Source organism: Staurois parvus, unplaced genomic scaffold (assembly GCF_062004578.1).
Source record: "Staurois parvus isolate SC_StPar_1 unplaced genomic scaffold, SC_StPar_1.0 ptg001798l, whole genome shotgun sequence".
NCBI classification, from domain to species: Eukaryota; Metazoa; Chordata; class Amphibia; order Anura; family Ranidae; genus Staurois; species Staurois parvus.
In genome coordinates, this window is record NW_028319594.1 from 403489 (window position 1) to 547667 (window position 144179).

The window sequence follows — 144179 nt, forward strand, 5'->3', positions numbered from 1 at the left end:
CAGCAAAAATTAAATTTTTAAAAAATTTCAAATTTCCCACCGGTTCCGACGTCACAGGGACCGGATGCCGGCATCGGCCGGAGGAGATGGCCGGGGACGCTGCAGGGGACACATCGCGGGAGCGAAAGACAAGGTAAGTGCTGCAGGAACCCCCTGAGCAACGCCGCATGGTAAGCCCGAGTGTAGCTCGGGGTTACCGCTCTTGGTATTGAAATTTTACCCCGAGCTACACTCGGGAAAACCGCTAAGGAGGTTAAAAGAGAGGGCTGCCACCCTAAACATTTTCCTTGCAATGGTGATGGCTAGAGATGAGCGAATTTCTCAAAAATTCGATTCGGCTGATTCGGCGAATTCCAGTGTGAAATTCGATTCGATGCGAATTTCTTCGCTACGAAGATGACTTATAAAAAGGGTTTCTAGGCTTCAGAGAGCCTTTAAATTAGTGCAGAACACTGTACCTTTAATTTAAATGCCCTTGGAGATGGAGAAGGAGAAGGATGAGAAGAAGGAGAAGGATGAGAAGAAGAAGAAGGAGAAGGATGAGAAGAAGGAGAAGGATGAGAAGAAGGAGAAGGATGAGAAGAAGGAGAAGGATGAGAAGAAGGAGAAGGAGAAGGATGAGAAGAAGGAGAAGGATGAGGAGAAGAAGGATGAGAAGAAGGAGAAGGATGAGGAGGAGAAGGATGAGAAGAAGGAGAAGGATGAGGAGGAGAAGGAGAAGGATGAGGAGGAGAAGGAGAAGGATGAGAAGAAGGAGAAGGATGAGGAGAAGGAGAAGGATGAGGAGAAGGAGAAGGATGAGAAGAAGGAGAAGGATGAGAAGAAGGAGAAGGATGAGAAGAAGGAGAAGGATGAGGAGAAGGATGAGAAGAAGGAGAAGGATGAGAAGAAGGAGAAGGATGAGAAGAAGGAGAAGGATGAGAAGAAGGAGAAGGATGAGAAGAAGGAGAAGGATGAGAAGAAGGAGAAGGATGAGAAGAAGGAGAAGGATGAGAAGAAGGATAAGGAGAAGGAGAAGGATGAGAAGAAGGAGAAGGATGAGGAGAAGGAGAAGGATGAGGAGAAGGAGAAGGATGAGGAGAAGGAGAAGGATGAGAAGAAGGAGAAGGATGAGAAGAAGAAGGAGAAGGATGAGAAGAAGAAGGAGAAGGATGAGAAGAAGAAGGAGAAGGATGAGAAGAAGAAGGAGAAGGATGAGAAGAAGAAGGAGAAGGATGAGAAGAAGAAGGAGAAGGATGAGAAGAAGAAGGAGAAGGATGAGAAGAAGAAGGAGAAGGATGAGAAGAAGAAGGAGAAGGATGAGAAGAAGAAGGAGAAGGATGAGAAGAAGAAGGAGAAGGATGAGAAGAAGGAGAAGCAGAAGGAGAAGGATGAGAAGAAGGAAAAGGAGAAGGATGAGAAGAAGGAGAAGGAGAAGGATGAGAAGAAGGAGAAGGATGAGAAGAAGGAGAAGGAGAAGGATGAGAAGATGGAGAAGGAGAAGGATGAGAAGAAGGAGAAGGAGAAGGATGAGAAGAAGGAGAAGGATGAGAAGAAGGAGAAGGAGAAGGATGAGAAGAAGGAGAAGGATGAGAAGAAGGAGAAGGAGAAGGATGAGAAGAAGGAGAAGGATGAGAAGAAGGAGAAGGATGAGAAGGAGAAGGATGAGAAGGACAGTTCTGTGACAGTTTCTGTCTATTTCTGACAGTTCTGGGACATTCACTCCATACAGCTGTTTCAACCGCTGTATGGAGGGAATGTCATGGAACTGTCAGAAATAGACTATTAATGACAGTTCTGGGACTGTCCTTCCATGCAGCGGTTGAAACATTGTATGTATTTGTTTCCATAAATGGATCCATTTATGGAAACAAATAGATACAATGTTTCAACCGCTGTATGGAAGGACAGTCCCAGAACTGTCATTAATAGTCTATTTCTGACAGTTCTATGACATTCCCTCCATACAGCGGTTGAAACAGCTGTATGGAGTGAATGTCCCAGAACTGTCAGAAATAGACTATTTATGACAGTTCTGGGACTGTCCTTCCATACAGCGGTTGAAACATTGTATCTATTTTTTTCCATAAATGACATTCTGCAAATACACTTAGAGGAGCGCTGCAGATACACTTTTTGCCGGCTTGGAATTAATCTTATTTTCATCCTACTTCTTCTTCTTCATCCTCATCCTCATAAGAAGAAAAAGAAGAAGTAGGATGAAAATAAGAATAATTCCAAGCCGGCAAAAAGTGTATCTGCAGCGCTCCTCTAAGTGTATCTGCAGAATGTCATTTATGGAAAAAAATAGATACAATGTTTCAACCGCTGTATGGAGTGAATGTCCCAGAACTGTCATAAATAGTCTATTTCTGACAGTTCTGGGACATTCACTCCATACTGCTGTTTCAACCGCTGTATGGAGGGAATGTCATAGAACTGTCAGAAATAGACTATTAATGACAGTTCTGGGACTGTCCTTCCATACAGCGGTTGAAACATTGTATCTATTTGTTTCCATAAATGACATTCTGCAGATACACTTAGAGGAGCGCTGCACATACACTTTTTGCCGGCTTGGAATTATTCTTATTTTCATCCTACTTCTTCTTCTTCTTCATCCTCATCCTCTTCTTCTTCTTCTGAGGATGAGGATGAGGAAGAAGAAGAAGTAGGATGAAAATAAGATTAATTCCAAGCCGGCAAAAAGTGTATGTGCAGAGCTCCTCTAAGTGTATCTGCAGAATAGAGGAACTCTGCACATACACTTTTTGCCGGCTTGCAATTATTCTTATTTTCATCCTTCTTCTTCTTCTTCTTCTTCATCCTCTTCTTCTTCTTCTGAGGATGAGGATAAAGAAGAAGAAGAAGTAGGATGAAAATAAGATTAATTCCAAACAGGCAAAAAGTGTATGTGCAGAGCTCCTCTAAGTGTATCTGCAGAATAGAGGAACTCTGCACATACACTTTTTGCCGGCTTGGAATTATTCTTATTTTCATCCTACTGCTTCTTCTTCTTCTTCATCCTCAGAAGATGAGGAAGAGGAAGAGGAATTCCAAGCTGGCAAAAAGTGTATGTGCAGAGTTCCTCTATTTCTGACAGTTCTTTCACAGCTTCTTCACATGTACAGCGGTTGAAACATCTGTATCCTAAATGGAAACTAATAGATACAATGTTTCAACCGCTAAACATGTGTTCCTTCTGTCAGAAATAGCGGAGCTCACTGCAGGGACACTTTTGCCGGCTGATCGGGAAATGTTCGATTCGCGCACCCGAAGTAGGCAAAATTTCAGTTTCGCCGCGAATCGAATATTTCCTGAAATTCGACTCGAATTCCGGTTCGCCTGGTTCGATTCGCTCATCTCTAGTGATGGCTACCAGATATTATTATTATACAGTATTTATAAAGCACCGATAGTTCGCTCAGCGCTGTACATTACAATGGGGGACAGTACAATAACAATACAATGTGATACACGAGGGCCCTGCTCCTTCGAGCTTACAATCTAGGAGATAGGAAATATATTGAATTCTTGAGGGCCAAACGGTAGTCCGAAACCCAGTTGTAAAAAGTATTTGTCCAACTGAAAAACTAGTATGTTAGCCTCATATTTCACACCAAGATATGCTTTCCGTGATAGACCTTGTAAGAAATAGACGTCCTGGCATTTTTCATAGTGGGAGCAACAAATTCCAAAAAACCCGTACCTCAGAACCTAAACTTTATCAGTCATGCCGTTAAAGCCAAAGACCATAAAGCAGGATGGTAGAACAAGCCTTGAGACAAGATTCAAATGACCTGGAGGAGCTCATGGGAGGCCTGCCAGGAGTGTTATCGGTTTGGTGCCCCTGCTTTGTCTAGAGTCAGATATGTTGGAACCACATGGCGGTAAAGCAATAAAAGCTCAGGGTACAAGGTCAGTCTCAGTACTTAAAAAACCCATCCACTGGTAGCAGGTGTAAGATCAGGCCAGAAGTAACCAAGTCACTGTGGGCAAGCAGGAGGAATGGAGTGCAAAGAGCACACACAGCAGATGACTTTAGAGCTTAGTCTCTCAGCACTGAAATCTTCCACAGACTGGGAAATCGAAAGTCACACAACAGTGCAAACAAGGGAGCTCACCACGCATCACTCAATCAGCTTTCAAATACAGGGCAAGCACAGAAGCAATGTTGACAGCTCTGGAACTGGGAAGTGCTCCATGACTAACTTGTTACCAGAATGGGTTATGGAAAGCGCCTTACGTGGAACCCGGTGCCACAAAGTCACTTCCAGGCTTAGCCTCACAGCATCCAGTCCCGGTACCGCGATACTACAAAAAGAATCTTGACTAAGAAAAGGAGTAGCCAAAAAAAATCATCAGAACGTCCACCCTTCTAGGACACCAGTAAAACCTGGAGGCATGATGGTAGGTCATAGGCACCATCATTAAGGAGGTCCTTTTCCAGTGGAACAAAGGGCCCCATGTGGCTGTATCATATTGCTGGATGAGCTTCTAATGTACCTTCTACATTTAGGCCATAGTATGCTGCTAAAACTTCCTTCCTGGAGCCACCTTATACTCTATTGCTTAGTGAGCTAAGATTGTGGCGCTGTTCCCTTTCATGAATTGGCAGTTGAGCCACCACAATCCCACTGAACTGCTGACCTGCACTCTGTCCATCAATATCAGAACACTGGGCTGTTTGACTTGAAGTGGAACTAAGCTCTCCTAAATAACCCCAACCTCATTTCTGCCTTGCCATTTACACAAAATATAACCCACACGTGCGCATATGTTGATCTCTTCCAGGCATTTGGGAGATGGAAAAGACCAACCAAAAGGGGGTTTCTATGTATGTGCAAAAATGGCATCAGCTTCTGGTGGATGGTCAGTATAGAGCACAGCCGCATTTGTGCGCATGCGCCACAAAGTTGCAGCTTAGCAACCCGCTGCATTTCCTGGGAGAGCTGTGACCTATCAATCCCAGTACGCAACCTGGTCCAGCCTAGGACAAAAATCCAGAAGTTCTTTCAGCACAAAAAGCAACCCCTATGTGAACATTACAATGCATTTACCATTTGTGTAAGGGGGGGCGAGACAAAGTGACCCTTGGTTCACACCTATGCATTTTTGCAGAAGCGCACCAGTCTATTTAACATGGTTTCCTATGGGACATGTTCACATCTATGTGTTTTTTGGAAAGGGTCAGGGTCTTTTTTTTTTCCCACCACAGCAAGTGTTGAGTTTTTGATACATTTTGTGGTTTTTATTTGGCCAATAGAAAAGTATTACGTGCAACTCTACACTCTCTGGTACTCAAAGTCACATCAAAGTAGTGTAGGAACCTTTTCAAAGTTGCTGCAACCCTAAGTCACATAGATCTGCAGGGGTTGCTTGCCATCAATGGGTTGCGACTTTATACCCTTTGTCACTCAAACTCACAGCCCACTGATGGAACCCCTTCAAATCTATGTGACTTAAAGTCACAGCAACATTGAAAAGGTTCCTGCACAACTTTGATGCACCAGAGTGTAAAGTCGCGTCACAGTCACAGCTGATCACACGTAAACAAGGACATGCCGGTTATCAGCAGTCCTGTCCTCGTGCTGACAATCAGTGTAGCCCCATCAGTGCCATCTGTCAGTGCCCATCAATGCCACATACAAGTACCCATCAAAGCCACATATCAGTGCCTACCAGTCCACATCAATGCCACATAGTGCCCATCAGAGCTGCCTTTCAGTGCCACCTATCAGTGCTGCCAGTCAGTGCCACCTAACCATTCTAATCAGTGCCATATACGAGTGCTGCCTTTCAGTGCCTCCTATCAGTGCTGCCTCATCAGCACTGAAGTCTTCCTGTACTATGTTTGGGCTCCTCTTCCAGGGAGCTTTGGCCAGAAACCTCTGCCTCCTCGAAGTCTTCTTCCTCTGTAACCTGAGAGGATGAGGAACCTAAACTCCCCTCTGCTTCCCTGTCCAAGCTCCCTCCTGGGAAGACTATCCTTTCCTGGACGATCAGGAATCCACCTCCCTGCATGTCAGGGCTGTCTTGAAGGATTATAAAAAGGTGGCTAACATTTCTGTCTGCACCAACAAAAAATCCTTCATAACCGCTGAGGTTTCTTTCCCTGACAACTTGTGGATACACTTGTAGCAAAAGGGTCTGGTATGGTCTTGCAGGATCTTGTGGGCATTCTCCTGGGGAGAGGCACACAGCTCCAAAGGAGAGAGACAGGGGCCTGTGTTAATATTCCTTTCCCAAGTATACCTATAAGAGAGTGGGTAGGCTCTCTCCCCCATCAGCCGAGTCAGATTCGCCACCCGTGGTCTTCTCACTGGCTGCAGCCACTGCTTCGCATTCCATCATAGGGCCCTTCGGGACTGTGCTTCCTTCGCCAGGCTCCTGGGTCCCCACTCCCAGGGCTAAAGTCCTGGAGACTCACCAGCCTCATAGGGAGAAAATGCTGATCTGTGCCACCATATTTAAACTGGAAGTCCTGTTGGGAGCGAGGCTTGGACTGCAGCACCTTCCCATTTCCTCCTACATCCGATCCTGCGCTCTCACTGGGGGAACCAGTGAGACTCCACCATGGCCACACTGCTCACCCTACAGGAGCACGCCGTGCAACCAAGCGCCGGTCAGATAAGAGTATCGAGACACGGTCCTCACCTGACATGCCTCCCTGCCTGGGAAGGAGGAAGGCGCCCGTCCCTGGATCGCCAAACATACCTCCCCTGTGCCCAGGAAGCTGCGCACAAGTGGGACACAGAGTGGGTAAAGCCTGCCCTCCCTGGCTCAGCTAACTACCCCCCAGGGGTTGGGACCACCAGCCCCCATCCTTAGGTCCACAAAAAAAAAAAACGAATTCCAGCTCTTAAGAGTAGCCATTCCCCCTTTTTTTTTTTTTTCAAGGGACCATTCAAGTAATTGGGACAATTGAATCAAAGGCTGTTTCATGGCCAGGTGTGGGCTACTCCATTATTTCTTAATCAATTAAGCAGGTAAAAGGTCTGGAGTTGATTCTAAGTGTGGTATTTGCATTTGGAATCTACTGCTGAGAACCTACATCATGCGTTCAAAGGAGCTGTCCATGCAAGTGAATCATGTCATTGTAAGGCTTCAAAAACTAAACAAATCCATCAGAGAGATCGCAGCAACATTAGGAGTGACCAAATCAACTGTTTGGTACATTGTGAGGAAAGCAGAACGCACTGGTGAGCTCAGCAATATAAAAAGGCATGGGCGTCCATGGAAGACAACAGTGGTGGATGATCACAGGATCCTCTCTATGGTAAAGAAAAACCCATTCACAACATCGACAAGTGAAGGACACTCTCCAGGAGGTGGGCGTATCATTGTCAAAGTCTACAATCAAGAGAAGACTTCACAAGAGCAAATACAGAGGGTTCACCACAAGGTGCAGACCATTCATAAACCTGAAGAATAGAAAAGCCAGATTAGACTTTGCCAGAAAATATCAACAAAAGCCGGACCCGTTCTGGAAAAGCATTCTTTGGACAAATGAAACTAAGGATTAATCCTTACCAGAATGACAGGAAGAAAAATGTGTGAAGGCTTGGAACAGCTCATGATCCAAAGCACGTCATCTGTAAAACATGGTGGAGGCAGTGTGATGGCATGGGCATGCATGGCTTCCAGTGGCACTGGGTCATTGGGGTTTATTGATGTGACAGAAGAGAGAAGCAGCCGGATGAATGCTGCAGTGTTTAGAGATCTACTGTAAGATTCAGCCAAAATGCAGCAAAGTTGATAGGACAGCGCTTCACAGTACACATGGACAATCATCCAAAACACACTGCAAAAACAACCCAGGAGCTTTTGAAGGAAAAGAAGTGAAATATTCTGCAATGGCCGAGTCAATCACCTGATCTCAACCCAATTGAGCATGCATTTCACTTGCTGAAGGCAAACCTAAAGGCAGAAAGACCCACAAAGAACTGAAAACAGCTGCAGTTAGAGCCTGGCAAAGCATCACAGACCCAGTACTTGGCCATGTCCATGGGTTCCAGACTTCAGGCAGTCATTGCAATTAAATGAATTAAAATATTAAAAATGACATTTTCTGATTATATTCAACTATTCAATTATTTTTGGTCCCTTGAAAAAGGGGGGGGGGGGGGGGGCTACTCTAAGAGCTGTAATTCCTAAACCCTTCCTCCAATTTGGATGTACATACCCTCAAATTAAGCCTGAGAGTGGTCACTTTCAGCCCATATCCATTATAGAACTATAGCTTGAATATGTTTTGGTAAATACCTGAACCCCCCCCCCCAAAAAAATAAATAGTGCATGTGTCTCATTCATATATATCCCCAACTGTATATAAATTCCATTTTACGTAAAAGTCAACACTTTAGAAAAAACAAAAAATGTGCACACAAGCCGTGTCTGTCAATTTGTTTTATTAACACATGTACACATTTTACTTGTCTTCAGGCTTGTTGAAGCAGTAAGTCAGACAACACTTTCCACAGTAGTGCCTGTCGAAGTGACTGGCCATGAAGACTCCGGCACCGCACTCATCAGATGGACATTCACGCCTCAGGCGGTGGATTTTGCCATTCTCATCAACCTAAAGGATATATAAAACTATATTAACAGTGTACATCATACAAAGGCGTATACTTGCATAAAAAAAAAAAAAACAAAAAAAAAAAAAAATACAAATAAAAAGGAACCCCTATCACTACAAATCCATGTCTGAGCACATCTCTAGAACACGAAAAAGGCACCAGAAATGTGCTGCATATGCCAAGTTATTTGCCCTGATTCCTGCAGAGTCTGAGTCCTGCAGTTCCCACATCACCGCACATGCTCACACACAGACCTACATTATCAATCTTTATGCACCCGAAATCTTCCAAGATTTATGTCAACCCTGTTGCCAGCATGTAGATTAATATATAGTAGGGATCCCCAAACTTTTTAAACAAAAAAGGGCCAGATTTTGGTCCTCTAGACTTTAGAGGCACCAGACTGACCATTGTAAGTAGAAATTGTCCTGGCGTCAGTGGGGGTAAACAATGCATCTTTGGCATTATGGCTGCATAGTGCCCCATCGTCAGAAACAGGAATTGTTCCCCATTATTGGTGTCAGTGGGAGGAAAAGTGCCTCCAGGGCCAGATAAAGGCAAGAAAAAAGGGCCGCAGTTTGGAGACCACTGATATACAGCATCATACAAAAGCGATAGTACTTTAATTCCTTTGTTGTGTGCACATTAACTTGACTGCTTTCACATTTTCCGTGTACTGAATCTAGGCCTTTGAGAACCCATTCATACTATTTTTATCAAATAACTGGCTACCAAGTAGAAATTCTCTCTGGACTTAAACAGGAAGCAATGGTAAATGCATTTTTTTATAGCGTTTTAACAAACCAAGTACATATTTATTCCATTCTAATGGCAGTGTACCATGCAAATGAGGTTAGTGTAAAGTTTCTTCCTAAAGCTAATCATTGCAGCTTTAAGCTACTCTCACACTAACCCGTAGCAAAAAATGCAGTAAAAATACACAAACAGCTTTGCAGTCCATTTTTTTAATAGACATGCGTCTTAAAACAACCCACAAATGCAACTGTGGGTGCGTTTTTGCAGCATTTTCCAATTCAATGGGGAGGCGTGTTTCTGGTGCTTTTTTTTTTTTCATTTAATCGCATCAAGAATGCAGCAAGCAGGATTTTACCTCTTGGCGCCGGCCGCACGCAAATGTGTGGCCTCCCGGCGTCTGGGCCTTGATACCGAGCGGCCGTACATTTGTGTGCAATTAAGAAAAACATATGTGCTGAGAGCGCACACCATGCGCGCTCCAAGCCCACGTCCGGTACTCACGGAAAGGTCCCGATCTCCTTTCGCATTCATGTGACCGCCGCGACGGCCATTCTCAGCAGTCACATGACCCTAAATCCCCGCCTCCTGAAACCCTTAAAGGGCAGGGAGGCACCAGCATCAAGGGGTTAAAAAACAGAGCAGACCCACAACAGATTAGTGGGAAGCGTTCCATGATATTTATGGTCATGTGTTTAATACAAAAAAAAAAAAAACACCACAAAAAGGAAGAAAAACTGATCCGTGTGAAAGCAACAGGGTTTAAAGACATCTGATTGTAGAGTTTGAAGACATCATATGCTGCTATTCAAACCTGCAGCTTTCATACCTTGTAGTACTTGAGCACAGCAAGCTTGACCTTCTTCCTCTTATGCTTGTTCTTCTTGGGGGTGGTGTAAGACTTCTTCTTTCTCTTCTTAGCACCACCACGGAGCCTCAGCACCAGGTGAAGTGTGGACTCCTATAGGATACATAGACAGGTATAATTTCTGACACGAGCATTTTAATCCACACAACACACATTACTTGCAGTTTGAAGTTTTATAGGGGTTCAAAACCAAAAAAGTAACATATCTGGGCCTATTAAAATCTTACTTCAATAGCCCATTTCATTCTATCGTGCATGGCTCAGAAAGTAAGCATTGCAATGCTATACACAAACCCGACTGCAGACCTACTCTGAGTTTTAAACCCATAACAAAACTGGACAATTCTAAGTAGGAGGACCTCAAACAAATTAGCACGGCTTTCCAAAATGATCAGTGGATCCAAAAACTATAAATCGATTTATAAGCAAAAGTCACTTTACCACCATGCTTGCATCCCTTCAGATAAAAGCAGACTGGTTACTGTGTTAAAGAAACAAAGACCTAGGAGGTGTGTGGGTGCAGCCAAGCTCAACTTACAAGAGTCAGAAGTTTACATAAATCCAGTTACCTAGATCAGCCTCTCTCTCTTCAGGGAGGCCTTCGGGCTTCCTTCGGGCTTCCTTCAGGGAGGCCTTCGGGCTTCCTTCAGGGAGGCCTTCGGGCTTCCTTCAGGGAGGCCTTCGGGCTTCCTTCAGGGAGGCCTTCGGGCTTCCTTCAGGGAGGCCTTCGGGCTTCCTTCAGGGAGGCCTTCGGGCTTCCTTCAGGGAGGCCTTCGGGCTTCCTTCAGGGAGGCCTTCGGGCTTCCTTCAGGGAGGCCTTCGGGCTTCCTTCAGGGAGGCCTTCGGGCTTCCTTCAGGGAGGCCTTCGGGCTTCCTTCAGGGAGGCCTTGGCAACATGCCCAAAAATTGTATACAAGTCAGCAGGTGGATTAATCCTGCCTTTTAGTACACAAAAGCCACAGGTTTTCATTGTGCACTTTTATGACCTTCTAGCTGCCTGCATCCTTACAATTAATGACATCAGTTGATAAGGAGAACATCAGGTGCATGCACATCATTCTTGTTTGGCTCTCCCCGTCAGCACTGGGGCCACATAAGCAGAGTGAGGGAGAGAGACACTGGAATACTAGTCAGTACTACTGGAATAAATCACCTCTATCGTTGGGTGTACTGGATGTGTGTAGATTAGGTTTTTACATTTTAGATTGGGGTGCAGAATTTGAAAGGGTGCCGTGAGATTGTCCATCATTTTAAAGGGTGCCTTGACTGAAAATAAGAGTTGAGAAACACTGACCTAGATGTCCACATTTACTACGTTCAAAAGACAGTGATCACTAAAAGGTAACCTCTTACAGAATACAAAAATTGTGTTGATCTAGTTTATTATTATTATTATAAAATACAGGATTTATATAGCGCCAAGAGTTTGCTCAGCGCAAGGTTAAGTTGGGCATCCAAGACATCGCCAAAAATTTTTTTTTTTCTCCTTTTCTTCAAATAGAGAGCAACCATTTTAATCATACTGAAAAAAGAAATTAGACTCCCATTTACAACGTTCAAGAGAACACTCCTGGTCATTTATTGGCTGATAAAAAAAAAAGACCTACCTTCTGAATGTTATAATCTGAGAGTGTGCGGCCATCTTCAAGTTGCTTGCCAGCGAAGATCAACCTCTGCTGATCAGGAGGAATACCTGTGGGTGCAAGTACACATGAGATCCAAAACCAAAAAGCATTTTTGTCATTGAAACTAAAAGGCGATGGAAATGTACAAATTACTGCAAGTGGAATCTGTGGACATAATATAATCCATTACTGCCTCGGATTATCAACAGTTTTGCTTAAAATGCAGATTTGAATGGATAAGCATTTCCCATTGTGTATTTTCTTTTGTCAATCCTAATTATGTACAGCGGGTAGAGATAACACTAACATGCCAGGAAGAGAAAAAAAAAACCACCATACACCACAAGTTGAATCACTTGAGTTGGAAAAATAATGACCCCCTTGTATCAGTATTTTGTTGAACCCTATGCAAAATTTAGTGGAGACTTATCCCAACAGACTAAAGGCTGGAATTAAAGCAAAAACTGCTCAAGTTCAGGTAAATTTGATGGTGACGTTTATGGACTGCAGTCCACAGATTTTCAATGGGGTTTAAGTCTGGGCTCTGACTAGGCCATTCACCATTTTCTCCTGCAGCCACTGTGGGTCATTCTTGCTGTGTGTTTTGGCTCAGTCATGTTGGAAGGTAAACCTTCCCATTGAAAACTTTCTGGCAGAGGGCAGCAGATTTTCCTCAAGAATTTGATGGTATTTTGCCCCCTCTATTTTTCTTTTTATCCTGAAGTGCTCCAGAGAACCCCCCATAACAGGATATTCCCCCCTCCGTGCTTTACTGTAGGTAAATGGTGGTATTTGGATGGTGAGCCGTGTTGAGGCCAAATAATTCAATTTTAGTCTCATCTGACCAGAACACCTTTTTCCACGTGGCCTCAGAATCTTCAAGGTGCGTTTTGGCAAAGCTCAGTGGTGACTGCATGTGGCCTCTCTAGGAGTTTTTTTACTTCCAACCCTCCCATACAAGCCATGTGTGGAGGTTTTGAGATACTGTTGTCATATGCACACAATGACCACTGTCATCAATTCCTAACACAGCTTAGGAGTTGCTGTAGGCTTCTTGGTAGCCTCTCTGACCTGTCTCCTCCTGGCTCTTCCATCCAGTTTGGTACACCACAGACCCTTCCTGGATCAGGATGTCGCTCCAAATACCTTCCACTTAATAAAAGTCACTGTTTGTTGGCACTGATAATGCCTCTGAAAGTTTTTTGTATCCCCTCTCCTGACTTGTGCCTGTTTACAACTTTATCCCGGAGATCTTTTGACAGTGCCTGCCCACCCATAGTTACTCATTTGCACTACCAGGGACTGAAATGCTCCAGGAAGGCTGTTTTCATGCTGAGCTAATCAAAATAACCCCAGCTGATCACAGTTATTATTACATCGAGTTTATATAGCGCCAAAGGGTTTGCTCAGTGCTGTACAACAGAGGGGGGGACAATACATGAAACATTACAGCAACAACAAACAGCACACGAGGGGTTAGAGGGCCCTACTCTTTCGAGCTTACAATCTGAAAGTCAAATGGCTTTGTGTGCCATTGAGAAGGTGATTAGCCACACCTGATTGAGTTTACAAGTCATTTTTTGGAGGGGTGATCCTTTTTCCAACTCAATGATTCTGTTTTTGAATTTTTTTTCTGACATGTTGGTGTTCCATTTTTTTCTTGGATTTTATACGTTGCACTGAGTAAATACAGCTGGATAAAACAAAAACAGTCTTCATTTCAGGCTGCAAAGTAACAAAATGTGATTTTAAAAGGGGGCGATTCTTTTCTATACGCACTGCAAATAAGCAGCATCAGCCCAACGTTCAAAGTCTTTCAGGACCTCCACTGGCTTGAATGAAAGACATGTCCACCGCTAGTTAACCTGCTGACATCTGAGTCCTAAGCAGTGAATGCACCAAGAGCACAATGGAGGGATGGAAAGATTCTTAACACAGGCTGTGCAGCACCAGCCGCTCTCTCCCCTAGCTGAGCTCACATTCTGTTAAACCAGGGGTGGGCAACTGTGGCCCTTCAGATGTTGGTGAACTACAAGTCCCATCATGCCTCTGCCTTTAGGAGTCATGCTTGTAACTGTCAGTTTTGCAATGCCTCATGGGACTTTCAGTTCTACAACAGCTGGAGACCCACAGTTGCCCACCCCAGTGTTAAACTATTCCTCACATCAGTGCTGCAATTATACTCATAGTAGGAAAGCTGTCTCTTTAAATGTTCATCTTACAAAGTCACTAATGCAGCCGCAATCTTGTCACAGTAACTTCACTTTCCTTTCAGACATCTGGAAAGTATTTTTTGGAAAACCAGTATCTTTTCCAGCAGGTACTGGTTTCCCACTTCTTCATTGCTCACCTAGGCGAGGATGTCTGCCAGTTCCCCTAGGGATCACATGACACATCCCAGGATGATGGCATCAGTCAGCACTTCAGGTACATGGATAATAGGAGACAAGTTGTGATCTAGATATAACAAGTGCCCATGCACCATTCAGGGGTGTAGAAGCACCACTCACCGACCCAGTGTATGAATTAGCAGATGAGCGCGGTCTCAGTCAGTATCAAAATTTATAAGTGTGATTCTTGTGACCTACTATGGTGTATTTAAATTATCTGATTAAACTAAAAAAAGTGAAAATATTATCTAGTGACTGAATACATACACATATATATATAAAAAAAATATAAAAATTGAATCAGTGAGTCGTCTACACAAAGTGGTCTCAGCCAGTCCCCTGACATGTTTCGTCCCCCATACCTCTGACCAAGCCGCGGTGTGTGGCCCAAAACATGTCTGAGGGCCTAGCCGAAGTGGCACTGGCTGAGGTCACACTCATCCACATTCACGCATGAGGTCAGAGAGCTGTGTTTTTTTCCTTTCTCTGATGAGGGGACAAGTTGTGTGATTGGGAAGTCACAGTTGGCACCTGAATCCAAGATGGTGACCAAGGACAGCACTGAAAATTATGCAGTGTAGAAGATGGTGCTGGACTTAAGGGAAATGATAAAACAGAGTTAAACTCAAAATTTAAAAACTGCTGCCAGGCGGGTTTTTTATGACAGAAGAGGCACCAGTGTCTCCTCCCTGCCCATCAGCTGTGAAGTACACTGAGCCATGCATGCGCAGATCAGAGAACATTTATGGCTCTGCTCTGTGCTGTGATGAAGTGACTCCTGTGCACATGCTCAGAAGTGAAGCCAACGCCTCCCAGCCATTCAAGCTGTTTACCTGGACAACACAGAAGGAACACCAAGAGAATATGGTAAGTGTCTGGGACCAGCTGGAGCACTGACAGTACAGTGCTGGAGGGCATTATCCAACAGGCAAGTCTGCCATGATGTGCTAGTTTGTGGAGTATACCAGCACATTATGGGGTAAACCACCTGGGGGCCCATAAAAAAAATTGAATATAGAGTCAGATATCAATTCTGCTTCAAGTGTGCTTCGTACAAGTCAAAAGCTATGGTATTTGCAATGGCTGACATTTTAACCCGGGCGAAGCTCCTCTTTAGACACGTAAAACAAACAGAACCAACCTTCCTTGTCCTGAATCTTGGCCTTGACATTTTCAATCGTATCAGAGGGCTCGACCTGGAAGAGAGTCATATAAACATCAGACGCATGACAAAGCTTCACGTTCTTCTGGGATAACAGTTCGAGCTAGAGAGCTTTTGATTGGTCAGCGCTGTCACATGAACGGTGCTGAGCACTCAGAAGCCATCTAGCCCGTACTTTCATCCCTGCGGTCTGGGGATTTGAAATTCCCAAAGCTTTCTCTCCTCCCCTTGTATGGATGACAGCAGCCTAGCCAAGTGAAAGGACTTCCGCACAAAAACTACGCCACGCAGAGGTGAGCGAGGGATTAAAATGTTACTAAACCCCGGACCCGGCATTCCCTCCATCCCCGCTCCCCGTATTCCCTCCATCCGCTCTCCCCCAACCCGGCATGCCCTCCATCCCCTCTCCCCACATTCCCTCCATCCGCTCTCCCACAGTACACAGAACATGGAAATGCAATTATTTTAGTAAATATAAACTTCTAAATATCTATACTCAGCAGTATATAGCAGTCTTGGGACTTCTGTCAGTGTCCAGAAGAGCACTGGTTAAAGCTTGCAGGAGGAGTTTCCTTTCTGCTCTAGGAGGATGCAGAACCCCTGACCTCTGCCTGACCAGTACTGATTGGCCCTGTGCAGATCACATGCACTCTCCCAAAAAAAAACACTCTAGCAATACGCACCAAACTGAGCATGTACAGAATGGCTACAGTTCAGTGTGTCTTATCAGGAGATAAGACATGGACATTTGAACAAGAGGAGGAGCAAAGACGACAGGATCAAACATCCTTTTTACACAATGCAGAGGATTAGCCCCTTAGGTTCCACAGTGAGTATAACAAGCATGCTTTACTGCATCTACAGACTGATTGTACTGTTGGGGGTTTAGTAACACTTTAGGGTTGCACTTTGCATTGACAGGACACCCCATCATTCCAGGACACTGCATGGTATGGAGGCTCCTCTGGCAGCGACAGGCCTGGGGCTCCCCATCAGGACACGTGGTGTACAGAGCAAACACATGGTGGTAGTGGGGGGTCCTCTGCGTGTGCCCGGGCTGCCCCCGTAGCTGCCTGTTCCCCCCCAATCTCCTCACACATCCCCTCAGCCATGGCCTCCACACGCACCTCGAGGGTGATGGTCTTCCCCGTCAGCGTTTTCACGAAGATCTGCATGGTGGCGGCGGATCCACCTGTAACAGGAGAAAGGAGGTCATTATATACAGCGACTACACCCGCAACCTCCCTCCTCCGGGGCCCGCTACAGAGCCTCCCACCCCGCCATCCCCGGAGACGAGCCGCCACACTCACCTCCTGCTAATGGCGGATCCTGGAGAGAGGACCTCCTTCCGGCCGGCACGGGGTTTTCCTTGCTGGTCCAGAGGGGCGGTGGGCGGGGATAGCTATCCGCGGCGATGCCTGACTGAAATCACACGTTATTCGCAGCGACGGGCCGGTTTAGCGTTCGGATGTGTGCAGCTTACCTGATTTATAAATAATAATAATAGAAATAATAAAAGTTTTCATTTACTTTTATTCTAATTCTTCCAAGATGAAGGACCCTCTGAGACGCAATGCATTCTAGGAATTGTAGTCCTGTTAGGTAGACTGTCTTCCGTCTTGCTCTTTCTCGTTCCAAAACAACACATTTATACGTTAAGGAGATTTGTATAGTCATGACTACATGATATGATATGCTAAAATGCTATTCTTTCAAAAGAAATATTTTTATTAAGTACGATGCGCGCGCACCCCCTCCCCCGTAGGCCCGCCCGGCCTGTGACTTTCCACCCCTCTGGCTTGGTAACGCCCCATTTTCCTATGGACCCGCCCTTTCTGTAATTACCTGCCGCTCTAGTTTGGTAACGCCCCTTCTCCCAATGGGCCCACCCATCCAGCCATTCCCCGCCCTCCATAGTTTAGTAACGCCCCATCCCCGTTGGCCCGCCCTTTTGTCATTCACCGCGGCTCTAGATTGGTAACGCCCCCTAGCAACCAGCTTAGTGACAAGCATCTCTAGTACACAGAGTGCCCCGGTGTAGCCCTGTGTGCAGGGGGTGAGCCCGGAGAGGGGTAAGGTGTGCAGGGAATGTGAGCCCGGAGAGGGGTGAGGTGTGCAGGGGACGGGTGGACTGACCATTTGGAAACTCGGGCAGTGCCCGAGGGTCCGGGGTCAGTAGGGGGCCCCATGAGATGCCCCTGGTAACTTTTTCATAGGCTTTTTTGAGTTTGGGCAAGGACACAGGGGCCCCATGATCCCCTATTGCCCGGGGGCCCCATGAGTTGACAGTCCGCCCCTGGGAGGGGGCGAGCCCAGAGAGGGGTGAGGTGTACAGGGCTCACAGCTCAGTGAGTGATATCATAGGTGACATCTTTGGATATCATGTCCAGAGGCGGACTGACAACTCATGGGGCCCCTGGGCAATAGGGGATCATGGGGCCCCTGTGTCCTTGCCCAAACTCAAAAAGCCTATGAAAATGGTACCAGGAGCATCTCATGGGGCCCCCTATTGACTGGCAGTGCCTGGGTTTCCAAATGGTCAGTCCACTCCTGATCATATCTATAGGCAGCTCTAGACTAAGCCCAGAAATTCCAACCAATCAGGTGCAGATATTTGGGGCTCATTTACATTTTGGAGTTTTCTCAAGTCGAGAATCCTTTTAAACAGTTTTGAGTGGTAAAGTGTAATCAGGGGCTCACTTTGTGGCTGAATGACGTTACCAGGAAATTCTTGGGGTTGAAAGACCTAGCCAGAAACTCTTGAGTTCTAGGTACATATTCTGAATCTCCTGGGGTGGAGGGACCTGGAAACACTTCGGGTAGGGGGACCCAACCGGGAACTCTTCAAGTTAAGGGACACACCTGGAAACACTTGGAGTTGAGGGACACACCCGGGAACTCTTAGGGTGCTGAGACCCTCTTGGGAATTTTTGGCGTTGAGAGACACAACCAGGAACACTTGGGGTTGAGGGACACAACTGGGTACTCTTGGGGTTGAAGGATCTACCTGGGAATTCTTTGGGTTGAGGGAACTCTTGGGGTGGCGAGACCTAATAACACTTCGGGTGATGGGATACACCAAGTAACTTTTTTTGTTGAGGGACATACCCAGGATGTCTTGGGGTTAAGGGACACACCTGGGAACTCTTGGGGTGGATAGATCTGGAAACACTTGGGGTGGAGAGACACAACTGGGAACTCTTGGGGATGAGGGACACACCTGGGAACTCTTGGGGTTAAGGGACACACTAAGCAATTTTTGGGGTTGAGGGACATACCCGGGGACTCTTAGGGTGGCGCAACCCCCTTGGAAATTCTTGGGGTTGAGGGACACAACCAGGAACTCTTGGGGCTGAGAGACCTACCCAGGAAGTCTTGGGGTTGAGGGACACACCAAGGAACTCTTGGGGTTGAGGGACCTACCTGGGAATTCTTGGGTTTGAGGGACACACCTGGGAACTCTTGGGGTGGAGAGACCTGGAAACACTTGGGATGAAGGGACCCAACCGGGAACTCTTGGAGTTAGGGACACACCCAGAAACACTTGGGGTTGAGCGACATACCCAGGAAGTCTTGGGGTTGAGGGATCCACCTGGGACATATCTGGGAACTCTTGGAGTTGAGGAACAGACTTGGGAACTTTTAGGGTGTAGGGGCACACCAAGCAACTCTTGGGGTTGAGGGACATACCCAGGAACTATTGGGGTTGAAGGACACACCCAGGAACTCTTGAGGTGGAGGGATGCCCTGGGAACTCTTTGGGCTTTAGGACATACTCAGGAACTATTGATGTTGAGTGACATACATGGAAACTCTTAGGGATGGGGGACACATCTGGAACTCTTTGGGTTGAGTGACATACCTGTGAACTCTTGGGGTGAAGGGATATACCTTGGAACACTTGGGGTTGAATTACATACCTGGGAACTGAGGTGCGCAATCAGGAACTTTTGGAGTTGATGCCCAAAATCTCAGAGCCAGCTCCTTCAACGTATGGAATTTTGTTTATACTAGGTTATCTATTCTTATCCTTGTTACAATGGAAGATCCCTTTAATTACCTTTACTGTCTCAGAGAACCCCTGCTAATACTTACTATATCTATAGCTGATGGTACAGTAAGTTGTAAGAGAAGAATGTGGCTAACAGTGTATTTGACACCCAGAGCTGCTCTATACAGCAATATTTTTTTAAAGTAATAATAATGAAAAGAAACAAATTATAATGGCCAGAAAATAAATGTATATTTGTGGTGCTCCCTCACATTGATGGCCAGTGGAGAAATGGCTGTTTATTATGATGGTCTATAGATAAGTGCACTCTTAAACTGGTGGCCAATGACAGTGAGTTGCTCCGTATATTGGTGATCTGTAAAATGCTCCTTTACGATGGTGGTCAGTGGGATAGCACTTTACGTCGATGATCATAGAGAGGCACACTTACAATGGTGGTCAGTGAGATTCTCTCTTATGTTGGTGGTCACTGGGAGTTTCCTTGGTGTTCAGTGAGATGCTTCTTTACATCAATGGTCAGTGAGATTCACCCTTTCATTGGTGATCAGTGAGATTCACCCTTTTATTGGTGATCAGTGAGATTCACCCTTACATTGGTGGTCAGTGAAATGTTCCCTTACATTGGTGGTCAGTGAGATTCACCCTTATATTGATGATCTGTAAAATGCTCCCTTACATTGGTGACCCATGAGATCCTTAGTTGCATTGGTGGTCAGTGATATGTTCCCTTACATTGGTGGTCAGTGAGATGTTCCCTTACATTGGTGGTCAGTAGAGAAGGATCCTCTTAGATTGGTGATCAGGGGGGAGGGATCCCCTTACGTTGCTGGCAATGGGGAGCACCATTAAGAAAAGGGCCCCATTGCACTGGTGGTCACTGGGAAGAATGTTAGTTACATTGGTGGTCAGTGGAGAGAATTAGATCTTTTTAGCTAATGAAAGCTTAAAAGATCAGTGGTGTTAACGGTTTATTGAGAGCCAAAAATTGCCCAAGGAACCACCAGCAACCTCTGGAAGAACCCAAGCTGAGTAAGGCTGTATCTGTTCTGTATTATATATACTCACCAGCCACTTTATTAGGTACACTGTGCTAGCACCAAGTTGGACCTCCTTTTTCCTTCAGAACTGCCTTAGTTCTTCGTGGCATAGATTCAACAAGGTGTTGGAAACATTTCTCAGAGACTTTGGTCCATACTGACATGTTAGCATCACGCAGTTGCTGTAGACTTGTCGGTTGCACTTCCATGATGCGAATCTCCCTTTCCACCACATGCCAAAGGTACTCTATTGGATGGAGATCTGGTGACTGTGGAGGCCATTGGACTACACTAATCTCATTGTCGTGTTCAAGAAACCAGTTTGAGATGATTTGAACTTTGTGACATGATGCATTATCCTGCTGGAAGGAGCCATCAGAAGATGGGTACACTGGAGTCATAAAGGGATGGACATGGTCAGCAACCATACTCAGGTAGGCCGGGCATTTAAACGATGATCAATTGGTACTAAGGGGCCCAAAGTGTGCCAAGTAAATATCCTCAACACCATTATACCACCACCAGTCTGAACCAATGAGCTCTGAAGAAGGGGGTTCGTCTCCCGAAACTCGTCAGCTTATCCCTAATTAGGGCATAGCATTGTATTGGACTGTCATTGTGGACCACCTCTGCTGTTTTTATTCTCCTTTGGTTTGTGAGTATATATCTATTTGTTTTCTCAATAAATACGTGGTGTACCACGGCAATGCACGATGAGAGTGCACCCTTGTTTGCTTTTGTTCACCAGCCTGAACCAATGATAAAAGGCAGGATGGATCCATGCTTTCATTTTGTTTACACCAAATTCTGATCCTACCATCTGAATATCGCAGCTGAAATCAACACTCATCAGACCAGGCAATGTTTTTCCAGTCTTCCATTGTCCAATTTTGTTGAGCCTGTGTGAATTGTAGCCTGTTTCCTGTTCTTAGCTAATAAAAGTGGCACCCGGTGTGGTCTTCTGCTGCTGTAGCCCATCTGCTTTAAGGTTCGACGTGTTGTGTTCAGAGATGGTATTCTGCATACCTTGGTTGTAACGAGTGGTTATTTGAGTTACTGTTGCCTTTCTATCATCTCGAACCAGTCTACCCATTCTCCTCTGACCTCTGACATCAACAAGGCATTTTCATCTACACAGCTGCTGCTCTCTGGATATCTTCTTTTTTTCAGACCATTCTCTAAACCCTAGATGTGGTTGTGCATGAAAATCCCAGTAGATCAGCAGTTTTTGAAATTCTCAGACCGGCCTGTCTGGCACCAACAACCAAGCCACATTCAAAGTCACTTAAATCCCCTTTCTTCCCCATTCTGGTTTGAACTTCAGGAAGTCGTCTTCACCATATCTAGATGCCTAAATGCATTGCGTTACCAAGCAATTGAACAAGTGTACCTAATAGAGGCCAGTGAGTGTATGTGTGTTCTAAGGGCAATATAGACTCTGATCACAGGCAGGGGTGGTGAAAGCCTACATGGCCCCTAGCCAAATACACTTTCCAGGCTTCATCTCTTGACCTCATCCTGTACTGACTGAAAATATTTGAAATGTAACAAAGTAGTAAGTACAGTGTCTTGAAAAAGTATTCATACCCCTTGAAATTTTTGACATTTTGTCATGTTAAATCCAAAACCATAAATGTATTTTCTTGGGAATTTGATAGAGGCACATAATTGTGAAGTGGAGAAAATGAGAAACGGTTTTTAAAATTGTTTACAAATAAACTTATGAAAAGTGTGACGGCATTTGTATTCAGCCCCCCGGAGTTAAAACTTTGTAGGACCCCTTTTCGCTGCAATTCCAGCTGCAAGTCTTTTTGAAGATGTCTCTACCAGCTTTGCACATCTAGAAAGGGACATTTTTGCCCAAGTCTTGCCACAGATTCTCAATTGGATTTAGGTCTGTACTTTGACTGGGCCATTCTAACACATGAATATGCTTTGATCTAAACCATTCCATTGTAGCTCTGGCTGGATGTTTAGGGTCATTTTCCTGCTGGAAGGTGAACCTCCGCCCCATTCTCAAGTTATTTTTCATACTCTAACAGGATTTCTTCTAAGATTGCCCTGTATTTGGCTCCATCTATCTTCTCATCAACTCTGACCAGCTTCCCTGTCCCTTCTGAAGAAAAGCATCCCCACAACATGATGGTGCCACCACCATGTTTCACGGTGGGGATGGTGTGTTCAGAGTGATGTACAGTGTTAGTTTTCTGCCACACATAGAGTTTTGATTTTAGGCCAAAAAGTTAAATTTTGGTCTCGTTTGACCAGATCACCTTCTTCCACATGTTTGCTGTGTCCCCCACATGGTTTCTTGCAAACTGCAAATGGGACTTTTTATGGCTTTCTTTCAACAATGGCTTTCTTCTTGCCACTCTTCCATAAAGGCCAGATTTGTGGAGTGCATGACTAATAGTTGTCCTATGGACAGATTCTCCCACCTGAGCTGTGGATCTCTGCAGCTCCTCCAGAGTTCCCATGGGCCTCTTGGCTGCTTCTCTGATTAATGCTCTCCTTGCCCAGCTTGTCAGTCTAGGTGGACGGCCATGTCTTGGTAGGTTTGCAGGAGGAGGTCTTATGTTGCTCTGAGGGATCTACTGATGCTGGCTGCTGGGGGATCTATTGTTTCTGGCAAGGGTCTATTATTGCAGGGGGGTATATTGTTGCGGAGGTGGGGTGTCTATTTTTTCTTGGGGGTGATCTATTGTTGTTGGCTGCAGGGGATCTATTCTACTGCTTTTTTTGTTGTCATTAACACGTTACCTAGCACCACAAATTATATTTGGTTCTGTATTCTCTAAAAGGGCTGTACTGGGAGGTGGGTAGGGGGTGGAACCAATGGAAAGTGCTTAAACGTAGGTGGGGGATGGGGACAAGGGGTGACTTATAAGGAGGGAGTACCTGCACCCTTTCTCTGAGAAAAAAAGCCCTGGATATGACTCATTAAAAACACATCTACCACATGAGCTAAGCATTCCCAATATCACACTACTCTGAAGCCAGTGCCAGATTTATAAGGGGGACAAAGGGGGCAACTGCCCCAGGCCCCCCTGACAGAAGGAGCCCCCCTATATACAAAAAATAATATAAAATTTTTTAAAAAATTATATAAAATAACAAATAGTAATAAAATAATCTAGAATATATAGTATTACAAAACTTTCTTACAGGATGTCTTCAATTTACAAGCCAACCTCAATGCTCTGTGTAATTGGGCAACTATGTGAAAAATGAGGGTTAATGTTGATAAATGTAAGGTTCTGCACTTGGGGGCTAAGAATATGCATGCATCATACATACTAGGGGGGGTAAAACTGGGGGAATCAATGGTGGAGAAGGATCTGGGAGTTCTGGTAGATCACAAGCTTAATAATGACATGCAATGCCAAGCTGTGGGTTCTAAAGTGAGCAAAATCCTCTCTTGTATTAGGAGAGGTATAGACTCCAGAGAGAGAGATATCATTTCCCCGGTACAAATCATTAGTAATATCTGAACTGGAATATGAAGTTCAGTTTTGGGCAATTCACAAAAAGAACATTGGGGAACTGGAGAAAGTACAGAGAAGGGCAACCAAACTGATAAGAGGCATGGAGGAGATCAGCTATGAGGAAAGATTAGAGGAACTGAATGTATTCTCTTTTGAGAAGAGGAAATTATGGGGGGATATGATCAACATGTATAAATGCATAAGGGGGGATATGACCTCCATTTATAATACATAAGGGGGGATATGATCTCCATGTATAATACATAAGGGGGGATATGATCTCCATTTATAATACATAAGGGGGGGTATGAGCTCCATTTATAATACATAAGGGGGGGTATGACCTCCATGTATAATACATAAGGGGGGATATGACCTCCATTTATAATACATAAGGGGGGATATGATCTCCATTTATAATACATAGGGGGGGATATGATCACCATGTATAATACATAAGGGGGGATATGATCTCCATATATAAATACATAAGGGGGGGATATGATCTCCATGTATAATACATAAGGGGGGGATATGACCTCCATTTATAATACATAAAGGGGGATATGATCTCCATGTATAATACATAAGGGGGGATATGATCTCCATGTATAATACATAAGGGGGATATGATCTCCATGTATAATACATAAGGGGGGGGATATGATCACCATGTATAATACATAAGGGGGGATATGATCTCCGTGTATAATACATAAGGGGGGATATGATTACCATGTATAATACATAAGGGGGGGATATGATCTCCATGTATAATACATAAGGGGGGATATGATCACCATGTATAATACATAAGGGGGTGTATGATCTCCATGTATAATACATAAGGGGGGATATGATTACCATGTATAATACATAAGGGGGGATATGATCTCCATGTATAATACATAAGGGGGATATGATCTCCATGTATAATACATAAGGGGGTGTATGATCTCCATTTATAATACATAAGGGGGGGATATGATCTCCATGTATAATACATAAGGGGGGATATGATCTCCATGTATAATACATAAGGGGGGATATGATCTCCATGTATAATACATAAGGGGGGATATGATCTCCATGTATAATACATAAGGGGGGATATGATCTCCATGTATAATACATAAGGGGGTGTATGATCTCCATGTATAATACATAAGGGGGGATATGATCTCCGTGTATAATACATAAGGGGGGATATGATCTCCATGTATAATACATCAGGGGGGATATGATCTCCATGTATAATACATAAGGGGGGATATGATCTCCATGTATAATACATAAGGGGGGATATGATCTCCATGTATAATACATAAGGGGGATATTATTATTTCCATGTATAGATACATCAGTGGTTCATATAGTAAACTCGGTGTAGAGTTATTCACCCTGAGGTCATCACAGGGGACAGGGGGGCACTCTTTACTTCTGGAGGAAAAGAAATGTAATCTCCAAACACGGAAAGGTTTCTTCACAGTGAGAGCTGTGAAAATGTGGAATAGACTCCCTCAAGAGTTGGTTGTGGCCAGCTCAGTGGATTGCTGTAGGAAAGTCCTGGATTCTTTCTTGGATACACAGAATATAACTAGATAAAACATTTATAGGTAAAGTTGATCCAGGGAATATCCGATTGCCTCTCGGGGGATCAGGAAGGAATCTTGTTCCCTGCAGGAGCAAATTAGATCATACTTTGCTGGGTTTTTTTTGCCTTCCTCTGGATCAACTGTGGGTATAGGATTATAACTTTATTTTTTTCTATGGTTGAACTGGATGGACTTTTGTCTTTTTTCAGCCAAACTAACTATGTAACAAAAATTCTTTTTTTTATGAAATATATCTTGGAAAGTAATATTTTGCCAGCTGCCCTCTGTAAAAGGGTTTACTCTGGATTGTATTATCTGTAAAAACAAAATTTGGCAGCTTAAGCGAACCACACATAGTGCACACTCTTAACTCGTTCTCGACGACTGTACGCATATTTGCGGAAGTGGATCTTTATCTGTGAGGCTGGGAATAAACGTATCTCTCTTTGTGCTGGGGGTGCACTGCACAGCACACTTCCAGCACAGAGACCACAGAGACCGGGCTTTCACCAAGAGCTGTGGGTCTCGTACTATCGATTGGGACTCCCGGTTTCCAGGTCACCTGATCACTGCAATAGTCTCTGATTGGCTATCGCAGTGATCAGTCACTGAGCCCACTCCTGTGTTTACTTCCTCTTCTGCATGAAGAGGAAGGTACACTTTATCTTTCTCTTCTTATAGGAGAAACAAAAGTGTGCAAAAAAATTAATAAAATACAAAATTAAAATTAAAGAAATAAAATACAAAATAACTAGATCAAGGTTTTCCAGGGTTAGTGTTAGGTCTGGGTCAAAGGTCACAACAGCATATTATGGATAGAATTTAAAAAAACCCACATTTTTAAATTAGTATCAATGTCATTAGTGTCAGGGTGTTTTAGGTAGGAAAAAAAAATGCAAAATGCATGCTATTGTTTCTGGGCCCTGCTATTGGTACAAAAAACAACCAACATACACATATGTTGTATTGCTGCAAACACCAGGGGCAAAAGAATTTATTTTGAGATGTTTTTTAGTGGTAAATTCTAGTAAATCAGAAAATATACAGCTAAATTCAGAAATATTTTTTTTTACTATAATGGGCCAGTTTTCCTCTGATAATAAAAAACAAAATCAGGAGATAACTGTTACCATTTACCCCCAAAAGAAAGTCCAATTTGTCCTGGAAAAAAAAAAAAAGATATAATCCACCTGGATACACAAAGTTGTTGCAACAATATGTACAGTTTTACTAACACATGTCAAAGTTGCAAAATTGTGCTTAGGCATTAACATTGGTTTTACCCTCAGTCACTAAAGGGTTAAGGAAGGTAGCCTATGACTGCATGGGTGTGTGCATGTGTAACCTCAGAATAGTGTTGTGCCATCCCATATGGAAGAAAAATATGTTTGAAATATATTTTAACCACTTGAGCTCCTGAGGATTTACCCCCCTTAATGACCACGCCTCTTTTTGCTACTCGGCACTGCACTAATTCAACTGATAATTGCGCGGTCATGCAATGCTGCATCCAAACAAAATTTACGTCCTTTTTTTCACACTAATAGAGCTTTCTTTCGGTGGTATTTGATCACTTGTGCGCTTTTTTTTTTTCACGCTATAAACAAAAAAAGGCCAAAAATTTTGAAGAAAAACAAAATTTTTTACTTTCAGCTATAAAAAATATATAGTAAACTCAAAGTTGGTTATAAATTTAGGCCAAAATGTATTCTGCTCCATGTTTTTGGTAAAAAAAATCCCAATAAGTGTATATTGATTGCTTTGTGTGGAAGTTATAGCGTCTACAAACTATGGTATAAATACTGCAATTTACGCCGTTTTTCTGCTATACAGCGTTGCGCTAGTTTAACGGACAATTGCGCGGTCATGCAATACGGTACATAAATGAAATTTACATCCTTTTTTTCCCCACAAATTGAGCTTTCTCTCGGTGGTATTTGATCGCCTGTGCGGTTTTTATTTTTTGCGCTATAAAAAAAAAGGCTGACAATTTTGAGGAAAAAAAAACAATATTTTGGACTTTTTGCTATAAAACATGTCCAGTAAAAAAAAATGCAAAAATCAAATTTAGTCATAAACTTCTGCCAAAATGCATTCTGTGACATGTCTTTGCTAAAAAAAATCCCAATACGTGTAAATTAATTGGTTTACGTGAAAGTTATAGTGTTTACAAATGGCGGGAAAGATACTGGAATTTTTAATTTTTATTTATACTAATAATGGCGCCGATCAGCGACTTTTGGCGGCAATCAGCGACATATGGCAGCGACTTATGGCAGGACTGCGGGACTGCGGCGGACATTTTGACACTGGGGGGGGAACTGACTTGGGGTCACTGACATCCCCAGTGACACCAATACAGTGATCAGTGAAAAAAACCCACTGAAACTGTACTAATGTCACTGGGGAGGAAGGGGTTAACATTTTTAGAATTTGCAGTGTAAGGGGAGTGTTTTACTAGGGGGCGGGGGTGTGTACTGGAGGGGGGGGGGGGAGGGAGGGGGGAGCTGATTGAGGGAGAGAAACTCTGCAGCTTCTCACAAGCTGTCAGAGAACTGACACAGAACAGGGCTGTGTGTAAACAATGCAGCCCTGCTCCGTGTCAGCGATCACTGGCAATCGCGGGAAAACGGCCGGTAAAAACCGGCCGTGACCCGTCGGCTGACACCCGCTGTTGACACCCGCAGGACAGGTAGGGCGCGCGCGCCCCCTACCTGTTTTGAAGGCAGCCGTTTTAAAATGTGCTTTTGCCTACGAGTGCCGCCCTGCCACCGTTTATATGCGGTGGCTGGCCGGCAAATGGTTAAAAATATTCTTTCCAAATATATTGCCATATATTTGAAATACTACAATTTTGGCCATATTGAATATATTTCCAAATATATTTTTATATATATATATATATATATACACTATATGTTGAAATGCGTTTTTATTACAAAATATTTTTAAAAATACATTTTCAAATATACCGTATATCTTTAAAAATACAAATCTACATTTTTGGAATTCATTTACAAATATATGTAAAAATGTATGTTAAAATGACTTTTTTTTATATGTTAAAAAAATCTGAAGAATATTTTTAAAAATATATTTTTTTATATATATTCTTCAGATTTTTTCTAACATATAAATACGTCATTTTAACATATATTTGTAAGTGCATTCCACAAATGTAGATTTGTAGTTTTAAAGACATACAGTATATTTGAAATGTATTTTTTATAATATCTTTCATATATTTTGTAATTAAAATACATTTCAACATGGTGTGTGTGTGTGTATATATATTTACTGAAATATATTTTAAAATATATTGAATATGGCCAAAATTGTAGCATTTCAAATATATGGCAATATATTTAGGTAGAATATTTTTAAAGAATATTTCAAATATATTTTTCTTCCATATGGGATGCAGTTTGAAAATGTCATTGAGAATGTAAACCAAATCTATGAATTAGGGGCCCCCAGAACTTGAAGTGCCTGGGCCCTCCAAGGTCTAAATCTTGCCCTGCCTGAAGCTGACTCCTCATGATATGTTATTGAGCTAGCATTGTTATCCACATTCTTAATGCTTTCTTGGAAGATTGCACCTCACCAACCTTTGGATGAACTAGTAAAGATCGGTAGAAATCTATGATATAACTCCACACCTGCGGATCCACCTACCAAGCACCCCATTTAAACGCCTATCTGCAAACATTAAGATCTCATTGTTTTAGTAATGATTGTCAAAGTAAAGAACTGGCAAAGAAAATCAAAGTCAAATATGTACACGGGGCGTTAGTTCTATATTTTACAATTATGCTGGTAGTAAGACCCTTCCTCATTTCTTTCATCTGTTGTTTTGGCATAGATAAAAAGAAGTGCTGTATGCATCATCACCAACAATGAATCCTTCCATTGGAAGATCCAGGAATCCGATCCTTCCACCAATCCCCAGTGCCAGGGATAGGAAGTTTCTGCTCAGCCTTGAGGACTTCATAAAGACAGAGACTGAGAAACTGTCAGCTGCTGGTCAGTTGGATGATGAACAGCAGTATATTATCTATGGACAAGTCTTTGAGAAGGTAATTGGGTATTTGCTTAGTTTGGGTTATTTCAATTCACCTTGAAAGTTAGAGGTACTACCAGGGGCGGACTTACCATTTGGAAACTCGGGCACTGCCCGAGGGCCCGGGGTCAGTAGGGGGCCCTATGAGATGCCCCTGGTACCTTTTTTATAGGCTTTTTTTGAGTTTGGGCAAGGACACAGGGGTCCCATGATCCCCTATTGCCCAGGGGCCCCATGAGTTGTCAGTCCGCCCCTGGGTACTACAGAGAATGAACCTTGAAGGGGTGAGGGTTCATACTCTTGCATGCACATATCCCTTTTTTACCTCTCAAAAGCATTTTCAGCAACTCATTTAATCACTTGCAGCTTCTTTATCTTTTATCCCTTGTCTGTGTTCCAGTATAAGCTGGTGCCATGACCGCTGCCCTGTCTTTCCTGTTTCAGGGTGACTCCATTCTACTGTAGCATCCTATAGAATCATCTTTGCATGCAGGGACTAGCATTCTTTCTCTCTACACTGTGTGCATCAATAGAAACACAGCCCCATAGCCTAGGATGGCAAAGAACTTCCTTGCTCCTCTACCCCCCTTCCCTTTTCCAATGTAAAAGACTGGCTCCAGACTGCGCTGTTCATTGTTAGCTCTTTCCTGTGAAGAACAGAAGTTAAAATGGTTGTAAAGGCTGAAGGTTTTTTACCTTCATGCATTCTATGCATAAAGGTACAAAACCTGCGTACAGCAGTGCCCCCAGCCCCCTCAATACTTACCTGAGCCCCATTGAGATCCAGCGATGTGAAGGACAGCCTTGGCTGTCTAGGATCTCTGCCTCCTCATTGGCTGAGACAGCAAGTGCGAGCCATTGGCTCCCACTGCTGTCAATCACAGCCAGTCAGCTAATGAGGAGAGAGAGGGGGCCGTGGCTCTATGTGTGAATTGACACACGGAGAAGCGGGTGCCCCCATAGCAAGCTGCTTGCTGTGGGGGCACCCAATAGAAAAGAGGAGCCAGGAGAGGCTGCAGGGGATCCAAGAAGAGGAAGTTCGGGGCTGCTCTATGGAAACCACTGCACAGAGCAGGTAAGTATAGACATGTTTGTTATTTTACCCCAAAAAAAAATTAATCTTTAAAATTGCTTTAAGGAAAGTAGCACAGAGAGAGCCTGCAGCACTGGAAGTTATAAATTACAAGTGCGGGGGTAAGAATTTTAACAAATAGTTTAAATGGTTTACTTAGGAATGTTTATTTTACTGCGCTCATTGTGTTACGCTAAAGAAAGGCTGAGGGTTTAATAATGCTTTAAAGTGAGCATGTGCAGATAGAAACACGGGAGCTGCCATTGCCAGCATGATAATAAAAGTACAGGCTTGGGGCCAGTCACACTGATCTCTACCATTCTACTAAGCTGGTGAGGACTCGTCCCCGAAACACGTCAGTAAACCAATCATACTGAAAGTTGGACACCCCGCCACTGTTATGGCCATCTCTACCATTCTACTAAGCTGGTGAGGACATGTCCCTGAAACACGTCAGTAAACCAATCATACTGACAGTTGGACACCCCGCCACTGTTATGGCCATCTCTACCTTTCTAAGCTGGTGAGGACTCGTTCCCAAAACGCGTCAGTAAGCCAATCATACTGAAAGTTGGACACCTCGCCACTGTTATGGCCATCTCTACCGTTCTAAGCTGGTGAGGACTCGTTCCCAAAACGCGTCAGTAAGCCAATCATACTGAAAGTTGGACACCTCGCCACTGTTATGGCCATCTCTACTGTTCTACTAAGCTGGTGAGGACTCCTTCCCGAAACGCGTCTGAAAGCCGACCATACTGACAGTCGGACACCCCGCCACTGTTATGGCCATCTCTACCATTCTACTAAGCTGGTGAGGACACGTCCCGGAAACGCGTCAGTGGGCCAATCATACTGACAGTTGGACACCCCGCCACTGTTATGGCCATCTCTACTGTTTTACTAAGCTGGTGAGGACTCGTCCCTGAAACGCATCTAAAAGCCGACCATACTGACAGTCGGACACCCCGCCACTGTTATGGCCATCTCTACCGTTCTATTAAGCTGGTGAGGACTCGTCCCCGAAACGTGTCTGAAAGCCGAACATACTGACAGTCGGACACCCCGCCACTGTTATGGCCATCTCTACCGTTCTACTAAGCTTTCCATTTATGCCATGTTTGTGAATATGTTTTCATCCTGTTTACCTTTAATAAACCTTGGATTAATGCACTTGGGGTTTGCTCCTCCTCTTTGCTCTTTTTTCAGCTGTTGATTTCTCTATCTGAGGAGGGCAGCATCTCCGAAGGGCTATCCATAGGTGATTTTGCTCCTGGTTCCCCTGGCATTCCTTTGGCATTTGATCCCTGGAGCGCTGGAGAGTTTATTCTGTTATTGAGCGTTTTTCAGCTTGAAGCTCGAAGCTCCAAAAAAAAAGCTCAAACTTAAAAACAATTGTTCTCTATGGTGCCTGTTCACACTTGATCGGCGAACAGGCACTATAGAGAACAATTGATTTTTAAAGTTTGAGCTTTTTTGGAGCTTCGAGCTTCAAACTGCAAAACGCTCAACTGTGAACGCAGCTTGAGGCTTGTCACACAGCTATACGGTTTTGCTTAAATTGTACTGTATTTTTCATCTTGCTGCCATGCTGCTGTTTCTTAATTGCCCACAAGATGGCATCACCACCTAGAAATTCTTCACACATTTAAAGCATAGTAAATCGCATAAAAAAAAAAAAATCCCTTCAAGGTGAAGACATAATGGGGTTTATTTACTAAAGCTGGAGAGTCCAAAATCAGACTCACTTCTGCATAGAAACCAATCAGCTTCCAGGTTTCATTGCCAAAGCTTCATTGAACAAGCTGAGGTTAGAAGCTGATTGGTTTCTATGCAGAAGGGAGTCTGATTTTGGACTCTCCAGCTTTAGTAAATAAACCCCAATGTGTTAGTATACATGGCATAGAAGCACATTATGCACAACTTACCTTAACCACTTCAAGTCCGGACACTTTTACCCCCTCCCTGTCCAGGCCAATTTTCAGCTTTCGGCGCTATCACATTTTGAATGACAATTGCGTGGTCGTGCAACACTGTACCCATATGAATTTTTTAGCATTTTTTTGAGACAGATAAAACTTTATTTACCACTGGGATTTTTTTTTTTTTTTGCTATATAAATGAAAATGTCCAAAAAAAGTGTTTTTCTTATAAAATTTTGCAAATAAATAATCTTGGCCAAAATGTATTCAGTTATCTTTTTAGTAAGAAAAATAACCCAAATTAGTTTATAACCAAAAATTATAATTTTTAAAACATTTTTTTAGATTTTTATATTATTATTGTCAGGAATGTACTCGCCAATGGTGGTGGGACTCACCTGCCTTGTGGGCTGCAGTACCAGGGCTGGCCAGCAGTTGCTCTCAGCAGCCAGAAGCTCACTCCTGCAATCAAGCCATTACCTGAGGCTGATTGCAGGAGGTGTATTTAAGGAATGGCCAGTCAGCGCCTTGGTGTATTGTTCCCATGAGCCCCTGTACCTGCATCCTGTCTGCTTCCTGCCTGATCTTTACTCTGCTTGATCCTGACTCTGCTTGAACTCTGCCTGCACCGACCTCGGCTACTCCTGACCAATCTTCTGCCTACTCCTTGTACCTTGTCTGCCCGTTAGCTACCGACCCGGCCCGCCTGACTACGTTGTTCTCCATATTTATATATATATATATATATCAGTTAAGGTTTGGGTTTGTTGCACCTTGTTGTACGTATTTGTGTTAGTTTTGGTTTGTTGCACAGCGTTTATGTTTGTGTTGCCATAATAAATTATATTGTTTTACACGCTATACCTGAAGTCTGTGTTTCCCTGTGTCGGTCCACACACCTCTGGTCATACCTGGAGCCCTGACAATTATTTATGTTTTTTGGGGGTTTTTTTTAACATACTGTCACCCTAGCAGTACAGTTTTTTTTTGTTTTTTTGTTTTTTTTGTTTTTTTTACACTGATTGCTTTTACACCCATAAAGGCTGTAAAAGCAATCATTTCTCCTTTTCTCTGGCTGCATTCTTGCAGCCATTGAGAAATACTGTGTGAACTGTGATTGGTCACAGCTTGTCACATGGTACAAGGCTGTTGTGAATAGCCTTGTATCATGTGATCATTTACAGATTTCACACGTAGTAAGCAATGATATCAGAAGTGACATCTTGCTTACACCTATTCATGTGATCACTGATTGGCCAATCAGTGATCACATGATCGGGACCTCACACAGAGGTCCCGTACAGCGATCGGTGTTCCGCTGTGTCCGGTGCCACGTGCTCCTAGGAAGCGCACACAATCCAAAATGGCTGGCGCAGTTTATGAACAGCAACCCGCCCCTGCACTGCCACCATGCGATTGTTTATATTCAGTGGCCGGACCGGAAGTGGTTAAAAAGAAGCCCTCCAGTGGTGCGCTGTCACCGCTGTAGAGGCTTCCATCTTCACGCGGTCTTCCTTCCGGGTTCGCAAGCTCCGGCCATCTGGCTGGCTGAGCCGCAATGATGTCACTCCCACGCATGTGCACAGGAGTCTCGGGACAAGGCACAGTGCTCTGAAGGAACGGCACGGGTATGCCGTTCCTTCAGAGCGCATGCGCTGGTTGTAAACCCCCCCCCGAATATATCCTAAATGGTGCACATTTAGGAGGTATTACTTTTACCTACAGGTAAGCTTTATTATATGATGAAGATTGGTATAGCCAACACTTGGCTTCCCGAATAATAAACTTTATTGAACGAGTAAAATGTGCATATAAAATGTCTTACGCGTTTCGGCAATAAGCCTTAATCATAGCTATCCTTTATTATGAGCTTACCTGTAGGTAAAAATGAACAAAGTGACTTTACTATCACTTTAATACAAGGCCAGCCTGCTTATAGAAAGGAAGGGAAACCCTGTGTTAGAGATATGTGTGAAGAGTATTATCCTGTGTCTCTATATGATTTACCGTATTTTTCACTCCATAAGATGCACATTTTTCCCCCCCAAAAAAATGGGGGGAAATGTGTGTGCGTCTTATGTTGCGAATGTGGAGCGTCTGGCCTGGTATTTCCACCATATTAGAATATCGGGCCGGCCGCTCATCTCTTCTCTGCAGACCTCCAGCGGTCCTACCTGTTCCTCGGTCCAGCGGTGTCCTCAGTCTTCTCTCCCTGGCACCGGCATGGCCCCCCAGCAGGTTGCAGCTTCATAGCCGGATGCTCACTGCACATGTGCAAGAAGCGCCGCGCTTTGTGAATGGTCCTGTAATCTTCTGGGACCTGTCACGTGTCCCAGAAGATTACGGGGAAGGAGGGGGAAGGACAACTCCGCGGAAGTGGGAGCGGGTACCGGTCAAATTCGGGTACCCGCTCCCCCTTCTCCGCTTCCCAAAGGTCCGCAGTCTCTGGTCATCCCCTGTACTATGTCCGCAGTCTCTGGTCATCCCCTGTACTATGTTTGCAGTCTCTGGTCATCTCTTGTACTGTGTCTGCAGTCTCTGGTCATCTCCTGTACTATGTCTGCAGTCTCTGGTCATCTCCTGTACTATGTCCGCAGACTCTGGTCATCTCCTGTACTATGTCCGCAGTCTCTGGTCATCTCCTGTACTATGTCCGCAGTCTCTGGTCATCTCCTGTACTGTGTCCGCAGTCTCAGTTCATTTGTACTGTGTCCGCAGTCTCTGGTCATCATCTCCTGTACTATGTCTGCAGTCTCTGGTCATCTTCTGTACTATGTCTGCAGTCTCTGGTCATCTCCTGTACTGTGTCCGCAGTCTCTGGTCATCCCCTGTACTATGTCCGCAGACTCTGGTCATCTCCTGTACTATGTCTCTGTTCTATCAGGAGATAGATTGGGGACTGTAAAAGAAGGGGAGAATCAGAGAAGACAGGATCAAACAGTCTTTTAACACAATGCAGAGGATTAACCCCTTAGGTCCCACAGTGAGTATAACAAGCACGCTTTACTGCATATACAGACTGATTTTACTGTTGTGGGTTTAGTAACACTTTAAGAATATTTGTAAGGTTGTCATGTTCTAGCCTGTAGATTAGCAGCTTTTTAATTTTTTTTTTTCCCCAAATACTTTTTGCTCTGGTGAGTTTATTCAATCTATTCGGTGGTGGATTTGTGTACGCTGGTTTTGTGTTTTTCACATGAAGATTTGTTGATTTGAAGATCTCATTTATTGATACAGATACAATTTTTGGTGTTGGACAATTGCACATTTAATTGGACACTATTAATAATTTATTTATATAAAGATATATGTATTTACACATTAAGCAATATTTTATAAATTGTGTGGGATTATTAGTGCAAACGTGTTATTTCATTTATATCTAAAGACCAGCCATGTCTACCCGGTACCCTCAGGGTGGCCTTGAGGCTACTCAAAAGAGATTGATATAACGAGGAGATAAGGCAGCTTTTTCACATTTTGAAGTGAAGGTTAACCCTTTGGCGCTGGCTCCTCCTGGCCCTCTAAGGGGTTTTAGATGTAGATTGGCTGTCACATGATTGGAAAGCACCCGATAGCAAGTAGAGATTGGGAGCGGTCTCTTAGCCACCAATAACTGTGCCGGGAGCGCGCACGCTGTGTGCTCTTGGCACAGTTCTCTTTTTTTGGGGTATGCACATGTTGACGTTAAGGCCCATTCACCAAGAGACCACATATATGCGTGTGGCTGGTGGGAAGGAGTTAATTATTAAAATGTCAATTATTCATTTGTTTAAAAAATAAACATCCTCCTTTTTGCCTAGGGTTCTTCTCTTATGCTACTTATTTTTCTTTCAGTTAATTGAGCATTGTGCGGAATATCAAGACATTCTTACTGCAATCAAGCAGGAATATGAGGAGTTTATTGATGTGCTCAGACAGGGAGAAATAGATGCCACCCATCTGCAGGCCAAGCTGAAAAGCCTGACATCTGAGCCCACCACCCTCATGTATTATAGGAAGAGGGCCACAGAGCTGGAAGAGAGGTTAGGTCATGAGAATTCTATGAATGAAATACTTACCTCTTCCCTATGGCTGTATGACACCGCTTCTAGCTACTAGTTCCGGAAAATAGGGTGTTTGATTTTTTTTTTTTTTTTTAATGATCATTATTTAGCTTTACACATTCAAAAGAAAAAAACTTTGAAAATATGACCATACATCCTACCATGTGTACAATTTTAGTTTTAGATCTCATTTCATTCACCGAAGCTGTAGTCAGGGAGACACTGTTAGAAACCACGGGGCCCCATACAGCCAACCTGACATCCCTCACCCACCCAAAAAAAAACACAATTTACTATGCTTCAGGTATGAATGAATACAGTGAGGGATTGGTACTGGTCACTCATTGTGTTCTTTCAGGAAAGGGCTTGTAAATGTGACATATTTACTGGACCCTTCCCCCACTCTACATACTGAGGAATCCTAAAGTGTGCTTGCAGCTGCTGGGGGGAAGAAGAGGGGGGAAACTGGCACCGTTATGGGTGCAAATTGAACCAGTATCATTCTGTATTCAATAAAATTTGGTTTACTGAGGTAATGCACAAGGTTGTTACGCTTTCTGTTTTGTTTCGCTTTGCAGTACCATTATGGGGGCACACAGGGGGGCCTGGGCATCAGGGGAAAACGTACGGTGCACCAGGAGGGTGATAGCTGCGGTGGGGGAGGGGCAATTACTGGCACCGATTCCCTGCATAGCTCCCTCTGCAGCAGCTGAGAGCCAGTGGGAGGGATAGCAGATGAAACCAGCTTTTTAGCTGTTGCAGAGAGAGCCATACAGGGGATTGGTTCCAGTAATTGCCCCCCGCCGTGCCAATCACCATCAGTGCCCACATCTGATTTACCCAGCTGCCTGCCCCCCTCTGCTGTCCTGGGCCCTGTACAGAAGGACTGGTGGTGCCTCCTTATCCATGGCCCTGGCTTTAGTACGAGTTCTGTGAATGGAGGGGGGGGGGGGCAGAAAGGCAGGCATAGTTGGCCACTCTTAATGAGTGCCTGTATCAGCTCTATTAACTCCCGCCACACCAGAAGATTACTGTGGCGAGGGTGCGGGGAGAATCTGTGGAGGAGGTTTTCCATTACAGGAGCGGGCAACAGCACAAGGGACACATGGTATTCATTGTAAGTAATGACCCTTGTGCTGATATTTTTTCTTGTGTAGACTTTAATGCAAAATAAAAGTAATTGATGTGTTTTTGTGTGCAGACATAGTTTTATAAGGTAAGCAGCCATAATGGATGTCATTACATCACTGCAACCTCATACAATGAATGATGGCTGCAATAAATTCACAATGATAAACAGCGCAGTGTATACATACATTTTGTTCTTCTCAAACCCCTTAACGCCCCAGTAACCCGTATGTGCAGCGCAATAAATCTGGGCTGTAACGGCCACAAAGCGCACATATGTGTTGCTGGGCGGGCAATGTTTATGTGCCGTGAGCATGGCCGATTTTTGCACCATTAATGGGTTAATTGGTCGGCCGTTTTTCAGGGTTTTAGCACATTTTTTTTATCGGTAAAGTTGGAAAAAAACGGCCGATTTTCCCGATCGGCCAATTTTCCCGGCAATGATGGGCAAATCGGCCGATCGTGAAGAAGGAGAAGGAGAAGAAGAAGAAGGAGAAGAAGATATGAAAAGTCTTGCGGTTGCAACAATGTATCTATTTGTATCCGAATAAAACCATCTGTATCCGAAATGGATACAAATGGATACATTGTTGCAACCGCAATACTTTTTCATGTCAAATATAATAGCGGGGCTCTCTGCAAGGGACAGAAGTAATTAAATGCCGGCCGTTGACGTAAAGAAAATCGTCCCATTTTTTTTTTTCTCTTTTTTTTTACCATTGGTGGTAACGTCGGCTTATTGAACGACTGATTTTTATTTTTTTTATTTTTAAAAACGGTCGGTTTTCGACCCGTCTATGGCCTGCATTAGCTGCTGAAAACAGCTCTTGGTCCTGAGAAACATCAGTAGCTGGCGGGACCACCTTCCAATCTTCCAATATGATTACCCATACTTCCTGACCTTCCCCCCCGAGCATTAAGAACTTTTAAAGAGGACGCCAGGGAGGGAAGGGGTTAAAGTGATACTAAAGTCTAGTTTTGTTTTGTTTTTCTGTATATAAAAAAGAATACTTACCTGCTATGTGCAATGGTATAGCACAGAAAGTTCCTTTTCTCCTCCTTGGCAGTCCCCTGCCAGCACTGTCAGCTTCTCCCTCCTCTGGGTGCCTTCTGCAGCAAGGCAGGTGCTAAGGAGTCACCCGTGTGTGCAAGCTCCTGAGAAGGGCTGTGTGCATCTATTGACATGCTCAGCGCTCATAAGCCACACCCCAGCTCCTCCCTCACAGAAGTTTGACTGAAAGCAGCACGGACCTATGGCTCTGCTGTCTTCAGTTTCTCCTGTGAAAGCGGGAAATGAGGGGAGCAATGCTTATAGACAGTGCTGGAGTGGTGACATGGAGCCAGGTAAGTGATTAGGGACGGTGGGGGGGGGCAGGTTAGGACAAATAGTAGGATGTTCTGTACCTTAATGCATGGCTTTTTCAGCTTTAGGATGTCTGTTACAACCAACATTGGACTGATTTACTAAAAGAATAGAGACTGTTCACTCATCAAAGTGGATGTTCACTTTGTAAATGTATTTATGCATTATGTAAAATGAATGCTTGCTTAGTAATGAAGGTTATGTTCACTATGAATACTCTGCAAGGTCAATTAACCCCTTTGCAACAGTATTATGCACATTTGCGTCTATATGACAGGTGGGCCTTTACGCCAAGCCACCGCATATATGTATTACTGTGTTGTTCTGGAGCTCACTCAATCAGCACCCCCAGAAATGTGACTGAGCTGTCACCAACAGCTCAAGATCAACTGCCAACAATAAGTAACCAGTAGGATTGGCACCCAAATACTGTACACCAGCCTATTAGCTTCTGGCATCATGTTTCACTTAATGGGCCAACTGTTGCTGTCAGCAAGGGGTTAAAACACAGGATTTTTGTTTCATCTTGATTGAATGATTGCAGATGACCCAGAATTACCCTATTCACTAAGCCAAGTGAACATTTACCTTGTCAATTGAACTATATCTGCTTGTTTAGTAAATCAACCCCATACCTAATCACCAAAAATGAAAAAAAAAAAACCTGTAGAAAATATTAAATCAGCAAAACATGAAACTGATAAATTTCTTTTAATTTGCAAAAATAAGTGCCATAAGATGCCACCAGAACCAATACTAAAGACAAAATCAGTGTCATGGATGGACTGTATCTGTGGCTGGCAGTGGCAGGGTGACAGTTGCAGTGAGTGGAGGATGATGGATCCACACTCTGACAGATCCCAGGCTGGAATTCCCCAGGCAATGGGGGGAGATAAAACGCTGTGACAGCAGGCAACTGAACTGAGCGATCCCACACAGTGACAGATCCGACACAACACATCAACACCAACACTGACACAGATCAGCAGGCCCAGCAGGCACTAGAAGAGCAGGCTGTGGGATCCTGATGATGTCATCACTCACTGACACATTGCATATGTGATGGATGGCCGGCTGGGTCACATTCACACAGACACGAGACATCAGAGTCAGACATTACCTTCCTCTGAAGGCACAGCTCCGCCTCCACTGATAAATGGGAAGAGAAGGGCTGGAACTCCACAGTGATCAGAAGCCACCAGCCGGATTGCAGTAGGGGACTGTGTCTGAGAGGAACACTGGAAGAAGCAGCAGCTCAGCTGCTACATTGGCCCCAGACACCCAGAATCCTCCTCTGTCCTTCCTTCCTCCCCTCTGCCACCACTCCTCTCAGCTAAAGGATCATTCATGACATGTCGACGTCCCACACAGAGAGAGTGCCAGCCTGTGCTGCGCCCAGGCGCCCCTAGGTGGCAGTGCTGCAACAGTGTACCTTTGCAATATTGCACTGGGTTTTCCTTTGCCCCAATTCCTCATTCAATGAATAGAGGTTTCGACTTTTCTGGAGTTTGACCCCTGTCCATTCCTGGAATCCAGAATCAGACAGTGCCTTTACAGCCAATAACAGTGCTTCGTTCTGGGGTGGGGCAGGAATTAAAGTCTAAGTCGGAAACATCATGGCCTCTATTGCATGTACGCCCAGGATCAAGCAGAACACTCTGGGTGTGCAGAAAATAATTTTCAGCATGACAGTAGATACATTTTAGGCACCATGATATGTCTGCATGAAAATTGTTGTGTTGTTTTACTAACTATAAGAACCCTGGGAGCAGACAAATGCATGTCAAAGGATTGCTGCTACTCCCGACCTGTCTATGCTAGATCATGCCCACTAATACGTTTCACCCTGCCCATTGGTGCTTAGTCATAGCAATGAATAAGCTCTAGTGGGTGGGGCAAAATGCGTTAGAGGGTGTGGTCTAGCGGAGACATGTGTGCTGAGGCCACTCTTTACACTCCAAACAGGATAGACTAATACAGTTCCATAACTGAAATGCTTGTGTAGCACTACCCGCTTAGGAGTCGCTGAGTTTTGAGTTCCCCTTAAAACTCTGCACAGCCAGGCAACACACATTTTCTTACACACTTTGCACTCAGAGTCAGTAAACAGTCCTTAAACTTGGTTTTGTGCTTCTATTAAGGGGTTTAGAACTTGGATGGGGTTTTGAGGTGCATGGGATGCCCAAGGAAACTGCAATCTTGAGGACAAACTCCTTAGCAACTATGTACAGAATTTAATGCAGAAGCCCTGGATGAGAAGCTAGTTGGGTTTTCCACCTGACTGCCCTCTCCCCTTATCCGGCACAGGGGGTGTAAGAGTACTCACACTGTCCTCTCCTGATGGGTTGGTGGCTGCCTTTAGGCCTTTCGCTGGGCTGGCTCCTTCCCTGCTGCTCAGGATGTCTTCTCTTGGAGACAGTAGTATAGTGAACATCCTCTTCTCCAGCACCTGCCTGTAGGTAGGCCCCCTTCCTGGGCCCTCTCCCAGGCTCACACTCCAGCCTCTCAATCCATCTTCCACCCGACACTGCTCCCTTCTACGCAGGCTCTGCGATGCTTAAGGGTTGTCTTGGCCTCCTGCCAGGGGATTGGCCAAGGTCCCTCAAGTATGCAAATCCAAGCTTCTTCCCCTCCTACATTCCTCCTCCAGAAAGCTATCAGGTTTATGGAGAGGTGGGAGGGCTCCAGAAGCCCTGACCTTCAGAACCTCCCTAGCCTCTCCTAAAGTGAACTATTGCCTCACTCCCAGGCTGACTCATCCCAGTCTGCTACTCATCCTCTTATTGACAAAAAAGCTACCCAGCTAACCCGACGGGCATTACACTTGGAAAGCATTCCAATAGAAAGGTATTTCCATACAAATCAAAACAAAATGGTGAAAAAAAATCATAATGGTAAGAAGTTACCTTTCACTGAACTGGTAGAGCGATATTCTTACAAATCTTATTATATAAGGATACATAACCTAATGATATAATGGATCTTTCCCTGTAACTCTCTTACCTAATTTGTAACCTTCCATCAATACCCCTCATTACTGTCACCCTTTCCTTTTCCATCTACGTTCCCCTGCTTTAACATGATGCATTTTTTTTTCTTAGGATTGAATTAATTAATCTGGACTCTGATAGAATTGAACGTGAATTGCAAAAACTGCTCAAACAGACGAGCATGAAGCACCCTCCAGTAAAGGAGAAATCACCTGAAAAGGAGGAAATAAACCCCTACTCTCTGATCCCAGGTATGGTCCACCCAAGGTTGGAGCTGACTATTTTGCGACCTAGCAAGACCAGATACTCTCACCCCCCCCCTAAAAAAAAATTCCCCCTCCCAGCATAAACCTTCCTTAAAAATCTGCTTGAATGGATTTACAGTTTTATAAAACAGTGGTTTTGCGCAAGGCGGCCCCGATCTTCTTCTTCTTGGGTCCCCTGCTGGCACTCTTGGCTCTTCCTCCATTTTGAGTGCCCCCATTGCAAGCTGCCTGCTATAGGGGCACTTTTGCGGGCTCTGTTCTGAGCCAGGCTGTGTGCATCTATTCCACACACAGGTAGGCCCTGCCCCCTGCTTCCTCTCCACAGGATTTGATTAACAGCAGCAGGAGCCAATTTCTCTTGCTGCTGCCTCTGTGTCCTATGAGAAGAGAGAGCAGCAACGTCCTGCGCACAGCGCTGAATTGAGATTGGGCCCAGTTAAATATTTAGTAGGGGGGGGAGCTGAACATGAAAGGTTTTTTACCTTAATGCAGAGAATGCATTAAGCCAAAAAAACGTTTAGCCCTTACAACCACTTTAACTGAAAAATCTCCTTTCATGTTGTGAGTGCTGCCAGATGCCTCATTCCACAACTTCCTGGACTCCCTGATGCTTTGCATTTTCTCCTCAATTTCTAAGGACTACATACCCCATGGTACTTTGCTGCCTGAACACACTGATTCCTGTACTGACTCCACCTTCTGAAACTCCTCCTCCCAGCACCTCTGTAGTTCAGAAGGCCTGCTCTGTGAAACGTGTGACACGGCAGTGCCTATCACAGGACATAGTGACTACAGGTCACAGAATTCAGGGAAGTAAATGTGTGCAGAGCATCACAAAGTTTAACAACTTCAGGATCCTTCAGATTAATAGGAATAGACTAGAAATATTTGATATATAATGTGTAAATTAATATATGTTTTTTTCGTTTTCATCATCGAAACGCCTTAAAATGAAGTGTGAACCGCACAGTGAATCCTTTATAAATAATCATCAGAGTGTATGCTAAGGCTAAGCTCAACTAATGGCAATCTTTTAGTTCTTGGTGAATACTAGCAGGCTGATTCACCTTTGTCTTTTATATCTGTTGAAACTATTTTTTTGTTATCTTTTATTAATAAAGCCATATCATACCATTTTAGGCCCCTTTCACACTGCCGGTCCGATCGGGTCAGTTTTTCAGGCAGACGTGATCAGACCATCCATAGCTCTCTACATATGTCCGCTGACACCCGCCGGCATCCGATCGTGTACGCTAAAAACAGACGGATGGGGATCCGTTCCCCATCTGTCAGATCAGATCGGATGATCCATCCAACCGCCCCATAGAAAACGGCAGGCTGTGTCTGTGTCCGCTCTGCATCAGCGTAGTGGACACAGACCTGTCATCCGCTTGATCAGCTGAAAAATCCCCCCACTGGGCAATCAGATCTGTTGATGGGTCCGCCCCAACTGAAAGGGGGCTTAACCGTTTGCAATAGGACATACAGTAAATAGATATATGTTATTTACAGTGCAAAACATAACACAGTGGGGGTCACTTACTAAAACTGGCGGATGCAAAATCTGGTGCAGCTCTGCATAGAAACCAATCGGCTTCCAAGCTGAAGACAGAAGCTGATTGGCTACCATGCACAACTGCACCAGATTCTGAGTGCTCCAGTTTTAGTATCCGCCGCCCCCCTCTGTCAATCCCTCCACTGGCTTCCAATTGACCAACGCATAAAATTCAAATTGCTAACATTGACGTACAAAGCTGTTCATAACACTGCCCCAAACTACATCACCGACCTGATATCCAAATACCACCCAAAACGTACTCTCCGCTCCTCACAAGACCTCCTACTCTCTAGTTCCCTGGTTTCCTCCTCCCATGCCCGTGTCCAGGACTTCTCCAGGGCTTCCCCCATCCTCTGGAACTCACTACCCCAATCCATCAGACTGTCACCTACTCTCCTCACCAGGGGCGGACTGACCATCTGGAAACGTGGGCACTGCCCGCGGGCCCGGGGTCAATAGGGGGCCCCATGAGATGCCCTTGGTACCTTTTTCATAGGCTTTTTGAGTTTGGGCAAGGACACAGGGGCCCCATAATCCCCTATTGCCCGGGGGCCCCATGAGTTGTCAGTCCGCCCCTGCTCCTCACCTTTAGGTGCACCCTGAAAACCCGTCTCTTCAGGGAAGCCTACCCTGCCCTCAGCTAATTGCCGATCCCCTCCACTCTTCCCACCACTCCATCCCCCACAGCTATTTCCTCCTGTACCACTATCCCCTCCCCCCTAGATTGTAAGCTCCAAGGAGCAGGGCCCTCGAACCCCTCGTGTATTGTATTGTATTGTTACTGTACTGTCTCGTGTACTGTCTCCCATTGTAATGTACAGCGCTGAGCAAACTATTGGCGCTATATAAATCCTGTATAATAATAATAATAATAATAGTAAATTTCCCCCATTAAAGTGGTTCTAAAGGAAGAAGGTTGTTTACGTTAAAGTGGTTGTAAAGGCTCTATGCATGAAGGTAAAAAACCTTCTGTGTGCAGCAGCTTCCCCCCAATACTTACCTGAACCCCATCTCAATCCAGCGATGGGCACAAGAGTCTCGGCTGTCACGGGTCTCTCCCTCCTCATTAGCTGAGACAGCAGAGGGAGCTATTGGCTCCCGCTACTGTCAATCACAGCCAGTGAGCCGATGAGGAGAGAGCGTCAGGTAGCGCCAAGTGTGCCCATAGCAAAAAGCTATGAAGAAGAGGCTCGGGACTGCTCTGTGCAAAAGCATTGCACAGAGCAGGTAAGTAAGACATAATATGTTTGTTAGTTTTTTCCTTGTGATAGAGCGGTAAGGTGTGTCAAGGTGTTGTCAGGCATATTGTAACCGGGCTTTTTTGTGGCATTGGTGCAGTATAGGCTTCTTTTTGAAAACTCGACCATGCAGCTAATTTTTTTTCAAGTATCATCGTATTGTGCTACTTGAAACAAGCACACTGTCTTTTTCTAGAACAGTCTGTATTTCTCCTGAGGTTACCTATGGGTTTTTCTTTGTATCCTGAACATTCTTCTGGCCATCCTGCTTCAATCTCTCTTGGTCTTCCTGACCTTGGCTTGGTATCAAGAGATCCCCAAATTTTCCACTTCTTAATAAGTGATTGAGCAGAACTGACTTGCATATTCAAGGCTTTGGATGTCTTTTTACATCCTTTTCCATCTTTATATAGTCCCATTACCTTGTTACGCAGGTCTTTTGACAGTTCTTTTCTTCTCCCCATGGCTCAGTATCTATCCTAGTCGGTGCATCCACGTGAGAGCTAACAAACTCATTGACTATTTATACACTGACACTAATTGCAATTTAAAAAGCCACAGATGTGGGAAATTAACCTTTAATTGTCATTTTAACCCGTGTGTGTCACCTTGTGTGTCTGTACCAAGGCCAAACATTCCAGGGAATGGAAACTTCTGATCCGGGCCATTTGGGGGAATTCTGTTATTATTATTTAAAAAGGAGCCAAAGAATTATGTTATAATAAACCGCTTTATATCATCACTATCATCGCTATCCTTAAATAAAAGACAGTTTTTTGACACGATCGGTCATATTTTCGCACGACCTCCTGCTCTCTAGCTCCCTTGTCTCCTCCTCCCATGCTCGTCTCCAAGACTTCTCCAGAGCTTCCCCTATCCTCTGGAACTCTCTACCCCGATTTATCAGACTATCGCCTACTCTGCTCACTTTTAGGCGATCTCTGAAAACCTATCTCTTCAGGGAAGCCTATCCTTCCCTCAGTTAATAACGGAATCTTCTATTCCTCCTACCAGTCCATCCCCCACAGTTATTACCTTTTGTACCACTAGCCCCTCCCTCCTAGATTGTAAGCTCCCAGGATCAGGGCCCTCCTAACCCTCTTGTATTGAACTGTATTGTTGCTGTATTGTCTCCCGGTATATTGTAAAGCGCTGAGCAAACTGTTGGCGTTATATAAATCCTATATAATAATAAATATTAATAATAATTTTCAATATCAATGGCAAAATATCATGATTTCTGCCAGGGTATGCCAACTTTTGAGCACAACTGTACATGAGATCCCGACTTGTGAGATCACGTGTATTGACCACCAGGGTTACTGTTTTCATTTTCTAGGCATGTCTATAGAAGATTCTCTTGATATGGCCGCACTTGAAAATTACCAGCAACAGTTAGATGACAAGAAGCAACAACTCATTTCCAGCATGAATACCAAATATGTTCCCATCCAAAGAAAACAGGAACTGGATTTAAAACTAAGCCTTGCCCTCCAAGAAAGGGAAGAAGCTGAACTATTAAACAAGAAACTGATGGACAGGTAAAACACATACGGCATAATACAATCAATATGAAGGTATGTTACCCTTCAAGTGGTAAAAAAGTCAATTTTATTTTTCCTCCATCAAATACAAATTATATAACTCACATACATTTGATTCTTTTTGTTTTCTTTTTTTTTTTTTTTTTATTAATTTGCTCCTCGGAGCTTCCTTTTTAATTGTTTGCTGCCTGCATTTTGTATTTTCCTTTTCTCTCTGTGCCCTCTTTGCCACTGGGACCTATGGCGTCCTGTGTGAGTCTCCACAATGTGCGCGTTCCTGCTCTGTGGTACTACTCTACGTGTGTCTCTCTCGCACTGGCTGCATTTTTATCTGATTTAGGGATAACAATTTTGACTTTAATACCACTTTAAATCTTTCATCTAATTTCTATTTCCACTTTTGCATCCAAATTGATATAAAACCTACTTCATATTTGTTACATGTCTGTATTCACATAGCATAAAGTAAAAAAAAAAAAAATTTAAATTGCAGCTTACCTTTTATAGCTGCTCTATTCTGAATCCTCCAGCGAGGAAAAATCCTAGGTAGTTCTCTTTGTTTATAAGGGGGTTGGACAGCATTGTTTGTCATAATTAACTCTGTCTGTATTGTGCAGGAAGATCTCCATTAACATTCTCCATGCACACGGGGTGTTTTATTAATGCTGGTAACATTAGCTGTGTAAAATCACGTTAAAACATGAGTTTTTCAGCGTATTTTTAGCGATTTTGTATTGGTGTTTAGTGGCGTTTTTCACATTTGTGTTTTTGAGCATTTTTTAGTTTTACTTGACCAAAAAAATTTATATTTTTTTGGTCAAAAAAAGTCCAAAAACACTGGTTTGCCGCGATTTACTGCGTTTTTCAGCGTTAGAGCATTTTTACAGCTAAAAACTCCTCTAGAAACCTACTAGGTCTGGGGGGGGAGGTTTCCAGCCAAAAAACATTGATTACAGTCTATGTGTGCATGGACACATAGGATAACATGCTGGGGGTTTACTAGCTGTAGGAAAAAACGTCAAAAGCCAAAAACAGTCGCTGTAAAAACGTCCCGTGTGCATGAGGACTAATTGATCAGCTACAAAGTTTTAAGCATTTACTTAGCAGCAATTATTATGAAATCTCCTCTGGAGGGAGTCATTTAAAAGGAATGGGGGGGCTCATATTTTCACAATCATGCCTAGTCTAAATCAAGCTTTATAAATAGTTACATTTTCAGTATACTCTTGGGATGCACACAGACTGTAAGCAGCATTTTTTGGCTGGAAAGAAAGCCCAGAACTAGAGGGTTTCTAGAGGTTTCTTTTTAGCTGTAAAAACGCTCTAAGGCCGGCCATACATGGGTCGAAATTCGAACAATTTTTCATCCGAAAATCGGACCTAACAATAATCGGACTATTTTTGCTCTGTTTTTGAGTCAATGGCACCAGCTGATTTTCGTGATTCCTCCCCTTTTTGGTGATCGGGCATGTTGGAAAAACCATGAAAAACTACCGATTTTCGACTCAATGACGGTGAAATCGTACGATCATTTTTCCGAAAAGAATATGCGCATGAGCCATGACCTGGAAGGAACAGAAGTTTCGCCTGTTATGTGGGGTGAACTTTATGAGTTGGTCAGTTGATTTTCGAAATCATTTATGGCACCATTGGATTACGGAGCGAACAATCGTTTGGAACTCGAACCATGTATGGCCTGCATAAGACTCCATGCACACGGGGCGTTTTAATAACGCTGGTAACGTTAACTGTGTAAAGTCACGTTAAAAACCTGAGTTTTTCAGCTTTTTTTAGCATCTTTGCAATAGTGTTTTGCCGCATTTTTCTGTGTCTGCGGTTTTTAGCGTTTTTTTTTGGTCAAAAAAAGTCCAAAAACGCCGGTTTTCTGCGATTTACCGTCATTTACCGCAGTTTACCACATTTTGCCATGTTTTCAGCGTTGGAGTGTTTGCGTTTTTAGCATTTTATTCACCAAAAACACCGTTTTTCAGCGTTCAAGCGTTTTTACAGCTAAATTCCTCTGGAAGCCCACTAGTTTTGTTTTTTTTTTTCCAGCCAAAAAACACTGATTACAGTCTGTGTGTGCTTGGACACATAGGATACCATGCTGGGGGGTTTAATGGCTGTAGAAAAAAATGTCAAAAGCCAAAAACAGCAGTTGTAAAAACGTCCCGTGTGCATGAGGACTAACGCTGCAAAATGCAGCAAACTGGCATTTTTGGACATTTATTTAGCAAAAAAAACATTTTTTGTTAAAAAACTGCAAGCACGAAAAAACGCGGCTAAATGCTAATGCAAAGATGCTAAAAAATGCTGAAAGAGTCGTGTTTTTAACGTGACTTTACACAGGTAACGCAACCAGCGTTATTAAAACGCCCCGTGTGCATGGAGCCTTCTGGCGATTTATACATTGTTGTAAATTTACATTCAGCATCATCTATTCCATGTCATGTATAATTCATCTGATGTAATAGTATGGTCTCTCATTTTCTTTAGTTACCAGAAGAAAAGAGTCATTGCAGATGCAATATCGTTTTGGGCAAAATCTAATAAAAATGTTGGTCTCTATGAGACATTAGCGGAAGTGATAGAGAAAGAAAGTGAATTGAAAGGTATTTCCTGTCCAGATACATACATGGTGTTCATTTCTTATGGTCACTGACACATGGGAACATGCTTGAGGGTGCACTTTGTATATGGCCCTGATTTCAATCACAGTGGGACATGTCACAGTTGCATCTGTTGATTCCAAGGTAGCTATATTAACCCCTAGACGCCGAGCGCACGCAAATATGCAGCCTCTCTTCATCTGGGCCTTGACGTCGAGCGTCTGCATATTTGCGTGCCATTAGAAAATGCATATGTGCTGAGAGTGTGCTCCCTGCGCTCTCCCAGCACATCTCTATGACTTTCGGAAAGGTCCCGATCTCCTCTTGCGATCGGGACCTTTTCCGATCATGTGACCGCCGTGATGGCGAATCACGGTGGTCACATGACCATAAGACCCCGCCCGCCTCCCGGCTTCTGAAACTCTTAAAGGGCCGGGAGGCATCGGCACAAAGGGGTTAAGGTTGCTGGCATCCACCCATTGTGATGAACATCCGCTCTATTGAGCGCCGCCCTGGACTCCACTCTTCCTCTGCAGTCTGGAACTTGACCGGTGCTGGACCGCAATGTTAAGTGCCGCAATGTCTGTGTACAAAGCGCTGCACACTGAACACATCACTTCTTAGAAAAAGCTTTGTTCCTGTGAAAATCTGTGGGGTGATCAGAAGAGGTCTGTGCACAGGAGATGCCCTCGCAATCTGACCGATTTGGAGTGTTTTTGCAAGGAAGAGCGGGCAAATATTGCCAAGTCAAGATGTGTCATGCTGATAGACTCCTCCCCAAAAAGACTGAGTGCTGGAATCACATCAAAAGGGGCTTCAACAAAGGATTAGTTTAAGGGTGTGCACACTTATGCAACCATATTATCTTAGTTTTTTATTTTTACTTCCCTCCCCCTAAAAGATTTCAGTTTGTTGTTCGTCTGAGTTATACAGTTTATAGGTCACATTAAAGGTGGCAAAAGTTCTGAAATATTTATCTTTGTCTCATTTTTTTACATCACAGAAACCTGACATTTTAACAGGGGTGTGTAGACTTTTTATATCCACTGTACATATACAAGGCCAATTTAGACAGGATCCAATTAACCTACCAGCAGGTCTTTGGAGTGTGGGAAGAAACCGGAGTACCTGGAGGAAACCCACGCGGGCACAGGGAGAACATGCAAACTCCAGGCAGGTGGTGCAGTGGTTGGGATTCGAGCCAGTGAGCCTAGTGCTGTCAGGCAGAAGTGCTAACCATTCAGCCACTGTTCTGTATTGCATACTAGCATATTGTGGCAGACTTTCCTTTACAACAGAGCTCTCCAGCGGCACATTGTCACCACTGCCGGTGCTCCCATCTTCACCAAATCTTCCTTCGTGGTATGGGCTACCCAGCCATTTGAATGGCTGGTCTGCGATGACTACACTCCCACACATTTGCACATAGGAGTCAACATCGCGGCACGGCACTTTGCTTTCACGCTCACTGTGCCCAGAATGCAGAGAATCACTGGGCTTGTGCACTGATATAATTGGCAACAGGGAAGATGAATTTCTCCTAAACGGTGCAAATTTAGGAAATATTCATGGTACCTGTATAAGCTTACTTGTGGGTACAATTTAAAATAGAATGTTTACTACCAATTTTATATTACAAATCTCCATAATTAAAGTGAAACTGAAGGCAAAAATAAAAAAAATAATTGGGAACAGACCGGCTCTTTATTGCAGGAGAGACATACAATGTCTCTTCTGCAATAAAATACACTTACCTGCCTATTCCCAATCCCCTGTAGAACGAACACTGAGCTGCACATGTGCAGGAGTGATGTCATCACACGCCTGCCAATCAAGACAGACGAAAACCGGCATCTGGAAGAAATCAGGGGAAAGATGCTGATGAGGGACCTTGTAGGCATCAGATCATTGAAGCATAAGTTATTATTATACAGGATTTATATAGCGCCAACAGTTTGCGCAGAGCTTTAAAAAATGAAGGTAGACATTAGAGTTACAATACAATTTGGTACAAGAGGACACAGAGGGCCCGGCTCGTTAGAGTTTACAATCTAGGAGGAAGGGTTGAGTGATACAAAAGGTAATAGCTGTGGGGGGGATCAGCTGATGGAAGAAATTAAAGGCAGTTTACTAGTTAGAAGCAGGATAGTCTTCTTTAAAGAGAGGTTTTCAGGGATCGTCTAAAGGTGGATAGATTTGGAGATAGGCGGACAGATTGGGGTAGGGAGTTCCATAGAATAGGAGAAGCTTGGAAGAAGTCCTGGAGACAAGCATGGGAGGAGGTGACAGGGGAACTAGAGAGCAGAAGATCTTGGGAGGATCGAAGAGAGCGGGTTGGTTGATATTTTGAGACCAGGTTGGTGATGTAGCTGGCGGAAGGGTTGTGTATGGCTTTGTTAGTTGTTAGTATTTTGAATTTTATTCGTTGCGCGAGTGGAAGCCAGTGGAGGGATTGGCAGAGAGGGATGGAGGACACTGAGTGGGGGCCAGTGGAGGGATTGGCAGAGAGGGGTGGAGGATACTGAGTGGAGGTCAGTGGAGGGATTGGCAGAGAGGGATGGAGGACACTGAGTGGAGGCCAGTGGAGGGATTGGCAGAGAGGGATGGAGGACACTGAGTGGAGGCCAGTGGAGGGATTGGCAGAAAGGGGTGGAGGACACTGAGTGGAGGCCAGTGGAGGGATTGGCAGAGAGGGCTGGAGGACACTGAGTGGAGGGATTGGCAGAGAGGGGTGGAGGACACTGAGTGGAGGCCAGTGGAGGGATTGGCAGAGAGGGGTGGAGGACACTGAATGGAAGCCAGTGGAGGGATTGGCAGAGGGGGTGGAGGACACTAAGTGGAGGTCAGTGGAGTGATTGGCAGAGAGGGGTGGAGGACACTGAGTGGAGGTCAGTGGAGGGATTGGCAGAGAGGGGTGGAGGACACTGAGTGGAGGTCAGAGGAGTGATTGGCAGAGAAGGGTGGAAGACACTGAGTGGAGGCCAGTGGAGGAATTGGGAGAGAGGGGTGGAGGACACTGAGTGGAGGGATTGGCAGAGAGGGATGGAGGACATTGAGTGGAGGGATTGGCAGAGAGGGGTGGAGGACACTGAGTGGAGGCCAGTGGAGGGATTGCCAGAGAGGGGTGGAGGACACTGAGTGGAGGCCAGTGAAGGGATTGGCAGAGAGGGGTAGCAGACACTGAACGGTTGGTAACGTGGATGAGCCTGGCAGCAGTATAGGTGAGTATTTGTGCCTTTAGTTTCACTTTAAAGGATAAGTTCACCTTTCGTGACATGTTACATGTTACACGCATATTCAGGGTGTAACATGATATGATCAGACCAGCCCCCGCTCCCTGCTTTGACAGCTAGCAGGGGACCTTCTCCCCCCTCTAGCTGTCAAGTTAAAAAAACTGTTGCTGTGCGGGGCTCCGCCCACCCGGCCGCATCACTCATTGACAGTCCCCTTTGAATGAGAGACTACAAGTCCCGACAGCCTTAGCGGCTGTTGGCTTGTAGTCCTCCGCGAACTACAATGGCGCTGTGAAGTGCCGTGGTAGTTCATTCATTCTTTATGTCAGTATATCTGCTTGCTTGTACATCCTGTATGGACAAGCAGATATACTGACAGGTCTGCAGGAGACCTTCATGGCAGCAGCAATCTGCTGATCACTGGTGCAATGATTTACAGGCTTCTGCAGACAAAAATAATAAATGCACATTATTTTAACTTGCAAAAAAATCTGCATATATAATTTTTTTACTAAAAGGTGAACTTATCCTTTAAGTGCAATCAGGGTGAAACGTGTCAGAGGCGCGTCGCCACAGGTGGGCAATGTGAGACTACAGACCATTTTACAAAGCCTTTTCTAAGGAGTGGCATGTTCAGTGTACAGCTGTTTGTATACAGATGTTGTGGTGAATAATGGCATACTTTGAGTCTGGTTTTATTTATTTATTACATTCATTACTTGTATAGTGCTGTCAATTTACGCAGCACTTCACATATATATATTGTACATTCACATCAGTCCCTAACCCTCAAGGGGCGTACAATCTCAGGTCCCTAACTTACATTCATACATACACATACTAGGGCCAATTTGGACAGGATCCAATTAACCTACCAGCATATCTTTGGAGTGTGGGAGAAAAACCCACGCAGGCACAGGGAGAACATGCAAACTCCAGGCAGGGGGTGCCATGGCTGGGATTCAAACCAATGACCCTTGTACTGCCAGGCAGAGGTGCTAACCATTTAGCCACTGTGCTGCCCAGGTTCACATATATGAAGTGCGGTATATCACATGTGATTTGCACAGGAACCGCACCGCATTCCTGTAAAAATCACAAGCGATTTATGTGCGATGCGATTGGAGCCGTACATTTTGTATGGCTGCAATCGCACCACACCAAAAAGGTGCATGACCCTTTTTTTGGTCCGCACTAGAATCGGATCACATGGGTATTCACACCCATGCAATCCGATTCTTCACATCGCACCGTGTTTTGTGGACCGCTTTTGGGGTGTTGTTAACTTAACATACACACCCGCAATGGTTCGCATGAACGGGGTGCGATTCTGATGCAGTGCGGAATTTGCACAGAAAACGCTGCGAATTCTGCACCGCATCAGTGTGTACCAGGGCTCAAAGTGTGTATCTGCAGTACTTTTGCAGTGAACTGACTCAATGCAACTATGCAGGGAGTGCTTGCACCTACAAGACCTATTTTTATAGGACAGATATTTAAATTATACCCTCAAATCTGTATTTTTATAAATAAAGCCCATAATGTGCAGCCAAGCGGAGCATCTTTTCATAAAATCATAGTGGGGGAAGGAAAGAAATTGATGCATTTTGCGCTTTTTGTGCTTTTCCATGATTCATATGATTAAGCGTTAGAAAACCACGAAACACGTCAATGCCTTTCCTTCCCCCCACTGTGATTTTCTGTCCTCAGATATGTTTTTTGATAAATAAAGCCCACAAGGCGTGCAGCCATCCGGAGTATCTTTTCATTCTCAGTGGGCATAGATTTACTTTAACATCAGAGCTTAGCATCTTATTTACCTATAAAATCCATATTCAGAATTGCAGGCATTTGTAAAAGAACAATTAGCATTTGCACTGTCAGAAAATAAATTTTGGCTTTGTCATGGAAGTCTTTTTTTTTATGACTTTGTATTTAGCTACAGATGAGTCAGCACCCACTAATGTGTTTGATGATCTGGAGCCAAGGAAGAGTATGGAAGCTGAATCCTTACTAGAATATGTAGAAAGGTAAAAGACATGACTTTGTCATTCCTAATATCACATATTAAAATGAAAAACAACATCACACTAAGAAGACAGAAATATAATTAGATCCACTGCACTATTTTTATATAGCCTCATTGTCCATTACTAAGTAATCCAACCAAGGATAGAACAGTCTGCCTATGAATCCAACCAAGGATGGAACAGTCTGCCTATGAATCCAACCAAGGATGGAACATTGTGCCTATGAATCCAACCAAGGATGGAACAGTCTGCCTATGAATCCAACCAAGGATGGAACAATCTGCCTATGAATCCAACCAAGGATGGAACATTGTGCCTATGAATCCAACCAAGGATGGAACAGTCTGCCTATGAATCCAACCAAGGATGGAACAGTCTGCCTATGAATCCAACCAAGGATGGAACAGTCTGCCTATGAATCCAACCAAGTATGGAACATTGTGCCTATGAATCCAACCAAGGATGGAACAGTCTGCCTATGAATCCAACCAAGGATGGAACAGTCTGCCTATGAATCCAACCAAGGATGGAACAGTCTGCCTATGAATCCAACCAAGGATGGAACAGTCTGCCTGTGAATCCAACCAAGGATGGAACAGTCTACCTATGAATCCAAGCAAGGATGGAACAGTCTACCTATGAATCCAAGCAAGGATGGAACAGTCTGCCTGTGAATCCAACCAAGGATGGAACAGTCGGCCTATGAATCCAAGCAAGGATGGAACAGTCTGCCTGTGAATCCAACCAAGGATGGAACAGTCGGCCTATGAATGTACATATATACTGGCACAAATCAACACTGTAACCTAAAACTTAAAAATGCTGGTTTTGAAAAAAAAATTTTTGCATCCTAAAAACAAAGCTTGCTTCCTTTTGGCCTCTTAAGTCAGGGCTTTTTTTTCTCAGAGAATAGGTGCAGGTTCCCCCCTCTTAGTCACGCCTTGTCTCTGCCCCCTACCCACCTCCAAGTACTGTCCCTTGATTTTACCTCCTACCCACCTCCCAGTACCGCCCCTTTTAGAGAATGCAGAACAAGGTATCATTTTGTGGTGCTAAGTAATTTGTATGGATTTTGTAAATGCTAACCAGAAAGGCAGTAAAATAGATGCCCTGCAGCTAGCAGCAATGGAACAGTCTGCCCCCAGCAAGAAAAGACCCACCCCTACCCCAGCAAGAAAAGATCCACCCCAGCAATAATACACCCCAATCAGCAAAAATAGATCTCCCAGTAACCAGCAACAATAGACCCCTCCATCAACAGTAGATCCTTCTCAACAACGATACAGTAAAGGAAATAAGTATTTGATCCCCTGCTGATTTTGAATGTTTGCCCATGGTGGAGAGTTTGGAATCTGATTGTTTGATTGCTCTGTGGACAGGTGTCTTTTATGCAGGTAACAAAATGAGATTAGCAGCACTCCCTTTAAGAGACTGCTTCTAATCTCAGCTTGTTGCCTGTATGAAAGACACCTGGTAGCCAGAAAGCCTGCTGAAATGATAGGGGATCAAATACTTATTTCTCTCATGAACATGCAAATCAGTGCATCATTTGTTAGACATGCATTTCTTTTGAATTTTTTGTTGCTTTTCTGTCTCTCACTGTTACAATACACCTTCCATTCGATTTTTAGACCGATCATTTCTTTGTGAGTGGGCAAACATTCAAAATCAGAAAGGGATCAAATACTTATTTCCTTCACTGTAGATCCCCCACCAGCAAAAATAGACCACCAGCAGCAACAGTAGACATCCCCTACAACAATAGACCTCCCAAGAAACAACAGATCCACCCAAGAGACAATAGATCCCATAGCAGCCAGCAACAATAGACCCTCCAGCACACCCCAGGGTACTGGAACTCCTCCTACATACAAAGTTTGTGCAGAGTTTTGTACTTGTAGAGAGTCTATACCAGCCCTTCTCAATTTTTTTTCCATGGAGAAACCCTTGGATTAACTTTCAGAGCTCAGGGAATCCCTGCTGATAATTACTATGCCATAGTTCATGGCGCATTAGCGTGATGGTCAGTGGAGAGAAAGCTTCTTACATTTATGGTAATTTGGCAAGAATCCCTCTGTACAGATAGCTATAAAGATCATTGCTGACAGTTATTATTCATCTGAGAGACAGACGTTGCTTATTGCTCAAGGAACTCTTAGCAACTGCTCAAGGAACCCTGGCTGAGAAAGGCTGGTCTACAAGGCCAGCTGAGATACGTTCGCAAGTACTTTCTATGAAGAGGATAAGAATTCTAATGTTGGCTTACAAAAGTATATCAGCGATTGGGACAGGTTTTCTAAACTACATATTTGATTGTTTCCCATAAATGGTGCCAACCAGCAGTTTTTGGGGCCACCTACAGACTTAAGACATCATCTGATTTGGCCAAAAATGCTTTAAAGCCCAAATCCAGGATATTAGCAACTCCCCCCCCCCCCCAAATAAGCATTAGTATGAAAATAAAGCCTATCCAAATGCCCGTTTTACTTATCTTAGGCCACAGTCATTTAGCAATCATTCTCATTACTTTCTGGGGTCCTTTGAGTGTCCATGTTACTACTTGTACACTGTGGACATCTCCTATTGGTGGGTGGAGACAACACTGCCAGTGGTAGAATCCACTCTCATACATTCCAGAGGCAGGAGGACACACAAAGGCAGTGAGGGGGCCAGTGACCAAGAAGAATGAGCAGGCAAAAATGGCTGGTCCCCAGGTTAGGAGATTAGCTTGGCTCATAGAGGACATTGTCACATTCCCCCATTACTCTACAGGATGACTTAGGAGGAGATGTTTGCAAACACGACACGACACGAGGAGTAAGGTAATTGAAACTTTATTTTTTCCTGGAATTTGGGCTTTAACTGAACAAGAATCAGACTCCAAAAATATGCTTGGAGAATGTGATTTTCATACACTACTGTATTAAAGGGGACCTATACAGTGGAAGTCATGCCACCAAAAAAGTCAAGGGGATGGAAAAGGACTACTCACCAGTATTGCTACTAGGCTTCCTGCAACTGATCTGTTCCCCATCACTGATTTGCCATGCCTTTTTCCATGCTGTGTCTGTGGAAGTGGCCTTCTTTGTAGAGGAACAGGGCTTTGTTTGTTCATGCCAAACATGTTTCCCCAATGAGTAGTGAACTGATAGTAATAAAGCAGCAGGAGAGGTGGAGGAATCACCGATTCACAGCAAAAACAAAGCAAAAGCAGTGAGATCCTTCCACTGAAGGTCCTCAGGTACAGCTTCCTCTCCAGCACCCTTCAGAAGAACAGTGAGCTGCACAGCAGTACCATCACCAGCTGTGACTACAGAGCTCAGGAAGACACGACAGATCTCATGTGAATCGTGGGCTTTGGAGGTAGGAATGGGCAGGATATGCCTTAGAAGCTCTCACCTGCAGATATGCCGTTATGAGGTTATAGGAACAGTGGTGCCAAGGCAATATCACATATCAAGAATTGCACTGCTACTTTTTAGAAGGCAAAAGGTGAATTTTTAGGCTGTTACTCAGCTGCAATTAACCTTTTTATATATTTGTATGTTTTGACTATGGGTCCATTTTTAACTCTTTCCTAGAAACCTATTTAAAAACAATTAAAAATGAACTGACGAAGCTGCTAAACAGTTTTTTCTTGGGAATAAGAAATGTTATTCTTGGCACAAAACACTGCGATAGTGACATGACAAAGCTAATTAACCTTATTAAGTGTGATGCCCTTGTGGCAGCTAATAAGCTGTCCTTTTTGAACACAATGTTATATACTCCAGCGCTCAGAATGTATTCTTTGTCCTTTGCCAGATTTAATGAGCTGTTAGTCAGCGGACAGTACAAGGCTGCGGCTCTCTATGCAGCTCACAGTCCCAGGGGCATTCTCAGAAATATAGAAACCATGGAGAGGTTTAAAGGTAAGAAGAATCTTCTACTTTTTGTACTGCCATGATAAACCATAAAAACTGTGTAAGGAAATATTGCAGTAAAACTATCATTTCCTCATAATGGACAAGCAGGTTTACTTGACCACAGGAGCGCTTACTTACCCACACTGCACTGCTCCCTCAGCCAAAACAATGCTTGAAAAAAAAAAGTGCTGGAGCACTATTAAAATGAGCCGAATTGCATGACATCACTACACTACGGCCTACATTTTATGAATGGGCTGTAAAAAAGCTATTTTATTTTTTGAGGAACACAGGAAGTCTTTCACTTTTTGGGTTATATGGCCACCTACAGGAGAATTGGACACTGGCAAACAAAAGATGGTAGGCCAGCCAGGATAACCCCTTCTACCACCAGTATGCCTCATTCTTTCTTCAGCTCTGCTGCTTTTTTTCCTAGCACCTTTTTCTTACTGTTCAAGATCTTTTTCTTTAATAAAGACACTTCTTTACACCGCTGCTAGAGCTGATATTTTCAATTGCAGCTATCTGGTGCAGCCAGTTCGGTATGGTTTGAAAGTAACCTCCAGGCCCTGGGGTTTGCATAGACTGCATTCCAGATTTTGCTTCAGTAACAATTTAGTCACAGAGTGTATTCCAGGTCCAGAGCCACTGGCATTGCCTCCAGTCTTTGAAGACACACATTGTGAGTAGGCTGGAACACTAGGTCACCAGGTCAAACACCAGGAGCTACCTCAAGTACATAGGTTACTGGTTGGCTTTAAAATTCCCTGTTTCCCATGCCGAAGGGGTTAATTTTGTGGGCCTGATTGCTGATGTCACCTGCTGGGTAGAGTGTTGCACATGAAACCTGCATCTAAGATGTGTATGGTCTGCTTGGTCTTTGAGGAGCAATGTCTCTTCAGTTCTACTCTTCATGCCATTATCAAGCTACTGGTGGCAAGAGTACCCATCTTTCTCAGTTGAAGCCTAAGGGACAGACTACAAAGTATTCTACCACTTTATCAGTTATGAAACATTGCTATCTTTTCTCCATTCCTGCACTATCCACATCCAGACCGCCAAGCTTGGCTCCCAGCTCACGGACAAAGTCTGAGGCTCAGTGTTTGTCAAACAGACAACCTTTCTCAGCCATGAAAGCTCTTCCCCATTTTCCAGAGTTTGGGGACATTTGGTATCCTTTGTGAACACTTGGTGCTTACATCTCAAACACCTTGGTGCTGAAAGTTGTATACAAAGGCTACAAGCTGGGGTTTTGCTCCCTAACCTCTTTCTTGTTTTCTCACCTCCAACCTTCCTCGTCAGCATATAAATGAGTCTTCTCGATCAAGATGTCATTGCCCCAGTTTCAGTGACAGAATGGTTTCAAGGGGTTTTACTCCAACCAGTTTACAATTTCCAAACCCAAAGGGGGCATTCACCCCATCTTGGATTTAAAATCACTTGTAGGCAGGTGCAGTCTATTTTCTCCACTGCAGGTGGCGCTCAACCACAGCGACACTACAAAGGGAGAGGGAGTCAAGAGGAACATACTCCTACATGGTTTCCTGGGTCACTGGGGAAGTGATCCAGATGGATGCTGCTGCCCCATATAGCTCTGGCGGCTGAGTCTATTTAAGACCATGGCTTCCGGGCTTGGCATGCATTTTTGCGAGTGGGTAGTGTAGGGACAGGTCACTCATTTGTCAGGGACAGTGAATAGCGGTAGGGAGAGATTCCAGATGAGTAGGAACACGCTATTGTTCCTGGAATCCTCTCATTTGGGTACAGGTTGCATTCTGCCCTCCAAAACAGACACTGTTGGCACACCTGAGACTTGCACAAATCCACATTGCCGTTTCATCCTGGGAGTGTTCCTTGTTGGGTGCCTTCGCACCAGGCTGAAGTTTGAACTTTTGCTTTAATACAAGTTCTGTTTGCTGCACCTCCCCACGCACTAAATGTCTATTTTTTTCAAACCCATCCCTCAATTGGGCTGTTTTTGGATGTCCCAAAGGTAAGGATCTTCCTGCGTCCCCTGATGGACTAGAAAAGAATTGAATTTTTGTACTCACCCTGAAATATTGTGGGCATTAATGGAAATAGGTCTTAGTTTACGATCATGTTCTCAGCAGTGCTTGTTACTATGCTGAAGCATGCTGGTAAATCAGATGGGTTATTCTGGGCTCGTCTACAGGCTTATTTCTCAGTGTCCAGGCCCGTTGAAAGTGGCAGGATAACCCAGAGGTGAAGGACTTCCTGTATCCCTCAATGGAATGAAATGGATTTTGTGATAGGTACAAAAATCCTATTTTCCTAATGTAATAAAGTAGCAAGTGCATTTATGGATATATATTGTACAGCAATTTTAATTTGTGAACATTTTTTCTTCAGCCGCTAAACATTTTAATGATTGTGCAATGGGAATGTCATCATTTTGTATTGGGAATGTCATAACTTCATTTCTATATTTTCTTGTTACAGCTGTTATACAGCCTAAAGACCAGGATCCTCCTTTGCTGTTATTTTTTGAGGCTGTCATTGGCTCCAGTAATTTGGCCAGGCATCCTGTTAATGCAGCACTCACACTGGAGGGAGTTAAATGTGCTTTAGCCAACAATAAGGTAGAACTAGTCGTTCATTGGGTAACTCAACAAAGGTAAGAAATACTATAAAATCCTTGAATGCATCTTATATATTTTATAATGTGATTGTGGGCTTCACAGCCCTCTGTTTTATAAAGTGTTATCTGGACCCCCGGTGTGGGCCTTATATGTGTATTCCTGTGTTTCTGTATGATGCTTCCTTGTTCTCGGTTGTCTGATGTCACTTTGTATCATATGATTTGTAATGGTTTGTATGTTTCTTTCACCGTGTTTAACCAGTTGCCGACCGCAGATAGCGGCCGGCAAGTTCTGGGAGGGCGTCATATGACCCTAAAACCCCGCCCCGCCTCTCAGCTTCTGAAACCTCTAAAGGGTCGGGAGGCGCCGGCACCAAGGGGTTAAAAAAGTTGCAAATAAAACAATTAGAACAAAACAGAAATGAAACCCTTGCCATCTAGGCTCTAACTAAACAGCACATATTCCTTTCCTAAAGGTGAAGGTTTTCCCAATCACCAAAAAAAAGCCTAAAACTTTTTCTTACTCCTACAGAGCGGTTTCCACATGTAGCTCCCTCAGGTTTTGCTTTCTGAGTCCCAGGCCAGAGCCACCTCTTGCTCCAGTCCTTCCTTATTTATCCCACCTACTGCTGGTCACAAGTGGGAAGCAAAATCTGTCTCAGATCTCACACCACCAAGGTGGCCCAGAAAACCCAAACCAGATTTCATCTTAGTTTTCTACATATGAAAGCATGCACGGTGATACACAGCATCCCTCATTTACCTCGTCTTTCATTATGTCACACTTCCTATTGTGCAAAATAAACATTTCTGGACGTTAGTTTGTTAGTCTGGATGAAAAAAGACAAAAGTCCATCCAGTTCAATCATTAAAAAAAAAAAAGTTATAATCCTATACCCACAGTTGATCCAGAGGAAGGCAAAAAAAAAAAAAAACCCAGCAAAGCACGATCCAATTTGCTCCTGCAGGGAAAATAAATTCCTTCCTGATCCCCCAAGAGGCAATTGGATATTCCCTGGATCAACTTTACCTATAAATGTTAGTATCCAGTTATATTCTGTCTATCCAAGGAAGAATCCAGGACTTTTTTTAAAGCAATCTACTGAGCTGGCCAGAACCAACTCTTGAGGGAGTCTATTCCACATTTCCACAACTCTCACTGTGAAGAAGCCTTTCCGTGTTTGGAAATTACATTTCTTTTCCTCCAGACATAAAGAGTGTCCCCTTGTCCTCTGTGATGACCTCAGGGTGAATAACTCTACACCGAGTTCACTATATGAACCACTGATGTATTATACATGGAGATCATATCCCCCCTTATGTATTATACATGGAGATCATATCCCCCCTTATGTATTCTACATGGAGATCACATCCCCCTTATGAATTATACATGGAGATCATATCCCCCTTATGTATTATACATGGTGATCATATCCCCCCCCCTTATGTATTATACATGGAGATCATATCCCCCCTTATGTATTATACATGGAGATCATATCCCCCCTTATGTATTATACATGGTGATCATATCCCCCCTTATGTATTATACATGGAGATCATATCCTCCTTATGTATTATACACGGAGATCATATCCCCCTTATGTATTATACATGGAGATCATATCCCCCTTATGTATTATACACGGAGATCATATCCCCCTTATGTATTATACATGGAGATCATATCCCCCTTATGTATTATACATGGTGATCATATCCCCCCTTATGTATTATACATGGAGATCATACCCCCCCTTATGTATTATACATGGTGATCATATCCCCCATTATGTATTATACATGGAGATCATATCCCCCCTTATGTATTATACATGGAGATCAAATCCCCCCTTATGTATTATACATGGAGATCATATCCCCCCTTATGTATTATACATGGAGATCATATCCCCCTTATGTATTATACATGGAGATCATATCCCCCCTTATGTATTATACATGGAGATCATATCCCCCCTTATGTATTATACATGGAGATCAAATCCCCCCTTATGTATTATACATGGTGATCATATCCCCCCTTATGTATTATACATGGTGATCATATCCCCCCTTATGTATTATACATGGAGATCATACCCCCCTTATGTATTATACATGGAGATCATATCCCCCCTTATGTATTATACACGAAGATCATATCCCCCCTTATGTATTATACATGGTGATCATATCCCTCCTTATGTATTCTACATGGAGATCACATCCCCCTTATGAATTATACATGGAGATCATATCCCCCTTATGAATTATACATGGAGATCACATCCCGCTTATGAATTATACATGGAGATCATATCCCCCTTATGAATTATACATGGAGATCATATCCCCCCTTATGTATTATACATGGTGATCATATCCCCCCTTATGTATTATACACGGAGATCATATCCTCCTTATGTATTATACACGGAGATCATATCCTCCTTATGTATTATACACGGAGATCATATCCCCCTTATGTATTATACATGGAGATCATATCCCCCTTATGTATTATACATGGAGATCATATCCCCCTTATGTATTATACATGGAGATCATATCCCCCTTATGTATTATACATGGAGATCATATCCCCCCTTATGTATTATACATGGAGATCATATCCCCCTTATGTATTATACATGGTGATCATATCCCCCTTATGTATTATACATGGTGATCATATCCCCCCTTATGTATTATACATGGAGATCATATCCCCCCTTATTTATTATACATGGCGATCATATCCCCCCTTATGTATTATACATGGCGATCATATCCCCCTTATGTATTATACATGGAGATCATATCCCCCCTTATGTATTATACATGGCGATCATATCCCCCCTTATGTATTATACATGGAGATCATATCCCCCTTATGTATTATACATGGAGATCATATCCCCCTTATGTATTATACATGGAGATCATATCCCCCCTTATGTATTATACATGGTGATCATATCCCCCCCTTATGTATTATACATGGCGATCATACCCCCCTTATGTATTATACATGGAGATCATATCCCCCTTATGTATTATACATGGTGATCATATCCCCCCTTATGTATTATACATGGAGATCATATCCCCCCTTATGTATTATACATGGAGATCATATCCCCTCTTATGTATTATACATGGTGATCATATCCCCCCTTATGTATTATACATGGAGATCAAATCCCCCTTATGTATTATACACGAAGATCATATCCCCCCTATGTATTATACATGGAAACTATATCCCCCTTATGTATTATACATGGTGATCATATCCCCCCTTATGTATTATACATGGTAATCATATCCCCCCTTATGTATTATACATGGTAATCATATACCCCCTTATGTATTATTCATGGAGATCATATCCCCCCTTATGTATTATACATGGCGATCATATCCCCCCCTTATGTATTATACATGGTGATCATATCCCCCCTAATGTATTATACATGGAGATCATATCCCCCCCTTATGTATTATACATGGAGATCATATCCCCCCTTATGTATTATACATGGAGATCATATCCCCCTTATGTATTCTACATGGAGATCATATCCCCCTTATGTATTATACATGGTGATCATATCCCTCCTTATGTATTCTACATGGAGATCATATCCCCCTTATGAATTATACATGGAGATCATATCCCCCTTATGTATTATACATGGTGATCATATCCCCCCCCCTTATGTATTATACATGGAGATCATATCCCCCCTTATGTATTATACATGGTGATCATATCCCCCCTTATGTATTATACATGGAGCTCATATCCCCCCTTATGTATTATACATGGTGATCATATCCCCCCTTATGTATTATACACGGAGATCATATCCTCCTTATGTATTATACACGGAGATCATATCCCCCTTATGTATTATACATGGAGATCATATCCCCCTTATGTATTATACATGGAGATCATATCCCCCCTTATGTATTATACATGGAGATCATATTCCCCCTTATGTATTATACATGGAGATCATATCCCCCTTATGTATTATACATGGAGATCATATCCCCCCTTATGTATTATACATGGTGATCATATCCCCCCCTTATGTATTATACATGGCGATCATACCCCCCTTATGTATTATACATGGAGATCATATCCCCCTTATGTATTATACATGGTGATCATATCCCCCCTTATGTATTATACATGGAGATCATATTCCCCTTATGTATTATACATGGAGATCATATCCCCCCTTATGTATTATACATGGCGATCATATCCCCCCTTATGTATTATACATGGTGATCATATCCCCCCTTATGTATTATACATGGTAATCATATCCCCCCTTATGTATTATACATGGTGATCATATACCCCCTTATGTATTATTCATGGAGATCATATCCCCCCTTATGTATTATACATGGAGATCATATCCCCCCCTTACGTATTATACATGGTGATCATATCCCCCTAATGTATTATACATGGAGATCATATCCCCCCTTATGTATTATACATGGAGATCATATCCCCCCTTATGTATTATACATGGAGATCATATCCCCCCTTATGTATTATACATGGAGATCATATCCCCCCTTATGTATTATACATGGAGATCATATCCCCCCTTATGTATTATACATGGTGATCATATCCTCCCTTATGTATTATACATGGTGATCATATCCTCCCTTATGTATTATACATGGAGATCATATCCCCCCTTATGTATTATACATGGAGATCATATCCTCCCTTATGTATTACACATGGAGATCATATCCCCCCTTATGTATTATACATGGTGATCATATCCCCCCTTATGTATTATACATGGAGATCAATCCCCCCCCCCCCTTAATCTCCTCTTCTCAAGGATGTACACTACACAAAAAAAAATGAACTAATACTAATACTGTAGCTGCTGACTTTCCCTATCGATAGATTTTTATTGAAACTTTGTTTTCAAGAGATACATTTGTGAACGCTATCATGTGTACAGGTAGAGGCATGAAATCAATGGCTGACAAGTCAAAAGCGGTTGTGCATTAAATAGAAAAACCTGTAACAAGCAACAGTGTGTCAAACTGTACATTGATCATGTTATTACAATGAAACAATACGGGTAACAGGAGAATATCCATACGCCTATATCATGGAATCAGGCATTGGGAAATAAGATATCAGTGTACTAAGTTCACTGAGCAAAGGATCAAGCAATTAAATACATATAAACAAACTACAAATCGTCCCTGCAGAAGAGCCCCAAAAAAATGGGTGGGGTGGGGGAATGAAAGAGAGAAAAAAGGGGGGCGTCAAGAGAGTTTGTACCTGAGCTCCAGTATCTCAGTGATTATAGCAATGTGTAACTGGTTGTTGACATAGAAGGGTGGGCACGTTGGATCTATGAGGTCCATATTTTAACACATTTCTCATTTCACATTCTCAAATGAATTCTGGATAGATTTTCATTGATACAAAAGAAATCTAGGTGGTGGTGAACTTCTGTAAAAGGTATGAACTGTTGTTTCCAAGCTTTCGCTATGGTTTGTTTTGCCACCAGTAATACATAGGTAGCCAGTTTAAAATGGTATTTGATAAGGCCTGGGGGTTTCAGGTGCAGAAGGACATGCCATGGGTCTTTTGGGAAGGGGCAGTTTAATAATGATTGTAGGAGTTTAAGGACGTTTTCCCAGAACCAGGAGAGCATGGGGCATGTCCTCCATATGTGGAGGATGTCTACAAGAGTAGAGCATCCCCTGAAGCAGGAGCTGGGGGCAGATGGATGAAAATGTGTCAGGCGGGACGGAACCAGATACCACCTCGTGACAGCTTTAAAGGTCGATTCAATGGTGAGAATATTAATGGGGCAGAAAGTCAATGTAGTCCAAATTTGTGACCAGGAACACCTATCCTTGATGCTTTTGAGGTCCCATTCCCACCTAAAAATGTAAGTGTGATTGTTGGGATTTTGGAGGTTATTCAACTGTGAGTAGATGTACATTTGGGAGAGAAGGGCGTCCGATGACAAATATGTTCAAACAATAACTGTAGCTGCTGACTTTTAATAAAAGGACTCTTTATCTGTCCAGGGATCTAGCTCCGTCCTCACCCAGGCTGATTCTTTGCCAGTCTTTGAGTCCCCGGTGCTGGCATGTTTAACCACCTCCCACCCGCCATATAGTCCACTGACGGGCGCAAGGTGGTTCTCTCGTTCTGAGAGGACGCCATATGAAGTCCTCCCATTCTCACTGCGCATGCGCGGCTCAGGGAGCGTGCGGCGATTGGCGGTGCGCTGTGTCCCTTGGACACAGCGGATCACCGATCACGCAAAGAGCTGAAGATATCGGCTCGGTCATGTGATCAGCTGTGTCCAATCACAGCTGATCACATGTAAACACGGAAATGCCGGTTATCTCTCCTCTCGAGCTGTCACGCTGACAGAGGAGAGGAGAGCCCGTAATCAGCTTTCCGCGGAGGGGACATGTAAACTGATCATCAGGGCACTGATGATCAGTGTGCCCTGATAATCAGTGTAGCCCCAGCAGTGCCACCTGTCAAAGTCCATCAGTGCCAGCTGTCAGTGCCTATCAGTGCCACGTGCCAGTGCCTATCAGTGCCACATCAATGCCACATATCAGTGGCCGTCTGAGCTGCCTTTCAGTGTCATCCATCAGTGCCAGTCAGTGCCACCTATCAATGCCAATCAGTGCCACCTATCAGCGCTGCCAATCAGTGCCACCTATCAGTGGCAGTCAGTGCTGCCTATCAGTGTGCATCAGTGCCGCCTATCAGTGTGCATCAGTGCCACCTGTCAGTGCCGCCTAACAGTGCCAGTCAGTGCCGCCTAACAGTGCCAGTCAGTACCGCCTATCAGTGCCAGTCAGTGCTGCCTAACTGTGCCATATATCAGTGCCATGTATCAGTGCTGCCTATCAGTGCCCATCAGTGATGCCTGTCAATGCCCATCAGTGCCACCTACCAGTGCCTCCTCATCAGTGCCACCTATCAGTACCCATCAGTGCAGCCTATCAGTTCCCATCACTGCAGCCTCATTAGCGCACATCAGTAAAGGAGAAAAATCACTTATTTACAAAATTTTATAACAAAAACTAAGAAAAAACGCTTTTTTTTTCAAAATTTTCAGTGGTTTTTGGTTTGTTTAAGAAAAAATAAAAAAAAACCCAGGTGATTAAATATCACCAAGAGAAAGCTCTATCTGTCACAAAAAAATGATAAAAATTTCATATGGGTACATTGTTGCATGACCGCGCAATTGTCATTCAAAGTGCGACAGCGCTGAAAGCTGGAAATTGGGCTGGGCAGGAAGGGGGTAAAAGTGCCCTGTAGGCGAGGGGTTAATAAGGAAAGACGGCTGTGGCTTCATAGCCAGCTTCCCACTGCGTATGTGCAAACTGTGCTGTGCTTTTAGAATGATTCTGCAGCCTTCTGGGTCCCCACCCAAAAAAAAAAAATTATAATGTGCCAAATGTGGTAGAAGAGGGGGTAGGAGGACATAAAGCAGAACTTCCCCTTTAGGGTGAAGGCTTATCCTTCTTGCTTTGAGTTGAAGGTACTCTTGCTGGGCAGGGAGATGGCAGTTGGTAGATCTTAGCTAAGCAGAGTCAGAACCCAATAACAAAGTAAAATCAAGGGACGCAGAGGAGGCTATTCTAAGTATTAAAGTAATTACAGGCATTTTTTATGTCTGCTTTATGGCAGGGTGTTTACTTATAAAAGTTTAACATTGAGCAAGGACCTGTGTCGCCCATATTCAATGGACAGCATGATTTTCACATCAGTTTGAGACACTTTTGAAATCATTTAGAACCCATTTGCAGGTGCAGTTGATTTGCATTTGATCTACTTCAGCTGTTTTTACATTCCTGTAGACTTGTATGAAGGAGAAGCAGTTTTGAGAGAACATAAGCCCATTAATACTGGTGCTAAGGTTTACTGTAAGGTACCCACAAACATGAGACGATCTAGCACTAACCTAATATTTATATGTCCTAGGCAACATTGTGGACATTTCTAGGGCAAAATTGTGGACCAAATGCTCTTGGGGAACAATGAATGGGACAAGGTCAAAAGCCTGCCCAAATCACTGTGGTTCCCTTCTCAAGCAATCCTCTCCAGTGCTGCCTGATACTGATGCTTCAGTTACGTTGAGCTGCCTGTTCACACTCATCTAACTACCCTATGAGGGCAATAGGACACCTCTATTTCTGCTATGGTGATAAATTGGGCTTTAGTATATGGACCACATATAGCTCAGGCCCCTGTTGAGCTCTGCTAATCTGCCCCAGGTTTTTTACCCATTTGGATGTACCAGCAGCCAGGCAAACAACAACTTGGACTATCTTACAACTCAGTGATCAGGGAAGGGAAGTCTTTTTATACTTTAATACTCATTGAACTTGGCTGGGATGCAGGGTGGGCTTTGGGATACTCCAAATTTAGTGCACTAATAAATCAGAGGACACTCTCTGCCTTGTCTACACTCTTCAGGATAATTCCCCTCCTGGCAAACAATACCCCCCTATTTTTATTCCCCCCAAGCAACCCTGGGGCACCAGGAAAAGTCCCAATCCAACAGCACTGGAGCAGATACCCAAAGAGTTAGCGCAACGAACAGTAACTAGAATCCTATATCAAGGCCTATGCTCACAATGTCTCTGTATACTTGGATGCTTCCATCCAATATCGGGCAAACACTTCTCCAGTGAGTCTCCAGGCCAGATCCTCAGTGACTCAACTGCATCCAGCAAATAGGCCTCCCAGCTCTCACTGAGCTGGGGTCTCAATGAACTCCTGCAGACTTCAGCTACACTTCCCAGAAGGGCAGTAATCCTTCAGGCTGGGATCTTCTCCTGGACAAGAACTGTCCTGTTCCAGGCCTCAAACTATTTATGCACTCCTCAGCCACCTACTAGGCATCCTCCCCCAGGGACTGGCTGAGACCACATATATGTTCAGGCAAAGGGTCTGCCTTTTCCAACCCACTACTTTCTAGAATCCACTAGAAGGCAGGGAGAAGTAGTTGAGCCTGTAGCCAGTGAGACCCAGAACAGTCAAAAATTATTATTATTATTATTATACAGTATTTATAAAGCGCCAATAGTTTGCTCAGCGCTGTACATTACAAAGGGGGACAGAACATGTGACAGAACAATACCAATACAATGCAAAACATGAGGGGATCGAGGGCCCTGCTCTTTCGAGCTTACAATCTAGGAGGGAGGGGATGGTGGTACAGGAGGAGATAGCTGTGGGGGATGGAGTGGTAGGAAGAGTGGAGGAGGTCGGCAGGTTAGCAGGGGGTGAGGTAGGCTTCCCTGAAGAGATGGGTTTTCAGGGTGCGCCTAAAGGAGAGGAGAGTAGGTGATAATCTGATGGGTTGGGGCAGGGAGTTCCAGAGGATGGGTGACACCCTGGAGAAGTCCTGGAGGCGGGCATGGGAAGAGGAGACCAGGGAACTAGAGAGAAGGAGGTCTTGTGAGGAGTGGAGTGTGCATGTTGGGTGGTACTTGGATATTAGGTCGGTGATGTAGTACGGGGCAGTATGGTGGACGGCTTTGTACGTCAGTGTTAGGATTTTGAATTTGATCCGTTGCACAATCGGAAGCCAGTGGAGGGATTGGCAGAGGGGGGTGGCGGAGATGGAGCGGTTGGAAAGGTGAATGAGTCTGGCAGCCGTATTCAGGATCGACTGAAGCGGGGATAGCCAGCGGCGAGGCAGGCCAGTGAGGAGGGAGTTGCAGTAGTCGAGTCGTGATATGATGAGGGAGTGGATGAGCTGTTTAGTGGTTTCTGGGGTTAGGAACGTGCGGATTTTGGCGATGTTGCGGAGGTGGAGTCTGCACGAGATTGTTAAAGATTCATTTAAAGAATCATTCACCGCTCCAGTGATTTCAGAGGAGGCAGAGAACTTTACCTGAGCCTCTCTAGGACCCTCTTCTAGGAGGGTGCTACACACACAGGGGCGGACTGTCCATTTGGAAACTCGGGCACTGCCCGAAGGCCCGGGGTCAGTAGGGGGCCCCATGAGATGCCCCTGGTACCTTTTTCATAGGCTTTTTTGAGTTTTGGCAAGGACACAGGGGCCCCATGATCCCCTATTGCCCGGGGGCCCCATGAGTTGTCAGTCCGCCCCTGCTACACACATAAAAAAATAATTGTGCAAAATATAACTGTGACTCATTAAAAAAATGAAAACAGTCATCATTTTAAAAAAACACGTGAAAACCTATGAAGGATGAAGGAAAATAAATTAGCAAATCGATGACATTGTTGAAGCGTAAGTATATTTATACAGAATGTATCTCTAAAAGAAAACCAAAAGGTAGAGCTACTCATTAATAAGAAATAATTCCCTAAGCTTAATATCTGGGTCTGCCTTAGAAGCTCGGCTTGTAATCTGCCCTCAAAGACGAGAGTTGGACAGCTCTGCTAGAGATCAGTTAATGGCCTTTCTCTCCTGCCTTGGCTGCGTAGGCTGACTATGTATTAAAGGGATTCTCTGCATTTTAATAGGCAACACACTCTGTAATCTCTGCAGGCTTACCAAGAACAATAGTTTAAGGATCTGTGCCAAAAACCAGGTTTACATGGCCATCTGACGTTTGGAGATTGATCGTATATTGACCGATTTATAATATCGTTACTTAATGATTGTTCCTGGTAAATTAAGGTTCCGATTGTCCTATTTTTATTTTTCCGTCCAAGCTTATTTCTGTCTCTCTGTGGTATAGGGTGACATTTTCTGAGCCTCTCGGCGATGTGATTTGGGATTATGGAGAGAAAGAGCCACAGCACAAGGTCACATGCCTGGCACTGGCCCAGCTGATCTACAGAAAATGCTCTAGCCTTAGGAAGGCGGCTCTCTGTATGTGTGTACAAGGACAAATCCAGGGAGTCCTCGACTACACCTACCAGAGCAAACGCTTTTTATTAGGTAATCCGTTTTATGAATTGGGGTCATATGTTGTCTGTCTAGTATGGAGAAAGATACATTTAAAGGCTAACTCCACTTTTGTAGAAAAAAATAGCACATAAAAAAGCATAAACAATTGCTACACAAGCCATAATCTAATGTCATTAAAAATTACATTTTCTTTTTTTATCTGCAGTGCTGTAATTTTATGTAAACTTCAATGAAATATGGCAACTTGGAGGTGTTATGTATGCTGCTGGTGTACAGAACGCCACCAAAAATGTCATTTCCTGCGTGTGTGAATGGCTCCTTGATTTTCCCAGACTGTCAAATCTCAGGCACTCACTGCAAGAGAAATTTCAGTTTTGGTGAAATGATCTTCTCACAAACAAAAATTTCCCAGCACACTTACCAGCCAGCTTGCAAAAAAACAAACAAACTGACTCTGTGTAAGAAGTCAAGTTAAAAACAGAGGGTTTTGTTGCACACATTTGCAAATATATATTACGTGTAAGCCGCAGTGCCTACATCAAGGCTCCTCTGTATACTGCAGTCCTAACTGTAGTTATGAGAGTCTCCAAGTTGGAGCACAAATAGTGGATAGATTAGGGGAAGGTGTGCCTGGAGGGAGCCCACCCCTCCTTAAATACAGAGAGACACATGCAGGGGCGGACTGACAACTCATGGGGCCCCCGGGCAATAGGGGATCATGAGGCCCCTATGTCCTCGCCCCTCCTTAAATACAGAGAGACACATGCAGGGGCGGACTGACAACTCATGGGGCCCCCGGGCAATTGGGGATCATTGGGCCCCTATGTCCTTGCCCCTCCTTAAATACAGAGAGACACATGCAGGGGCGGACTGACAACTCATGGGGCCCCCGGGCAATAGGGGATCATGGGGCCCCTATGTCCTCGCCCCTCCTTAAATACAGAGAGACACATGCAGGGGCGGACTGACAACTCATGGGGCCCCCGGGCAATAGGGGAGCATTGGGCCCCTATGTCCTCGCCCCTCCTTAAATACAGAGAGACACATGCAGGGGCGGACTGACAACTCATGGGGCCCCCGGGCAATAGGGGATCATGGGGCCCCTATGTCCTCGCCCCTCCTTAAATACAGAGAGACACATGCAGGGGCGGACTGACAACTCATGGGGCCCCCGGGCAATAGGGGATCATGGGGCCCCTATGTCCAAACCCCTCCTTAAATACAGAGAGACACATGCAGGGGCGGACTGACAACTCATGGGGCCCCCGGGCAATAGGGGATCATGGGGCCCCTATGTCCTCGCCCACACTCAAAAAAAGCCTATAAAAGGTACCAGGGGCATTTCATGGGGCCCCCTACTGACCCCAGGCCCTCGGACAGTGCCCGAGTGTTTGAATGGTCAGTCCGCCGCTGGACACATGTGACATCTAGCAAGAGCACAAAGGCAGCTGCAGGCATCCAGTGCATCAAATTCAACCAACTGTACAAACAAGTGGCATCCGCCCCAATCTATAACTTTTTAAGGGTTAAACACTTCTAAAGAGATGCAGACCCTGCAATGTTTCTCATTATAACACTGAGAGTGCAGCTGATGATTATAATGAACCAGGTTCTCCCAATCAGAATCAATGGAAAGGACATGGCCAAACAAACAGAACAGAAAAAGGTTGGAATCTGCTACAAAGTATATTAAAATGCCTGACATATACATTAATCACCCAGGGATTGGGTTTTTTTTTCAGCAAAATTGGAGTTGTACGTTAAAGCTGACAGAAATAAATAAAACATCATTTATTTCAGTTATTAATTTGAATCAGTAAGGTATCTTAAAGTGCTTTTAAACCTCAAACATGAAATATGAACAAAGCATATCCCTCTATAGTGTGTACTTGTCTCAATTAGGAGCACTAAGTGTCATTTCTGTCTGCTGCTTTGTTCCTTTGCTAACAGCATGAGTCACATCTTACAAGTTTTCCTGACACCAAGAGAAAAATGGTGACTTAGTGCATCTTCCTTCAAGGGAGTTGTTAGGCTTTTATGACAATAAGGGTTCTTTCCTGGGTCTCTTCCTTGGCACAGCTTCCTTCATTAACCTCCCTGGCGGTATTCCCGAGTGTAGTTCGGGGTAAAGTTTCAGCACCACAAGCGGTAACCCCGAGCTACACTCGGGAATACACTGCAGCGCTGCTCCAGGATCTCTTCTTCACTTACCTTGTCCTTCGCTCCTGCAATGTCCCCCCTGCAGTGTCCCCGGCCATGTCCTCCGGCCAATGCCGGCATCTGTCTTCTGGGTTCCGTTCCCTGCGACGTCGGGACGTACGGGGGACGGAACTGGAGGGAAATTTGAAAATTGTAAAAGTGACATTCACTAAATTCACTAAAATCACATAGTATAACATTCCTGTATCAAACCATTTCACATACATTTTGTCCCGAGTGCTTTGTCCGGCGCTCCGGCCTGCATGCATACTGTTCTTTCTGCCTGGAAACTGAGAAACATCCATTGCGTCCAAAAAGCCTCCCTTTAGGTCAAAAGTGGTTTTAGACCGGCTAGAGAACAGCGATAGTAAATCAGAACCACTTGCAGAATTGAGTGATAATGATTCGTGGGGGAAATTCCTCATCAGACACTGAAAACGATTCTGCGTCTTTGCTCAGTGATGTGCGAACTTGGCGCTATATTTCAAATTTCAGTGTTTTTGGTTTGATTATATTATATAATTCAATTTATTATTATTATATTATTATTTTTTATGATTATTTATTAAATTATAATTTATGATTTCATGTTTCAAATTTTAGCATACCCGGGATGTTTACTAGACTCTTGATCGGACAGATTTCAGTGAGTTATTCCTAAAAATTACAGGCCTACAATAAAAAAAATACATATTTCCGTGCAAAAAAATGTACCACTTTGAGCACAGAAATATGGACATAATCAGACCGCTAGGGAGGTTAACAGGCAAGACATGAAATCAAAAAGCATATGTGGTGGATGGGTATAGGGTTAATATTCCCTCTGGAGGTACCATCCCTTCAGGGGCGGACTGACCATTTGGAAACTCGGGCACTGACCGAGGGCCCGGGGTCAGTAGGGGGCCCCATGAGATGCCCCTGGTACCTTTTTCATAGGCTTTTTTGAGTTTGGGCAAGGACACAGGGGCCCCATGTTCCCCTATTGCCTGGGAAGTCTGCCCCTGCATCCCTTAATATTTATTTGAAACAACAGCACTTAGAATTGGGACTATAAATGTACCTCCCGAGGTATAGAACAAGAACAAATATCAGTACATTAGAGCAATATTTTATTATTCACATATATGAATATCACAAATGTACATAAAAAAAAACGATTAAAATGAATAATGTCGCTTGGAGTGTAACCATATAACTTTTCAAAAGATACTAGGCTTAAATGGCCATTTATAGTACATTTATAGTCCCAATTCTAAGTGCTGTTCACAACAGGCAAGACAGCTCCAGGACCACTTCTGGCCCAAGTCCCCACACAAGTAATGGGACCTAATGGCAGAGTTCAATCCAGAAGCACCTCCCCAGGCCTCAGCCTGGGGGAAGAGAGCAATCACAAGCCCTGCCCCAAATATTTCTATCCTTCTCTCAGCATGTACCTTTAGCTTGAACCACCTACTGGTTTGGCTGAAGGAAATATAAATATTCATAACTCAGTCTTGTTATGAAATCTCATACTGCTGCCAGTGGTACCAATGACGCCAACTGAAATCATAGCACAACTAAGCTAAGGAAAACACCAAGTGGAAAACTATACAATCAGTCTGGGCTAACTACCACTCAGCCAAAAACGTAAATTTAGGTAATAGCCCCTGTTTAAGACAGGGTGCTACAAAAGTGCCAAAACGATCACTTATTAATGGATGTAATGTTAAACAAATGACGCTGAAGTTACACAGTAGTGTCCTAATGGATTTTATGGTAATGAGGCCCAACAAAAGGCCAACAATCTGAAAGCTTTTAATTAGTATTATTAGTTAATGAATGCCTTGTCTGTTTTTCGTACAGATGATTACCTATTCCTCCTTAAGAAATGTCCTACCATGGAGCTTATTAATGGTTTGACCAAAGAGTGGGATGGGAAGCCAGCAGCACTGTCTGTAGGTCAGGCTGTGTTATCTCTGCTGTGCACAGATCACAAGGAATATGGATTCAAACTGCTGGAGAACATCGGCCAGTGTGGAGAAGGTAAGTAGACCATCGTGATTTAAAACAGGCTTATTTTTTACTAGCTCAGTGCTTAAAGAAGAATTCCAGGTATGGCATATTTTTGCATGGATACCTTGGTCTAGCTTGGACTATGTATATACCATACCTGTGGGATCCCTCTGGAAGCTGAAAAACACTGTAATAGGTACCTCTACTCCAGTCATCCCCACTAGCTTCCATTTCCCATGCTGAGTAGCTGCCCTGCTACATTCTGACTACAGGAGATTGGCCACTTGGCATGGGCGCCATTTAGAGAATGCTTCTAATTTTCTTGATGAATTCAATGCATTCTCTGATTGGATGAGGTGGAGAGACGGGGCGATGACATGACACCTTGTCCTATCAAGAAGAGCTTTGCATTTATTGAGAAAAAAGTCCAAGAGTCCGACGTCCTGTGTTCACAATGCAGCAGAGCAGCTGCTTCGCACAGGACCTGGTAGCTAGTGGAGATCACTGGAGTAGTGGTGCCCACTACAGTGATTTCCAGCTTCTAGAAGGGATTCCACAGTTATGGTATACATACTGTAGTTACATTGGTCCAACCTGGACGAACGTAAGGCTCCCTACCTGCATGGAGTTTGCATGTTCTCCCTGTGTTCACGCGGGTTTCCTCCAGGTACTCCGGTTTCCTCCCACACTCCAAAGACATGCTGGTAGGTGAATTGGCTCCTGTCTATATTGTCCCTAGTATGTGTATGTATGAATGTGAGTTAGGGACCTTAGATTGTACACCCCTTGAGGGTTAGGGACTGATGTGAATGTACAATATATATGTAAATTGATGGCGCTATAGAAGTACCTGAAATAAATAAATAATACACACAATGAGGATACCGGACGAATGATTGTCCGTTTTTGTTTTTGCATGCTAGTCTCATATCGAATGTGAAGAGGTTACTAAAGTTACGAAACTTCTTGCACAACAGAATAAAAATTCAAAAGTGATGTACTGTTTTGTATTGTATTTGTATTGTATTTTGGGACAAAAACATTACTGATTAAACTATAATCGTACGATCTGGTATTGTACATGAAAAATGTTTGTTTTTGTCTCTTCAATTAATTCCGGACAAATGCTGTGGACTAACAATTAGATTATCATACGATTGCTTTGAAAGCTTTATTTTTCGTACGATTTTCTGATCATGTGTACTAGGCTTATCTATGCAAAATATGCCATACCTGGAATTCTTCTTTGCAGGAAAGGTCCAACATGATGAATTATTGTATAGCGAAACCCTGGAAAAAAACATGCAATATATTACAGTTTACCAGACCTTAGATGTAATGACTGCATTAGTTGTTTTTTTCAGGCTCCTTTTCCTTTCATTATTTCACATAGTGATCATTCCAAAAACACTTCACTTTCCTAGGGTGACAACACTAACTCACTGTATTTTATCTGTGGAGGAACAGCATTGTAACCTTATGACAGGCAGTGTGTTGGGGCTACAAACCACATACTCATCTCTTCATCTCCATTGAGCCCACTCCCTGCTTAATTTCCTTAGGACTTGTTTACACTTGCAGCTATCACTGCCACCCAGGGGCGGACTGACCATTTGGAAACTCGGGCACTGACCGAGGGCCTGGGGTCAGTAGGGGGCCCCATGAGATGCCCCTGGTACCTTTTTCATAGGCTTTTTTTAATTTAGGCAAGGACACAGGGGCCCCATGATCCCCTATTGCCGGGGACCCCATGAGTTGTCAGTCCGCCCCTGCTGCCACCCCTCTGAAAAGCAATCTGCAGAGGCTTTTGACAGGTGGCCTGGAAGCAGTGTTAATAAACAGAAGATGCTATACAATATGTCCTCAATAAAAATATGTGCAGCCCAAACCCTATAAGTCCAAAAAAATTTTTTTTTTTTTTAAATCAAGTTCTTCTCAAATGATATCGTGTTCAAAAATCCTTCAGAAACTTCCTCCGATAATATTCCTCAAAAAAAGAAAATTTTTACATAGTGCATTATCTTTTTAAATCAAATAAATTATAATGACTTTATTCAAGTAGATACCCAATCACATTAACAATCAGTGAAAACGTGAATAAAGTGAAAAAAACTGTGAATCCAAAGCAATGAAATACCACTGTGAATGTGAATCACTCTTCAGTGCTCTATTCAAACCGGCACTGTGACACTTCTAAGTGCAGTAAGGAATGCATACCCTTACCAAAATTCCAAAAAACAGACGCTTTTATATCTTTCCAAAAGATAGGTGGGAGACAGTTCTCCTATGGATCTTTACCCAGTTAAAACTGCCTTCATAATATCATCAGGATCCAAAAAGCCTTGAGACTCCATATATCCCCATCAAGCATGTTTCATATAAATGCAAACAAATAAGGGACACAATAATGTGATACCGCCAAGATCAATCATCAATTTAACTTTTATTCAGGGTGCTTACATTTTACAAACTTGAAAAAACGCTTTAAAATACCAAATTGTGGTTTTGCTGTCATCCAGGAAGTGCCCAGGGGAAATCAGATGGTCTTTCCCTCATCCAAAATGGCCGCCGGTCAACTTCCGGTTCCCGTGTGCATGTTGACGTCACTTCCCCTTGACGCGTTTCGTCATCGACTTAATCATAAGGCATCACTGGAAGCAGTGTTGCCTCCTGGATGCCTGTTTTAACCCTTAAATCTCATAGCAGTGCACTGCAGCAGCATGCCTTATATGCAGTTCCAAGGTGGTTGTGCACAGTCCAATTTACGTGAATGGTTGGCATTTAAAGGAAATACTTCTTACCAAATGAAACCTGTGGTACCCTTTTTGCTGCACCACGGCAGTGTGTACTAACTTGCGGTTGGGCAGTCGGGGGCTGTAAAACTACAACTCAACCAACGAGGCCTTAGGGACTCTACAGTGTGATCTCCAGCCAAGGTCTCCGTTCTCTCATCTCTCTGTGACATACATTGCTGTCACCATTCTGCTGCCACCAATTTAAGCTGAAGTCTCCATGTGTTAGGCTACGTTCACACTAGCGGTGTGTGCAGGCGGCAGAGAGGCGTTTTTACCGCTTCCCAAACGCCTCTGACAATTCTGCACATTGCAGCACATGGTGCTGTTCTAAGGGGGGCGTTAGCATTGTGGCAAAACGGACGCCTCTGGTCGAGTCAGGAGGCGTTGAAGCCTCCTATTCTAGTCTATGGTGCCGCTCCGCAAACGCCCGGCCGGTTGCGACACGGTTGCGGGGCGTTTGCAGAGCAGTAACACCAAATTAAACTTCATTATAGGCGTTTGCGGAGCGTTTTTAACGCTCGGCAAACGCCTAGCAACCACCGCTAAACCGCGCATGCGGCGTTTGCGGAGCGTTAAAAAAACGCTCTGCAAGCGCCGGACCAACGCTTGCCAAACGCTATAGGGGCGTTTGGCAAGCGTTGGTAAAACAGTCAAGTGTGAACGAGCCCTTATTGTGTCGGAAATTGTGAAGAGGATATTTAGCGGCCACAGCAGGTGCCGGAGCTGGGCACTGAGAAGGAAGACACAGTGCTGGGATCTTGAAGAGTGTTAACAAGCTTGTTATTAAAATAAACAAAACCAGCGCTCAAATCTTCATGCAGACTAGGATCACTTTAAATGCCATGCGTTGAGGTGCAGCCCTTAGAAGATTGGGAAATCTTGGTACTAGTAAACAAAAGCAAAACAGGGCGCGTTCTCTTCGTACATTACCTTGGTGAAACACAAATTTATTTAAAAGCATATACATGCATGTTCACAATCCAAAGGGGGATAAAAACAGAAAAGAAGAGTCCGTAATAACAGTCCAAAGTGACGGTAGACCCTTGGTGGGGAAGGCTAACGCGTTTCTGTCCATACGAAATATGAGTGGATGCACCCTTTATACCTGGTTATTTCAGTTTGTCCATAGAAAGTAAAGAGTGGAAACAATTGATTAGAATTGTATTTAAAACATTTCAGTATTTTCCTTCTATAAAATAACGAGTTCCAAGAATGAGAAGGGAAATTGAGTTAACAGGTCTCGTTCAGCTCCTGACCACAGATAGATCTTTCCAGAGCTTGTGATACGAGTTACCTGGAACTGCATATGTTTAATGCCAGGAAACGATGGTCATTTTGGTCATTTTATATTCATGTGGTAGACTGTTGCAAAGTAGCAGCTGCTTCATAGAAATGTCTTCAAACAATCTGATCTTGCTAGTAAGTTGGTTGTAGCTTCCATCCTTATGTTGTCTTGTTCAGCTGTACTGTCTTAGATATCATGTGGAACCTTTCTGATCTCCTCCTCGATGTTGTACTGGTGGGATCTCTGTTACACTCTCCTCTTGTGTGTCCCTTGATTTCTCTGGCCTTTTTCATCCTCATTCCGTCTTTCCTCTCTTGCCTGCATATATTCTCTCCTGATCTGAGGCCATTTCTTTGCAGAAGACTTTTCACCCCTCTCTTAGTGTCCTTCTCTGTCTGTGTTCTCCAGTCTCTTACTTAGCAGCCCCTCTCTCCCCATCTTACTAACACTGTTCTGTGTCTGCTTTGCTCTCTCTCCCCACGTTCCTCAGTACTTCTTCTGCTGCTTCTATCTTATATGTTCTCCCTTTTTTGGGCCTGCTCTGTTGCTTTAACCAGATGCAGGGTCGTCTTAATGAATGGGCACACCCAGGGGCGGACTGACAACTCATGGGGCCACCGGGCAATAGGGGATCATGAGGCCCCTGCATCCTTGTCCAAACTCAAAAAAGCCTATGAAAAAGGTACCAGGGGCATCTCATGGGGCCCCCTACTGACCCCGGGCCCTTGGGCGGTGCCCGAGTTTCCAAATGGTCAGTCTGCCCCTGGGCACACCTGGGCACCGCCCAGGGGCCCTAAATACATAGGGGGCTCATAATCAAGGCCAGGACAAGGGAGGGTAAACAACTAGGGCCAAAGGAAGGCCAATAGGAGGTTACAAGGCAGACCAGGCAGCTAATTAAGAAAAAAACAGGCTTTATTCAATCCATATAGTACAAAAACCGGAGACGGCGGTGTCAGCCAGCACACGGTGCACTACGATCAGCCCCTACGATTTACAGCCACTAAGGGCTTACACACCAGCGTGCATCTCTGAGACCCCTCTAAGGGCAAGACGCTCTTGTGACTGCCATCAAATGGAGAGTAGAAAACACCTTATGTCTTTATGTCTTGAATGGATCAACGGCCATTATGGATGCTCTGAAGTGGGATGGGTGAGACACCTAGATGACACCTGCATGCCTATTACTACATCCACTGGCTATTCGAACTTTGCCCACTGTGTGCTCACCATCATGTGGAAGAGCAGATGTACCTCAGTGACGGCTTTTCCGGTATTTTGATGCTGACCAGACTGGACTGTGCTAAAGAACGTCCACACACACCCAGACTGCTCTATTTGTTCTCTATTTGACCTATGTACATGTCCACACCTGGAAGAAGGACTACTGGCCCAGTACACACATTCCTGGATAGCTGAGGTTCTACTCCATGACACGGGCCAAATGCCCTACAGTTGTACCCACTTATAATATTCATGGACTTCAGTCCCCTTCTTTAATTGATCACTAAGTGATTCTATAGTGTGTGGATGAGTGAGGTGAATGTGTGGTTTACTGGCTGTTCAGCCCTCTGTCTTGACCAGACAACGTTGTCTTTTTGAATTTTCTATATGGTATGTAGGTATTCTATTGCTCCTTTAAGTGTACTATATGGATTGAATAAAGCCTGTATTTTTCTTAGTTAGCCATCTGGTCTGCCTTGAGATATATTGAGATATATACTCACAAAAGTAGCATAGGTAAAAGCATATAAAAAATCCAACAGTGTACTGGAATAACAGGCAGGTGCAGGTCCCATCAAGTGGGGAGACTCTCAGAATGATTTGACGCGTTTTGAAGGGAGATCACTTCTTCCTCAGAGCTAGTCAAACCGAGAATACCCTCCTGTATATATAACACCAGGCCATGTGTGGGCTTACCCATATGGGCGAGACATTCACATCATGGGAGGTGTACACATTGTTTTATCGGTTTTTATGTTTATTTTGAGTTGTCACGCTGTTGCCCCACCTCCCATGATGTGAATGCCCCGCCCATATGGGTAAGCCCACACATGGCCTGGTGTTATATATACAGGAGGGTATTCTCGGTTTGACTAGCTCTGAGGAAGAAGAGATTCCCCCTTCGAAGCATGTCAGCTTCATTCTGAGAGTCTCCCCTCTCGATGGGACCCACTCCTGTCTGCTATTCCAGAACGCTGATGTTGGATTTTTTATATACTTTTCGCTATGCTACTTTTGGGAGTATATATCTCAATTTAATAAATTCACCCTTTACTTACTGAGGTAATGCACAAGGTTGGTGCGCTTTTGTTCTTCGTTACTGCCTTGTAACCTCCTACTGGGCTTTCTTTTGCCCTAGTTGTTTGCAGATTAGCCGTGAGTTAAGCGGAGCACACCATTTACTTGATTTATTTTTCTGAGGTAGGAGTAACTGCAATGTCACTCCTGTCAGAAGGAGCAGTGGTTGGCTTTTGCTGGAGAAAGGATTTAGCTTTCTTCTTCCTTTCCTCAGGTGGCAGAAAAGAGCCAGCGCTGAGACTGAGAACTCACTTCAGTCTCAGTGCAGGAGAGGAAGGAGAAGCTGCATTTATTGCAGGAGAGAACAGTATTTGTGATCTGTGAGTACAAGGGGGGAGGGGGGGCAGATGCACTGTGATGGGGGAACCTGATGTATGGGGGCACTGTGAATGGGGAACCTGATGTGGCTGAAGTGACTGTACAATATATACATATGTATATATACACACACATGTAAAGCGCTGCGTAAATTGACAGTGCTAAATAAGTATCTGTAATGAATAAATAAATAAATGTATGGGGACACTGTGAATGAGATACCTGATATATGGGGGCACTTTGAATGGGGAACCTGATGTATGAGTGCACATTGAATAGGGAATCTGATGTATGGGGACACTGTGAGTGGGGAACCTGACTTATGGGGACACTGTGAATGGGGAATCTTATTTATCGGGACACTGTGAATGGGGAATCTGATTTATTGGGACACTGTGAATGGGGAATCTTATTTATCGGGACACTGTGAATGGGGAATCTGATTTATCGGGACACTGTGAATGGGGAATCTGATGTATGTGGACACTATGAATTTGGGGACCTGATGTATGGGGGCACTGGGAATGGGGATCCTGATGTATGGGGGCACTGTGAATGGGGAATCTGATGTATGGGGGCACTGTGAATGGGAACCTGATGTATGAAGACACTGTGAATGGGGAACCTAATGTATGGGGACTATGTGAATGGGTAACCAGATGTATGGGGACTATGTGAATGGGAACCTGATGTATGAAGACACTGTGAATGGGGATCCTGATGTATGGGGACACTGTGATGGTGGTACCTGATGTACCTTATTTTTAATCACAAGGTCAGTGCCAACATACAATCTTTTCTGCAGATGCTCTGGAGCAAGTCATTCTTAATGATGCAGTGTGCACAGCAGAAGGGTGGGTGGAAATTGCAGAAGAATGCTCCAACAACAACTACAAGCAACTGTCTGAAAGGATCATGTCTGTTGTCACATCACAAGATGGAGTAGTGGAGATCCCCCCGAAAGACAAAGATGCAAAAATTATGGAACACGTCTACATGTAATTCCTGTGGTGTGGCAGCAGGGGGAGCACTGCTACAAACATGCTAAATAAATTCTATTCTACCATCTATCATCTAAGCTAAATCTAGTTTGATCAGTTTGTGTTCCGTTGTGATGTCATTCTTTATCTGTCGGGGTGCGTACTGATTTTATTATTATTTTGCAAGTGAGATTTTAACATCATCTAAAAAATAACAAAGAAACAATTTTCCAGGATAAATTAAAAAAAATGCTGCATTCCACAGTCTGCACAAAATGACAATCAAGTAATGATCTGTGGTGGTCTCTGTAAGTAGTGTATGTGGCCTTTAGAGGTAAACATACTACACAAGTTCTGGTGATATGGGCACCAGAAATTAGTAAACTTTTAGAACACATAGTTGAAGTATAACTAAAGGGAAAACATTTTCTTTTCTGTTTATGGATAGAGCGAAGTGGGATAAGAACCCCTGTCAGGTTTTTATTGCTGTCTGTGTCCCCGCTGGAGAGGTTCACCCTCTCTATTTGTCCTGGTTACCATTATCACTGAAAGTGAAAGAGAATTCCAATTTTGGGTTGTCACCAAAACAATAGAGGGGAAATCTCCCCAATGGGACACAGACAGGGGTTATAACCCTCCCTTAGAAAAAATAAAACAAGAGCGCACCACCCTAGCGCATTATCGCAGATACAAGTTTATTAAAAAATGTATACGTTTATACTCACAAACAACTGAAGACAAAATCTCATAGCAAGTGACAGTCACTGAATGTAAATTGCACAGAGAGCCAAAGGCTCTGACAAGTGCCTTCCGAGGGCCAAATAGAGACTGACGCGTTTCGAGGGAAACCCTCTTCCTCAGAGCCCTCAAAACGCATCAGCCTCTATTTGGCCCCCGGATGGCACTTCTTTGATATCTGGGCCTTTGGCTCTCTGTGGAATATACATTCAGTAACTGTCACTTGCTATGCGATTTTGTCTTTGCGAGTATAATCTTATACATTTTTTAATAATTTTGTATCTGGGATAATGCGTTAGGCTGGTGCGCTATTGTTTTATTTTCTCTGCAGTTACCTCTGGACTTCTCCAGTCGTACACAAAAGTAACGAGGATTGGCCTACCCATTGGAATTTTCATATATATCTGTGTTCCACTGAATATCTCTGTTTCCATTCTCCCACACCCATGCTCAGAAGCATTATAACCCTCCCTTAGCCCTGGTTCACATCTGTGCGGTCATGCAGGCCATGATTTGCGCGGGCGCGAGAGCTCGTTCATTTGAATGGACTCCTGTGCCCCGGGACATGCAGAGAAGAAGTCCCTACACTACTTTGGAAATCGCAGCCCGCACGGCAACCGCAGTTCCCAGTACGGTTGCGATTTCCAGTGAGGGCGGCGCGCCATTAGAATTAATAGCACCTGCCTGCGGGTCCCACATTCCTCTGTGTGAGTGGTGCAGCTGCAGGTATTTGTGCAGGTCCCACAGCGGCACCACCCACACAGATGTGACCCAAGGCTTATGTAGGCCATAGACGGGTCAAAAATTGGCCGATTTTTCGGCCGAAAAAAAAATCATACGATTTTCGCACCGTTAATGGGTTAATTGGTCGGCCGTTTTTTGGGGGTTTTGGCACATTTTTTTTTTTTATCAGTGAAGTTGGAAAAAAGAAGAAGAAGAAGAGTGGAGATCCTCCCCGAAAGACGAAGAGAGGGTTTCCCTCGAAACGCGAGGGAAGAAGAAGGAAGAAGAAGAAAGAAGAAGGAAGGAGAAGAAGAATTATTCCAGTCCGCTATTATATTTGACATGAAAAAGTATTGCGGTTGCAACAATGTATCGATTTGTATCCGAATAAAAACATCTGTATCCGAAATGGATACAGATACATTGTTGCAACCGCAATACTTTTTCATGTCAAATATAATAGCGGAGCTCTCTGCAGGGACAGAAGTAATTAAATGCCGGCCGTAGACGGGACAAATATCGGCCGACTGTTTTTTTACCATTGGTGGTAACGTCGGCCTATTGAACGACCGATTTTTCGTTTTTTGTTTTTTAAAAAACGGCCGGTTTTCGTCCCGTCTATCACCTGCATTACTCTGTTGAAAAAAAGTTTTGGCTTTTGTTCCCTTTTGAATTCTAAGTGCATGTGACCCCTCACCCTGTACAACAACCCGTTCAGTTTAAAATAGAAATGAAAGGTAAAACATTTGTATATATAAGCTTTATAATAACCTTTTTCCCTTTTTTTTAATTTTATTTTATAGGTGATCACATAATCTCTGTCCTCAGCTGCATGAGAGGCTTAGACAGCTAGTTGTGGAGAAACAGCAGTGCACTGATCTTCCCAGTGAATGGGAGTGCAGGAGGGGGGGGTGTACCAGCACAAGTCTTGGTCATTGGAGGACAGGTAGGCTGTGGTCTCAGCACAGTCAGAAAAATTACCACACTGTGCCCACATGTGCTCTCATGCTCTGGTATGGTCAATTTGAAATAGGAAAGCAGGGGGACTGGCAAAATCACCAGGTATTTCATACAGAGGAAAAAAAATAAAAAAAAAGGGAAAAATGTTATTATAGTGCTTATATATACAAATATATAAGTATTATAATACCCTCTTTCCCTTTTTTTTATAGGTGATCACATACTCTCTGTCCTCAGCTGCATAAGAGGCTTAGAGAGCTAGGGGTGGAGAAACAGCAGTGCACTGATCTTCCCAAGGAATGGCAGTACAGGAAGGTAGGGTGTATCAGAACAAGTCTTGGCCATTGGAGGATAGGCAGGCTGTGGTCTCAGCACAGTCAGAAAAATTACCACACTGTGCCCACATGTGCTCTCATGCTCTGGTATGGTCAATTTGAAATAGGAAAGCAGGGGGACTGGCAGAATCACCAGGTATTTCACGCAGAGGAAAAAATAAAAAAAGAACCTTTTCATACAAGTACCTGGTACAACAGACAACTACCAGGAATATGAAATGTTGGGGTAATATATTCTTTAATAAGCACAGCAGGCAATAAAAATCATTTGACCCTTTTGCTGCTAGAGCACATGTTAAATTGCGCATGTTTTTAGTGAAAGTTAACTTTTAATTTAAATTAATTTTTTGGCAACTCTTTCCTGGAAAGACTGGAAGTTCAGGGAGGCAGCACTGAAAGAGCAGCAGCATTGGAGGGGGGAGTAGCCAAAAAGAAGATAGTCCTTTTAAAGTGATATTAGACACACAGTTCTTCAGCCTAGGATGGCAAGGCACTCCTCTGTTTCTCTCTTCTCCCTTCTCCAAGCTAACAGACTGGCTGATGACGGCACTGTCCACTGTTAATGCTTTGCTGAGAAGACCGGAACTTCAGGGAAGCAGCACTGAGAGACGAACACTGAAAGATTTAAAGTGCTAGTGCTGGGGTAAGTATTGTAACAAATAGTTTACTGGGGAATGTGTATTTTATTGTGTTCAAAATGTATGTTACCTCAACATTTTACATTCGTGATATGTGCCTGCTGTACCATGTACTTGTGTTAAAAAATCTCCTGTTCTCTTTGTATTGCATCCTTTGTGTGAAATACTTTGTGATCCTGCCAGTCCCTCTGCTTTGCTATTTCAAACTGACCACACTAGGCATGGGAGCACATCCATCTCAGCGTGGTCAGCTTTCTGGCTGTGCTGGGATAGCAGCCTGCCTGTCCTCCAATGGCCAAGACTTGTGCCGACACCCCCCCCCCCCAAAAGCCATTCACTGGGAAGATCAGTGTATTGCTTTATTCTGCCTCCTCCAATGGCTCCTGTTGCTGTCTTAGCCAATAGGGAGGGAGAGTCCCTGGAGAACCGAGGCTCTCATGCACATTGCTGGATTGAGATAGTGCTCAGGTATTAGTGGGGGGGGGGGGCTGGGTGGCTAGGTTTTTAACCTTCATGCACCTTGAGCCTTTACAACCACTTTAATACTACATTGTAGACCAAATCTGACCAAAGGCCTTGTTAGGTCAAATCTGCCTGTTCTGTAACAATGACGATGCCCGGGAGAAAAGTAACTCAATCGTTGGCCTTTGGAAGATTGCGCATTTGAAGAGAAATGGAGCGTTGGGTGATGTGTCAATGTCTAAGTGCTGGGGATGAGAAACCAGCACCTGATTTAGCTTGTCAGCAACCACGCAATCAATTTTGGGGTAGAAATTGCTTTCAAGCGAATGGAGAGCAGATAAAGAATGGTTTAAACATACAGTACAGGATCTACACAATGCATGGTGTTATCTCAGGCTCCTCTCTGTCTGTCACTTTCCTGTCCTTTTCCTGTCTGTAGATGCCACGCAGAGAAGATCACTGCTTCTCATCTTGCTCCAAATTCAAAGAAGTTGGGACACTGTGTAAAATCTACATAAAAACAGAATGCAACCAGTATTGTATTTATAATATATTAGATATTCTGTATAAAGCCCTACAGAACAGACAGTGAACAGTCCACATGTGTTTATTTACTGCTTCTCTGCAAACAGGAAACAGGAACTTTATTCAGAGAAAAGAAATAGAGTTAAATCATAGATGCAGATACAAATTTATAAACACTGCCATCTACTGGTTGAAAAATATATCTCTACTGAATACTTATGTAGTTGTACAAAGAATACATGAACACTATATTCCAACACCCTCACTCAACAACTACTTCTTATATTAGTCCCATTTCAGATCTCAGTTTTATAAATCTATTTCTTGTAAGCAGTTTTGTCATCTCTTCATCAGCAGCTCTGATCCACATTTGTTTCTAATGGGTTGGACATTTTTGCATCTCATCCCATTAATCTGGCTCTGGTTTTAATGCTACTTGAGCAACATAAGACAGACGTTCTGGCTGAGATGCCTTTATTTCTTCTGGTGGATTTCCCAACTGAAGCCCCTTTTGGTCCCGTTTCTTCTTTTACAATATTTGGATTAATTGGTCTGAATTAATTTTTGTTACTTTGTTGCTTGTCTTTATGTGACACTGATGTGGAATTTCCATCAGCTTGAAGCATTTGTGTTAGATCACGAAATTTTGAACATGTTTCATCGACAATTACACTTCTACTGATGGTTATGTAGTATTTTAAGAAAAAAAATAAGGTCATTTTGAAATTGATGGCAGCAACACATCTCAAAGAAGCTGAGACGGGGCAAAAAAACCTGGCAAAGTAAGTGGTACTAACAAGGAAGAGCAGGAAGAACATTTTCTAATTAACCTCTTCACGCTGGCCGCACGCAAATGTGCGGAGATCATATGGAGGATCACATGGAGATCATATCCCCCCTTATGTATTATACATGGAGATCATATCCCCCTTATGTATTATACATGGTGATCATATCCCCCTTATGTATTATACATGGAGATCATATCCCCCTTATGTATTATACATGGAGATCATATCCCCCCTTATGTATTATACATGGAGATCATATCCCCCTTATGTATTATACATGGAGATCATATCCCCCCTTATGTATTATACATGGAGATCATATCCCCCCTTATGTATTATACATGGAGATCATATCCCCCCTTATGTATTATACATGGAGATCATATCCCCCCTTATGTATTATACATGGAGATCATATCCCCCTTATGTATTCTACATGGAGATCATATCCCCCCTTATGTGTTATACATGGAGATCATATCCCCCCTTATGTATTATACATGGTGATCATATCCCCCTTAATCTCTTCTTAAGAGAGGGTAAATTCAGTTCCTCTAATCTTTCCTCATAGCTGATCTCCTCCATGTCTCTTATCAGTTGTAGATAGAAGGCATCCTCCAGACTAAAGAGGAGAGGGACCTTCTGGCTCGTTATCAGCACTCAGGTATAGGGGGGTGCAGTAATGCGTATGGAATGGGCAGCTTGCACATCTGGAAAGGCACCATCAATGCTGAAAGATATATCCAGCTTTTAGAGCACTTTATGCTCCCATCCAGATGATGTCTTTTTCAGGGAAAGCCTTGTATATTTCAGCAGGACTATGTTAAACCGCATACTTCATCTATGACAACAGCATGGGTTCATAGTGGAAGAGTCCAGGTGCTTAACTGGCCTGCCTGCAGTCCAGACCTTTCACCAACTGAAAATATTTGGCACTATTATTAATACAACACAACAGGACTATTGAGCAATTAGAATCCTATATGAAGCAAGAATGGGGTAACATTCTTCTCCAGAAACTCCAACAACTGGTCTCTTCAGTTCTGACCAGGGGCGTACTGACCATTTGGAAACTCGGGCACTGCTCGAGGGCCGGGGTCAGTAGGGGGCCCCATGAGATGCCCCTGGTACCTTTTTCATAGGCTTTTTTGAGTTTGGACAAGGACACAGGGGCCCCATGATCCCCTATTGCCCAGGGGCCCCATGAGTTGTCAGTCCGCCCCTGGTTCTGACATTTACAGAGTGCTGTTAAAAGAAGAGGAGATGCTACACCGTGGAGAACATGGCACTGTCCCAACATTTTGAGATGTGTTGCTGCCATCAATTTCAAAATTACCTTATTTTTTTCTTGAAATGGTACAATTTGTCTGTTTAAACTGATAAGTCTTCTATTGTGAATAAAGAACGGGTTTATGAGATTTACAAATCATTGCATTCTGTTTTTATGTAGATTTTACGCAGCGTCCCAACTTTTCTGGAATTGGGGTTGTACTACCCAGCTCCATTCTCAGGGTCCATTCATAGGAACTGCTCCTTGATGTAAAAAAGAACTTAATAATGTATAAAGCTGAATTCCAGGTATGGATATTTTTGTATTGTTACATTGTTGCAGCTCATGCAAGTATGTATACATCTCTGGAAGCTGGAAATCACTGTAGCAGGAATCGCTTCTCCAGTGATGTCCTCTAGCTACTGGGTCCCAACCAGGGGCGGACTGACTATTTGGAAATTTGGACACTGCCCGAGGGCCCAGGGTCAGTAGGGGGCCCCATGAGATGCCCCTGGTACCTTTTTCATAGGCTTTTTTGAGTTTGGGCAAGGACACGGGGCCCGATGATCCCCTATTGCCCGGGGGCCCCATGAGTTGTCAGTCTGCCCCTGGTCCCAACACGGGGCCATTCATTGAGAAAATTCAAAGTGTTCATGCTGAGCCAGCAACCTCCTCTGTTCACAATGCAGCAGGGCAGCCGCTGGGCACGGGACCTGGAAGCTAGCGGCAATCACTGGACTACTGGTGTCTACTACAGTGACTTCCAGCGTCCACAGGTATGGCATATACAGCACACACTTACATTGATCCAAGCATGGATTCCACTTTTGCAGTGCAAGACATGGTTCTTTTATTGCTTACTCCCACCCTGCAAGGCTGATTTACTAAAAGAGTAGGGGACATTAAAGTGGTATTAATGTAATATATTGCAGCTTACCAATCATTAGATGTGGTGGCTGCATTAGTTTTCTTTTTTTTAGGTTTTTTTCCCCTCTGTTTTCAGCTGGTGATCTGGCCAGTAACACGCTTCCTGTATTAGCTTGCCTCCACTCCAGATGAAGGAGCACATTTGGACAGGAGCAGGGGCGGACTGACAACTCATGGGGCCCCCGGGCAATAGGGGATCTTGGAGCCCCTGTGTCCTTGGCCAAACTCAAAAAAGCCTATGAAAAAGGTACCAGGGGCATCTCATGGGGTCCCCTACTGACCCCAGGCCCTCGGGCAGTGCCCGGGTTTCCAAATGATCAGTCCGCCCCTGGACAGGAGTGTTGTCAGTCTTGGGGGAGGAGAGTGTTAGATGTACTAGCAGATTTAGATAAACTAACAAATTGAAGCCATACTCCAACTAATACTTTATAGGCAGTTACAGCAAACACACAAACGGAAGACAGACAAGCAAGATAGTTACAGTAAACAGTTTTTTCCTTTTTGGGATAAAGGGCTTACATAAATAAAAGCTGATCATTGTAAGCACACCTGTCAGTGGTAAATGGTATGGCCCAACCCTCTAACTGCAACATCTGCAGGACAGCCTGCTATGTTGAAAAACAACAGACTTAAGAGCAGGATCAACAGGTGAAAAAAAAAAGGAAAGAAAGCCTAAGGCTCCATGTACACGGGACATTTGGAAAACACTTCTGAAGGATGGAAAATGACTGCTGGAAAACGTAGGTTAAAAAAAGTCTGTTTAGCCGCATTTGCATACCACGTTTATGCGCGTTTCTGTGCATTTTGCGTTTAGAAGCGTTTTTTTAAGATAACCTCAGGAGACCTTACCAAATGCTCAGAATGCACTGAAAAACAGTAAAAAATTAACTATTTCAGAGATTTTGAGAGAAATAGAGAGAGCAGAAGCAGAGAGAGCAGCATTTGTTGAAATTTCCTGTGTTTTCTGGATGTACTCGCTATGGATCCCATCATGAGCATAATGCGGCGCGTTCTACCATTTGTTCCTTCACGCAAAACCTGGAACCAGGGGCGGACTGACAACTCATGGGGCCCCCGGGCAATAGGGGATCATGGGCCCCTGTGTCCTTGCCCAAACTCAAAAAAGCCTATGAAAAAGGTACCAGGGGCATCTCATGGGGCCCTCTACTGACCCTGGGCCCTCGGGCAGTGCCCGAGTTTCCAAATGGTCAGTCTGCCCCTGCCTGGACTGACTGCGCTGGTGTACCGGGTCCATTTGAATACATGGAAAACGCTTTGCATGCATTTCTGATGATGAAAAAAGGATCTGGACATGGAAGAGTTAAACACTTCTAAATGCAAACGCTTATAAACGCAGTTAGCTATGTTTACAATCGTTTAGCGTTTGAAACGCTGATAAAATCTACTTCTGAACGCAAGTTTGGTGCGTTCAAAAAAACGACTGTAAACTCAACTGCCTGCAAACGACGATGTGTACATGGACACATAGGAAAACATTAGGGAGAGTTCAGGGGCTGCTGAAAAAAATGCAGAAAAGGTCCTGAATGTCAGTTTATCAGCTGCAGTGTACATGGAGCCCTAAAAAAGAAAACTAATGCAGCCCCCCACATCTAAGAATTGGTAAGCCGCAATATAATAAATGTTTGCTTTTGCATTTAATACACTTTAACCCCCCTGGCGGTATTCCCGAGTGTAGCTCGGGGTAAAGTTTCAGCACCACAAGCGGTAACCCCGAGCTACACTCGGGAATACACTGCGGCGCTGCTCCGTGATCCCTCGATCACTTACCTTGTCCTGCGCTCCCGCGATGTCCCTCCTGCAGTGTCCCCAGCAATGTCCTCCGGCCGATGCCGGCATCTATCTTCTCGGTTCCGTTCCCTGCGACGTCAGGACATACGGGGGACGGAACGGCGGGAAATTTGAAAATGATAAAACGTGACATTCACTAAATACACTAAAATCACAGTATAACATTCCTGTATCAAACCATTTCACATACATTTTGTCCCGAGTGCTTTGTCTGGCGCCCTGCCTACATTTTTACTGTTCTTTCTGCCTGGAAACTGAGAAACGTCCATGGCGTCCAAAAAGCGTCCCTTTTAGGTCAAAAGCGGTTTTAGACCGGCTAGAGAACAGCGATAGTAAATCAGAACCACTTGCAGAATTGAGTGATAATGATTCGTGGGGGAAATTCATCATCAGACACTGAAAACGATTCTGCGACTTTGCTCAGTGATGTGCGAACTTGGCGCTATATTTCAAATTTCAGTGTTTTTGGTTTGATTATATTATTGAATTAAATGTATTATTATTATATTATTATTTTTTATGATTATTTATTAAATTATAAGTTATGATTTCGTGATTTCAAGTTTTATCCTCCCCGGGATGTTTACTAGACTCTTGTTTGGACAGATTTCAGTGAGTTATTCCTAAGAATTACAGGCCTACAATATAAAACGCCAAATTTCCATGCAAAATAATGGTACCGCTTTCAGCACCAAAAAATCTGAAATAATCATACCGCCAGGGAGGTTAAGGCTGCAATTTGTATTTTACAAATATGATGATTTGTGCTGATATGGGGATTTTTCACACATATTTCTTATTAGCATTAGTGGACTTTTTACAAGGTAGCTGACACCAGGTCTATGATATGTCTGTGCTCTGTAGTGGACGGACTAGGTTTCAGTAGCACATTGGAATAGAGGCACTTGGGGAACAATTACAACATATACATAATGCAAGAGGATGTCTCGGTTTCTTGTGTGTCAGTTTCCTTCCTTCCTCTTCCCCGTGTGTGACGGTCCGTCTTATCTGCAGATGGATATTTTCAGCTTTTTAAATAGAAGAAAATTAGATTAAAGCGCACCAGTCAGGATCACAATCAAGGCTTGCTTGCACTTGCTGTTTCTTTTTCTTTCCGAAAAGTTGAAGAAGAACTCAAAAATTGTAGTTTCCCGTGCATGCGACTGCATGGATTAACTGCTCGTTTTTGTCTAGGGGATTGCAGAGCGGAGATATATTCACCTAATCCACTGATCCTCCGAGCGCAAGACCAGTCCCCGTCGCTCCTACCGCCCCCCGCATGCTAGCGGTCTTGTCAATGGACTGTTCCTTATGTCATCACTCCCATAGACCTGCTCTGGATGTGAGGACAGCAGGAACAGTGCACCGCTGGACTGGGAGAGCGCAGTTTTCCAGAGGATCAGAGGATCTGGTAAGTATAGCCTTTCAGTGCGCCCCTGGACAAAATGAGAAGTAATCCATGCAGTGTGGGGATAGCCCCAATGCATGGGAAAATAATTTTTTGGAGTTCCTCTTTTACCAGTTGCTGACCGCCTCACTTAGAAGTTTGGCGGCAGAGCGGCTCTACTGCGCTGGATCATGTACCTAATACATTATCCACCTATTCTGGGTGGGGGGCACGTGCACGCATGTGTGCCTGCTGTGCCGGCTGGGCTGTGATCACAGCACAAGCTGATCAGCTGATATATATTGGAATTTTTTTCTTATATACTTTTTTTTCTTTATTTTTGACACTGTTTGGTAACCAGTGATACTAATACAGTGATCAGTGCCAATAATATACACTGACGCTGTACTAATGACACTGGCTTGGAAGGGATTAACATCTAGAACCAAAGAGTTAACTGTGTACCTTACAATGCTTTGTGTGTGTAGTATGTGTTGTTTTTACTAAGAGATGTGCTGGTTTTTATGCCCTGTTTTGCAGGGAAGCAAATTCTGGCACATCACTGCTGTGTTGTTTACATATAGAGCTCTGTACTCTCAGCCTCAACACCGATCACCAGGTCCTGGCTGTCAGTTATTATTATCTAATAGACCCCAGATCTCTCCATAAAGAGGACTTGTCATGGCCTATGCTATCACAAGGGATATTGTGCATCCCTTGTGATAGAAATAAAGTTGAAAAAAAAAAATTAAAAGGGACAGGTTAAAAAAAGTTTAAATAAAATAAATAATTTAAAAAAATTTAAAGCACCCCATTCCCCCCCCCCCCATGCTCATTTATTGTTATTATTTATTTCAGGTACTTATATAGCGCCATCAATTTATGCAGCACTTTACATATACTGTATATTGTACATTCACGATCTGACGGACGGAACGGGAATTGGATCCCCATCCGTCCCTTTTTGGCGGATCGGATGTCGGTGGATGTAAACAGACACATGTCCGTTTACACCCACCACTCCATAGAAGAGAATGGAGGCTTGAAATTGGGCAGGCGGACCCGATCGGAACATTTGTTTGACAGAGCCCTAAGACTGTGTATGGACTTTAATTTGAAAATGGTTGCGGCCAGACTAGACGTAGGGAGAGAATAATTGAGGGCAATGAGATCACCATGACTCACTACTATGTATGCAACAAAGTGCCATAGACTGAAATTCGATTAGGCACACAGATTAAATATTTGACATGAAAATGGAGTGCACGTGTTTTTAAAAGCTCTGCACTTCATCTGTAAATCTCATGACATCTCCAATAAAGACCTCATATGCTGTGCATACCTCATACATCTCCCAGACGTCCGGTCACACCTTGTAGGGTAACAATGTGGCTCTAAACCTGATAATAAAAATATAAAGCTTAATTTGTCTGTATATTTGGTCAACATCTCAATCAAACCATCCTAGTATATTTTTAGAGCACCAAGCATTGCAATGAATAATTGAAAATGTCAATTGGTGAAAATGTTTCTTTATAATTAATTATTCACAAGGCTTAATGTAAAATAATATGCTTAGGACGGGTGAAAACACAGTCCTGCTCAAAGTGAAAATAAGACCTTGCTCTTAACCGTGTTGGAAGCTATCGGCCGTGATGAATTAATAGCTTTTAAATAGTTGTTGGTTTTTTTTTTTTGTGGAGGGGGTCGGGGTGTGTCCCAATAATTCAAGTGTAACAACTAAAGGTAAACAGCTTTGAAACTGAACAGAATTTCGAACCACAGTAAAGTTCATGACAATCTAATTACCGTATTTTTTGCTCCATAAGACGCACCTAGGTTTTAGAGGCAGAAAACAGGAAAAAAAATATTCTGAACCAATGGACTGCAGACATAGTACAGGAGATGACCAGAGACTGCAGACATAGTACAGGAGATGACCAGAGACTGCGGACATAGTACAGGAGATGACCAGAGACTGCGGACACAGTACAGGAGATGACCAGAGACTGCGGACATAGTACAGGAGATGACCAGAGACTGCAGACATAGTACAGGAGTTGACCAGAGACTGCAGACATAGTACAGGAGATGACCAGAGACTGCGGACACGGTACAGGAGATGACCAGAGATTGCGGACATAGTACAGGAGATGACCAGAGACTGCAGACATGGTACAGGAGATGACTAGAGACTGCAGACACGGTACAGGAGATGACCAGAGACTGCAGACACAGTACAGGAGATGACCAGAGACTGCAGACATAGTACAGGAGATGACCAGAGACTGCAGACATAGTACAGGAGATGACCAGAGACTGCAGACACGGTGCAGGAGATGACCAGAGATTGCGGACATAGTACAGGAGATGACCAGAGACTGCAGACATGGTACAGGAGATGACCAGAGACTGCAGACACAGTACAGGAGATGACCAGAGACTGCGGACATAGTACAGGAGATGACCAAAGACTGCGGACATAGTACAGGAGATGACAAGAGACTGCGGACAGGGTACAGGAGATGACCAGAGACTGCAGACATAGTACAGGGGATGACCAGAGACTGCAGACATAGTACAGAGGATGACCAGAGACTGCGGACACAGTACAGGAGATGACCAGAGACTGCAGACATAGTACAGGGGATGACCAGAGACTGCAGACATAGTACAGAGGATGACCAGAGACTGCGGACATAGTACAGGAGATGACCAGAGACTGTGGACAGTACAGGAGATGACTGCTGACCTTTGGGGAGGGGGGGAGCGGGTACCTGAATTTGACAGGTACCTGCTCTTACTTCCGCGGAGTTGTTCTTTGGTTAGTGTCCGCTCTGCAGCGGGACCTTACCTGTTCCTCTATCCAGCGCCGTGCTGTCTTCCCGGCTTCTGTAGTGTGGGCGCTGGGCTTGACAGCCGGGTGCCCAGTGCGCATGAGCGAGAAGCGCTGCGCTTTGTGATTGGTCCGGCGGCTTCTGGGACCTGTCATGTGTCCCAGGTGCCTTACCATTCACAAAGCGCACCGCTTCTTGCGCATGCGCACTTGGCATCCGGCTGTCAAGCCCAGCGCCCACACTACAGAAGCCGGGAAGACAGCGCAGCGCTGGATAGAGGAACAGGTAAGGTCCCGCTGCAGAGCTGAGCGGCCGGCCCGGTATTCTGACACGGCGGCGGTGGAAATACCGGACCGGCCGCTCCATATTCGCTCCCTAAGACGCACTGACATTTTCCCCCCTTTTTTGGGGGGAAAAAAGTGCGTCTTATGGAGCGAAAAATACGGTATTTAATCTCTGTTAAGCTTGTAGGGTAGGGGCATCGGAGTATCAGGTGTATTTTCCCACATGGAAGAAAAATATATTTGAAATATGTTTTAAAAATATTCTTCCCAAATATATTGACATATATTTGAAATGCTACAATTTTTGCCATATTCAATATATTTCAAAATATATTTCAATTAATAAATAAAAAAAAATGTGAAGAATATATTTAAAAAATATATATTTTTAAAAATATATTTTTTGAAATATATTCTTCAGATTTTTTTTAACATAAAAAAGTCATTTTAACATATATTTTTACATATATCTGTAAATGCATTCCAAAAATGTAGATTTGTATTTTTAAAGACATACAGTATATTTGAAATTTATTTTTAAAAATATTCTTCATGTATTTTGTAATAAAACCGCATTTCAACATACAGTATATATATATATATATATATATATATATTATTATTATTATTATTATTATACAGTATTTATAAAGCGCCAATAGTTCGCTCAGCGCTGTACATTACAAAGGGGGACAGAACATGTGAGAGAACAATAACAATACAATGCAAAACATGAGGGGATCAAGTGAACTATATTTTGAAATATATTGAATATGGCCAAAATTGTAGCATTTAAAATATATGTCAATATATTTGGGAAGAATATTTTTAAAATATATTTCAAATATATTTTTCTTCCATATGGGTTACCAGCTTGTCCACTAGGTGTTGCCACAGTTAGCCATGAAAGTAGGCTTATGCAGACCATAGATGGGTCGAAAATCGGCCGATTTTTCGGCCGAAAATAAAATCGGCCGATTTTCGGATCGTTAGTGGGCTATTTGTTCGGCCGTTTTTCGGTATTTTGGCAGATTTTTTTTATCGGTAAAGTTGGGAAAAAATCGGCCGATTTTTTACCGATAAAAAAATCTGCGCATGAGCAGTGAACTGCAAGAGGAAGACAAAAAGAAGAAGAAAAAGAAGAAGAGGATGAAGAAGAAGAAGAGGATGAAGAAGAAGAAGAGGATGAAGAGGAAGAAGAAGAGGATGAAGAAGAGGATGAAGAAGAAGAAGAAGAGGATGAAGAAGAGGAAGAGGATGAAGAAGAAGAAGAAGAAGAGGATGAAGAAGAGGATGATGAAGAAGAAGAAGAAGAGGACGAAGAAGAGGATGAAGAAGAAGAGGATGAAGAGGAAGAAGAAGAAGAGGAATAAGAGGATGAAGAAGAAGAAGAAGAGGATGAAGAAGAAGAGGAAGAGAAGAGGAAGAAGAAGAGGATGAAGAAGAAGAAGAGGATGAAGAAGAAGGAGAAGAAGAAGAAGAGGATGAAGAAGTAGAAGAAGAGGATGAAGAAGAGGATGAAGAAGAAGAAGAGGATGAAGAGGATGAAGAAGAAGAAGAAGCAGAAGAAGAGGATGAAGAAGAGGATGAGGATGAAGAAGAGGATGAAGAAGAGGAAGAAGAGGATGAAGAAGAAGAAGAAGAGGATGAAGAAGAAGAAGAATAGGATGAAGAAGAGGATGAAGAAGAAGAGGAAGAAGAAGAAGAGGATGAAAAAGAGGAGGAATTCCAGTCCGACAAAAAGTGTTTCTGCAGAGAGCTCCGCTATTTCTTTGACAGTTCCTTGACATTTATAGCGGCTGCAACATTGTATCTATTTGTTTCCGAATAAAAACATCTGTATCCTAAATGGATACAAATAGATACATTGTTGCAACCGCTATAAATGTCAAGGAACTGTCAAAAAAATAGCGGAGCTCTCTGCAGGGACACTTTTTGCCGGCTGTAGACTGGATGAAAATCGGCCGATTTTTTTTTACTATTGCTGGTAACGTCGGCCGCTTGAACGACCGATTTTTCATTTTTTAAAAGAAAAATCGGCCGATTTCCGACCCATCTATGGCCTGCATTAGGGACCCTCCGCAGTGAGTAGGGATGAGTCCAGGTGTGTTCAGATCTTAGTCCAAACCCAACTGAGCTATCCCGTCAGGATGCTCTCCCTGCACAGACACAATGGTAAGCAACCAAGGAGTTCTTCACCCCACAGCTCAACATACATATGTTACTGGTAAATGTGTGGCTGTCGGCAGCGAATGCCTTGGTCCCTCAACATTGGCCTTGTAGAGTGTCAGCTTCCTGGCGGGCTAGCTCAGGTGACCTGAGCTCATCTCTAGTAGTGAGGAGGCAGTTCAGTACTCTAAGTAGCCAGCAGCGGCCCTCAGAGTAGGGTGTAACCATAGAAAGGTAGCGCCAGTGCTTTCCATGCCATTCAAGGGGGGCAACCTTTAAAGTAGGGCCCTGTTATAAATTGTGTAGCGAAAGTCTGCCTTGGGTCATCATGGGAGGTGTCTGGAGGAGCCAGCTACAGCAAGGATGTAGGCTGTGAGGCTCCATCTCTTGAAACTTCCCCTTTAGGAAGTTTGAAGGGGAGACAGCCCCACTGGATATATGTATATTGAGATATATGTATGAAAAGAGATCCCTTACCAGATCCTCGATTGTCCTCCAGAAGCAGGAGGCTACTTGGCAATCCCACCTCACTGTATATGCTTTTAAGTCCCTGTTATAGGGCAGTTTCAAAAGTAATCTAGAGAACTGGTGGAAAAGCTATTATGAAATTTAGATGGGGGATAGTACCACCTACTCAATAATTTGTAGGCAGTTGCATTCTACATTCTCAACTGCAGGTGGCGCTCGTCTGTAACGGCAAAGCAGCAGAGAAGGAAGTCAAGATAAACTGGGATTCTCTATGGTTTCCTTGGTCCCCTGGAGCAGCAATCTGGTTGTCTACGCTGGATCCAGGTAACCCTGGTGGCCATCTTGGGTCATGCAGAGTCTTTTTAAGTCCCTGCCCCCGGGTTTTACCACACATTTTGCGAGTGGCAGGTGAAAGGACAGGATACCGGTCTGTCAGGGACAAGTTCTGAAGGAGTAGGGAAAGCATAGGGGCCACGTCTGCAACTTCAGAAAGCTCCCCTTTGGACTGGCCAGGCCACATTCCGCTGTCCTTGACAGCCGCTGTCTTTAGCTCAGGCCTATGCACTGCTGACTCTCCACTCCAACTATTGTAAGTGCCCCAGTTGGGTGAGCTTCCCTGCCGGGTTGGTTGTATTGTCTCCAAGTATTGGAATACATAGTTTCTGCAAACCAGGACTCTGTGTGCTTTCGGGCACCCCACAACACTGCAAACGTGTATACCCCCCCAAAACACTACCAAAAAAAACATGTATACCCCCTCTTTGAGGTTTAAATTCTGTGAAATTCAGGAAGTTGTATCCAATATTTTATTGCAGTACGTGTAAATGGGTGGGGATCCTCCCACAGAGTTACAAAGATCCTGGTATTACAAGTTTTGCTTAAGAGAATAAAGGCTCGAGATGAGTCGTCTTGTGTTGCAGATAGTTTCAAAATGTATTAGAGAGGAATTTGGGAGTTTTTCAGGGATAGGAGACATAAAGTGTTTGAGTTGGTGGTACCTAAAAAGTTCAGCTAGGGTTCTCCTCTAGCATACTGTAGCAAGGAAAAATGGATTTATTCTCACCCTGCCAATTTTCTTTAAAGCTGAAGTGTAGCTAAAAAAAAAAATCCCTACCACTTTAGTTGTATTACTTGCTTGGATTCTGGAGAAATCTTTACTGCAGGGATGCCCAGTCCTCTTCCTGCCTCTGAACTTCATGTGCTTCAGTGGTTAACAGCTTCAGGTCTTCCGGAAAACAGAATTATGGATACTCCTCCTTCCTCCATTGTAAAAAATTATTTAGTTGATCAGTACAACATCAGTAATGGGGGAGAGTCTGATCAGTCACAGGTTTATCTCCCCCATTCACAGATCTTGTGTATTGTGTATTGTGTGATACAGTGTAATCTATGAAAGCTCTTTTCTCAGTGAAGAAGGTGGAAGGAGGGGGCATGTTCTTATCAGACTATATGTACCATAGCTCCCAACTGTCCCTGATTTCGAGGGACTGTCCCTCATTCGAAACAAAGTCCCTCTGTCCCTCTTTCCTCCTTGTTTGTCCCTCATTTTTGTCTGATCTATATAGTTGTATATAAAATACAGTACTTAGCTATCCAAAAGAGTTTCCCAGTGCTAAACCTTTCATCCAATTTCTAAATTTTTGCATTTGTAAACTTCAAAAGCCAATATAAAGGAATAGTAGTGGTAAAAATGCAGTTGCCGGTTTAACTTTTTTTTGTACAATTCTCCTTTAAGGGGGCGTGGCAGGGGGTGTCCTATAACTATATACTTTTGCTAGTAGGTGTCCCTCATTGCCATCTCAGAAAGTTGGGAGGTATGTCTGTACCAGGGGCGGACTAACCATTCGAGCACTCGGGCACTGCTCGAGGGCCTGGGGTCAGGAGGGGGCCCCATGAAATGCCCTTGGTACCTTTTATAGGCTTTTTTTGAGTGTGGGCAAGGACACAGGGGCCCCATGATCCCCTATTGCCCGGGGGCCCCATGAGTTGTCAGTCCACCCCTGGTCTGTACTGCTGTTCTGCATGAAGACCCGAAGCTGTTCACCATTGCAGCACAGGAAGTTAAAGATGCAGGAAGAGGATGGGGCATCCCTGCAGTGAAGATTCCTCCAGGATCCAGCTGCTTGCACAACATGAGACATACTTCATTACAGGTACGTGATGTGAATAAAGCGGCAGGGAATTTTGTTTAGCTAAACTGCAGCTTTGTTGCAATAAATCTTTTGTATGATCCACCAATGAAATGCTAAGGTTTGGTATGCAGGTGAAAACTCTGGATTGGCAAAAAAAGGTTGTATATTAAAGTGCGTATTCACTAGTTTGTATTTTAGTTTATATTATGTTTTACTTGTGCCTGGAGGTAAGCCTTTTATGGTGAACCACTGGAGGGACAGTCGGAACTTGGGTAAACGGCAAATGATAATATACTTTTTTTCTAAATGACATGAAACAGCTGTAACAAGTAACAGCCAACGCGTTTCGGCCGTCAGGCCTTAGGGCTCATGTACACTGCAGCTGATAAACTCACGTTTAGGAGCTGTTCAGCGTTTTTTTCAGCAACCCCTGAACTCTCCCTAATGTTTTCCTATGTGTCCATGTACACGTCGTCATTTACAGTTGTTTACATGCATTTGAGTTTACAGTCGTTTTTTTTTAATGCAGAAAACTTGCATTCAGCAGTTGATTTTATCAGCGTTTCAAACGCAAAATGCTTGTAAATGCGACAAATCGCGTTTGTAAGCGTTTGGATTTTTTTTTTAACTCTTCCAGTCCCCGATGCTGCCCAGAGCCTTTTTTCATCATGAAAAATGCATGCAAAGCATTTTCAAGGTACTCAGATGGACAAAACACTGAACACAGGATGTTCCTACCAACCTTGTCACACATTGTAATGACCAATTCACACCTCAGACCTCTCCTACCCTTGGAAACAAAAGATATGTTAATGACTATTCACACCTCAAATTCCTCATGAAGACCCCCTGCCAGGTGGGATTAATGACTCCCTCCACCAGACACCTTTCCCACCCTTGGAAACAAAAGAAATGTTAATGAGCAACTCACACCTAAGCTAATCTCAACACATACTGCTGTCTCTGCTTCTTCTCTCTGTATTTCTCTGAAACAGTCTGAAATAGTTAATAATTTACCACTTTTCAGTTCATTCTGGGCATTTGGGAGGTCCTCCTGTGCTTATCTTTAAAAAACGCTTCTAAACGCAAACGCACATAAACGGCTAAACAGACGTTTTTAACCTATGTTTTCCAGCAGTTTCCATCGTTCAGAAGTGTCCCGTGTACATGGGGCTTATTCATGGTGTATACAGCTTTTTCATGTTATTTCAATAAAGGATATTGCCATTTGACGTTTCCTTGAATGCCGTCTGTCCCTCCAGCGGTCAAGAGGCATCAGCAGCCTTTCAGTTTGAGCACCTGGTTGGTCTTAGGATTGAAGAAAGGTAGCAGCCCCAGTACACCCATTAAGCATTTTTTTGGGCTGTGAGCACCACAGCAGCAACTGCATCTGTCTTATGAAATTCAACGTAAGACCAAGGTTTACTAAGTGGAGATACATTCCAGGAACTTAGTTAGCTAAGCCGAATTGCAAGACATAAAATTGCACAAGTTTGGATAGTTCTAACCACCTCCCACGCTGCAGGGTGGTTTGTTTTACTCTCAGCCCTATATTGTGTCATATAACTTTCCTGAGCTCCTTTTGGCAGAATATTTTAGTTATTCTAACAGGGACGGCTCTGTATAAGAAAAAGCAATTTGGGGAGAATCATAATTTTTTTTGCTCTCAACCTTCCGAGCCATTTTTTAATTATCTAGACCAGGGGTCTCCAAACTTTTCAAGCAAAGGGCCAGTGTACTGTCCTTCAGACTTTAGGGGGGCTGGATTGTGTCCAATGGGGGTATTGAATGTCCCGAGCCCAGTATCAGTGAGAATAAACATGGTCTCAGGGTTGGTGGTCAGTAGGATAAAGAGTAGTGCCTCCATCATTGATATCAATGGAAAAAATAGTACCCCATTGTTGGTGTCAGTGGGAGGAGTAGTGGCCTATTATTAGTGTCAGTGCCAGGAATTATGCCCCACCGTTGGTGGCAGTGGGAGGATTAGTGCCCCGTCATTGATGCCAGTTGGAGGAGTAGTGCCCCATTATTAGTGTCAGTGGCAGGAATTATGCCCCACCGTTGGTGGCAGTGGGAGGAATAGTGCCCCGTCATTGATGCCAGTTGGAGGAGTAGTGCCCCATTATTAGTTTCAGTGGCAGGAATTACGCGCCACCATTGGTGGCAGTGGGAGGAATAGTGCCTCGTCACTGATACCAGTGGGAGTAGTAGTGCCCCATTATTAGTGTCAGTGGCAGTAATTATGCCTCACCGTTGGTGACAGTGGGAGGAATAGTGCCCCGTCATTGATACCAGTGGGAGGAGTAGTGGCCCATTATTAGTGTCAGTGCCAGGAATTATGCCCCACCGCTGGTGGCAGTGGGAGGAATAGTGCCCCGTCATTGATACCAGTGGGAGGGGTAGTGGCCCAGTATAAGTGTCATTGGCAGGAATTATGCCCCACCGTTGGTGGCAGTGGGAGGAATAGTGCCCCGTCATTGATGCTAGTTGGAGAAGTAGTGCCCCATTATTAGTGTCAGTGGCAGGAATTATGCCCCACCATTGGTGACAGTGGGAGGAATAGTGCCCCGTCATTGATACCAGTGGGAGGAGTAGTGGCCCAGTATAAGTGTCACTGGCAGGAATTATGCCCCACCATTGGTGGCAGTGGGAGGAATAGTGCCCTGTCATTGATACCAGTGGGAGGAGTAGTGGCCCATTGTTAGTGTCACTGGCAGGAATTATGCCCCACCGTTGGTGGCAGTGGGAGGAATAGTGCCCTGTCATTGATACCAGTGGGAGGAGTAGTGGCCCAGTATTAGTGTCATTGGCAGGAATTATGCCCCACCGTTGGTAGAAGTGGGAGGAATAGTGCCCCGTCATCGATACCAGTGGGAGAAGACGTGGCCCATTGTTAGTGTCAGTGGCAGGAATTATGCCCCACCGTTGGTGGCAGTAGGAGAAATAGTGCCTCATTTCCCTGGTAGGAAAAGTACCCCAAGGGTCAGATAATGGCTAGCAAAGGGCCACTAGCCATTGAAAATGAGTGACAGGGATCTGGAGGAGTGGATTAACATAAATTTTGCATGAAAATTGGCAAAAGTGGGAATGAAACTTTAGCTTTGTTATAACAAGCTTATGGTGAACATTCCATGAAGACATTTGTGTTTTTGAATGGCATAGGTGGTTTATGGAATGTTGGGAAGATGTCCACAATGACGCAAAGTGGGCAGCTACAAACGCAAAGGAAGGATTCAAATGTGGAAAATGAAAAGGTAACAAGAATCTGTTTGGAGGAAAAGACTGGAACTCTTGCCTGACAAGTGGATTCTCCACCACGACAATGCTCCTGCGCATGATGTGTTAAGCATTCGCAAGTTCTTGGTCCAGAAATCCATTCCAAAACTTAATCAACCACCTGACTTAGCACCCTGTGACTTTTTGGATGTTTCTAAAATTGAAAAATTGTCTTAAAAGGACACAGGTTTGATGATGTTCCAGACATCCAGCGCAATGCAAAGACACTACACATCGTTCTGGAAAACAAATTCCAGGAATGTTTCTGGCAGTGGCCCAGTCGTCTAGAAAAGTGCGTCACTTCACAAGGGGGGGCTACAATTTAGGTGACGACAGGCGCTAGTGTACAGGTAAGCAAACAATTTTATTTTACAGCCCATTCCGGGAATTACATTGTCACACCTCGGAGGTATGGTCCCACTAATAAATCTTCTTCCACCTTTGTTATAGGCAGGGGCGGACTGACAACTCATGGGGCCCCCGGGCAATAAGGGATCATGGGGCCCCTGTGTCCTTGCCCAAACTCAAAAAAGCCTATGAAAAAAGTACCAGTGGCATCTCATGGGGCCCCCTACTGACCCCGGGCCCTCGGGCACTGCCTGAGTTTCCAAATGGTCCGTCCGCCCCTGGTTTTAGGTATTGGAAATATATTTTTAAGAAGAATAAGCAACTCCTTTAGTTTTAGCATGTGATGCGGTAAGGTACATTCTAGAGTCAGTCCCCTCTCATAGCCGAGTGATTTGGAATCGTTTCCAGATAAAATCAATGCAGAACATGCAATGCTTGTTTGGGTTCATTTTTAATGGGATCCCAAATGCGGTGAAATATTGTTGATATTGTTGCGTGACAAAACGCATGAAAATTGCAGCAAAATACGTGTGAAAAATGCACGTGGTCCAGGGACAACATTTGGTCTTTGAGCGTCTTTGGCGCATCAAATGCACATAGGGCAGCCCGGGCCGTGGATAAGGGGAACCACCAGTCCTCCTGTACGGGGCCCAGGCCAACAGGAGGGCCCAGGCAACTGGGTGATTCTGATGTGGGCAGGGAGGGTGATCAGCACGGCTGGGGGGCAATTACTGGAACTGATCCCCTATATGGCTCTCTCTGCAGCAGCTGAAAGCTGGCTTCTTCTTCTCTCCCTCCCACTGGCTCTCAGCTGCTGCAGAGAGAGCCATACAGGGATCGGTTCCAGTAATTGCCCCCCCTGCCACACCCATCACTCTCCCTGTGCACCATACGTTTCCCCCCTGCTGCCCAAAATTTTTGGACTTTTTCATTTATATAGCAAAAAAATAAAAATCCCAGTGGTGAATAAATACCACCAAAATAAAGTTTGATCTGTCTCAAAAAAAATGCTAAAAAATTCATATGGGTGCAGTGTTGCATGACCGCGCAATTGTCATTCAAAGTGTGATAGCGCTGAAAGCTGAAAATTGGCCTGGACAGGAAGGGGGTGAAAGTGTCTGGACTGGAAGTGGTTAAATATGTCATGTTTACTAGCTCCTTCCTTTCCTGAATGAACACAATGAGTGATCGGTACTAATCACTCACTGTGTTCATTCATAACTGAAGCATAGAACCTTTGTTTTTTTTTTTTGGTTTTTTTTTGGGGGGGTTGTCAGGTTGGCTGTATGGGGCCCTATGGTTTCTAACAGCTGCCCTGAGGGCAGCCTTTTCAAGCAGGATGCAGAAACGCATCTAAATCATGCAAAAATAATGTAGCCAGCAGGAACGTGCATTCTTTGTATGCAAAATATGAACAGGGCCTAAAACCTAAAATGTATGTTGGAGTATGTGAGTTTACAAAGTGTGTCCATTGCAGAATGATTATATCAGCGTTTTTCTTGCTCTACTACCTATACTATTCATTTCTGTGGGGCATCTAAAGTGTTCCTAAACCCAAAAATGTAATATATTGCAGCTTAGCAGTCTTTAGATGTGGGGTTGCCTTCATTTTCATCTACAGTGGTTGTAAACCCTTTCATATACCCAGGGAAGTGACCGGCCTCAGGTGATACACAGAGATGAAAAAAATCCTCCTTCATAAGTTGTACCTGTTTATCTGCACCTTCTCCTCTCTACATCCATTCCAAGTGCTGAATTTTAAAGGTTGTCTGAGAGTTTAGAAAAATGGGGGTGGAGAGATGAAATTACACACTGCAGAGCTCAGTGAGGAGAGCTGATTGGAGGGAAGGGACACACCCCCCTTCACACAGCACACAGGAACAGAGCTGAGGCTGTCAATCTGCTGGAGGTCCCTCCACTGACACCATTTTTCTCTTGGTGTCAGGAAAACTTGACAGAAGTGACTCATGCTGATAGCAGAGGAATGAGGCAGCAGACAGAAATGACACTTAGTGCTCCTAATTGAGACAAGTACACACTATAGAGGGACATGCTTTGTTCATATTTCATGTCTGAGGTTCACAACCCCATTAAGGCTTTTTCCTTATTTTTCACTTGTAGATCCTGTCAGTAAGTAGCACATGAACTGTCTTCAGGTGGCTACACTCCTCACTCCTCTTCTTTACCTATGGTGTAGGGCCCGGGGTCAGTAGGGGGCCCCATGAGATGCCCCTGGTACCTTTTTCATAGGCTTTTTTGAGTTTGGGCAAGGACACAGGGGCCCCATGATCCCCTATTGCCTGGGGGCCCCATGAGTTGTCAGTCCACCCCTGGTGTAACAGCCACCCTTGAAGAGCAGCATTGTTAGCCCAGGAAGCGGGGAATGTAAGAAGGTATAGTAGATCTATATGGGCTTTACAGAAGTGACTAAGTGAGCAACAATTGTTTTCCTGTTGGGATAATTGTATGAATAAAAGCTGACCTTTGTAAGCACCCCTGTCAGTGGTAAATGGTTTGTCTCAACCCTCTAATTGCCACTTTTGCTGGACAGTTTGACCTGTCAGTGGAAGTTAAAAAAAAAAACATATCTCCTTGCAGGATCACCAAGTAATACAACTATGTTACAGGAGAGCTTCAGAGAAAACAAAAACTGCGTGTTAATGCAAGTCATAGACTGCATCATATACGTAATGTTTGATTTTGTCTTTAAAGTGTTACTAAACCCACAACAGTACAATCAGTCTGTATATGCAGTGAAGCATGCTTGTTATACTCACTGTGGGAACTAAGGGGTTAATCCTCCGCATTGTGTAAAAAGGCTGTTTGATTCTGTTTGATCCTCCCCTTCTTCTACTGTCCCCAATCAATCTGCTGATAGAACAGAGCTCTAGGAGTCACCCTGCACATGCTCAGCTTGGTGTGTATTGCTAGAGAATTTCTTTTTTTTTTTGGGAGAGTGCATGTGATCAGCACAGGGCCAATCAGCGCCAATGGGGCCAATCATAGGACAACCAGGGGAGAATGAAAACACCTCCTACAAGCTTTTAATTAGTGCTCTTCTGAACACTGATAGAAGTCACAAGACTGCTCTAACTGCTGATGAGAAAATGTATTTAGCAGTTTCTATTTACGAAAATAATTGCATTTCCATGTTGTGTGTACTGTGGGAGACCAGATATAGTGAATGCAGGGTCCGGGGAGACCGGATATAGTGAATGCAGGGTCCGGGGAGACCAGATATAGTGAATGAGGGGTCAGGGGAGACCAGATATAGTGAATGCAGGGTCCGGGGAGACCGGATATAGTGAATGCAGGGTCCGGGGAGACCGGATATAGTGAATGCAGGGTCTGGGGAGACCAGGTATAGTGAATGCGGGGTCCGGGGAGACCAGATATAGTGAATGCGGGGTCCGGGGAGACCGGATATAGTGAATGCAGGGTCAGGGGAGACCAGATATAGTGAATGCAGGGTCCAGGGAGACCAGATACAGTAAATGAGGGGTCAGGGGAGACCAGATATAGTGAATGCGGGGTCCGGGGGGACCGGATATAGTGAATGCGGGGTCTGGGGAGACCAGATATAGTGAATGCGGGGTCCGGGGAGACCAGATATAGTGAATGCAGGGTCCGGGGAGACCGGATATAGTGAATGTGGGGTCCGGGGAGACCAGATATAGTGAATGCGGGGTCCGGGAAGACCAGATATAGTGAATGCAGGGTCCGGGGAGACAAGATATAGTGAATGCAGGGTCCAGGGAGACCATATATAGTGAATTCAGGATCCGGGGAGAGCAGATATAGTGAATGCAGGGTCCGGGGAGACCGGATATAGTGAATGCAGGGTCCGGGAAGACCAGATATAGTGAATGCAGGGACCTGGGGAGACCAGATACAGTGAATGCAGGGTCCGGGGATACCAGATATAGTAAATGCAGGGTCCGAGGAGACCAGATATAGTGAATGCGGGGTCCGGGGAGACCAGATATAGTGAATGTAGGGTCTTGGGAGACCGGATATAGGGAATGCAGGGTCCGGGGAGACCAGATACAGTGAATGCAGGGTCCTGGGAGACCGGATATAGTGAATGCAGGGTCCAGGGTTTAGGAACACTTTAAGCCTTTGGCATTGTGTATTCTTACGTCCATAGTAACAAAGATCGTTTATGATAGAATGTGCCTAAGGTGAAAGTGTTTTGTACAAGGAGCATGAATATACTAAGAGTAAAACTGGTAGGACCAGTCGAAAAATGTAGCATAATGAACATGATTGTCATTTTTTTACCTAACTGCAACAGTCCAATGATTGAAAAAAAATACCCCTCAAGCTGTATGTCTCAAGGAAATGAGGCTCGGGTGCCATCATCCGTACATTGGCTAACCACTGAATGTATTTGCAGAAGATTAGGAATACCAAAAAATGTTAGGACTTCATAAAAGAGTCACTAATTCTTGTAGCTCCTGTTGGATATGGAGGCCTGGGTCAGGCTTGGTATGCTGAGGGTATGTAACAAGAACATAGAGAAGACCCAAATACCCGACTCCAACTAGGAGAGCAAACACCTGTAAATATAAGTCAAGGCACTCTCTAGATTATAACATTAAATAATGGCATCTATTTTTCATGAAATTGATTATTACTGTGTTTTTCTGCCTCCTTGTAATGTCCTCAGTGAGCTCCTAACCTTAGTTGCGGTCATGTGCACCACTCTATGTACACTACAATTCTCAGAGTCCATCTCAGGAACGAGCAAGAGAGTGTTCTCAATCCAATCCAAACCTGCAATTTTCCCATGCTCCTCAGCACCACAAGGTCACTTATTTATTCCTACACCATTCATTTTGTAGGACTAAATATTACACACCATATCTCATACCCAGTGTGCAAATGGGATCCATCATTAGTGTGCTTCTCCTTCACTGTCCAATCAGCAGGCTGGGTCTGTGTTCCTCAACAAGCTGTGCTGCCATGGACATCTAGGCCCTGGGCAGGGGCGGACTGACCATTTGGAAACTCGGGCACTGCCCGAGGGCCCGGGATCAGTAGGGTGCCCTATGAGATGCCCCTGGTACCTTTTTCATAGGCTTTTTTGAGTTTGGGCAAGGACACAGGGGCCCCATGATCCCTATTGCCCGGGGGCTCCATAAATTGTCAGTCCACCCCTGGCCCTGGGTATACTGCCTGGAAGAGGTCATTTGATAACAAGACTGGCTGCACAGAGTTACAAATCCCATGAGTGTATTCCAACTGGATATTTTGGTTGTTGACCTTTAGTTCATTAGCAAAACATATATTCCCAAACTACTTGAAGGCAGGGGGTTAAGGCGCTTTATATGAAAGCTCCGCCTCTGGGAGTGGTTTGGGGGTTGAGTCACCTATTTTTATATATTTGTGCCCTACTACGGTGTAAAAAGAGTTCATTACTCTGGATTCTCACTCAGGCAAGTTAAGGGGATTCAGGGGGCTTATGTCATTCAGAGGAAACTGACTTTTCAGTTGGTAAAACCCAGTTTGGGACCTGGAGCCCGGAGATTTCATAGAGATCTGGGAGGGATGAAATCTCCAATCCTGGGTCCATGTTTTGTGAATAACCGGCACACTTATTGGGTAGGTGTGTGCTGGGCTTTTAGAGGAGACCTGACCATGGTTCTGGGCTCTTGCCCAGCAGACAGAGGAGGTCTCTGCCCAGGAGTTAGGAAGGCTTCACCTAGGAGAGAGGTGGGAGCCAGAGCAGCAAGGGGCTGCTAAGGCCTGGTTCACATTTATGTGTTTTTTTGTGCTTTTTGCAGAAAAGCATAACAGTCCGTTTAACATGGTTTTTTATGGGATGCTTTTTTCAGCTGCTGCATTTTTGGAAAGGGTCAGGGACTTTTTTGAACGCAAAATGTTGCATTTTGGTTCAATAGACTTCAATGGAAATGCTGCAGAAAATGCATGTAGTGCCTTTTTGAGTGTTCTTAACGTGTTTCGCGTTTTTTTTTAATCTGGCCAACGCAAATCAGCCAAAAAAAGCATAAAAAAGTGTGAAAAATGCATCAAAATAAAAAAATGCACCACAAAAAAGCACTGCAGAAACTAATCCAAAGCAAACTGCATAGGTGTGAATCAAGCCTGAGTGTATTGACCAAGCATTTGTGAGAGGACAGTCAGTAGGAGACAGACAAGGGCCTGAATAGTATAGCCAGAGCTGCAGTGATATATGTTTTGCAAAGGAGACACATTGATTTTGTTTTCTGAACTTTCTTTTAAAACAACTGGGCTAGAAAAGCCCTTAAAAAGAAGAAGAAAGTGAGTGGCTGAGTCATTAAAACTCTACCGTTTGACACTATTTACAGGGGTTAGACAAAAAAATGGAAACAGTACATGATTTGCAGGTGTGAAAGTAATGACATCTTTCCCGTTGAAAGCCAAAAGTGATGTAACATTTTTTGCTTCTGCTGTGTGATGAGACACCTAGCTAACAGGTGGGAAACCTCCTTTTCGTCATTCACTGAGTGCGCTGCTAGCAATATGGAATCATATCAGAGCTTTCTTAGGTTCAAAGAGGGCAAATTGTTGGTGCCGCTTAGCTGGCGCCTCTGTGACTGAAGTTGCCAATTTATTTGCCGCGTCGTGAGGTCCAGTATCAAAGGCTATGATGCCATATACACTTTCTGGGAAAACGTCATCTGATAAGCATAAGCGTGGTTGATTTGGTCAGCTGATTGAAAAAGACAAAAGGACATTGCGCAGGATTGTGACCTGGAATAAGAAAAGTGTCTGAAGAGCTCAGTCTCAGTCTTCACAGGACTCGGTCTTCATGGGACTGAGATTGAGCTTTGCAGTCACTTTTGCAGCAGCTGTTTTCCTATTCCGGGTCACAATCCTGCGCAATGTCCTTTTTTCTCTTTCATTCAGTTGACCATGTCGCACTTATGGTTATCAGAAGACATTTTCCCAGAAACTGTATATGGTGTCCCAACCTTGAATACTGTACCTCACAACATGGCAAATAAATTGGCAACTTCAGTCACAGGGGAACTCACTTTCTTACCTGCAAATCACGTACTATTTCAATATTTTTGTCTAACCCCTGTATATATATATATATATATATATATATATATATTACATCTGCTAACAACATGTGAGGCTACAGCTGCTTTGTACCATTTTTTTACCACAAATAATTTTTTAGGAGAACATCTGAAAAGGCTGACCGCGTGGACAATCATTTTATTTCAAAAATGCCGAAAACATTTGGATATGGGCCTCTGGCCAGGAGTATGTGAGTAGTCCAGAGGACAGAATTCCTCCATAATTCAAGTGTTTGGTACCCCATCTTGTTTCTGTTTCAGGGAGACAAAGGGAGGGGGCCCAAGTCCAGCATGGTCATTGCTGGTGGACAACCAGGGACATTCTTACATACTTTACTTAGAAATGCAATCCAACTAATAGGTAGATGCTTCCAACAAAGGTGTGAGTGTTGCGCTCGATTACGGAAACAAACAAGTCACTTATTAAATATGAAAGATATTTAACATCTGTTGGGAAGATGTAGAAACTTTCCCTGTCTGATCAGCAGCCCAGATTTTTCTATTTTTAGGTGAAGCTTAGATGGATTAAAGGGTAGATGGCTGTTGTTTTTTTTATATACAGTATACACATGCCACTGTGGTAAAGGCAGAAATGTACATTTTTCAAGTATCCATATGTGTTAGTTTGCAATTACCTGATCATATTTATAAAAAGCAATGTGCATACAGTTCATGTGCATATGGCAGTTTCCATACTTCTACCCAGTTAGGTTTGTAGTTTAAGTGGGGAGAACGTCCATCTCCAGCTTGTTCCCGTCTGGACCCAGAGATAATGAAGTTGACACCTGAAGTTGAAGCACCTGCAAGGCAACACATCCTAGTTCAACCAATAGCTGTAGACAGCCATCTGCACACCTGCTTCAGGCCTCACACCAAGGGACTCCTCTCTGCCAAGTTTCACTCCCAGGATACGTCACTATAGACACCTTCGAGGAAAAAGGAGTCCACACCAAGAAAGCCTTTTTAAAGGTTGATTGAATCAATAAAAGCAAAGATATTTTAGATAGTTTGGCCGAACCTGGAGGTCAGCTGTCAGTGCTGGGCCAGTATTCTGCAGGCAGGGGATTCCCCATAGTACACAAAGGGCTGGGAATGCTTATGACTTCAATACTCCATCAATGACCTAATATGGCCATATATCCATAGTAGGTCAATGTCATAGACTTAATATGGCCACGTGGCCAATATTCTAGGATTTAGGCCTAAACTATCTGTGTTTCAATGGAGCCATGCAATTGATCAAGATGTTTACAAACACAGGAGACATTTTATCCCATTTGTGATTCTCTAAACCAGAGGTCTCCAAATTGCAGCCCTTTCCTTGCCTTTATCCACCCCTTGAGGTACTATTCTATTCTGACACCTACTATTTCTCCTCCTAATACCAAAGATCTGGCATTGTTTACTCCCACTGAGCACAGTCTGCTTCCCCCAACACACACAGTCTGAAGGACAGTAAACTGGCCCTTTCTTTGGAAAGTTTGGAGACCCCCTGCTCTAAGCTGTCAATCCTGTTCACAGACTTCTCAATATGGACATCTACATCTACTTGTTATTCTTGGCTCATCACACAGAAGCTCGTTCATGCAAAAAATAATGCTTAATTTTTGTGATCTGTCCTAGACAAGAAGTGATGAATGGAGTAATTGTGCCCGTGTTTGCATAGCCTTACCTTCATTTGTATGGGGACTAGGCATTCATCCCAGAGCGAGGGTTAAGGACGGCACATCCTCATTAGAGAACAACATCATGCTTGTATGTGACTTGCAGATAGCTACATCTGGTACTGTCACAGCTCTGCACAAGACATTATTTGTAAAGACAAATGACCACACTGATGAAAATACGTTTGCTGGCTATTTAGCGTTGGGGGATTTGTGTTCCTCTAGAAAAGCAGTGATAGGCATCCAATAGATCCCCTGGCATGCCCTTCCAGCAAAAAGTGTGTAACGTCAACCAAGGAGTGGGGAGGACATGTTGGAAAGTGTTGAGATGTTCACAGACCCTAGGGATTTGACTTTTTTCATCTGCATGTTTGTTATGGGTCTCTGGCTCAGATCTCAACCCAGTCTGTCTTGTAAATATTGGGCAATTAGAATTGTCAGACAGACCAGAAGTGACAACCTCAATAGGCAGAGCTGAAGTCCGAGCTGGTGTAAAATGTAAGCAGGCAGTGCCCTCATCCTCTGGAATGCATGGGTTAAATGCTCATGAGTGATAAAGAAGTGCAAATTCTTTCTGTATCAGAAGTAAACTTCTTTACATGCGGAGGAAGCCAGCGGGATTGAGGAAAACAGAAAGTATTACTTATTATTCCTATCCCCCTAGACTAAAATTAGTATTTACCTATGCATTGCCAGGAACCTTGTCAGGAGCCTCAGAACGGCCACAGTCATTTTTATGCACAAGCATAGATGTCTAACTGGACTTGCAGGGAGAATGCATGAGAATGCACGGGCGTGCCCGCAAATCCTGGTGCCAAGTGGCCTATTTGAACCTCGGGCCTGCTTACCATGAGTGCTGGGTGGTCTTCGGCTTTAACCTTATGACTCGTGTTCCTGAAAGCCTGCCGGATCCTGTTACTGACCTGGCTGCATCTGACAATTTTTTGGATTCCCCTTGCCTGCTCATGTCTGCTACTGATCTGTGTTACCGACCCTGGCCTGGAATTTTGACTAAGATTCTGCCTGCTGATTTTGTACCTCACTGCCAGCACATTGCTAACCCCTGCATGCCTCTGAGTCGGATTCTAATTGTGATTCTGTACCTGTCTGTCTGTCTGTTACTGAACTCGGCTTGTGACCTGACTCTTCGCTTCTGCTCATCCAACCTCAGAAACTCCAAGTTCAAGTCCGCTGAACCAACTTCCTGGCACCTGCGCCCTTTTGTTGCCCTAGCAGTGTCTGTCTCCTCCACCAGAGGCGCTTGGACAGAAATTGTGCAAGAGGCTGCCCTCGTCATTTTGAGCTCCACTAACAGGTATGTCACATCCCCAGTGCATGGTTTATTTTTGCAGCAGCCTGGAGTTGGACTATAAGGTCTCATGCACAGAGGTGGTTTGAGCTGTAGAACAATGATTGTTGTTGTAAGTATCATATTGGTTGTTGGTCAAATTTAGAAACACCTAAAGGAACTGAACTCTTGAAGCTATCTACAATTAAAAAAACAGGCAAAAGGTAAAGGACTAATCACCAGTATTGACCTTCCAGCAGATGATATTTTCCAATTACTGCCTTATATTTATTCTGCACTGTGCCTCCATATGAAGGTGGCCATCTTGGTTGAAGGAGGGCTTTGCTTCCTCATGTCAGAGCCTCCAGCAAGGAGAACAGTGAACAATACAGTATGTATGAATGGGAGTTGGGGACCTTTAGATTAGACGCCCTTTGAGGGTTAGGGACTGATGTGAATGTACAATATATATGTAAAGCGCTGCGTAAATTGATGGCGCTATAGAAGTACCTGAAAGAAATAAATAAATAAAATACAATACTGATATTACCAAATCTCCTGAGAACAGCAGTTAAAGGCAACAGTGCCTTAGATCTCACATTTCAGATATACAAATATGATGCTGTAGGCACAGTAGTGCCTAGGCACACTTACAAACCAGAAAGTACATTATTCTTCAGGAGAAATTCAAAACAAAGGGTAGGCCTTTCAGGGTTCTGCTTAGACAAGGTTAACATTTTCAGATATTCCTTATAACCTGGTAAATCCTCTTTATTTCAGGTCCGCCCAGGGTTTTTTTTTTTTCAGAGAACAGGTACAGGCAGGGGCGGACTGACAACTCATGGGGCCCCAGGGCAATAAGGGATCAAGGGGCCCCTGTGTCCTTGCCCACACTCAAAAAAGCCTATGAAAAAGGTACCAGGGGCATCTCATGGGGCCCCCCACTGACCCTGGGTCCTCCCCACTGACCCTGGGCAGTGCCCGAGTTTCCAAATGGTCTGTCCGCCCCTGGGTACAGGTACTTCCCCCATCTAAGTCACCCCTTCTTTCCACCCCCTACCCACCTCCAAGTACCGTCCCTTGGTTCCAGCAACAACCCACCTCCCAGTACTGCCCCTTAGGGAAAATACAGAACCAGGTATCATTTTGTGGTGCTATATAATGTATATGGAATGTGTTAATGATAACAAGAAAAGTAATAAAATAGATCTCCTGCAGCCAGCAACGATAGATCCCCCCAAAAACCAATAGACCCTGCCAGCAACAATAGATCTCCCAGGAGTCAACATCTCTAAACCCTCCAGCAGCCAGCAACAATAGAACCGCAACAGTAGACCCCTCCCAGCAACAATAGAATCTCAAAAGTAGACCCCTCCTCTAGCAACGTAAAACCCCTCAGTGACAATAGATCCCCCACCAGCAGCAATAGACCTCTCCAGCAACAATAGACCTCCTCCCCCTGAGCAACAGATCCCCCAGGAGCCAGCATCAATAGACCCTCCAGCACACCCCAGCACCCCTTACCATTGCATACATTCAGTACTGGAGGTTCCAGAACTGCATTACCCCACATTCCCACTTACAAACTGCCCTGGGTCTACCTTATGTATACATTGATAGGATAAACCACTCTGTGAATTCTAATAGGTCTTGGTGGCTTGGTGAAATCCCCTCCCCCACCCCCAGTTATTTTCATCTATTGTCTCCCTGAAGGCTAGAACAGGATATAACTGTTAATATCTGGATTCCTTCATTTCTAGTTGAATTTGCAGCTCCTAAAACTGACACATAATGTAATTCATGGAGAGTGACATTATCATTCGGCGTTGTAGTGGCTGTGACAGCTGAGCCGCCCTGGGAATTCAGGTGGTGATATTTTACCATTCCCATCACCGATCGAGACGTCAGCATGTGAATTTCCAGAGCCGGTGCAGCAATGCGCTCACAGCAGATTAAAAAAAAAAATAGGATAAATGCTGTAGAGTAACCACTAAATGACCACCTTCTGATTCAGACTATTTCTGCCATATCTGGTGATAATGACACTGACTATGGGAATCAGCAGACAACCATTACTCATAATTCTTGAGGGAACGAGCAAAATATATAGTTTTGACTTTTTTGGGCTGATCACTATTCTTTCCCTGGTTGGCATTGGGGTCTGTTCTGGCTGCTTTTAACCCTCCCAATTCCATATACACTAAAGAAATCAATGCTATCTACAATAGTAACAGTATAACCGAAATGTCATTTTAGAAATTGTAAAAAAAAAAAGGATGCAGTTTATTGGCTTACTAACAGTATGTAATAATATGGCATATACAATTGTTTCACATGCCATGTTCTAATTTAAAGAGTTCCTAAACCCTGGACCCTGCATTCACTATATCTGGTCTCCCCAGACCCCGCATTCACTATATCTGGTTTCCCCGGACCCTGCATTCACTATATCTGGTCTCCCCAGACCCCGCATTCACTATATCTGGTCTCCCTGGACCCTGCATTCACTATATCTGGTCTCCCAGGATCCCACATTCACTACATTCGAGCTCCCAGCATCCTGCGTTCACTATATCTGGTCTCCCCAGACCCTGCATTCACTATATCTGGTCTCCCAGGACCCTGCACTCACTATATCTGGTCTCCACGCACCCTGCATTCGCTATATCTGGTCTCCCAGGACCCCACATTCACTATATTCGGTCTCCCAGGATCCTGCGTTCACTATATATGGTCTCCCCGGACGCTGCATTCACTATATCTGGTCTCCCCGGACCCTGCATTCACTATATCTGGTCTCCCCGGACCCTGCATTCACTATATCTGGTCTCCCCGGACCCTGAATTCACTATATCTGGTCTCCACGGACCCTGCATTCACTATATCATGTCTCCCAGGACCCTGCGTTCACTAGATCTGGTCTCCCCGGACCCTGCATTCACTATATCTGGTCTCCCAGGACCCCGCATTCACTATATCCGCTCTCCCAGGACCCTGCATTCACTATATCTGGTCTCCCCAAACCCTGCATTCACTATATGTGGTCTCCCCGGACCCTGCATTCACTATATCTGGTCTGCATGGACCCTGCATTCAGTATATCTGCTCTCCCAGGACCTTGCATTCACTATATCTGGTCTCCCCGAACCCTGCATTCGCTATATATGGTCTCCCCGGACCCTGTATTCACTATATCCAGTCTACCAGGACCCTGCATTCACTATATCCGCTCTCCCCGGACCCTGCATTCACTATATCCGCTCTCCCCGGACCCTGCATTCACTATATCTGGTCTCCCAGGGCCCTGCATTCACTATATCTGGTCTCCACGGACCCTGCATTCACTATATCCGGTCTCCCTGGACCCTGCATTCACTATATCTGGTCTCCCCGGACCCTGCATTCACTATATCCGGTCTCCCCGGACCCTGCATTCACTATATCTGGTCTCCCCGGATATTGTTGCTTGCAGTAATTGTGATGCAGTATTATCAATTCCCTTGGCCTTCTTCTTTGGCAGGGACCTCAGTCTGACTGCATCATCCATCACTGAAGGTTCTTCTGTATAGCTGAAAGCAGAAAAAGTCCTACCTCTGAACTCCTTTTAGAATTCTTGCTACGCTCTAAGGAAATCTACTAACACACTCTTGGTCTGGTGCTCATCCCACTCATCCCCTTTCATTCCCTCCTACTTTCCCTACCTTTTCTCCTCTTTTTGGCCATCCTTTCTCTTTCTTCTGCTTTTTCCTTGCTTAAAGTTATCTTGACCAAGTCTTTCTGAATCCTTTGTGTATTGGCTCCTGCATGTTAGAGGTTTACGGAGGCTTTATGTGAGGAAATCTTTGTATTCGTCCACAAAACAGGATTGATCGTGCAGTGCAGATCATGTTATCACAGGTACCTCGGACCAAGGGGTAGACTGACCATTCAAGTACTTGGGAACTGCCCGAGGGCCTGGGTTAGTAGGGGGCCCCATAAAATGCCCCTGGTACCTTTTTCATAGGCTTTTTTGAGTGTGGGCAAGGACACGGGCCCCATGATCCCCTATCCCCGGGGGCCCCATGAGTTGTCAGTCCGCCCCTGCGGAGTCGGACCTCTTTACAAGATGTTGTGTAGTGTTTTTTCTTTTAATCAACATGTTAATCCAGGATAGGGATGCAAGTGTGACATTGTGCTATTTAATTGTCATGAAGTACTTTTCATATTTTCTTTTAGGTGACAAATATGAGTACAGTGGAGATGAACTATAAATGTTTAACTAGACGGTATATTACACCAAACGTAGGTTACAGACAACCGGTAGATACCTCACCTCTGTGCTGGAGAGGATGTTAAGAAAGGGATACAATGGCACATATATGGTGGGGTTGCCCAAAAATACAGGATTACTGGAGGGAAGTAATTCAATATATTCAGGAGATATGCGGGATAATTGTACAGAGAGATCCTGTCAAGGTCCTACCTTTTCCCAGAGGTTATGTTACTCCATGTGCTGGCATCCATCTTGGATTTCTGCAGAGCATGGTGGGAATCTTTTATGCCTTCAGGTCTCTGAGCTCCATCCCCCAGAGGGGTGTGGCTGATTACATATAAGCCTGTGGTCCGCACATGCTCTTTGCACTTGTGTCTTGTGTCGCTACAGCTTTGTTCTGACTCTCCTGGAATCTGACTCGGCTTGTGACTCGACCATTCTTTGTGTTCTCCTTTGATCTGACCCTCCGTTGCTGAACCCGGCCCGTGACCTGTGATTCTCGTCTGCTGTCCTGTACCGTTTTGTCCCGTTGTTGTCGACCCGGCCTGCCCGACTACTCTATTGTCCTTTCCACCAGCTACACGCCATTGGCGGCGGCCATTACCGCAACTGGGGTGTCTCGGGAGCCGCGACCTGGTTCCTGGCTGCGTCAAGTCCATCCCCACCATCAGGGGCCCTGGTGAAGGGCAGCCTGGGACTTAGACTCCGCGCCCTGAGGGACTTCAGTCTGTGGGTGGTGGTTGTCGTCAGCCAGTGCGTTACATTGTTATTAGGCCTGCCTGTTCGTTCCTCAGCTCCTGCCCTGACAGATCCTTGGAGGTGTTTATTCTATAACTTTGAGCCCTCAGCGAAACTGTATAAAAACAGGGTACTTTATCATCTAATTAGTGCAGCTAAGGGTTTGATTTGCAAGTTCTGGCAAGTTCCCGAAGCACCAAGAATTAACGAATGGATAAATAGAGATGAAAATATTTATAGGATGGAGGTACTATGTCACATGGAGGAGGATAAAATAGAAAAATTCAAGAAAACGTGGTGTAGTTGGCTGAAATTTAAATCCTCTGAAAGATATATGTAACTGGTTGGAATTGGGGAGGAAGTTTAGAAGTCAGGAGGGATCCTTAATTGAGAATTTTAGGGAGAGCAGTATTGGAGATAGATAAACCTGAGAGAAGATATAGGCCAGGAAAGAGGATGTATATGGGGAAAATGGGATGGGGGGAAGGGCAGAGAGGGGGTCATATTGGGTTAATATCAGGGGCGGACTGACCATTTGGGAACTCGGGCACTGCCCGAGGGCCTGGGGTCAGTAGGGGGCCCCATGAGATGCCCCTGGTACCTTTTTCATAGGCTTTTTTGAGTTTGGGCAAGGACACAGGGGCCCCATGATCCCCTATTGCCCAGGGGCCCCATGAGTTGTCAGTCCGCCCCTGAGTAATATGGAATTTGTATATGTGAAATATTATTCTAAATGTGTTGTTCTTTTTGTACTGGAAAATCAAATAAAAGTTAAATTTAAAATATATATATATATTGCCTATTGGCTCTACCATTCTGTATACTCTTGTATATTTCAAAAACCTAATTAAAAAAAAGTAATTTTTGCCAGATAATATTACTAAAGAAAATCTTGCTTGTCCTAAAAAAAAAAAAAAAAAAAACCCTTATGTATTTATTATATTGTTAACTTACGTAAAGAAAAGTAATTGCTAAATCAAGAGGACCATAGTTAAAATATAAACTTTGCTCTTGTCTATGAGGGATATAAAGGTGCGGGAGCTGACGCAGTTAATTCCACTTGTCAGTCCAGCCTCTGGTCATTTTTTCTACAGATCACGTTATCATAGAAGAACAATTGCATTTGGAAAATACAGCAGGGGTGTTACCTGGCATGTGGCCTGGTGGTGGGTGGGGACTAATGGGTTCCTATAGTCTCTCAAGAGAGTATGTCTGGCCCAGGGCTTAGTACACACTGGCTGCTATACTAACATAAATATGGACATAAACATTAGTTCATATATGTAAAAATATATAATTTCCTATATTTTGAATTTTAAAATCAATTTTAACTTAATATTTAATTATTGTATTAATCCAACTTTGTTACTCAAATAAGTTATGAAACACTACCCCCTAGGAAACCACTGGGTTTTTGGGCTCCCCTTTGTCAGCACAGCCAGGCAACATGCATTTTCAGCAGGCACACAAAATCAGAAAACCAGTCCTTGGGGTGTTTTTTTGTTTTATTGGCGGAATATAACTTGGACAGGGTTAAGGGGTTATGGGATGCCCAAAGTGGATCCAACAATGATTTAGAGAACAACTTCTCTTCATACAGATTGCAGCAAAATGGATCCTAGACTGTACTCGCCCCGGAATAATGTCAGTCCTTATTGGATCAATAATGAATATCCTTTCCACCTCTAGGAACCAGTGTACATGGCTTCAACTGAGAATTCCCCAAGCAAAGGTGAAGGATAACAAGGATAACAGTATGCTGTCCCTCTGAAAGCTAGCTGAATATTGCACTCAGCTGCTATCACCCTTGTAGGCTTTGGGGGGTCAAAAGTGTAGAAAAACTTTGAGGACCACTGTGACTACACTGCCTTCATAGCACAACTCCAGACTGTGTTTCCAGGGAAATGACTTTCAGCAGACTGGCAAAGCACTTCCAATACTGATCCCAGCACTGGCACATTTCACAAGAACAACCCAAGCAAGGGTTGAAGGTTGGCAGAAGCTGTCCCTTCCAGATGGCTAGCTGGGTGTTGCACATACAAAAACAACAGAGCCCCTATGAGTGGGCACAGTGGTTACTCCTAATGACTAAACATGGGGACTGATTAATAAAGGAAAAATCTATTTAAGTAATTATCAATCAATAACTTTATTTACTCAAAAATTAAATATACTTAAAATCTACCAGCATGGAGCACAAACATTAATTGGCTTGAGAATTGGTGTTTACAAAAACACTTAATCATGAACAGACAAACAAGACAAGACCGATGAACGCTATCATATTAACGCCCGGACGCACAGATGAAGTCATACACGGGATTATACTGCAGCATGTATTAATGTAAAACCCCAACTAGGTATTTCCCATGCATGGATACTTGGGAATCCAACATGGCCACTGCTACATAAAAGTGCCTAAAATGCACTTTTACAACTGAAAATTCAGTCATAAGTTTTGTTTTTTTGCCTCATCTAAGCAACATGGCAGAAAGAAATGTTTCAGTCCCAACCAGGGGCAGACTGACCATTTGGAAACTTGGGCACTGCCCAAGGACCGGGGTCAGTAGGGGGCCCCATGAGATGCCCCTGGTACCTTTATCATAGGCTTTTTTGAGTTTGGGCAAGGACACAGGGGCCCCATGATCCCCTATCTGATACATCAGACTTGACTGTGCATGGAACCAAAGACCAATATTTTACTGTTGCATATGCTTGTTTTGTAATATTTTTTCTGTAAATATTTTTTGGAACCGTTTTTCACTTTTTATATCCAAAAACTGATTAGATGAGTATCTGGATACTCTATTCTGAAATTAAAGAATTTCTCCCTCTTTGAAGAACCCACCATATATTAAACTCTGCTACATTCCTGTCTGGGAGTGGCAATAAGCTATACAGATAATTATTTTTATAGATCAGAACTGCAACAGCAGATGCTGTGAACAGTGCTTTTTTGTGTAAAAACATATGGTGGCTGCTGCATGTGTGTAAAGGGTTGACCGTATAGGTGACCTGCCCCAGTGACCATCACTCTTGGTCTGCTGGTGCTTAGATTGTTGTCCCAGAGCAGAAAACTTTTTGTACAGGGTGGGACCTACGCTTCAGCATGTTAATAATTAAATTGTGGAAAAACAGCTCACAGCATACTTATTGGACAATCGTCAGCCCTTGTTCTGATCTCTGCTCTCTCCTCCTCTCAGCATATTCACTGTCAACTCGTGTGTATGCAGTGAAAGCCTAAGGTGAAGCAGCATACCGGAGGTTGGTTGCCCAAACACAGTTTTTCTTTCCAAAAATAGGATAAAAGATTTTATTACAAAGCCAACATGTTTCAGGGGTCAGCACATACCCCATCTTCATCATTAAAGATGACCTGTCACAAAAAATAGTATCACATAGGGGGTTTGTGGTCCCCTAAGTGGTAAAATAAATAGTTCAGAGAAAAAAAATACAGCACTTGAAACTCCCAAAAACCTTGTGTGCAAAAAAAATGCAAAAACTGTTCTGGCAGTTAGGAGACATTCTTTTTTGACATGTTTATGGTAATTTATCTCATTCATTGTCTAATCTCACCTAGCCATGTGTGTCTGACCAGTTAAAAGGCAAAGCCACTGAGACAGCTGCCTTATCCTTGGAATGCCTTATACATATTCATATTTTCACGTCTATATTTTTAGACAATACACTGAAATTTCATATTCATCATAAATTTAGCCCTTCATACCTTCCAAGAATCTCGTTTTTAGTGGGATTGCTCTGGGGTTTTTTTATAGGTCCCAGTGGTGTGATTTTTTTTTTTTTTTAAATAGGCATGACATGTAATTTCTGATAAAACGATGGCAGTGTTTTGAAAAACTTGGATAGACTGAAGATTTTCCTTTTGTAATGTTAATTTGTAGGTACTGTACATATGCACTGCATTGCCATATATTATGAATACCTTCCAATACAGTAAAAAGCAATGCACTTCATCACACCACAATACATAAATGGGAATGCGTTGTGGTGTGCTGCATTGTCAAAAATAGTGTAGTTGCATTGATAACCTATTCAAAATTAAAAGTTTGCCTTAGATTGTTTCTAAGGGCTAAAGGTTTTTTTTACTTTAATGCATTCTTTGCATTAAAGTGTTACTAAACACAGAACCCTGCATTCACTATATCCGGTCTCCCCGGACCCTGCATTCACTATATCTGGTCTCCCCGGACCCTGCATTCACTATATCTCGTCTCCCCTGACCCTGCATTCACTATATCCGGTCTCCCAGGGCCCTGCATTCACTATATCCGGTCTCCCAGGACTCTGCATTCACTATATCTGGTCTCCCTGGACCCTGCATTCACTATATCTGGTCTCCCAGGGCCCTGCATTCACTATATCCGGTCTCCCAGGACCCTGCATTCACTATATCTGGTCTCCCTGGACCCTGCATTCACTATATCCGGTCTCCCAGTACTCTGCATTCACTATATCTGGTCCCTCCTGACCCTGCATTCACTATATCTGGTCTCCTCTGACCCTGCATTCACTGTATCTGGTCTCCCCGGACCCTGCATTCACTATATCTGGTCTCCCCGGACCCTGCATTCACTATATCTGGTCTCCCAGAGCCCTGCATTCACTATATCTGGTCTCCCAGGACCCTGCATTCACTATATCTGGTCTCCCGGACCCTGCATTCACTATATCTGGTCTCCCAGGACCCCGCATTCACTATATCCGGTCTCCCAGGACACTGCATTTACTATATCTGGTCTCCCCGGACCCTGCATTCACTATATCTGTTCTCCCCGGACCCTGCATTCACTATATCCGGTCTGCCAGGACCCTGCATTCACTATATCTGGTCTCCCCGGACCCTGCATTCACTATATCTGTTCTCCCAGTGCCCTGCATTCACTATATCCGGTCTGCCAGGACCCTGCATTTACTATATCTGGTCTCCCCGGACCCTGCATTCCCTATATCTGGTCTCCCTGGACCCTGCATTCCCTATATCTGGTCTCCCTGGACCCTGCATTCCCTATATCTGGTCTCCCCAGACCCTGCATTCACTATATCTGGTCTCCCCGGACCCTGCATTCACTATATCTGGTCTCCCTGGACCCTGCATTTACTATATTCTGGTGTGCATGTTCCCTTTAAAACATATGTTAGCTGCTACTGTGTGTGTAAAGGGTTAGCTGCACAGTTAATGGCACCCATGCCGCACAGGCAACCTCTTGTGTTTACACGGGACCCAGAAGCTAGTGGAGATCAGTGCCTACAACAGCGATTTCCAACTTCTAGAGGGATCCCACAGGTATGGTATATGCATAGTTAGTTTGGTCCAATGTGTACCAAGCCATGCTAAAATTGAGTTTACTGCTTCCCCTGCTTTCTATGCATAGATGGGGGGAACACCAGTCCAACTTGGCCATGGCCAATCACTGTCTACAGTTCTCATAGCCTACACAAAGTAACATAGTTCAGGTTAGATATCTATTGCGATAACTATTGTTCCCTCCTCATGACAAATGACCCTAGTAGCCTCAGAAATACCAGTATTTCTCATATTCCCCACCTTCATTCACAAATAAAAATAAAGATGGCACTAGACCAAGCTTGGGATTTCAAGGTCTTGCTTCCTCTGGCCAGTGGTGGCACCTGAGGACAGTTAGCTTGTACCTGCACCCTACCATGCAAATGAAAGAAAAAGCTGCTAATAAGGGGCTTCTTCATGCCCCCTATAGCCTGCTGCTGGAACAGTTCATTTCACCTATCAGCCCTTTGTTTCTCATGAATTGATAGGTTGGATATTGCTCAGCATTCGAAACGGCTGACAACACTAGGAGTAGGCAGTGGGTTTCATCATCCATACTATGCATAAGTCACAATAAAAACACATTTATTGTAACGGTAATTCTAAACGCATCGGCATTGAATGTGATGACATACTGAGGATGACAAATTATGACTCGCATAAGCAAATCATTCATAATCTCTAAAGAAAATGTATTCAGACAAATGGAAAAGCTTTTCACTACAGTCTGAAGTACATAATGCATTCAAGATTAATGCAGTCGTACCGTAGATATGTGAACGACTTACTTTGTCAGTAAAACCAGCTTAATACCATGTTGCCTAGCAATAAAACCTCAGTGATAAGTTTTAATAAAAGCATGTATAGGTAATACCAAATTTAACATTCCCATTCAACCCGTATACAGTGTTATCAGTGGAGAACATACAATGTAATCTAACTGGAATGCTGATATTGTAATGCAATAATGCCAGTCCGATTTCAGTAACAATTGTTTTGTGATTGGAAGAATAGCTCTGATACGGAGATTTGTCAATATGCAACATAATTGATTATGTTCAGCTAACATGGAAATTGAATTTCTAAATGAAAGAATTATTTTAATCGAGGAATATTAGAATTATTACAGTAAATGACGTATCCAAGCATAAGAAATAACCTGGTACAACATAGCTCCCAACTGCCACTCCTTTAGAACCAAATCTTTTTGTACCTTTTTTTTGCATCCTACAGGTTTCCCTTATACCATGGTTGCCAAAAGTCCCAGATCCTGTAGGACAGCCAAGGGATCCAGAACATTCTCCAGTGGCAGTGGGTGCTGAGTACTGGAACCAGGGGTGGACTGACCTTTTGAAAACTCGGGCACTGCCCGAGGGCCCGGGGTCAGTAGGGGGCCCCATGAGATGCCCCTGGTACCTTTTTCATAGGATTTTTTGAGTTTGGGCAAGGACACAGGGGCCCCATGATTCCCTATTGCCCGGGGGCCCCATGAGTTGTCAGTCCGGCCCTGAGTGGAACACGGCATTTCAGTACCTGGGAAGGCAATCATAACTCCACTGTCTGCTGGAGTGATCTACTCAACAGTTACAGAGTAGTTTTAGTCCAAAGGGAGTAGAGAACAGCAGCTTGAGGGTGGATCCTATTGACATGTAGCACTACTCCCGCAGGGGCCGCTTGATAATGCTTGTCCCCAGTGGTTGCCCTGACCTTGTGGGCCTCCCGACACCTCTGACTCTCTGGGTTCAGACATATTTTAACAATATGAAATAATAATGCAAGAGACACATTTCTTTAGTAACACCTCTATGTTAGGCTCATTCAAAAGAGTAGATCACAGAATGAAGAGTAGACCACAGAATGAAGAGTAGACCACAGAATGAAGGTTTAGGAGGTACATCCTCAGTTAACGCAAAAAAGTAAAACACTGATAAAATAGAAATAGCAACGGTTAACAGATTATACAGCCACAAATGGTACGTTAAAACTATGTCACTTCAACACCAGTAGCAGGAGGGCGAAGTAAAGGCTTGCTGACTTATCATCTGCCTCTGGGCCACTAGCATCACAATAGGGAATGCCAACAATTATGTGAATATATATACATATATAGACTCTGGCATAAATGGGTATAGACAACCTAATTTAAAAACGAATTGCTTAGATGTGAAGAGGTCCGTTTAACTAGAAATAGCAACTTGAGTCTTGAGATGTTTAAAGTTCCTGATGTGATTGTAGTGGTTGTTTTCTGCTAGCAATGGTGGGGTCCATATACAGTAGTGAGTAATGGTAATTCCATGAAGATAATAGGCTGTGATAAATGCTCAAAGCAAAGATGTCTTGGTACTGAGGTATAAAGGTCTTCATGCAGTGTTTCTAGAGTGTTTTCAGAAAGAGGTTGGGCATCTGCCCACTCACCAATCCTCTGGATAGCACGGCCTCCTAGGGTACTTGCATAGGCTCTTTGCAGAGAAGTGCATAGTTACCACCTGACAGTCTGTCAGCACAGCGAGCAGAGATGTCTGTGTCAAGACTAGATAGTGACAGTCCTTATGGAGAGAAGCTGATGTGATCCTGGTATGGTGATTGGCATTAGCACTGTGCTGAACTGATATGCAGTCGACCCAGTAGTAGCCAGTAAACTGTCTCTGGAGGAAAACGGCAGTCCCCCTGTGTTCAGCTCTGAATCCTGCATCAAGAGACCTAGCCAGTTCCTTGCTGTAGAATATATCTGCTCTCCTGGCATCCTTCTGGTTTCCCAGCTCTCTGGTAGTTGTAGTTCAATCAGCTGTCAGAAATACAGAATGTATTAGCTATAGGACTACAGGTCCTGGGATCCTCTACTGTCAGAAGAACTGGATTCACTCTGCTAACAGGAAGTGATGTAGCCGTCCCGGTACTGGGCACTAGGGTGAAAAAGGATTAACCATAGTCTCATCTGTAAATGTCCCTGAATGGCATATTGATATAGTCAGCATCTGACAGATAACACTGTTCAACAGGTAAAAAGTTTTGGGCATAAAATTAGCTAATCTTACATAATTTTGGGGTGCTGAAAACGAAAATGACCCTATAAAATGTTGATTGGCTCTAGTTTCCATGATATATTCACCCATCTAATGACGTAAGCCATTCAAAATTATGATGCAACTTCAGCTGCATATTGCGCAATTGATACTGGTGACCAATAGAAAATTGCATGTATACTGAGATAATGCAATATTAGCCTTTAATTGCATCACTTCACTGCATAAAAGCTGCAGTATCTGTAGCTGATTGTAGTTCGACAGCGTCTTTACATTTCGTTTTATGCTTATATAGGCTACTCAGTAATGCCTCGAACTTGTGTGAATAAAGCAGATAATTTCTGCTATATCTGCGGTAAAATAACTTTTATCTCACAAAAAAGGAGGATAACAGGAATGATTAAGAAAGCCTACAACTTGTATTTTGGCTGCAAGATAGGAGACCAGGACAAGAGCTGGGCACCACATATATGCTGCAATTCTTGTGGGACGGCACTGGAGCAATGGTTGAATGGAAAAAGGCATCTATGCCTTTCGCTGTGCCAATGATTTGGAGAGAGCCAACAGATCATGTTAGTAATTGTTACTTTTGTATGGTGCCTCCAATTGTAAAAGGGCTAAATAAGAAGAAAAAGTTATCTGTACACTATCCAAATATTCCATCGGCAATACGTCCAGTTCCTCATGGAGAGGGGCTACCAATTCCTAAAGCACCAGAATCCTTCGGGGTTGAGTCAAGTGAGGAAGAACCTGAAGCGTGTAGTCATCAACCGTCAACCTCACATGACCCAGACTTTCTTCCATCCACACCCACTGAACCACACCTCATTACACAAGTGGAATTGAGCGATCTTATCAGAGACCTGGATCTTCCGAAGAACAAGGCAGAGCTTTTGGGGTCAAGACTACAACAGTGGAATCTCCTAGCAAGTGATGTTCGTACGTCTTTCTACCGTCATCGTCAGAAAGATCTGATCCCATTCTTCGTCCAGGAAGGTGATATTGCTGTATGTAACAATGTTCATGGTTTAATCTCAGCCATCGGCGTATGCTATGATCTCGATGAGTGGAGGCTGTTCATTAATGCTTCAAAGGCGAGTCTTAAAGCTGTTTTGCTCCATAATGGCAATCAGCTGCCGTCAGTTCCAGTTGCTTACGCAGTTTCAATGAAAGAAACGTATGAAAACTTGAAAGAGCTTTTAAGGTGCATCAACTATGATGAACATCAATGGTCGATTTGTGGTGACCTGAAGGTGATTGCTATCCTACTTGGACTTCAAGGTGGATATACTAAGTACTGCTGCTTCCTCTGTGAGTGGGACAGTCGTGCGAGAGAAATGCACTATGCCAAAAGAGACTGGCCATTACGCCAGTCATTGCAGCCTGGAGAAAAAAATGTTAACTATCCAGCACTTGTAGACAGCAATAAGATCTTATTACCTCCATTACACATGAAGTTGGGATTAATGAAAAACTTTGTTAAGGCAATGGACAAGAATAAAGCAGGTTTCAAGTACCTGATTAGCAAATTTCCAGCACTTAGTGCTGCAAAAATAAATGAAGGAGTCTTTGTTGGGCCACAGATTCGTAAACTTATTCATGATGATGAGTTTCTTTCTCTGTTTCGTGGAAAGGAAAAGGCTGCCTGGACAGCATTTGTATCAGTGACATCAAATTTTCTTGGAAACAATAAAACACCAGACTACAAGAAAGTGGTAGAAAAACTCATCCAGACTTACAGAAATCTGGGTTGCAACATGTCTCTAAAAATTCATTTTCTACATTCGCATCTGGATTTTTTCCCACCAAACTGTGGAGCAGTGAGTGATGAACACGGAGAGCGCTTCCATCAAGACATTGCAGCTATGGAAAGAAGATATCAAGGTAAATGGAGCCCATCAATGCTTGCTGACTATTGCTGGACAGTTGTAAGAGATAGCCCTTTCCTCGAATACAAGAGAAAAGCCAAGAGAAGCAAAACCGACACAAACTGAAGACAAAACTAGTGAGAATCCTAAGTATTAAAATGATTCAACTTAGCTTATGGCTATAATTTTTCTTGGTAATCCTATGCAATATATTATGCCATTTAGGCTTTGTTATGTAGTCAATATCACTTGCTTTATATTTGTGGAAAGACATCTATCTATATAATTATTGTGCATTATGTAGTCATTACGCCTATAGTAGTAAACTTTCCGTTTACAGAAAAACTAGAGCCAATTGACAAATTTCATTGTTATATTTGAACTCAGAATGTGAAATTCATTAAGAAATGGATCCTTTTGTTTCCAAAACTGGCAAAAAATAAAAGTTTGTTGAACAGTGTAATTAACCACTAAATATCAGTGCAAAGATAAGGCTGAATATTGCTTCTGACACCAACGATAAGGTTAATTTTGCTTCCATTGACACCAATGATGGGGTTAAATTTGCCCCCACTGACACCAATGATGGAGTAGTTTTAACCCACTGACACTAATGAAGGGGTTGATTTTGTCCCCACTGACACTGTCACGTACCTGATAGGAGACTGAAATGACGAGGTCGGCCTCACTTGTGTCACTAGCCCTGAACCCACTGGAGGTGGAACAGAGGGTGTCTAGGGACCAGGGGGACAAGAGCGCCAGTAGATGTTGTTTGCAGCTCTTGCGGTTGGTGACCTTGGAAGACTGATGAACCTCTGATTCAGGCACAGTAGTAATATGCAGAGCTGGTATGGTAGATCGCCAGGTGTGCACCAGAGCAAGGCAGGAAGCTGGAATGGGAGACAGGAGCAATGTCATAGGAATAGCCAGGTCATCAACGGGCAGACAGCGAGGTACCAAATCATGAGCAAGCCAAAGTCAGGAGCAGAGCCGAAGTCAGGAACGAGTATCAAGCAGGAGAGTAATCAGAGTCAGGTCAGGAACAAGCCGGGTCAGCAACAAGGAAATCGAGCAGGAAACAGGGAACAGCTGAAGACCAGTCAGCACTCAGCACAGGCAGAGGCACCTTTTAAATAGTCCGTCTGGCGCCAATCTTCGCTGTGCGTGTGTGCGATCGCGCATTTCTGTGCGCACGCACACGTCTATTCACCAGCCGTCTCACGGGAATTCCCTTACAGACACCAATGATGGGGTTGATTTTGCCCCCACTGATACCAACGATAAAATTCCTTTTGCTCCCACTGAAACCAATGATTCGGATTTCGTTTGCTCCCACTGACACTAATGATGGGGTTGATTTTGCCCCCACTGACACCAATGATGGGGTTGATTTTGCCCCCACTGATACCAACGATGGAATTCCTTTTGCTCCCACTGAAACCAATGACTGGGATTTCTTTTGCTCCCACTGAAACTACTGACTGGGTTTGTTTCACTCCTACTAACTCTAACAAAGGGGCTCATCTTTAAATACCCTTACACTCAATGTAACTTATTTTTACTCACACTGACAACAATGATGAGACTTACAGTATGCTTACTTACACTGATACCAACAATGGGGCTTAGGTCTGCACTCACTGACCATCAAAGTAATGGGTAATATCCCTGTTGACAAAGTCCGGTGTGGCGAGGCGCGTCCGGGGCACGTGACGTGGTGACGTGGTGACGCTCTTCCGGAAGTGCGGCGGCGGCCATTTCTGATTCTGGTACATGTGGCTGTGGCGTCCTGGAATCCTCATGGGACCTTGAGGTACTGGGGTCTTACCACAGGCAATCGGTTCCCTCTTGGGAGTGAGAGAGTGTGGAATCTATACACTTATGAGGAGAGGCAGGATTGTGAACATATCGTTTGTGATGTGGAAGCTGATGTTACCTTATTTGAATGTAAGTTACTACAATAAAGTGCTATAATTTTTATGACACATACTGATCCCTGGTCTGTTTGTGAGGTCTGTGGGAAGCGGCTGAAAGGCTGAAGGATTATTCAAAGGTTGGAAAGAAGTACTTAGACCCTTGATACCATTCTGAGGGTAACTATACACTTCCGCTAGTGGTATGCAGTGGATTGACTCCTAAGGCTGAGGGACTTCCTCTTTCACGGTTGTGGTGGCACGTTAATATATTTTTTATGTGCATGAAACACGTGTGGCACGGTTTTTATATACCCCTTTTTCTTTGAAGATATCACACATGTTGAGTTTTTTTCTTTGAGGTATATGAGGATTTGGTTTGAAGTATATCACAAGGATTTCGGGATATGAAGAATTAAGATATCACAGATAAAGATTTTTTTTACAATCATCATTTGGGACTTTATTTTGGACTTTTTGTTTTTTGTTTTTGGGATGATTTTGGTTTTTATTATTTTTATATTTTTATAGATTTTTTGGGGCTTTGGACTTTATGTTTATTCACTAATTATTGATTAGAGGGTAATCTAGGTTACTATATATTGTTTTAATGGGTAATATATTATTTACACCTGACCACTGCACCCATTCACTGTTTTGTATGTTATATCCTACTGACCAAAGTGTTAATTGCCTCAACAGTTGCTAACTGCTATGTAGTCTTCAGCTATTTTAAATAAATGTGTAGAGCCAGACAGAATGTTAGATCTATGTCTATATTCTGTGTGCAGAAAAACATATGTAATGGAAGAGCTTCATTATAAAAACAATGATCCTTTGTCCTGAGGTTAATGTGTGTCTGTGAGACCCTGCTATGTGGCTCAGTATCATAAAACAGATTCTCTAAATATCCCCAAAGAAAAGTAAACTTTTTACCCTTGAAAGTACAAATATATAGAAAACCCTTTCTTCAAACTACTTAGTCCCCTTCCCTAAATACAAAATAACCTAAATCAGTTCAAAATAGTCCACCACAAGTCCACACTATTATTAGGTCTTCAAGCGTTGAAAATTGTCCCATTCCTCACTTCAAATCCAAGAAACCTCAAAAGAAATAAACTAAATATAGTGCATTAACTTTTAACAACAATCAAATATTGTGATACCATGCAAGAAAACACTCGTGAGGAGAAAGAGAGAAAAAAATAAAATAAATAAATAAAAAAAATTTTTCTCTATTTCTCCTCACGAGTGTTTTCTTGCATGGTATCACAATATTTGATTGTTGTTAAAAGTTAATGCACTATATTTAGTTTATTTCTTTTGAGGTTTCTTGGATTTTAAGTGATGAATGGGACAATTTTCAACGCTTGAAGACCTAATAATAGTGTGGACTTGTGGTGGACTATTTTGAACTGATTTAGGCTATTTTGTATTTAAGGAAGGGGACTAAGTAGTTTGAAGAAAAGGTTTTCTATATATGTGGCTCAGTAAATTAAGTAATCTTTTGTGGTTACAAGGACTGCATATGTATGGTGATTACAGAGAGTAGACTCAAGCTGTATTTATGGCTTCTGTTCAGCGCTATACTTTTCTCAAGGACACTACAAGCCATATCCTATAGCACAACACCCACTTTACTGGCCACACCACTTTTTTTTCAAAATGTCGCCAACTATGCAACTCAAATAAAGATTTGTATAAAGAAAAGTATAGTAGGTCTTCTAAAACAGTTATAATGCTTTAATGTTATGTCCAATCCCATACTAATTTGACAGGCATGTGGGTGAACAGCCCCTAACGCAGACAGTGTGTCTTCGAGACTGCTCACCTACCCACATGTCGGATTATGATGTGTCAGTATAGTTGCTGCGTCCCCATAGCCTTACATGGGCTGTCTGCACACAACACCTGGTGGCTCCAGCAGCAAAACAAATACGATTCAAGGTATATGGACCTCAGCGCTCAAGTAAATGAGGCCTATCTCTACAACATCTACTAAAAAAATGGATATTTTGGTGGACTGACCCTTTAAGATATTTATACATTTTCTCCTTGGGGACTCAAAGCACTTTATCTGCTGTTGGGCCGATGATGAGGCAGTCACCTTGGGTGTGCTCAGTAGAATATCATACTAGGGCCAATTTTTGACAGGAGCCAAGTAACATACAGGCACATCTTTTGGGGAGTGGGGAAAAACCGGGGTACCCAGAGAATATCCACGCAAGTTCAAGGAGAACTTGCAAACTCAATGCCCATATTGTCCATCATTGGGAAGACAAAAAAAAAGATTTTCCAAATAATATTCTAACTGTGTCTATAGTTTATTGCAATTGTAAGGCCCTCCAGGTTAGCCAGATAGCAGTTTATTGTTTTGGGGTTTTTTTAGGCAGAGGCTGAGTAGCAGCCTGGGATGAGTCAGCCTGTAAGTGAGGCAGGAATTCACCTCAGGACAGGCTAGGGAGGTTCAGAAGGTCAGGGCTTCTGGAACCCTCCCACCTCTTTAGAAACCTGAGAGCTTTCTGGAGGAGGAATGGAGGAAGCTCGGATTTGCACGTTTAAGGGACCTTGACCAAATCACCTGGCAGGAGGCTGCTCATGGTGACCAAGGCAACCCTTAAAAATCACAGAGCCTGGGAGCAGTCAGGAGAGTGTTGGATGGAAGATGGAGTGAGAGGCTGGAGTGTGAAGCCTGGGATGGGGGGCCCAGGGAAGGGGCCTACCTACAGACAGGTGCTGGAGAAGAGGATCTCCACTGTGCCACAGTCTCCAAGGGAGGACATCCTGGGCAACAAGGAAGGAGCCAACTCAGCAAAAGGCCTAAAGGCAGCCACCAACCAAATAGGTTGGCAAGGACAGTGTGAGTACTCTTACACCCCCTGGGCCAGATAAGGGGAGAGAGCAGTCAGATGGAGAACCCAAATAGCTTCTCATCTGGGGCTGCTGTGCTAAATTGGCAGTTTCGGGGCTCCTTTGTCCAAGAAATTCCCTCAGCAAGCTGGGTGAAGAGGTTTCATCTAGGGTTTGAGGAGGTACACCAGAGAGCTGGAATGCTCTTAAAGGAGAGACTTTTTATGTCCACATCTGTACATAGTTGCTAAGGAGTGTCTCCTCAAGTTTGCAGCTTCCTTGGGCATCCCATACACCCCTCAACCCCAACCAAGTCATTAACTCCTTAATAAAATCACAAAACCAAGCTCAGGGACTGTTTTCTGACTCTGAGTGCAAAGTGTGGAAGAAAATGTGTGTTGCCTGACTTTGCAGAGTTTTACAGGGGACCCAAAACTCAGCGACTCCTAAGGGGGTAGTGCTACACAACATTAGCAAATCTGTTAGAACATTTGCAAAACAGTACATGAATTCATACGTGAGACCTAAGAAAGGAACAACAGAGGCAGAAAGAGGGGCAGGGGGATTGGATTCCAAAAGAGGGAATGTCAGGAACTATATAGTACCAAGGGCGGACTGGCAACTCATGTGGCCCCCGGGCAATAGGGGATCATGGGGCCCCTGTGTCCTCGCCCACACTCAAACCACACCCAAAACAGCCTATGAAAGGTACCAGGGGCATCTCATGGGGCCGCCTACAGACTCTGGGCCCTCGGGCGGTGCTCGAGTGCCGGAATGGTCAGTCCGCCCCTGTATAGTACACTAAAGGCTTTTTATTAACAAAGACACCAACAACGGGTATCTATACCGATACACAAAACAAATGTTTCCTCTGTGCTTGTGTGACGGGTACTCTTTATATGCCGCCTCAAGCACTCTGGACCTGAAATAACAGTTTGTAGCCAAGCTATGGTTTTCTCTGAATGGCTTGGCCTTTGATTGCAGCTTGCTTCCTTCTTCTCTGCAGATGGTTGAGCGCCTTCTCTCTGCTTGGGCAAAAGTACAGAAGTCTGAGTGGCACAAAAATCAGTAACCGGAAACTGTTCTGCCAAGATAAAGGAAAATAAAGAGGACTCTGACGCTCAGGCTTCAACCCCGTCGCTGCTCCAAGACTTGAAAACAGAGCCCTGAATTATGTAATGCTGCAGGCGCAGTCGACTCTTTTGTCAGAGGCTGTAAAAATATTTGATGTGACCCTTTTGCACTTCTCAGGATTTCCTTGGCAATGGCCCAGTTCCAGCCCACACCCTGCAGTACACAAACTCTTCTTTCAATACTCCCATATATTAACATTCAGTAAAAGAAGTGAATGCTAAGTCACCCAAAAGCTGAGTCACTCACTGGTTTCTGTACTCCAAGCAGACAGCAGCAGATCTCTGTTCCCTTCTGGTATACAGTGAGGAACAGAAGTATTTGAACACTCTGCGCCCCAGTCCGAGGGAGACTGACAGTCATCTTTAGCCTCTTCCATTTTCTAACAATTGCTCCAACAGTTGATCTATTACTTGGCAATTGCCCCGTAGCCCTTTCCAGCCTTGTGGAGGTCCACAATTTTGTCTCTGGTGTCTTTTGACAGCTCTTTGCTCTTGCCCATGGTAGTAGTTGGCATCTGACTGACTGTGGGGTGGACAGGTGTCTTTAAAGAGCTCAGACAGGTGCTACTAAGTTAGATTAACCTCCTCGGCGGTATGATTCTTTCCGATTTTTTGTGCTGAAAGCGGTACCATTTTTTTGCATGGAAATATGTAGTTTTTTATTGTAGGCTGTAATTTTTAGGAATAACTCACTGAAATCTGTCCGAACAAGAGTCTAGTAAACATCCTGGGGATGATAAAACTTGAAACACGAAATCATAAATTATAATTTAATAAATAATCATAAAAAATAATAATATAATAATAAATTTAATTCAATAATATAATCAAACCAAAAACACTGAAATTTGAAATACAGAGGCAAATTCGCACATCGCTGAGCAAAGTCGCAAAATCGTTTTCAGTGTCTGATGACGAATTTCCCCCACGAATCATTATCACTCAATTCTGCAAGTGGTTCTGATTTACTATCGCTGTTCTCTAGCCGGTCTAAAACCGCTTTTGACCTAAAGGGACGCTTTTTGGACGCCATGGACTTTTCTAAGTTTCCAGGCAGAAAGAACAGTCAAAATGCAGGCAGGGCGCAGGACTAAGCAGTAGGGACAAAATGTATGTGAAATGCATTGAAACAGCAATGACAGTAAAAATGAAATTTTTTTAAAATTTCAAATTTCCCGCCAGTTCCGGCGCCCGTACGTCCCGACGTCACAGGGACCGGAACACGGAAGCCGGATGCCGGCATTGGCCGGAGGAGATGGCCGGGGACGCTGCAGGGGACACATCGCGGGAGCGAAGGACAAGGTAAGTGCTGCCGGGACCCCCAGAGCAACGCCGCATGGTAAGCCCGAGTGTAGCTCGGGGTTACCGCTCTTGGTATTGAAATTTTACCCCGAGCTACACTCGGGAATACCGCTAAGGAGATTAATGAGTGGAGTAGAGGTGGACTTTTTAAAGGCACAGTAACAGGTCTTTGAGAGCCAGAATTCTTGCTGTTTCTCAGGTGTTCAAATACTTATGTTCAGCAGTGCAAGACAAATACATTCTTTAAAAATCATACAATGTGATTTCCTGAATTTTGTTTTTTAAATTCTGTCTCTCAGAGTGGGAATGCACCTACAATGTGAATGTCAGACCCCTCCATGATTTCTAAGTGGGAGAACTTGCAAAATCGCAGGGTGTTCAAATACTTCTGTTCCTCACTGTATGGTGTCATTGGCTTTACCGCGAGGCATGGTAGGCTTGTGCCAATAGAAGGCATGGGCCAACAGGCCACTTTTCTTTGTGTAGGTATCAGCCACATATATTTGTTACAATATCAGTAAAAATACATACAAGCTGATTTACTCATTGGCTATGCCAGGTTAGGGCCAGCAAAACAAGAAAATGTTCTTGTTTTAGCCTAGGTTCGCACATGTTTACATGGGCACGGCAGAGCATTCATTTGAATGGGCAGCTTGCCAGCTTTTTCCGCAGAAAAAGGTGCATGCACCTTTTTCTAAATGTGTCTGCGCGGAAATCGGATGGTGCTTTTGACCATGCAATTTCCCTGCGGTTCCTACAACCGCAAACATGCTGTGGGTTGAGATGCATGGGGGTGCCATTAAGAACGAATGGCAGCCTCTGTGTATCTCTTAAGAACAGCTCGGTTTGGCTGCGGGTGGTTATGGGTGTGGGAACAGATTCCCACACATGCAACAATCCTACACAGTGCTGGCAGGTGTGCACCTAGCCTTAGGGCTCGTTCTCACATGCTTTGCTCAGATCGCTCTTCAGATTGCCTCCTCACTGCCTGTTTTGACCCCCTAAATGCTGGGCTACCTCATTGCAACCATGAGTATTGTATACAGGTTCATAGAGCTTGCAGGGCGAACCTATTCACTTGGATCGGTCATGCTTTGTTGGTGTTATGAATGACAAATGCAAAAGGGGGGTATAATTCCTGCCTTAGCTACTGAAGGGGGAGAGGTTGGGGCTCAGCCGCAGGGTTTTACCGCCCCTCAAAACCATGTGTGAATGAGCCCTAAAAGAGGTTAGTCAAGCAAGGGTGCTGCTTTGAGCGTCAAAGGTGGGGTTTAACTGTATAGTTGAGTTGTTGGAGATCAAGCCCTGGTCTCACATCTCCTGCGTTACTAGAGAGGTAAGTGTATGAATTCATGTTCCCTGCCACGTACCTGGTTGCAGAGCCTGACGTGGAGAGAAGGCGTCCTCTTATGACTCCCGCTCGGAGCCCCTGATAGTGGGAACAGAGGGCGCAGAGCCAGGAGTAGCATGAGTGCCGGGTGGATCTGGAGCTGGCGGCAGGTAGCTGAAGACCCAGGAGATGCAGGCCAGGTGCGGATGCAGGAACGTAGGTGCAGCAGCAGGCAGGTATGGCGGCAATCAGGATGCAGACTGGGACTGGACACCGGAGCGTGGATGCTGCAGCAGGCAGGTATGGCAGTGACCAGGATGCAGGCCAGGTACAGGACCGTGGGTGCAGCGGCAGGTAAGTATGGCGACCGTCAGGATGCAAGCCAGATGCAGGACCATGGGCGCAGCGGCAGGTAAGTATGGCGACCGTCAGGATGCAAGCCAGATGCAGGACCGTGGGTGCAGCGACAGGTAAGTATGGCAACCGTCAGGATGCAAGCCAGATGCAGGACCGTGGGTGCAGCGACAGGTAAGTATGGCAGCTGTCAGGATGCAAGCCAGGTGCAGGTACAGGTAAGTAGATGCAGCAGAGTCAGACAAGCCGGGTCAGTATTAAGCGAGCAGATCAAGTACAAGGGAGCAGGCAAGCGGATGGTCAGGGATAGCCTAGGTCGGTGCAGGCGGAGTTCTTTCTTAGGTCAAATCAGAATACAGACAACAGGATCAGGTAATAAGTTCAGGGACGTTGTAGACCAGAAGGCATTGATTGTACTGTATTGCAGGTTTAAATAGCCCGCCTAGCGGTGGCGCGGACTCTACTGCGCATGCGCGCACTTCCATGCTTCTGCGCCCGCACGCTCCCGCGCATGCGTACTCGCACCACCGCGACCCGGAGGGATCTGCCGCCGTCGCATGGCTGCACGACGACAGGGTCGTTGACATTCCCATTAACAGAAGAGCACCATTGATAGTTACTAAAGTTCTTCATATACATGCTCTTCAGGAAAGGCTTTCTCATGTTACACAAGACAATGCAGTTGAAAGGTGTTGGTGTGTAGGGGAAGAGGTCGAGATTTAGGATACAATTCAGTTCATTTATGGAATGTTGCTTCACATGCATACATGAAGATGATGTTATCCATTCTTTCTGTGATTCTATGGGCAGCACTCGTGACATTTTTTGATCCTGTGGTGGTGGGCTCCTGGTGGCAGCTATGTAGGGCATATGCGGGGGTGTCCTTCGTGTTTTTGTACTTTATGACAGGCATTCTCACTAGTTCAATGTATCGTCTGGTGGTATCTTAGGACGCCATAAGAAACGTTTCTGCTCATACAATATTTGCCCTTGGATACATGTGGGAACTATACTGTGTATCATTATTCTTCGAGCAATTTTTCTGGCTCCTCAGTATTCACATTTAGGATCCCTTCCAGGCCATATGCCCTGAGAGGTACTGGTGGGGTTCTTCTGGTGGAAGTCTATCCTATTATTCTTTTTGGCACTTTCGCACCTCTTTGTTTGCACTACTGGTCTGTCTGACTGGCATACGGGTGCTGATATTCTCTGCAACTGCACTGGAATTGCAAAGGATAGATGTGTGATATCCGTAATACCCAGGAGCGGACTGACAACTCATGGGGCCCCCGAGCAATAGGGGATCATGGGGCCCCTGTGTCCTTGCCCAAATTAAAAAAAGCCTATGAAAAAGGTACCAGGGGCATCTCATGGGGCCCCCTACTGACCCCAGGCCCTCGGGCAGTGCCTGAGTTTCCAAATAGTCAGTCCTCCCCTGGTAATACCTACATGCTGGTGTGAAACATGTCATACATTTTATGGATCAGTCTTGTAAGAATCAAAATTGTTCATGTATGGCCCAGTCCTAAAGTCTCACCAGATGCAGTAGGATGACGTTGGGTCCACATATTCTGACTGCAGTTTGTAGTGTCATGGCTGATCAATTTCCCTGTGTCCATGTATTCTTTCACCTAGCTTGTCCCTATTCACAAAAGGAACAGACAACTTCTTGTTCCAGGTCACACACCATCCAAGCCATGCCTCGCCTCTGTGTTGAATCACAAATGTAGGATTGCTAATAAAATGACAGATCTCTTCCCTTCATTGCTCTGCCTGCTTGTGTCTGTTTCTGATCTAATTTCTGTGTAGCTCTTACCTGCACAGAGGTGGACTGACCATTTGAGCACTTGGGCACTGCCCGAAGGCCCGGGGTCAGTAGGGTGCCCCATGAAATGCCCGTTGCCTTTCATTGGCTTTTTCATAGGCTTTTTTGGGTGTGGGCGAGGACACGGGCCCCATGAGTTGTCAGTCCACCCCTGTGTAACCTGCACCAATAATAGACTGAGAGACCCAGGGATTGTGGGAAATGTAGTTTCATAACAGGAGCTGTCAGTTCTTAGACTACAATCAGTCATGCATTAACCTGTTCAGTGCCATGCCACACGCTTCATGTTTGAACACAAACAGAAAAGAAAATTCTGACACTGTAATGTGAGTATTTATTCTACTATAGACTGTGTGTACAGGGCAACAAATGACACCATGAAACTACATGATCAATGTACATCTTATGCTGGTGAAAAGCACAAGGTGCAGGTAGGAAGGTTTATAATGCCTTTTTTTCTATCCTGCTTACTTTTTTCAAGGTCAATGATAGATTTCCCATTTTTCACATTTCGCTGGATGCATGCTTGTCTCAGGTCAGTGACTCATTAGGAAGTGAAGATAGGATCAGGATAGCAGCCCTGGAACCTGCTCAGTTTAAAACAAGTCATTACTGGGGGGGTCTGAATCTTTGTGAAGTGTATCATTATTGGTATGTTGCGGAAAGTATTCACCAAATGGGGATATGGCTTCCTAAAATAAATGAAAAGGAAGGAATGACTTGAGAAAACTTGCAATGGGAAGTCATCATTCAAGTTCAGCAAAAGTAGTTAATACGCCCAGATAAACACCACACCTGGTTCATAGGTGTGCAGCCAGGCATCCGAATACAAAGACATCTACAGTTCGTTCTGCCTGCCGACTTCTATAAAAAGCATTCTTCCCCAATATAAACACCGTAATGGCACACCTTCACCACCTTCATCAGACAAAGATCTGAAAATAGCTACACATGACACCGCCAAGACTGCCGGAATTATTATTATTAGTATAATAATACAGGATTTATGGAGCTCCAACAGTATGTGCAGCAATGGGAGGCAGTACAATTACAATACAGCTCATTCTAGAAGGATTAGGAGGGCCCTGCTCATGGAGCTTACAATAGGAACGGGGAGGTGATACAACATGTAGTAGCTGTAGGTGATGAGCTGATCAAGGTGGTCAGCACACAGTATTTAGGTGGAGGCTAGGTCACCTTCTTTGAAGAAAAGGAGTTTTTATGGATCCCCTAAAGGTGGACAGGATAGGGGATAACTGGACAGATTGGGGTAGGGAGTTCCAGAGGATAGGAGAGGTTCTGGAGATGTCCTGAAGGCAAGTGTGGGAGGAGCTGACAAGGGAGCTAGAGAGAAGGAGGTCTCGAGAGCAGAAGAGTGGACTATTCGGGCACTATGCCAGAGAAATCTTATATTCAGCAGTATTCAGTATACAGTGAAACAAGATTAACCCCTTGACGCCGACGTAACACAAATATGTGGCCTCACAGAACTGGGCTTTTTTCCATGGGGCCGCATATTTGCGTACCTGTCTTTGTGCTGGGAGATTTCTGCATGGCGTGCTCCCAACACAAAGACCACGGTGTCACTGAGACCTCTGGGTCCCGTTCTAACGATCGGGATCTAGGACTCCTGATTCCCGGGTCACATGATCGCTCTGATAGCCTCCGATTGGCTATCACAGTGATCAGTCACTGTACAACCCGGCCCCCTTGTTTTTTTCTCTCTCTATGAATGGAGGAGAGAGATACATTGTATCTCTCTAACTCCTGGCATGGGGGGGGGGAATGTTTGTAAAAAAAAATAAGTAAAAATAAATAAATATTAAAAAATAAAATAAAAAATACCTAGATCAAGGTTTGATCTACTTCAGTGCCAGCGTAAGTGTTTGGGTCAAGGTCAGTGATCAGTCATTGTACAACCCGGCCCCTTTGTTTTTTACTCTCTCTATGAATGGAGGAGAGAGATACATTGTATCTCTCTAACTCCTGGCATGGGGGGGGGGAATGTTTGTAAAAAAAAAATAAGTAAAAATAAATAAATATTAAAAAATAAAATTAAAAATACCTAGATCAAGGTTTGATCTACTTCAGTGCCAGCGTAAGTGTTTGGGTCAAGGTCAGTGATCAGTCATTGTACAACCCGGCCCCTTTGTTTTTTACTCTCTCTATGAATGGAGGAGAGAGATACATTGTAACTCTCTAACTCCTGGCATAGAGGGGGGAAAAAATGTTTGGAAAAAAACCAAAAAAGATAAATAAACAAATAAATGTTAAGAAATAAAATAAAAAATAAATTAAAAGTACCTAGATCAAGGTTT

At 43.9% G+C, this 144179-nt stretch overlaps 2 protein-coding genes across 3 annotated transcripts; one reads left to right on the forward strand and one right to left on the reverse strand.

The window, feature by feature from the left end:
• Positions 1-8373: 8373 nt before the first annotated feature.
• RPS27A (ribosomal protein S27a) lies at positions 8374-16755 on the reverse strand. The gene is made up of 6 exons (XM_089663919.1): positions 16670-16755; positions 16487-16551; positions 15339-15393; positions 11790-11875; positions 10144-10275; positions 8374-8560 (listed from the first exon to the last, which is right to left on the reverse strand). Exons 2-6 carry the CDS (start codon positions 16532-16534, stop codon positions 8411-8413), a joined length of 471 nt encoding a protein of 156 aa, XP_089520045.1. The 5' UTR covers positions 16535-16551; positions 16670-16755; the 3' UTR covers positions 8374-8410.
• A 606-nt stretch (positions 16756-17361) lies between these two features.
• CLHC1 (clathrin heavy chain linker domain containing 1) lies at positions 17362-83968 on the forward strand. Of its 2 annotated transcripts, none has more exons than XM_089663917.1 (12): positions 17362-17431; positions 29351-29564; positions 36377-36564; positions 42178-42317; positions 46468-46669; positions 49169-49284; positions 54454-54544; positions 58349-58455; positions 60910-61084; positions 71822-72024; positions 76036-76215; positions 83690-83968. In XM_089663917.1, exons 2-12 carry the CDS (start codon positions 29385-29387, stop codon positions 83884-83886), a joined length of 1779 nt encoding a protein of 592 aa, XP_089520043.1. In that variant the 5' UTR covers positions 17362-17431; positions 29351-29384; the 3' UTR covers positions 83887-83968. The 2 variants fall into 2 exon arrangements, with proteins under 2 accessions (XP_089520043.1, XP_089520044.1); XM_089663918.1 differs by lacking the exon at positions 17362-17431 and adding an exon at positions 20739-20842.
• The last annotated feature ends 60211 nt before the right edge of the window (positions 83969-144179 follow it).

What these genes read in the sequence shown, in the direction of transcription:
- RPS27A (XM_089663919.1), bottom strand. Translation starts at nt 16,534, where the DNA reads ATGCAGATCTTCGTGAAAACGCTGACGGGGAAGACCATCACCCTCGAG. An exon ending in CAAGATTCAGGACAAGGAAG is followed by an intron (nt 11,876 to 15,338) that starts GTTGGTTCTGTT and finishes TTGCACCCACAG; the next exon opens with GTATTCCTCCTGATCAGCAG. An exon ending in CAGATTATAACATTCAGAAG is followed by an intron (nt 10,276 to 11,789) that starts GTAGGTCTTTTT and finishes TGTATCCTATAG; the next exon opens with GAGTCCACACTTCACCTGGT.
- CLHC1 (XM_089663917.1), top strand. Translation starts at nt 29,385, where the DNA reads ATGAATCCTTCCATTGGAAGATCCAGGAATCCGATCCTTCCACCAATC. An exon ending in GCCACAGAGCTGGAAGAGAG is followed by an intron (nt 36,565 to 42,177) that starts GTTAGGTCATGA and finishes TTTTTTTCTTAG; the next exon opens with GATTGAATTAATTAATCTGG. An exon ending in TTACTAGAATATGTAGAAAG is followed by an intron (nt 54,545 to 58,348) that starts GTAAAAGACATG and finishes GTCCTTTGCCAG; the next exon opens with ATTTAATGAGCTGTTAGTCA.